Genomic DNA, 142719 nt, shown 5'->3' with positions numbered 1-142719 from the left:
TGTAAAGGTGTGGTCCCTCCCTTCTTTACCAGGAAGGACAGAAGTTAGCCCCCAGGGATGACGCTAGACTCTTACTCTCTGCTGATGCCCTGAACAGTGCCTCATGTCACATGGGCGCCTGTTCATTCCAGGTGAATGCATGGCATGAATGGATGGGGGTGTGGTCGTTTTGGAACATACTGCAGTCTGGAAAGACTTCACTTGTGTTTGTCTCTCATGAGGTTAAGATCTGGCCATTTTGGAAACCATCTGGACAATGACCTATTTCTATGGAAACCTGCAAGTTAAAAGAGTTGGGAAGGGGGTAATGTGATTGAAATATCACTTTCCCCTTCAGATGTGAATTTACTTACTCTTTGTAGAAATGTGGGTAGATATATGTGGCCCTTAAGATAAAAACATTCTCCCTAGGTTTTTTTTTTTTTTTTAATTTGACAGAGAGACAGAGAGGACAGAGAGAGAGGTCTTCCATCCGCTGGTTCACTCCCCAGATGGCTGCAACAGCTGGCGCTGTGCCAATCTGAAGCCAGGAGCCAGGTGCTTCTTCCTGGTCTCCCATGAGGGTGCAGGGGCCCAAGGGGTCATCTTCTACTGCTATTCCAGGCCATAGCAGACAGCTGGATCGGAAGAGGAGCAGCCGGGACTAGAACCCGTGCCCATAAAGGATGCCAGCACTTCAGGCCATGGCGTTAACATGCTGCGCCACAGCTCCGGCCCCTAAACTTACTTTTATTATCAAAATAACTCCCAAAGCTTGGCTCTTTGCGCTGTATTTGACACATGAAGATTTTTGTCTTCCAGTGTCATCCTGCCAAGAGAACTATTGTTGAAATTTCAATTTTTCTTTTCAGTGAGAAATTGTTAGATAGCTTACAATCAAGCAGGATTGTTCAATGATTTGATAGTTTGCTGTACTGCTTCTTGTGCATTGGCGGATGGAGTAATCCACAGTTGTGGCCGTGTAATGACTTTCCTGATATTCAGAAAAATTTTGACATCAGAGAGGCAGCTATTCAAGCCTGGCATTTGGAGTCCACTCTGGCACATAGCAGGTATTCACGTGAGCTCCAGATTCTTGCATTGAGCCACCCAACAAATATTGATTCAATGCCGACACTCCACCTGAGATTACTGAGGTTAAATTCAGATTCTGAGAACATTACTCGTGTTATCTCTCAGAGTCCAGTGGCTTAGCCTTGCCAAATGGCTCGATTAAAGCAATACAACCAAAGAGGGCTTGATCTCCCTGGATCATTTCTAATCGACAGGGGCTCAGTCCTGTGCTAAAAATGCCTGGGTAGGGATTTTATTGGGCCCTTTGCCTATTTAAACCAATATATGACCATTAACGAGTTAATCCAAATAGGCCCTCAGGGAAGCCAGGCAGAGCCATTATCTCTGGATTACTGGAAGCCAGGTGGCTTTTTCAAGGCTGCTGAGAGAGATCAGAGCTGGTTCACAATTAGCTGGAGCCCAGCCATTCTCTGCCAGGATTGGTCATTGTCCCTCTCCCCAGGCACTCGAACATCTGTCTTTATTTTTCTGACATAAGAGGAGCCCCATTTCACTGCCCTGCAGCCCTGCTCACTGCTGACCTCATTCCCACCATCCTCTCTTCTCAAACGGCTGCCCCAAAAACTCAGGTGGAAGTGCAGGCCCTTTGACATGAAGCCTGATGGCCTGATAGTTCAGAAATGATCCCAAAATTGCATGCAGACCTCAGCAGTCAGGATACTTGGGTTCAAATGCTTAGCAGCCATGTGACGTTGGGCATATCACTTCATGGCTTACCAACCTTCCCTGTATGATGGCGGTGTTAATACTTAGCTGATGTGGGATACATAGGCAGGAAGTTAGGTTAGCATTGTTGCACTGGAAGTCATTAGTCCCCTTGTGTAATTTTATCCTCTTGCTTGTCAATCAAAACTCCCCCTTTCCTGGGATGCATCTGCTTCAACCAAGGACCTATGAAGAAGATGCCATGAGAATATGGGTACAGAGCTTCACATGGAACTCGTGGTGGCCTGTAATTTCCCGATAGCTCAGGCCTAGAGAGGCACCACCCTCAATGGGCAGGGGCTGTCTCTCTCTCTCTCTTCTGCTGCAGAGCACGGCTACAGGACTGCAGCTGCCCCCTCTCTGTCCCTTCCCTAACCCCTTCTCTTGGGCAAGTCTTCTGGCCCACTGCCCATTCATGATGGGTTTTCTCTGTGTGGAGTAACCCATGCGCAGGTGCACATGTTCGCTTTCTGCCCTCTTAGATCACTTCATCACTTGGTGCACTTTATTTGTGTCAGCACTCAGAATGCATGTCTGTGCATGACAAGAGCCTGGAGAAAAAACTAATCCTCCCACAGCCACATTATTAGCTATGGTGTTGTTGCAGAAGTTAAACAAGAAAACATCTGTAGTCACTTGGCATGATGCTGACGCATGATAAGTGTTCAGCGTATGGTGTCTTGCAAATTGCTAAGCAGCCATTACAAATTGCCCCCAGAAGGAAAAATAAGAGGGCAGGAGTTGTGGCATAGCAGGCTAAGATGCCTCCCTTGTCCCATGTTGGAGTGACTGTTTCGAGGCCCTTCTACTCAGCTTCCTGCTAATGCATCATGGGAGTAGCGAATGATGCTTCTGGTGCTTTGACCCCTGCTATTCACATGGAAGACCTGGGTGGAATTTTTGGCTCCTGGCTTTGGCCAGCCCCATCCCTGGTTTTTGTGGGCATTTGGGAAGTGAATCAGTGGATGGTGGATCTCTGTCACTCTGCCTTTCAAGTAGTTGAAAATGAATAAATACTTTAAAAAAGAAGAAAACTAATAGAGGAAAAATAAGAGACTTTATAAGCAAGTACATCTGGCCTTTACAACAAAACTCTCCTGAGAACTTTATAGACAAAATGAAAACAGACTCTGTATGTGAGATGGAGCAGGCGTGACTTGTGTACATATGTTGCCAAACTTGCAGAACATGTACAAAATATATATATTTCAGGGTACTTCTGCAAGTTCTTGAGAAATGGAATTAAAAGATAAGTTCATTTGGGTGCAAAGAATGTTTAAATCCATGCATAGTTTTTTCCATAATACATGTTTTCCATGCACTTTTTAATGACCTCATATATCTCAGGGAAGCAGTATTATCATATAATTTGTTTACCTGGACACTGCAAATTGGGGAGAAAGTGAACACACCGTGGAGAAATGCGTTATTAGCTTTGGGAGAATGAGCTGGAGGGCAGCTGACCCACCAGTATTTTGCCATTTATCTTTTTTTCCTGATGCTCTATGGGCTCGCTATGAAACCAGTCTAACGACCTTCCTACCAAGCCTGAACGATCTGCTGATAGAGCTGTAGTTTCTGTGGGCCCTGTGTGTGTGTGTGTGTGTGTCTTTAATTTCATTTCGGAAATAAAGAGAGTACAAAGACATTAGCTCCAAGTCCACCAAAGAAAGCACTCTGTCATTACCATTTGGCAGTGAATGTGCTTTTGCTGTGCACACTGTGAAAGGCAATGCTGATTAATCCTGCACATTGATCTGAGCCCAAGAGCAGGCACACCATGATGTCGACTGCATTAGGCAAGAGCACTGCTGTGTGATCAGTGCGGACTTGGGCCTGCTGCGATGTGCGTTGATGCACCATCAACCAGGGCTCAGCCAGGAAATACTGACCTTCATGTCCACTGTGGTAACCACCAGCCACACATGGGACACTTGAGATCTGTTTAGTCCACATTGAGATATGCAGTAAGTAGGGGCCGGCGCTGTGGTGTAGTGGGTTAAAGCCCTGGCCTGAAGCTATGGCATCCCATAAGGGTGCCGGTTCTACTCCTGGCTCCTCCTCTTCTGATCCAGCTCTCTGCTATGGCCTGGGATAGCAGTAGAAGATGGCCCAAGTCCTTGGGCCCCTGTACCTACATGAGAGACCCAGAAAAAGCTCCTGGCTCCTGGCTTCGGATTGGCACAGCTCCGGCCGTTGCGGCCATCTGGGGAATGAATCAGTAGATGGAAGACCTCTTTCTCTGTCTCTACCTCTCTCTGTAACTCTGTCTTTCAAATAAATAAAATAAATCTTTTTTTTAAAAGAGATATGCTGTAAGTATAAAAGACAGACTGCATTTTAAAGATAGTATGCAAAAAAGAATATAAAATATTTCATACTTGTGAAAATTAATATTATTTATATATTATAACTATAATATATAAATAAATTATAATTTATATTATTATATTAATAATATTTTGGATACACCGGGTCAAATAAAATGTATCATTAGATTTAACCTCAATTGGTTGTGCTTCTTTAATAGGTATGTTAGAAAATTTAAAAGAACACATGGCTTGCCTGATAATTAGTTTGCAGAATCTGAGGCCCTGGGTTTATGCCTCAGATCACAGGGATTTCCCTTTCCAGGTGACTGCCTTTGTCTTGATCCCAGCGTGCAGGGGCCTCCTGCTTGCCATGATGCTGTTTTCTGACCCGAAGTTGGACACAGAACTCAACTCAGAGTGCTTCCCTGGGAACCTGGGCTGGGGAATGGAGACTGGAGCTGTCACATGTGAACTGGAGGGCTCTAGGTGGCTGTGGTTTTCTGCCCCAAGCATCGGAAGAGCAGATGGACTTCATCTACAAAGGGATAAATAAGAACAAAGACAAGGCCACATAAAAATGCAGGTTTCCCTGCACATGCCTTCCTCTCTGCGCTTGCACGGGCAAACCCTTGCTGATGTCAGGGAGACAATTCCTCCGGAACACCAGACTCACTGTTATTTTAGGGCCTTTGATTCGACTCTGTGTGCAGTGTTCTACCTCCATGTCTTCATAGACTTGGTCTTGGTTTATGAATCAAGTTTTCTAAAAGTTAGTTTATTATTACAAGTTTATTATTTGAAAGGCAGAGAGAGAGAGAGAGAGAGATCTTCTATCCCTTGGTTTACTCTCCAAATAGCTGAGGCTGGGCCAGACTGAAGCCAGCAGCCAGGAGCTCCATCTAGGTCTCCGATGTGGGTGACAGAGATGCAAATACTTGAGCTATCATGTGCTGCTTCCCAGGGTGTGTAGTAGCAAGAAGCTGGTTTGGAAAGAGAGGTGGGACTTGATCCTAGGCTCTCTTATATGGCATGTGGACGTCCAAGCAGTGGTTGAACATGGAAAGACAGAATTTCTTCAGTGCTACTGCCATAGAGAAGAGAGTTCAGTGGCAACCGGGTTCAGTTCCACCAAAACAAATGCTGATGCTGGTAGACACTCAAGCAGGTGTTCTCAAGGCCATTAAGGAGGTTGGTCTGCCTGATTCAGCTTTCTGGGTTTGTGAACGGGCATGTACATGGAGGAAAAATAAATCCCTTCTATCCTTGGGGCAGGAGGTAGTTTTGCAAATTGGAACAAGGGATTTACCAAGCAGGGGCTAGGGATACAGAACTATCTCCTTGGGTGTTTGCATTTCAAAAATATGGCTCCCATATCCTTGAGGTGACATTTCTAGGTGACAGAAGATTTACATCTGCTAGGGACAGGGGAAGGATTCATAATTGCAAGCTTTTATACAGTCAGCACTCTAAGAAAAGCAAGGTAAGTGGTCTATAGCCAGGTCTTAGTTGGAACAAACTGAATTCTTTTGGCGATGTTGTGCTTTCTCAGGCAGGCATTTGAAAGGATGGGTTCATTCCAGGGATGCAGTCCTGGGCCAGCAGCAGTCATGCTAGGGTGTGGCCAGTTCTCTTAGTGTGGCAGAGGAAGGACAGGGAGTGATGATGGGTGTTGGACATTCATGTGTGCCAAGGGTTCTCAAACATCACCACGTTTGAGAAGCCTTCCTGGTATGACCCACACAAAGAGCTCCTGTGTCTCTATCACATCATCTTTTGTTTTCATGAAAATGTCTTATTTATTCACTCATTTGCTGCTATCTCATCCTACCATACAAGCAGGAACATGGTCTGTGTGGTTCCCTGCTGTAGCCCCTGCCCTTGAACAGTGCCTGGCATGTTGTATGCTTTCAGTGTACATTTCTTAGGGTGGCGTTCATACATCAAAGACTTGCCCTGTGCTTCTCTGTGCTGGGCGTTATTCTAAGACCTTGACAGATGGGTGACTAAAGTTTCCAATTTCTTATGACACTCTGTGCTCTGACAGATTTTCAATTCCAAATTCCCTTTTACGAGGAAGAACATTGGAACTCATCAACAAATTCCTGTTAAGCTATGCCTGTATTCCAGGCACTGCACTAAATGTTTGATAAACATGATAGCAAGTGAATTCTCACAGCAGCCTCTTATGTGGGGCTGCATAAAACTGAATCCTGACAGCAGTGGCTTAACCCACGATGGGTTGTCTTGGGCATGCAACAAGCACTGGCCCAGGATTTTTATGCCATCCTTGTGAAGCTGTCAAGGATCTGGTTTCTTCTGCTTTCCCCCTCTGTCATTCTTAGCATGTGGCTCTTGTATGCGTGCTTACAAAGACGTCTGCTGTCACTCCTGGTCTGATTTTTGTTCTTAAGGCAGTTACCAGGAAGAGTGAGGAGCAAAGAGCATGTGTCAGCCGTATGCCTTCCTTCTGATTTGGGATTCAGCGATTTTCTTGGAAGCCTCTTACAATATGTAATAATACTGCTTACATATTTTTTATTTTTTTAAGATTTATTTATTTGAAAGTCAGAGTTACACAGAGAGAGGAGAGGCAGAGAGAGAGAGAGAGAGAGAGAGATCTTCCTTGTGATGGTTCACTCCCCAATTGGCCGCAACGGCTGGAGCTTCGCTGATCCGAAGCCAGGAGCCAGGAGCTTCTTCCAGGTCTCCCACACGGGTGAAGGGGCCCAAGGACCTGGGCCATCTTCTACTGCTTTCCTAGGCCATAGCAGAGAGCTGGATGGGAAGTGGAGCAGCCAGGACTAGAACCGGCGCCCATATGAGATGCCGGCACTTCAGGCCAGGGTGTTAACCCGCTGTGCCACAGCACTGGCTCCACATATTTTTTTTAAAAGATTTATTTATTTACTTGAAAGTCAGAGTTACCCAGAGACAGAAGGAGAGTCAGAGAGCGAGAGAGAGAGGTCTTCCATCTGCTGGTTCACTCCCTAGTTGGCCACAACAGCTGGAGCTGTGCTGATCTGAAGCCAAGAGCTTCCTCCAGGTCTCCCACATAGGTGCAGGGGCCCAGGCACTCTCCTGCTTTCCCAGGCCATAGCAGAGAGCTGGATCAGAAGAGGAGCAGCTGGTACTAGAACCGGCACCCATATGGGATGCCAGCACTGTAGGTGGGGCCCTCTGCTTACATCTAGTTGATCAGTCACATGGCCATTCCTAGCCCCAAGGAAGTCTGGGAAGTGAAGTTTTAAATGGGCACATTTGTGGCTCTGCATAAGAATCTAAGCATTGTGCCCTGGTGCCTAAAGCCGCTGCCTGTGACGCTGGCATCCTCTACAGGTGCCAGTTGATGTCCCGGCCACTCCACTTCCAGTCAAGCTCCCTGCTAAGGAGCCTGGGAAAGCAGCAGAAGATAGTCCAAGTGCTTGAGCCCCAGAACCCACGTGGAACACCCGGAAGGAACTTGTGGCTCCTGGCTTTGGCCTGGCAGAGCCCTGGATATTGTGGCCACTTGGGGAGTGAACCAGTGGGAAGAAGACCTCTTTACCTCTCTGTTTCATATCAATAAAATAAATTTTTTTTTAAATAATCCAAGCTATGTTGGTAAAGAGAAAAGAAAGAAGACACTTGGTGTAAGGAATCCGCTGGATTGTTTTCACATGCGGATCCCTAAAGACGAACAGGCCTGCACACACTCCAGGACTTTCATGGGTCTGGGGCAGCTAGAAATGCCAAAAGGTCTGAAGGTTGTGTAGGAGTCAGGTGATTGGATGGGGAGAAAAGCATTTTATTTTTGCAGGGAAGGGACCAAGGCTACAACCGGGGAAGTGCAGATGTGGGGTGGAAAAGCGGAGCTGTGGAAGTGCAGTGCAGATGCCGGACTGTCTGATTCCCAAGCTCGCTGGTCTGGGCTTCCGTGTAGTCAGCAGTGATTCTCTAGGCTCAGACGAACCATCAGCACCCAAAAGCTTTTCACAGTAATAACTTCCACCGCTGACCGAGCACTTGGCTGTGGGCAACTTTTCTTTATATACATTATCTCATTTTGGAAAATGGCTTTTTTAAAAAATTTTTTTAGATTTATTTATTTATTTGAAGTCAGAATTACATAGAGAGAGAAGGAGAGGCAGAGAGAGACAGAGAGAGAGGTCTTCCATCCGCTGGTTCACTCCCCAATAGGCTGCAACAGCTGGAACTGCACCGATCCGAAGCCAGGAGCCAGGAGCTTCTTCCAGGTCTCCCACATGGGTGCAGGGGCCCAAGGACTTGGGCCATCTTCTATTGCTTTCCCAGGCCATATCAGAGAGTGAGATCGAAAGTGGAGTAGCCAGGACTCGAACCAGTGTCCATATGGGATGCTGGCATTGCAGGCAGCAGCTTAAGCCGCTACGCCACAGTGCCAGCCCTGAGGGAAATGTTTTTTTTTTTTATAAAAGTCATTGTGTTTCTAAGGATTGTTTAAACCAAAAAGAAAAAAAAAAAAAAAAGAAAGCAGGAAATAAAAGCCAAGAAACACCTTAAAACCACCAGTAATTCCATCCCCAGAGAAGCCCAAGGCTAGCATTTTGGTAAACAGAACTTTTTCAAACATTCTGTTGGAAATATTTAAAATATGTAAGTGGGGTCAGTCTGTGTGCTTTTTTCTGGAGACACAATTGTCCTTGCTAATCATCCCCACAGCCCTGTGGGGTAGACGCCATCATCTCCAGGTTGGGTGCTATGCCTTGGCTAACAAGTAGTCCAAAGAGGTGAGTTTCAATTTTGCCAAAACTGGACACTCCCATTCCTTCCAGTTCAAACTCTGACAAAGTGAAGGTCTCTGTGCTTGGGGAATTTGAAAAATATGTGTAAATTAAGATGGCTCTGCCGTCAAGGCCCTTTGGTGATAGGCCAGTGTGGCTCGCCCAATGAACTCAGCAGCTACAGAGAAGGACCACCACCAATACATTAAGGCATTTCCAGCACGTCTTTTGAAAGATGCTGTTAGTCTGAAGTCCCTGTGTGCAGCAGTGCCACAATGATGTCACCCAGGGCCGTGCCACTTGGCCATAGGAACATGGTCACAGGAACGTCTCACAGCTTCCACTCTAGGCTCTTACCTCCATGTGAGATAAAATTCAAAGCAGAGGCATCAGTAAAGTGCAATAATGAGAGCAGGATTTGCTTACAGTGAGAGAGGGGGTATCAATTGGGGCATGAGTGTAGGTAAACCCCGCAAGGAGGTCCTCACCATTAGAGGCCCAGAGAGCACAAGAGGGCTGCCCACAGAAGAGCATGAGGGAAGGCCAGAAAGGGAGGCTGGAATAGGGAAGGGATCCCCTGTCCAAGGGTCCCTTTTGTGGGGTAGAGGCAGTGCCTTAACTGAACATTTAAAGGATGGAGTTTGGATGGTGTGCTGTGAAGGCCTCTGGGACTTTCATGGTGTCTCCACATGGAACTCAAGTTGCACGTGTTTATCATGGCAGCTTCTCCTTCCTGGTGTGGGGGGAGAGTCGGGTGCATCCTGGGAAAGGGGCACATCTGATTGACATGTAAGGGGGTGGAGTTAAGGTGAGGGATAGGGACAGAAACTGGAAAAAATCTTCCAGGTCATTTTTACCTGACTCCCTCCATATTCTGGGCCCCGTATCAGTGTGACCGAGTCTCCTTGGACTATCAGTGTTTATCCTTTGTGGATCAAGTGAGTGATCATTCAGGGCCTTGCAAATGACTTTCGTTATGCCACATCCCCGTCTTTGGGTCCTGCTGATTCCTTGCCTCCTTTGTAGTTGTATTGGTCAGATGTTCTGGACCATCCTGAGTAATTTCTGCAGCGAGTGAACCAAAGAGGGGTCCCTCTTCCCTTATCGATGCATAGAATTCCATTTGGGTCAGTAGGCCCACTGAAGTTTCCTTATTTAAAAAATGTATTTATTTATTTGAAGGGCAGGGAAATACCGATCTATTGGCTCACTCCCCAAAAGTGGGGCTGGGCCAGAAATCTTCTGCTAGTGCAATCTTCTCAAGTGCAGTAGCAGAAGTGGAGCAGCTGGGGCTGGCGCTGTGGTGTAGTGGGTAAAGCCATCGCCTACAGTCCTGGCATCCTATATGGGTGCTGGTTCGAGTCTGGCTACTCCACTTCCGATCCAACTCTCTGCTATGGCCTGGGAAAGCAGTAGAAGATGGCCTAAGTCTTTGGGCCCCTGTACCCACATGGGAGACCCAGAAGAAGCTCCTGGTTCCAGGCTTTGGATCGGCCCAACTCTGGCCATTGTGGTCATCTGGGGGCAAGGGGAGGGAACCAGCAGATGGAAGACTTCTCTCTCTCTCTCTCTCCACCTCTGCCTCTCTGTAACTCTGCTTTTCAAATAAATAAATCTTAAAAAAAGAAAGAAAGAAAGGAAGGAAGGAAGGAAGGAAGGAAGGATGGAAGGAAGGAAGGAAGAAAGAAGTGGAGCAGTTGGACTCAAACTGGTGCTCTGATTGGGATACTATTGCTGTAAGTGGTGGTTTAATCCACTGTACTGCAATTCTGCCACCCCCGACTGAACTCTTTAAAAGATGTTTCACCATTAACAGAGTACTAATTAAATCAATGAAGGCACAACCATATCTTCGAAAACTGTGTGAATGAATTAACGAAGTAGATCAGGATAGAGCAGCAGGCCATATTATTTAGTAAGAAGAAAGCTGTGATGCAGGGCGTGTTTCCCCTTTCCTCACTTTTGAGCAAAACTGCAAAAAGAATATACATATACCTATGCTTCTTCTGGAAAAATCCATTAAAAACTGCCTGTAGTCATTGTTATCATTAGGAAGCACAGGAATAGAAGGGCTCACATGCCGTTTTGTACTTTCCTGTTTAAAATTTCTAATCTAGGGCTGGGTATTTCAGCCTTGCGGGTAAGATGCCTGCATCGCATAGATTGGTAACTGGGTTCAGTCCTTGGTTCCAGCTCCTAATCCCAGCTTCCTGCTGAATTCACCCTGGGAGGCAGCAGGAATGGCTCAAGTAATTGAGTTCCTGCCACCCATGTGGAAGACCTGGATTGAGTTCCCAACTCTTGGCCTCAGCCTGGTCCAGTCCTGACCATTGTGGGTATTTGGGGGGTGAACCAGTGGATGGGAGCACTTGCTTTCTCTGTCTCTCTCTCTGACTCTCTCTCTCTCTCCCCACTCCCTTTCTACCCCTCAAGTAAATAACTAAGATGTAAAATACCAGTTCTACTCTTATGTTTACATGTATTAGTATTGTTTTGGTCTGAGCTCCTGTATTAGACTTTAACAGACCAGACTAACAGCCAAAATGGAGTCACCCATGCTAAGGTTCCACATCACCAATGAAAACTAAGTTGTTACCCAACCTTTGGAGGAAGTGAGAAGGAGGTGATGGCTAAGCTTCTTAAATGGGCAGGATGATGAAGTTCCTCTGCCTTAGTCTGTATAAAAAGTGACCTGAGGTGGCCTCATGTTAAGCAATCAGTTATTTTCCTGTTGTTCTGTCTCCCTGTCCCTGCTTTCCAAGAAGTGTGACTTTGAACCTGCTTCCTGGTCTTTGCTTCTACTCTTTCAGCCTACTTCCTCTGCTCTGCCTGCATTGACTCTTTTTCTTTTTTTAAAGATTTATTTATTTATTTGACAAGTAGAGTTATAGACAGAGAGAGAAAGAGACAGAGAGGTCTTCCATCCACTGGTTCACTCCCCACGTGACTGCAAAGGACTGGAGCTGAGCAGTTCCAGAGCCAGGAGCCAGGAGCTTCTTCCAGGTCTCCTACTTGGGTGCAGGGGCCCAAGCACTGGGCCATCTTCCACTGCTTTCTCAGGCCATAGCAGAGAGCTGGTTCAGAAGAGGAACAGCCAGGACACGAACCAGCGGCCATATGGGATTCCGCAGGTGGAGCTTAGCCCATTAAACTACAGCACCGGCCCCACATTTATTCTTTTATGTGGAATGAAGTGTTATTTGATTCTAGAATCACAAAATCAAATCAACCAAGATTTTTAACTAAAATTGTGTTTTGATGAACGCCATGATTGTTATCCCATGTTAACAGGAGTTATCTGGGCAAAGAGGATGGGACGCATTAAGTGTTTCCTTCTTTGTACCTCTCCATGCTTGGAAAACATTGAAAGGAAAAGATGTTTTCAGGGGTGGGTGTTTGGCCTGGCAGTTAACCAGCCGTGTGGGGAGCCCACATCCCATGTCAGAGTGCCCGGGTTGAAGTCCTGGCTCTGCTTCTGATTCCAGCTTCCTGCTCACGTGCACCCTGGAAGGCCACAGGTGATGTCTCAGGTGATTGACTTCTTGCTGCCTGTATGGGAGACCTGGATTGAGTTCTGGGCTCCTTGGCTCTGGCCCAGGCCCAGTCCCAGATATTGCAGATGTCTTGAGTAATGAAACATAGGATAGAAGATCTTTCTCTGCCTTCTGAGTAAAAAAATTCAAAATAAGATGTCTTCAGAGAGATTCTCTTCCTCCTTGAAAGAGCAAGGGGCCCGCTCACATTATAGGCTTTTGTTGTTAGACAAAGAGAGACAAGAGACAGCACCGTCTGCACAGAGCTCCCTGTGATACAAGCACGTGAGCTGCAGCTCCCTGAGCCTGGGGTGGGGGCAGACTTCTCTCCTTTCCCGTTACCGTAATGAAGCAGGCAGGACTGCCAGATGGAGCAGGTGAAGTCCTGTTGGCAGTGGCTGGAGCCGTGTGTGGGGAAGAGCAGGGAGGCCGTTTCAGGCTCCTCTGGGATTGGTGAGTCTTGGCTGCCTTGCACGTGACAGCGGGAAGTGAAGGATCTGTGGATTTCCCTCTTTTGGAGAGCAAGCTTAGTGTGGCTGACCATTGCTAAGGTTCAAGGTCTCCCAAGTCCCTTCTGGTCTCCCCTGCCCCACCATGCCACCCATCAACAGTGAGCTCCCCGTGGCATTCCAGCACCCCATTGGGGAGCAGAGTCTGATGGAAACCAGAGACCAGGAAACCTCACGGTGTATGACACTGGCCATGAACATGAGTCACAACGGAAACGTAGGTCACAGGTCTGTGTGCTCTGAGTGAAAATCACAGCAATTCCATCAGAATAAGAGCTAAAAACAGAGGAAAACTGCGTACCAGCTATCAGACAGGTCACCACCACCCGTTCAGAGGTGGCCCTGCCACTGCTGCCCGCCCTGCATCCCCCTCGCCCCCGGCACAACATTGTGCTCCTGAGACTAGGAAGGGCACCGAGCTAGGGCACTGTGTCCTGCTGCCAGGCACGTCACGCGGTCTCTGTGAGGTGTCACGGAGGGCTGCTCTAAGGTGCTGACACTTGAACTGATTACGAAGCGACACAAAGGAGCCAGCACAGACAAAGTCCAAAACACCCGTCCAGGCAGGATGAGTCTGTCCTGGCACTCTAGGATCTTTTAGGCCCCTCTAGAATGGTGTCATCTCTGGGCTGGCGTGCCCGCCGCGGCCAACTTGACAAGAGGCCGGGAGGCCTCCTCCTGAGAGGGGTCTTGTGGTCTCCCTGTGTTCCATCTGCAGGGGGCTCACAGAGCACGTGCCTGTCTGGCCCAAAGGGCTCTTCCTGCACTGAGGCCAGCTTCTGCTGCCTGCATCACTCACTGGCCTGGGGGCCTAAAATAGCAGCATTGAGCTGTCTGCTCACTGTGGGTCTCCCAGGGCTGCAGTGAGACAACCCTGAGGGTGCACAGGGTCTCAGCAGGAGGCGAGAAGCAGCCCTCCACCACCACCTTTGGCACTTAAGCAAATCATTTCGATTCAGTGTTAAAGATTTTTTTTTTTTTTGCATTTGTTTCTCAGTCCAACGCAGAAAGAAATTACACTCTCTTTCCAAACTGCAGATGGCAGATGTGAACAGATACTATCGTTTGGTTTTCTATCATTGATACCACCCATGCCTTCCCCCCAGTCGTAAATACAATCTCCCAACTATGCCTGCCTTGGAAAAACTGTGACTTGAGACACTATCTTGTCCCTCAGAGATGGGTGGGGCTGAGGCAGGGGGACGAGTATGCTGTAGGGTGGGAAGGCAGGATGAGGCAAAGGCTAGAAAAATCCCATTCAGGGGGCAGGCCGTGGCACAGTGGGGTAAGATGCTGCTGGGGATGCGGCATCCCCTGTCAGAGCGCCTGGAACCCACTCCTGCCTCCACTTCTGAGCCAGCTTCTTGCTGGTGCTCAGCCTGGAAGGCAGCAGATGGCGGCTCAAACACTTGGGTCCCTGCCACCTACGTGGGAGGCCCAGCTGGAGTTCCTGGCTCCTGGTTTTTGGCTGGCCTACCCTGGCAGTTGTGGGCATTTGGAGATTGAACCAGTCAGTGGAAGCACTCTCTCTCTCTCTTTCAAAAACAACAACAACAACAACAAAAAAAAACTATTCTGGACACACCTTTTCTTGTTTTTCTGTTTAATAAGTGTGTATTTGGCTGGCGCCATAGCTCAATAGGCTAATCCTCCACTTGTGGCGCCGGCACACCGGGTTCTAGTCCTGGTCGGGGCGCCGGATTCTGTCCTGGTCAGGGCGCCGGATTCTGTCCTGGTTGCTCCTCTTCCAGTCCAGCTCTCTGCTGTGGCCCGGGAGTGCAGTGGAGGATGGCCCAAGCGCTTGGGCCCTGCACCCGCATGGGAGACCAGGAGAAGCACCTGGCTCCTGGCTTTGAATCAGTGCAGTGCACCGGCCACAGTGTGCTGGCCAAAGTGGCCACTGGGGGGTGAACCAATGGAAAAGGAAGACCTTTCTCTCTGTCTCTCTCTCTCACTGTCCACTCTGCCTGTCAAATAAATAAATAAATATATAAAAATAAGTGTGTATTCATGGTGGGCCCAGCACCTTGTCACAAACAAGACGCCATCTTTGATCTCAAGAACTTTGAGTCTAGTGGGGCACTAGTGTCCGCTAGCAAAGTATAAAGGGTTTTGCTTCTTTGCTTTCATGGATCATTCTCTGTAGCCAGCTCCTTTAATGGCCAGATGCAGGGGCAAACATATTAGATATTTAAGCTAGTTAATAAGTCAGCCCCCCTGGAGTCCTGCTCTGGCTCCCAGTCCCAGCTGCCTGCTCCTGGATCCGCTGGGAGTCACACATTGTGTGAACCTGTTTACCTGAGACATCCTGAACAGGCAGATCTGCAGAGGCAGAAGGCTGACGAGTGCTTGTCAGGGGCTGGAGGAGCGCAGTGCGGCTTCCTTCCCAAGTGTGAAGATGTTCTAGGACTAGACAGAGACAGGGTTACCCAACGTGACGAAGGTGATAAATGCCCATGAGCTGTACACTTTCATGTGTAGGACTCTTACCTCAAGTTAAGTGTGGATGTGTGCTATGCTATGGGTGAACTTGGAAAGCCTGCCAAGTGAAAGAATCCAGATACAGTAGGCCACACGTTGTTGATTCCATTTCTGAAAGGTACAGAACAGGCAAATCTATAGAGGCAGAATGTCGATTGGTGATAGTCAGCGACTGGAAGGATTGAGGAAGTGGGGGCGGAGGGAGTGACTGCTGATGGCTGCAGGCTGCCTTCCTGGGCTGGTGGAAGTGGGGAATGTTCTATCACAGAACAAAGTTTCCACAAATTTGGTTTCAAAGACTTAATTGACTTTTATTTATTATTTATTATTTATTTGAAAGGCAGAGGGATAGAGAGAGTGTCAGAGGAAGAGCTCCCCAAATGCCCTTTAAGGTCAGGGCTGGGCCAGGCCAAATCCATCAGCAGCCCAGATCTCCTGGGTGCGTGGTAGGATCCCATTTCCTTAAGCCAGCAGCACTGCCTCCCAAGGTGTCCTTTCTTTAACGGTTCTAAACCTGACCATGGCAAAGCCTGCATGACTGTTAATGTACTAAAAGTCATGTCTTAAATGAATTACATAATGAGAATTATGTCAATAAAGCTATTATTAAAAAGAACATGTATGAATGAAAACTTCTTAAAAATTGCAACATTTTAGGGGTAGTTAGGGAAGCTTAGTATCTGTAGCCTGAAGAACTCTATTTTAGTTTACCTTATTGTATATTGAGGGTTTTATTAGCTGAGTTTTCTAAAAAATAGGACTCCAGGGACTGGTGTGTGGCTTAACAGATAATGCTGCCACCTACAATGCTGGCATCCCATATGGGAGCCAGTTCACGTCCCAGCTGTTCCATCTTCAATCCAGCCCTGCTAATGGCCCAGGAAAACCAGTGGAAGGTAGCCCAAGTGTTTGGGTCCCTGACACCCACTTGGGAGACCTGGAAGAAGCTCCTGACTCCTGGCTTCAGTCTGACCCAACTCTGGCCTTTGTGGCCGCTTAGAAAGTGGACCAGAAGATAGAAGATCTCTCTCTCTCTCTCTCTCTCTCTCTCTCTCTGTGTCTCCCTCTTTCTCTATATCTCTGACTTTCAAATAAATAAGTAACTATATTTAATGGAAATTTTTAAAAGGATTATTTGAATGGCAGAGTCACAGAGAGAGAGGAGGGACAGAGATCCCGCATTAGTGGGCTCACAACAGCTAGGGCTGCGCTAGGCCAAAGCCCAGAGACAAGAACTGCATCCAGGTCTCCCACAGGGATAAAAGGGTCCAACGACTTCTACTACTGCTTCCCCAGCTGCATTAGCAGGGAGCTGAACCTGAAGTGGAGGATGCAGGTCTCGAACCAACCGAGGTGCCTGAGGAAGCAGAAGATGGCCCAGGTGCTTGGACCCTTGTACCTATGTGGAAGAAAGAGGAGAAGCTCCTGGCTCCTGACTTTGGCCTGGCCCAGCCCTAACCATTGTGGCCATTTGGGGAGTGAACCAGCAGATAGACGATCTCTTTCTGTCTCTCCCTCTCTGTAATCCTACCTGTCAAATAAACTAAATAAATATTTTTTAAAAAGAAAAAAGATGGAAGGGGGGTGGAGCAGTACATGATCAGTTTGTGTGTGGGCCTCTGGCTGGTCCACGCTGCCAGTGGCCTTCCCTTGAGTGCTCAGCAATAGGGGCCGACCTGCTTCTTCTGTGATGGCTAAGGTGGGGTCCTGTCTATCTGGGGTCCGTGGATAGACCGGGTAGCCCCTTATATGATCACCACGGAGATGCTAACTCTAGGGGCGCTCTGAGTCTTTGTGAGTCTTGGCTCAGGCCCTACTCTTGTGCCACTCTCTTGATGTGATGAACTAATGATTAGCAGTTGTCATAGGGAAAGTAGGAACTGCAAACCGAGGCAAAAATACTGGAGTCTGATGAAGTCTACATCAGAGGCAGTAAGGGTCGGGATTGACTTCATCTCCCCATGTCTGTCTCTCTCTGCTCTCGAGTTATTTTTAGAAGTTGGGTTACGATCATATTCCTTCTCCCAAATACACTGCAATCTGATCAGATGCACCCATTTGTAAAAGAAAACCATCAAAGTCCTAGAAGGAAATACAGATAAGTGTGTCTGTGATCTTGAGAGCAAGGAAGATCTTGAAATGAAGCCAGAAATGAGAGGGAGCGGTGGGGGCAGGCATGTGGCACAGTGGGTCAAGCTGCTGCTCTCCTTGCACACTTCTCATATCAGAGAGTGAGCTCTGGCTGCTCGAAGCTTCCAGTCCAGCTCCCTGCTGATGCACCTGGGAGGCCGCAGGTGATGGCCCAGGTGCCGGGGTTCTGCTATCTGTGTGGGAGACCCCTGTGGAGTTCCTGGCTCCTGTCTTCAGGCTGGCTCAGCCTTGGCTGTTGTGAACATTTAGGGAGTGAACCACATCACCATCTGTCTCCCCCTCTCTGTATCTCTCTGCCTTCTAAATAAAATACCATATCTTTTATTTTAAAGAGAGAAAGATACATTTGATCACATTTTTAAAAATGCAAAAAAATACTAATAGACTTAAAGACAAAATGGGTAAATTGTGAAAAATATTTGCATTACATAAAAATGCTTACATTACATAAAAAATGCTTACAGATTAAAAAATCATAAAAAGATATAAATGTTTTAATAAAAACAGGCAATTCACAGGATAACAAATGAAAATATACAAATACATGTGTGTACATCAGAGTAGCAAAGATTTTTGTTTTTTTGTGAATAGCCAGAGCAGGTAAGATGCCTGTATCCAGCGTTGGAGTGTCTGGGTTTGACTCCCAGATCTGGCTCCTGATTCTAGCACCCTGGAGGACAGCAGGTGGTCACTCAAGTGGTTGGGTTCCTTCTATTCACGTGGGAAACCTGCATAAAGTTCCACGGGGAGTACTCTCCTGGCTTTGAGGATATCTGGGGAGTGACCCAGAAGATGAGAGTATGTTCACTCTCTCTGCCTCTAAGATAAATAAATAATTAAAAAATAAATAGGGGCCAGTGCCATGGCACAGTAGGTTAATCCTCCGCCTGTGGCGCCCGCATCCTCCTCTTCCAATCCAGCTCTCTGCTATGGCCTGGGAAAGCAGTAGAAGATGGCCCAAGCCCTGGGGCCCCTGCACCTGCATGGGAGACCAGGAAGAAGCACCTGGCTCCTGGCTTCAGCTTGACACAGCTCCGGCCGTTGCAGCCATTTGGGGAGTGAACCAACGGAAGGAAGACCTTTCTCTCTGTCTCTCCCTCTCACTGTCTGTAACTCTCTCAAATAAATAAATAAAATATTTTTTTAAAAAGTTTTATATAAATAAATAAATAAAAACAATTGCCAGTGCCCAACATCGCTAAGGGTATTGAAAAATGAGTACTTGTGTGTCCCATTGGTAGAAGTATTAATCAGTACAACCAATCTGGCATTTAGCAATGTATAACAATAATCTAAAAAAGTGTTATTCCTAAGAAAAAAGTAATTTCACTTCTAGATATCTATTTTAAAGAATTATAATCACAGGTGGACAAAAAATTTGCGTACAAGTATAAGGATGGTTACCTTAGCTATATTTACAATAAAAATTATAAAATAACCAACAATAAGAGATGTTAAATTATTGTACATCTACAACAATAGTATTTAAATTGTCATTCAAGAGTATATTTCTTTTTTAAATATTTATTTATTTGAAAGGCAGAGTTTCAAAAAGAGATGGAGAGATAGAGAAGGAGAGACAGAATCTTCCATCCACCGGTTCCCTCCCCAAATGGCCACAATAGCCAGGGCTGTGCCAGGCCAAAGCCAGGAGCCAGGATCTCCATTTGAGTTTCCCACCTGGGTGGCAAGGGGCCCACACACTTGGACCATCATCTGCTCCCTCCTCAGGTGCATAAGCAAGGAGCTGGATTGGAGATGGAGCAGCTGGGACCAGTGCTGATATAGGATTCCTGTGTCGCAGGTAGCAGCTTAACCCACTGTGCCTCCATGCCGGCCCCAGGAGTATATTTCTTAACTACTGAAAAGTGATGATAATATATTGTTAAGAAGTGAAGAAAGTAAGGTACAATACAATACAATACATACATGCATGTATGTACATATGCATGAAAAGTGTCTAGAGTTGAAATGCTTGCTAATTGTTCTGCAGTAAGTATCAAGTACTTGCAGGCCATTGCCAGCTCCTATGGAGACAGAGTCCAGATCAGGAAAAGCACCCCCTTCCAGCTGGGGTGCAGCCCACGCCAGGGTGAAAGGTTTGACAGAGGTGTTCAAGCTGGGATTGCTTTCTTGTTTGCCTCTTTAGCAGGTGCCTTCGCAGGCAATCAGCATGCACCACAATTCATGATGGCCCTAAAACTTGTCTAATGGAAATCATTTAAAATGAAAGGGTAAAAGAAATGTGACCTTGGGCCAACCCTGTGGCGTAGTGTGTAAGGCCACCACCTGCAGTGCCGGCATCCCATATGGGCGCCGGTTCAAGTCCTGGCTGCTTCACTACTGATCCAGGTCTCTGCTATGGCCTGGGAAAGCAGTAGAAGATGGCCCAGCTCCTTGGGTCCCTGCACCCATATGGGAGACCTGGAGGAGGCTCTGGCTCCTGGCTTTGAATCAGCTCAGCTCCAGCCATATGGGAAGTGAACCAGCGGATGGAGGACCTCTCTCTCTCTTTCTCTCTCTCTAACTCTGGCTTTCAAATGAATAAATAAAATAATGTGGCCTCATAGAGCATCTGCTGTGGGCAGACTGCCCTCTCCTCTCGACTTCTGGGAGGAAGGCAGACCCTCGAGCCCCATCGGCTCTTGTTTATTTTCCCACTCTGAACCGTGTCATCAGCTAAAATGGGCCCCCCACAGTGGCATCTTTCCCAGCTACTTCAGCACACATGGCTATTTCTTTTTTCCCAACTCCCATTGAACTTGGTCAGAAATACACAGATGGAAGGGGGAAGATGGCTGGGTTGGTTATATACCAGGCTACTTCATGAGGTTTGTGGAAAAATGGAATTTAAAGTTAAATTTATTTTGGTGCAAAAAACATTTTGAGATCCATGCAAAGTTTTCCCATAATATGAATTTTCATATGAATTTTTTGAGGTGCCCTATTGTTTTATCTGCCAACGACAGACCCTTGAGAGGGGCTACTTAGAACACTGTGTTGAGGAAGATTCTTTTTTTTCTTTTGACAGGCAGAGTGGACAGTGAGAGAGAGAGAGAAAGGTCTTCCTTTTTTCGTTGGTTCACCCTGCAATGGCCGCCGCGGCCGGCGCGCTGCACTGATGCAAAGCCAGGAGCCAGGTGCTTCTCCTGGTCTCCCATGTGGGTGCAGGGCCCAAGGACTTGGGCCATCCTCCACTGCCTTCCCGGGCCATAGCAGAGAGCTGGACTGGAAGAGGAGCAACCGGGACAGAATCCGGTGCCCCGACCGGGACTAGAACCCAGTGTGCCAGTGCCACAAGGCGGAGGGTTACCCTATTGAGCCACGGCGCCAGCCAAGGATGATTCTGAGCTGCACCTGACCTCTGTGGGAGTGTGGTGACCAATTATGTGTTGTGGGCACAGGAAACGGGCGTGAATCACACACACTGTCCATGGCTGGTGTGGGCATTCACGTGTCATGCGTTCCGTGCCATTATAAGCACCTGCAGTATGAAGCCAAGAGCCAGGAGCTTCCTAAGGGTCTCCCACATAGGTACAGGGACCCAAGCACTTGGGCCATCTTCTACTGCCTTCCCAGGTGCATTAGCAGAGAGCTGTATCTGTTTTCCCAGGTGTATTAGCAAGGAGCTGGACTGTAACTGGACCAGTTGGGATGCAAATCAGCACCTATAAGGGATGTCGGCGCTGCAGATGGCAGCTTAACCTGCTATTCCACAGAACTGGACCTGAAAATAGTACTTTTTGAGGTCAGAGTTGTGGCGCAGTGGATTAAGCCAGTGTTTGTGATACCAGCTTCCCGTACTGGAGCACAGCTCAGTCCCTGCTGCTCTGCTTCCCCTCCAGCTCCCTGCTAATGCACCTGAGAAAGCAGAGGATGATGGCCCAAGTGTCTGGGGCCCTGGCACCCTTGTGGGAGACCCGAATGGACTTCCTGGCTCCTGGCTTCAGCTTGTCCTAGTTCTGGCCTTTGCAGCCATTTGAGGAGTGAACCGGTGGATGGAAGATTACTGTTTCTCTGTCCCTGTGCCTTTCAAATACATAAATCTTTAGAAAGGAAAGAAGGAAGGAAGGGAGAAAAGGAGGGAAGGAGGGAGAGAGAGAGGGAGGAAGAGAGAAAATACTCCTTTTCAAGAACACAGTAGTTCCCAGGAAGAGAAAATATCCCTAGAGTGACCTCTGGTTTTCTGCGGGGGGCGAGGAGGGAGGCAGAGAGCCGTTACGCTGGGCACAGGCACATCTTTACCTGTTCACCTCAAGCTGTACTCCCTGCACTTGGGCAGAAAATGGAACTTTTTCAACCAAGAAAGCTGCCTATACAGTAAGAATTAGATTTATCTAATTATTGTCTAACATGACCTAATATTTATGTATGTATTGAGTGATCGAATGTGCGAATAAAAGAAAAGAACCTCAAATACCTTTAACAACACAAGGTGTCCCATGGAGCTCAAGCGTGGCGTGGGCTGGCAGGGAGCCAGCGATCGTGTGTTTGTATTCGGACCGACCGCTGACTGCCGGTTATGTGGGCTCGGGAAGCAGCTGGAGGCGCTCCTAGGGCAGAACAAGGCTGTCCCCCTTCTCCCCGGTCCTGCTGGCTCCTTTGAAGCTCAGTGGCTTGCATGAGCCTGGCTTCCGGCCTGTTTCTGCAGTGCTTCTGATCTTGGCACACCAGGAGTTCCCATGGAAGACCCCCCCTGCGAGTGTGGCTGGAAAATCCGTGTCACCAGAGCTTCGCGGGAGAGGCCTCCCTTGCCTTCGCCGCGGTTCCGAGGCTGCAGGAAGCACGCGGCCGCGGCCGGCCTGGCAGGTCACAGGGCGCGTGGCACACCTTGTCCTGTGACCTTGCTCTTCAGGAGGTAAAGGGCCAGGCTGAAGCCCCACACCCTTCTCCTTCAAGCTGCCGTTTGACGGAAAGCAATTTTGCTAGTGTTCAGATCAAACATCTTTTCCTGGCCAGCGAGAGCCACATTTCCCTGTCCCCAAGGAGGCATTCCGGAGTGCAGGCCGGAGGAGGAAATGTGTGGGTGGCCGCTGGGCTGGGAGGGCAGGGCTGCTCCCCGGTGGAGGCTGTGATCTGGAAGGGAGAAGGGAGTGACATTTTTAGGTCACAGGTCTCTTCTGGGGGAACCGGGGACAGATCTATTTTTGGATGCGTTCTCTGACATCCGCGAAGAACTTAAAGGTAAACAAGCACCTGACAGGTATCCTGAGTGGGGTAGAGTGGTTAAGAATCCGGGAGCAGCTGCCTGTCCCGCAGTTACAAAGCTGGACTTCATTGGTCGGCTGCAGAGAGAGCACAGTGCCTGTTTCATTTTTAAGTCATAGCCTGGTGGCAGGATGGCAGCACACCTGGGAGGGCACAAATCCTCAAATCAGGAAAGGCTAGGTCACAGGCTGGCACAGAACCAGGGGCCACAGCGATGCGTGTTAACCCAAAGCCACTTCCTGGCTGTGTTTGTAACCTAACGTCTCAGCTCCTCATGTTGAGATAAAGATTCAAACTACGTGATTTTTAAAGCCCTTGTAGCCTCCTCTATACACATCCCCTCGGCCCCGACACACGCACACGAGATAATTACCCTCTCTATGACCTGTTCCATCATCTGTGGAATGAGGTGGAAATACTCTACGTCGCGTGTTACTGCGAGTGAGGGAGAAGATGACATGTGTAAATTGCTAGGCCCAGTTCCTGGCGTGAACGTGCCCAGTGCATGTGTTATTAAAGCAGTACTCTTGGGGGGCAGTGCCTTCATAAACACCTTTGTCAGGGGCCCGTAGGGGCCCCTGCTGGAGCAGCTGATGGTGCCTTGAACTCAGCCGTGCCTTGTGTGCATCTGTGCTGGCTCCTGGACAAGGAAGATACTAGGACAAAAAGAGACACTGGACAAGAAAAAAATGTGCTGTAGGACGTTTACGGTGAAATCCCTCAGTAGTGGCAAGGCTGAACTGTACACTTGTGTAGGGACCACGTTTGTTCAGGGGGTGTCGCTGGGTCACCAAAGGAGAGACAAGGAAAGGACACTTGGTACATCCAGAACCTCTGTTCAGCCACAGGGCAGGTGTCCCATTGTACCATTTAAAGTTGAAGTATTAGCTTTTCTGTCCTACTCTGGCATAATCGACTCAGTCCAGGCCTTGTGTGCAGGTGCTGTGCCACCAGGTACCGCCGCCCAGGGTACTGCACACTCAGCGGAGGACTTCAGCATAGAAAGGTGCCTGTCTGTGCCCCTCTCGTGGGGGCTGTAGTTCTGAAGCTGTAGCCAGGAAGGACAGTCCCAGCTCAGGGCTGATGTTAGAGAGTTCTTGAATCATTTGGCTGGGATTTCAACCCTACTTAGAAAAACAAAGGAAGCATGCTCTGGTACCCATGTGATGTTACTCAGAGCCAGAGATCTCTCTCTTCTAGTTTTCCCGAGGCTTCTTGAAGTCACCGGGGCAGAGTTCCCTGAAGGCTGGCAGGAGCCAGCACAGATGCACACAAGGCACGGCTGAGTTCAAGGCACCATCAGCTGCTCCAGCAGGGGCCCCTACGGGTAGCTTAGCTTTTCTTCTGGGTCTAATTAGCATATATCGCTTCTCCCCAGACACTGCAAAGGCGGTGTGGATCTTCTGCTTTAGCATTTCCCGGGTGTAATCATGTTTCTCATGATGTTCCCTGAACACATGGGGAAAACTACCTTCGTGGGAAACATGAGAACCCCGCAGTCACCTTAAGAATCAGTCTGGGGGCTTGGACGAGTCAGGCATTTGCCCCACTCCCCTGGCTCTTCTTTCAAGGCGGTTATTTGACATAACATCGCGTGTAAAGGTGACGGTGAGAGACGCGCGGCTTCCTTGTGGAGGGATGCTTTGCTGTTCCTCACTTCCTGGCCACCCACAGTGCTTCACAGGGGAGGGGAAATAGTTTCCCTGGTGGACAGAAACACACAGGCTCTGTAAAGAGGCTGATGTGAGGGGTGTATTCGGGGCAGAATACGAGAGACCCAGGCCCAGGAGACACAAGCTCAGGCCCACTTGTGGTTTCGCACATCTTTCTCTTCCTGGTTCAGAGCACAGGACGCACTTGCCCATGGAGATTTCCTTCATGGTTGTAACTTGTGCTCTGTTTTCCTCCTGTGTCTGCTCTTTCTCAAAATAATCAGCTCAACATCATCCTTGTGGGAATGAGGTATATTTCAGGGTGGCATATTCTGGCCTCCTACAGCCCCTAAGTATATAGTAACAGCAAGCCAGTTTTCAAAAGACAGATCACTCAAAGATTTTATGGAGTCACCTCTTATGGCTGTAGAGGTCTTATATCACCCAAACGTGGAGCGAGGGATGTCATCTGTGTGGATTTTGATGTAATGGTTATCCTCAGACTGGATCAGTGCCCAATTTGCACATTCAAAGGTGGCAGCCCACATGGGTCCACTGTGGCATCACCCTTGGGAAGAAGAAATCCCAAATTTAAAGCATGCATTCTGGTTAGGGAGGAAGGGTTCGTTTTGGCATATTTATAATTGTTAGTGATACCTGTTGGAAGAAATTTCTCTTTTTGTCCTAGTATCATCTCTTTATTTAGCTCAGGGTCATTAGCAGTGATATAACCAATCAGGTCATTACTTTCACTGGATACTAAATTTATGGTGTACTTGTGAGATGTGTAACTTCATTTTTCTATTAAACTTGTTCCTGGTGTTGTTTTCATTCTACAAGGGTCTACTCGGTGACAGGCTGTGTTCATATGCCGACAAGAGTGAACAAGAATTTTTTTAAAAATGAGGGGGTGCCAGTGCTGTGGTGTAGCAGGTTAACGCCCTGGCCTGAAGCACTGGCATCCCATATGGGCACCGATTCGAGACTCGGCTGCTCCACTTCCTGTCTAGCTCTGCTGTGGCCTGGGAAAGCAGTAGAAGATGGCCCAAATACTTGGGCCCCTGCACCCTCGTGGGAGACCCTGAGGAAGCTCCTGGCTCCTGGCTTCGGATCGGCTCAGCTCCGGCCGTTGTGAACCATCGGATGGAAGACTTCATTCTCTCTGCCTCTCCACTATCTGTGTAACTCTGACTTTCAAGTAAAATTAATAAATCTTAAAAAAAAAAAAAAAGAGTGAACAAGAAGACTATGTCTCCACCATGGCATTATGCTTGATTTGCTTTTTCTTTCTCATCCACTTCCAATTTCTGATTTCTTGCTATACTCTAAGCGCTTAAATCCTTTCTGAATCAAGACAGTGTATGAAATAAATACATGTATTACCTAAGAATAGAGTACAAAATACATGAAGCAACTCCAACACAGCTGAAGGGACAAGCAGAGAATTGAACAATAAAAGTTGGATCCCTCAACAACTCACTTTGAATAATGACCAGACAACTGGGCAGGAGGTTAATAGGAAGTGGAAGATTTAAACCACACTGTAAACAGGCAAGGCCTAATAGTGATCTGTGGAACACCCCACCCATTAACAGTAGAAGATACGTTGTTTTGGGAGCTGGATAGGAAGAGGAGCAGGCGGGACTCAAACCAGCACATGTACGGGATGCCAGCACTGCAGGCGGCAGCTTTACCCACTACTCCACAGCACTGGCCCCTAGAAGATACATTCTTCTCTTGTGTACATAGACCATTCTCCAGTGTAGACCACATGCTCGGCCATAAAACAAACCTCAATACGCTTAAAAGGATTTAAGTTATACAAACTATGTTCTTCACACACACCAGTGCCATGACATTAGAAATCTGGCACCATGGCTCACTTGGTTAATCCTCCACCTGCGGTGCTGGCCTCCCATGTGGGCGCCGGGTTCTAGTCCCGGTTGCTCCTCTTCCAGTCCAGCTCTCTGCTGTGGCCCAGGAAGGCAGTGGAGGATGGCCCAAGGGCTTGGGTCCCTGCACCTGCATGGGAGACCAGGAGGAAGCACCTGGCTCCTGGCTTTGGATCGGTGCAGCGCCAGCTGTAGCGGCCATTTGGAGGGTGAACCAACGGAAGGAAGACCTTTTTCTCTCTCTCTCACTGTCTAACTCTACCTGTCAAATAAAAAAAAAAAAATCAGTAACGGAAAGAAATCAGGGAAATTCACAGATATGTGGAAATTAAACACTGCACTGTTAAATAACCAATGAGTCAAAGAAGAAATCCCAAGGGGATCAGAAAATACTTGGAGTTGAATTTAAATAAAGATATAGCATGCCAATAGTGATGCATATGCAGCCAAAATAAGTAAATAATCACCCTTACTATTTCTCAGTTCCATTCTGGAAGATATCTGGGAGGCATTCTTTCAGAGTTTCAGGTTGCACACAGAAAGCCCCAGTGCTTCTCCATTGGCTGCTAACTCACCATTTGTTGCTTAAGTGAGTCCACCTGGTCTAGTAACAAGACGATAAACTAAGGAACCAGCATCCCATGCTGGATTCTGACTAACACTTTTCTTCTGCCAAAGCCATTTACCTCCCTGTGTCTGAGAATCTTTGTAAACTCTTGGCCTCATCTCCTTCCCCTTCCTTTCCCAGTTTTCCACATTACTCTCTGGTGTTTGTTTCCCCACGAGCTCTTCACAAATAACTTCTTCTGTCTTGCTCTTAAACTAAGGGTAGGCAAAGTCCTGTGCAGAAGCCAGGTCCAGACCACTCCTTGTTTTTGTGTAGCTTGGGAATTAAGAAAGGTTTTTACACTTTTAAAAAGTTAAAAAAAACATAAAGAAAAGTACTTTGTGATATGTGAAAAACATACGAAATTCACACTTCAATGAGATAAAATTTTAGTGGAACACATCTGTCTTGGTCTGTCTTGTGCTGCATAACAGAATACCAGAGACAATGTAATTCATAAAGAAAAGAAATGTGGGGGTGGTGCTGTGATGTAGTAGGTTAATGCTCCACCTGAAGTACAGGCATCCCATATGGGCATTGGTTCTAGTCCCAGCTACTCCTCTTCAGATACAGCTCTCTGCCATGGCCTGGGAAAGCAGTGGTACATGGCCCAAGTCCTTGGGCCTCTGCACCCGCATGGGAGAGCTAGAGGAAGCTCCTGGCTCCTGGCTGTGGATCAGCCCAGCTCCGGCTGTTGCGGCCATTTGGGGAGTGAGACAGTGGATGGAAGACCTCTATTTCTCTCTCTCTCTCTCTGTAACTCTGCCTCTCAAATAAATAAATCAATATTTTAAAAAAAGAAAAGAAATTTATTTTCTGCTTTTCTAGAAGATGTCAAGTCCACTATCAAGGTGTCAGCATCTGGCAAGGCCCTTCTCTTTACTGTGTCATCCCTCGGCAGAAGGTGAGCAAGAAGCAGCGAAATTCACTGTTTGAAAATTTTTATTTCATTTATTTGAAAGGCAGAGAGAGAGAGAGAGAGAGAGCGATATCTCCCATCTACTGGTTTATTCCTCAATTGCCCACAGCAGCCAGAGTTGGGCCAGGCCAAAGCCAAAAGTCCGGAACTCAACATAGGTCTTCCCCATCAGTGGCAGGAGAGCAACTACTTGAGTCTGCTGCCTCTCTGGGTGCATATTAGCAGGACGCTGGATTTGGGAGCAGAACTGGGAGTTAAATCCAGGCACTCTGAGAATGGACGTGGGCATCGCGAGCAGCATCTGAACCACTGCACCAAATGCCTGCCCCCACATTCACTTTATTTTTTTTATTTATTTTTTTACAGGCAGAGTTAGACAATGAGAGAGAGAGAGAGAAAGATCTTCCTTTTTCTGTTGGTTCACCCCCAAAAGGGCCACTACAGCCTGGAGCCAGGTGCTTCCTCCCGGTCTCCCATGCAGGTGCAGGGCCCAAGCACTTGGGCCATCCTCCACTGCCTTCCTGGGCCACAGCAGAGAGCTGGACTGGAAGAGGAGCGACCAGGACAGAATCCAGCGCCCCGACTGGGACTAGAACCTGGGTTGCTGGCGCCGCAGGCGGAGGGTTAGCCTAGTGAGCTGCGGCGCCGGCCAAGAGATTTTTTAAGATATAAAAACTGCAAGTCAGTTGCAGCTATGTTGAGCTGTAGTAACTAATGCTGAGAGACAATGGAAAGAATGATGTGATTCACTGGGATAATCAGGTAAGGACTGCACAGGAAGGCTGTTGAGTGAGGAAAAAGGCCCTGCTGTGATGGGAAAAGAGATGGTATATGCGGTCATGATTCTGCTTGGACAATAGCTTTATGGGAAGTGATAGATAGGAAATGTTTCAGGCATTGTGGACCATGAACTGTCTTGCAACTATTCCGCTTTGCCACGGGGTCACCACCGTAGCCACAGACAACACCAAACAAGTTCTAAATGCTGTCGCTATATTTTGTATCCCCCAAAATGAATCCTCAGTGCAACAGGTAGGGCCTAATAAGGGGTGACTAGGACATGAGGGCTCTGCCCGAATGGATTAATGTCATTATTGCAGAGTGGGAAAGGCTTAGCTACCTCACAGGAGTGGGTTGTTAAATTGAATGTTAAATTGATGGCCCAAGTGTTTGGGCCCTGCACCCGCATGGGAGACCAGGAGGAGGAAGCATCTGGCTCCTGGCTTTGGATCGGCACAGAGCGCCGGGCTGTAGCGGCCATTTTGGGGAATGAACCAATGGAAGGAAGACCTTTCTCTCTGTCTCTCTCTCTCTCTCACTAACTCTGCCTGTCAAAAATAAATTTTAAAAAATGTCTTGACTGTCTTGTATGTTTTAATGTGAAGCCCCCAGAGGCTGGGACTGGCCCTTTTATGTCTTAAGTTTCTCCTCTTGCACCAATAGCACTCATGCTCTGGAATTCAGCAGATGAGAGTTTGCATTTTGGCTCTACCACTGCCTAGCTGAGCCAGTAATACAAATTTCCCTGAATCTCTTCATCGGCAAAATGAGTTTGTTACAAGGATTAAGGGGATGATAGGGTCCAAGACATCAATAGTAAAGATCAGAGGAAAATTTCTTTCCTTGTAATATGAAGTTATTACCTTTGCCCTTAAGGAAACTCAGAGCATGAAGTGAAAATTAAAAGAAATAATAAGCCAGTAAAAAAATGAAACGACATGGTTCAGTTGGAGCCCTGTAAAGATCAGTCAGGGAAACTCAAGGCCTCAAATGAGATATTCGACTAATGAGGTTTAAGTAAATTTACCAAACGCCTCCTGACTACTTCCCAGACTCAGCACCGCCTAGGTCAGGTCTCAGATGACCATGAAAGACACAAGACCGCGGCTTCCTGGAGATGTGTATCTAACCTGAGAGAAAAAAAGGGATTCCATAGACATGAGTTATGCTCTTGCTTCTCCATAATGTTTCTCTTCTCTTTCAGGATGGATGATTCAGAGTCAGCAACTCACATAAAAAAAGGATTGCACATGGAAAGGATTACTGAAATTCCACAGGGAAATAAGTTGCTAAGTGCAGCAATCTGAAATTAATAACTTTCTCTGTGGAAACTCTCCTGACAACATCTCAAGCTGAAGCCAAAGAGTGCAGTTTCTACGACTGTGGATTATCTTCTGTCTGCTTGGCTTGCACCCGCCATGGATCTGGGAGGCAAAAATTCAGTTTTTCCCTTCATTGCACGGTTTGCTTGCCAACTGGAGGCCTTGTACAGCAGTGACTCAATTCCTTGGTTCTCCAACTTCTCCACCCTTAGAATCAAGGCAGATAATCTCAGCTGATTTATGCAAGGCCCCGGCAAGGGCTCGTGCCTGGTGATGGCCTTCTTGTCAGCACAGGGAAGCGCAAGGCACTGGCCAGGGAACATGCTCATGTCTTTTCTGGTCCTTTTCTATGAAAAATGTGAGTTCTTTCAGACGTTTTGTTCATGAAGGCTTCACACCTTCTAATCCTAATCCTAATCTACCTCAACCATGTCTAATCCTAACCATCACCCAGAGGGCCCACCACTGAACACTATGGTGGGATCAAGTTTCCACTTGGGGCTGGTGCCATGGCTCAACAGGCTAATCCTCCGCCTAGTGGCGCCGGCACACCGGGTTCTAGTCCCGGTCAGGGCGCCGGATTCTATCCCGGTTGCCCCTCTTCCAGGCCAGCTCTCTGCTGTGGCCCGGGAGTGCAGTGGAGGATGGCCCAAGTGCTTGGGCCCTGCACCCCATGGGAGACCAGGAGAAACACCTGGCTCCTGCCTTTGGATCAGCGCGGTGCGCCAGCCGCAGCACGCCGGCCGCGGCAGCCATTGGAGGGTGAACCTACGGCAAAGGAAGACCTTTCTCTCTCTCTCATTGTCCACTCTGCCTGTCAAAAAAAAAAAAAAAAAAGTTTTCACTTGGCACCTCTACCTCGAAATTGGGATTACATTCCAAGGCACAACTCCCTGGGGGACACGTGAATACCACATCCAAACCCTTGCAGAAGGTTGTTCCTTGGAGAGAGACACTGTTCCTGTGAGAGCCCGTTCATTGTGCAGTGATACAAAGAGGTGGGAAAGGAAGCTACCTCTTTTGCACAGAAAGGCACAGGACTGCGGGCCAGGCGTGACAGTGCAGCTGTCCTCCGCTCCAGTGGCCATCTTCATGAGATTTCTTTTTTTTTAAATTCAAGTTAGGCTTCCCCCCTCTTATGTAAGACCACGTGGCAGAGACTGTGTTTGTTTGATTCACCAAACCTTATTCCATTTGAAGATTTTTTTTTTTTTGGGGGGGATTAAAAACAACCGAGGGAATGAGTACAGAAGCCTTCCAAGAAGGCAGACTGTACAGCTTGGATGCTGCAGGATTTGTGCACCCTCCCCGTGTATAAATTTGTGAGGCTAACATTTTGAAGTAGGGACAAGGATGTAGGCATTTGGATACTGGCAAAAGAACTGAAAGTTGAGGAACAGAAGTATCTACAAAGTGTATTGATTACAGTTTGCTCCTATATATGGACAACTCTGTGTGGGTCCAAAATGCAGCTGTGTTTTCCAATATAAAGTTAATTAAACTTGAAAATTAGAAGCTGAGATAATCATCATCCTATTAATACCAACTCCAGACAACCGGCTCAGAAAGGCAATCAAGAAGAAATGCGAATTGCAATAAGCTTCAAAGACTGAGTGTCCCGCCCCCACCTCGGCTGGACATGTGGTTGGAAGCAATTCCAGATGGCTGCCTGGATGGGGCAGAGAGAAACAGATCCGGGACAGCGCTATGTGGCTATACTGTGCCGCCTGCTATAGGAGATCCTCAAAAGATTTAAAACACAAATATTCTTGCCTTCACAAAGCTTATCCTTTGGTTGGTTGCAGGACGAGAACCTAAGAAACTTGTCCTGCCTTCCATCCGTGAAACTCATAACTGAATTTCAATCCTGCAACTCTGCCCGCCTCCCACCAAACAAGCTCTGTCTCTCTCGTGGGGGCCTCTGCACAGGCTTCTGCTGCCTAGAAAGCTCTTCCTGTGGCCAAATCCGTCACGTCCTGGCCTCCTCAGCTCTCTGCATCCACAGATGAGGCTGTTAAAACAGGGAGGGGCTGCACAAGCTTGAGGCTGCTGCGACAAGCCTCATCCCAAGGGGCATTCGAGGTCCCAGGAATTCCGGGGTCACACACAAGTACTTTAGGGCGTGAGGGCTAGAGGCAGCAAACCGGCGCTGCCGTGTTCCAATAAAACTTTATTTAGGGACGCTGAAGTTCGGCTGTCCCGGTTACGACGACAGATGGGCCTTGGTCCTCGGCCTGGCTTTGGCTGACCGCTCATCTGGGCGGACGGCAGGCTGAGCACCCAGACTGTGCCGCCGGGCCCCGGCTTCAGGGCCTCCGGGCCAGGGAGGACGGGATCGCGCGGCGGCAGCTCGGCGCGCTCCCCGCGGCGCCCTGTCCGCGGAGTGGCCTGTCACGAACCGGCTTCTAGTGGCCCCGATTCCGACGCCGCAGCCTCCGAGGGCAGGCAGCGCCGGGCCCCGGGCACCGCGGGGCGGCGGCGCAGGGCGAAGGGCGAGGCCGGGCGGCGCGAGGCGGGGGGCGGGGCGGCGCGGCGGCGGCGTCGTCTCCGCCTCCTCCCCCGGGGCCGCGTCGGAGCCTCGGCGGCGGCGGCGTTCACAGCCGGAGGAGAGCCTGTAGCCCCGGAGCGGCGGCCATCGACACCCACCCGAGGCGCGTCCCCCGCGGCCACCCGGAGCTCGCAGGCCGCAGCGCCCGCGCCCCTCAGTTCGCTCGCTCGCTCGCTTTCCTTCTCTGCGGCCGGCTGCGCCATGGCGTTGGCGTTGGCGGCGCTGGCGGCGGTGGAGCCGGCCTGCGGCAGCCGGTACCAGCAGGTAAGCCGCGCCCGAGTCCCGCCTCGGACCCCGGACTCTGGCCGGGCCGACCCCGCCGGCCGCTTCGAGGCCTCTCGGTGCCAGCCCGAGGCCCACTCGACGCCGGGGCTCGGCAGGCCGCGCTGGGCCTAGGCGGGCGAGACGGGGCCTCGGCTGGGATTCGAGGTCGCCGCGGGCTGGGCCCGGCCCTCTGCGACCCGGGGCCATGGGAGAAGCAGTGCCGGGCCTCGTTCCCAACGGTTCCCAGGGCGGGCGCTTCCCGGAGTCGGAACCCGCGACCCCTCTGGAGGCGTCGCCCCGGGAGCACTCATTTTTCCACTTGCGGTTTGATGTCAATGGAAAGAAAGAGAGAGAGAGAGAAAAAAAAAAGCTAGAAGTCGGAAAGGAAACTGGGCGGAGGGAAGAGATTAGAATCGCGGCCGAGTGCTATTACTCAGGGTTTCTGAGCCTCGCCTGGTTGGAAGACAGAACTCAGAAAACGAGGCGGGAGGCACATCCGCAGTTTGCAGTGGGTCTGGAAAAGGCGGTGTGGAGCCCCGGGACGTGCAGCCACGCCGACGGCTGCAGGGCGTGTGCCTGTGTGTATTTTAAATGCTCGGGAATGACGTTCTGAGAGATTTAATGGCATGGCTGGGGAGCAAATGCACAGGCGATGATTGGCTTATTACCTTGGATATCATTTATAAATTGAGGCCCCAGGGAAGGGAGCTGCTTGTTTTACTCCCTGTCCGTGGCTGAGTTTCCCTTGGAAATTCAGAGAGACCCTCTGTAGGATTTAGAGGTGTTCGTCGTGGAACACATGGTAATTGTGGGGATTGAGTCGGGTAGTAACTGGTGTCCATGGGAACCGCAGATAACTGTTTTGTCGGGTTTCAAATGCTTCTGATATAATTTGCATACAATTGTCAGCCCTGCTTTTATGTAATCAAATGGCCTACCTTAGGAGATGTGCGATTTTATGTTTTAGAAATAAGGAAAACCAGTTCGATGACAACATGCAGATGAACGCGGTGCAGTTACTGGTTTGTTTTGCTGTCTTCCTGGCCGGGGGGGTGAGGGTGGGTGTTGTAACCCGCCCCTGCCTCCGGCGCGGACTCCCGAAATGACTGGTTAGAATGTAGCTTCTTGGTTTCATAAACACGCCCAGAATTGGAGGCTGTGCAGTCTAATCTTGAGATCTCTTTTTCGTATGACCTTAGGCAAGACTTGGGGGGTGGGTCCTTCCTGCTTTAATAAAATGCCAAAGACAAATGTCACTTAACTGTCACCGAGGTGTTTGCAAATCAAACCTGTACCCGCTTGTTTCTGTCCTGACTTGGGCAAGGCAAGCAAGCAGAGGAGCTGCAGGTTTTCTTTGTACTGCCATCTTCTTGAGCTGTTGGGTAACGCTGACACACTGCTAGAATACAAAAAATATGCTGGAGGATCAGAACTATCTATTTCTTGGTGTAGTATCTGTTAGCTTTTACTTCTGCAGAATTGAGTTGTGTCAGGGATGTGTCATCTTTATTTCATTCATTTAAGAAGTAACCTTCAAAAAAGAATGGAACAATAGTCTTCCTAGAAAAATTGTAAAATACGAAGCAAAAAAATTGTCCAGACAATAATCTGTCACCTATAGATAACCAGTTAATATTTTGATGTGTATTCTTGTGGATTTATAGCTTTGTAAATATACACAGATATAGAGCAGTATACCTGTCTACAGGTAAGGAAGACTAACATTGATTTAACTGTGCACCAGTCACAGTATTTAGTCATTTACATTTATTTTTCATTTAATCCTTATAAAGCCCTAGTGACTCAGAGTTTATTCTCGTTGTATAAATGACAAAGTCAAGACTGAAAGAGGCTCAGTAACTTGCTCAAGGTCACAAAGCTGCTAAATGGTGATTATAAAGATATATTTACACTCACCTACTTAAAACACAGGCTCACAGTCCAAATATAGGCGTACACATTAGCAGATACACCCATGAGTGTGAGTATTCTCATGTACCCATACATATGTATACAAGCTCCTCTTTGTGCACTAACAGCCAATTTCATGGACTTCTGCACTTCCCTGTATCATGTTCTTGTTCTTCTGCAAGTCACATATTTGCATGTGTGTGTACTCTTGTGCACATGCATGTACAGAGGCACACAATCTAGATGTAAAAATTGGGTTCATATTTTAATATTTTGCAATGTGCTTTTTCACATAATGTGCTGTGCATGTATTTATCAAATATTTTTAATGTCCACATGGCATAAAATTGCATGGCCAAACAATAATTTACTCCGTTATGTATTGTTGGTCATTTAAGAGCTTACAGGTGTTTTTTTTACTGACTTTTTTTTTATACACATCTTCAAACTGTTTCCTTAGTGTAAATTTCTAGATGGGGAAGTGTTTGGTCAGAGAACATATATATTTAAAAGGCTTTTGAATTATAGAATGTTGGTGCATTGTCCAGGCAACTTGATAGGAGCATGATACTCTTTGGTTGTCACAAAAAGCTATTCTGACTTCTATTTGATCTAGTTAATTAAATTGGGATGATCCTCTAGCCAAGTCAGTGTAATGGAAAACCGTACGATTCATGCATAAATACAAACACAGTTTGCCCTTATGGTCTGTGTACTGGCAGTGTAACATGTATAACTTGAATTTAGCATGATTACAGACTATATAGAAAGGCTGGGCTTGTGGGCTGCCGGTGTCGTGATCTTTTTTTCCTTTTTGCATTTTGAAACTGAGACTGTGTGTCCTGACATGTAGAAGCACTTGTTTCAGGAAAGTCTAGGTGGGTCCATACCCAGTGTTAGACCGTGCTCGCTCTCTGGGTGTTTGTTCCTGCTCATCCATTACCAGTCCTCTTGGCCTCACCACCATGCGTCTTTGCCTGTGTCATAAATTCTGCCACTTCGTGCCAGGTATTCTGAGACAGTTGGCTTTGAATGCAGTGTAAGTGCCATATAGGTGAGGACACTGCCATATAGGTTTAAAAACAAATTGGAATTTTAGTTTCGGCACAGTGTTTTATTTTGCCTCATTACCATTTGTTACCATCACCAATAATCTTGTACTGCAATCTGATGTTGTAGAGGAGTTTTGGGAGTGATACCTTTTTAAGATTATTTTAAAGATTTATTTATTTGAAAGGCAAAACTACAGAGAGAGGGAGGGAGGGAAAGAGGGAGAGAAGGAAACAGCGGTTTACTTCCCAAATGGCTGCAACTGCTCAAGCTGGGCCAGTCTGAAGCCAGGAGCCAGGAGCTTCTTCCTGGTTTCCCACGTAGGTGCAGGGGCCCAAGTACTTGGGCCATCTTCTGTTGCTTTCCTAAGTGCAATAGCAGGGGATTGGATTGGAAATGGAGCAGCCAGGACTCAGACTGGCACCCATGTGGGATGCTGGCACTGTAGACAGCGGCTTTACCCCCTGTACCACCGCACCAGCCCCTGGGGAGTGATACCTTCTTGGATAAGCTCTCTCAGGATTGTGAAGGAACATTTTGATAGATCAGGGAAAAAATTTTATCACTAACAAATCAAACTATATCCATATTAGAGTATGAAGATGAAGTCGTGATGGTGGATGAGGGAATGAATAATGCCTTTGTGGTTATTTTTTTTTTAGCCTCAAAAGTCATTAATTATGTCAGGAAATGCTGCTTAGAATGTATATCAGGATTTTTATGGTTTTTTGCTGGGTTTATGGCCCATGCAGTCAGTGATCAAAGAAAACTTTTTGAAAAATAATGAGAAGATTGGTAAAGCATTTGCAACTTTTTTTCTAATTGTAAAACATGTAGAATTTACCATGTTAACCATTTGGGTCCAGTGGCATTAAGTATGTTTATGTTGTCATGCAGCCAGTGTATCTGCAGAACTTTTCTGCTTTGCAAAGTTGCACTGTGGGTCTTAAATGACCAACTCCTCATCCCCTCCTGCAGCCCCTGCAGCTGCCATTCTCCTTTCTGTCTCTGTGGATTTGGCTGCTCTGGGTAGCTCTTCAAGTGGAACAAGACATTATTTGTCCTTTGGTAAATAGCTTATTTCCTATGGCGTGGTACCCTCAGGGTTTCTCTGTGTTGTAGCCCGTGCCAGAATTTCCTTCCTTGCTAAAGCTAAATAATATTTCGTGGTAAGGTTCTGCCACGTTTTGTTTATTCCTTCATCTGTTGTAGACATTTGGATTTCCTTCACTTTTTGACCGTTGTGCATGATGCTGCTGGGAACATGGGTGAACGAGTGTCTGTGCAAGTCCTTGCTTTTAATTCTTTTAAGTGTTATACCCAGAAGTAGAATTGCTGGGTCACATAGTAATTTCATTTAAAACACCATCCTGTTTTCCCTAGTGGCTACAGCTTTTTACATTTCTACTAAGGGCACACTGGGGTTCGGTTCCAGTTGCTCCATACCCTCAGCTTTATGTTCTGTTTTTTGTTTTGTTTTGATAATAACCATCTAATGGATGTGAAGTGGATCTCCTTGTGGTATTGACTTGTATTTCCCCAATGATTAGTGAAATTAAGCATTTTTTTCATGTGCTTACTGTCCATTTGTATATCTTCTGTGGAGAAATTTCTGCAGATTCTTTGCTCAATTTTGAATTCAGTTTATGTTTCGTTGATGAGTTATAGGAGTAGAATTTTTTTCATACTATTTACATTTTCAACTTTTTGTGGAAATTTTGAAGACTTGATAAATAGGGTAGTAGTGTAAAGAATGCATCCATCCCCCTCTGGTATTTATCAGTGAATGCCCAATCTTGCTTAATTGTATCCCTCACCATTATTTTGAAGTAAATCCTATAAATTATTTCATTTATATGTGTATCTGTATATGACTGAAAACAAAGGATTTATGCTATTTTAAGCAGATACTGTCACATGAGGAATATAGCATGAGGGCTCTTTAGCCATCTGATAGGAATACGGAAACAGAACTTGTGAGTGTCAGGAGCTGCTGGTCTGTAAGTGCCCTTTGTATTTGCCCTGCTCTGGTCGGGCCTCCCTATTGGTGTAGCAGTGATGGATTCCTGTCAGTCCATTCTTGTTTTCTTGCCCAGTCCCACTGATGACCACGAGTTAGGGGAGATTTGTTTGACTTAGTCATTGTACCTGTTCCCCTGGAAACAGGGCGGTACTTCCTGGTACTTCCAGAAACCAAGGCCCAGTTGAACTGCTGTGGGGAATCCTACTCCAAACTGATGCCACCTTCTGGTTTGCCTGTACATAACTTCAAATTACTTTGTCCTAGAAGTCAGTTATGGTACTTTACATTAAATTAGAAATCCTACCATAAGAACGACTTTGTGTTTTTAAATTTCATTTTATATATTTATTTGAAGGTCAGAGTTACACAGAGAGAAGGAGAGACAGATAGAGAAATCTTCCATGCACTGGTTCATTCCCTAGATGGCTGCAATGGCCAGGACTGGGCCAGGCTGAACCCTGGAGCCAGGAATTTCTTCCAGGTCTCCCATCTTCTGCAGCTTTCCCAGGTGCATTAGCAGGGAGCATCCACATGGGATGCTGGCATTGCAGGTGGCGGATTTACCTGCTATGCCACAGCTTCGGCCCCGGCTTTGTATTCTTATGAAGAAAAAAGAAAGGAGGACTTGAAGAGAAAGATTCTAGTGACATCCTCTGATTTTTGTTTGTTTGTTTTTAGGACATTGAAATAATTACTTTGGTTTCCTAGTTTGTTTTTTATTATCTTTGAGTAAGTGCAACTGCTTGGTGGAACTGTTCTCATGTAGTAGTAGACAATACCCACTTAGACATCATTTAGTACATTTTGCCGTTACAATTCGGCTGGCTCATTTTTCTGGATAACAATTTATATTCAAAAATCCCAAATGCTAGCTTTACTGGTTAAGCTTAAGAACATTTTTGTGTTTAATTAGTTATTTATTTGAAAGGCAGAGAGAGTCAGAACTAGAGTCATAACTTTCTCTAGTTACTCTCTAAATGCCCACAATAGCCTAGGCTGGGCCAAGCCCAAGGCAGAAGCCAGGAACTCATTCCGGGACTCTTAGGTGGGTGGCAGGGATCCAGCATCTTGAGCCATCACCTGCTGCTTTCAAGGGTGTACATAAGCAGGAAGCTGGAATTGGGAGCAGAGCCAGGATTTGAACCCAGGCACTCCATTATGGCATGTGGGCATCCCAAGCAGCATCTTTACTGCTAAGCCAAATCCCCACCCTGTTCAGAACAGTTCTGGTGAAGCATTTTCTTATTGACTGTAGTCATTCCTTTTACATGTTTCCATCCCAACAATTTAGGATAATCTTTGACAGTTTATCTGACATTGCCTATAAATTAGGATATTGGAAATACCAGTAAGTGGAGACTTGAATGCAGTTTGGAGGTATTTGAGACTGGGCAGTTTATGAATCAAAATAAAAGGATTTAAGGAGTGGCTTCTGCTGTCTAATTTCATGTTATTTATCATTCAGTGCTAAAATGTGGCATACATTTCATGTTATCCAGTAATGCATCGATACATTCCTCACCTGCTAGTTTCAAAGAGTAAAGGAAACATAAGTGAGGCATGTGTAATTTACACATGTGTGAATTTTTTTATGTAACCATCTGTCTATATGGAGCTATCCACAAGTTCATAATAACATCTCCAACTTTAATGCTTTACCATGGGAATCAGTCTTTTTTTTTTTTAATCTCTACTTTTCTTTTTTTTTTTTTTATCTCTAAACTCCCATTACCATACTGAGAAACCTGTCTTCTTCCATCTTTCATTCATTTTCTTAATTCCTCATTTGTTTTTCCTTTTTTTTTTTTTTTGACAGGCAGAGTTAGACAGTGAGACAGAGAGAAAGGTCTTTCTTTTGTTGGTTCACCCCGCAACGTGGCCGCCACAGCTGGCGCACTGTGCCGATCCGAAACCAGGAGCCAGGTGCTTCCTCCTGGTCTCATGCGAGTGCAGGGCCCAAGCACTTGGACCATCCTCCACTGCACTCCCAGGCCACAGCAGAGAGCTGGACTGAAAGAGGAGCAACCAGGACAGAATCCGGCACCCCAACCGGGACTAGAACCCAGGTTGCTGGCGCCGCAGGCAGAGGATTAGCCTAGTGTTTGAGAGGCAGACTTATAGAGAGAGGGAGAGACAGAGGGAGACGTCTTCCATCTGCTGATTCACTCCCCAAATGGCCACAATGGCCAGAGCTGAATAATCCGAAGCCAGGTGCTAGGAGGTTCTTTTGGGTCTTTCACTTGGGTGCAGGGGCCCATGCACATGAGCCATCATCCACTGCTTTCCAGGCCATTAGCAGGGAGCTAGATCAGAAGTGGAATAGCCAGGACTTGAACTGGTGTCCGTATGGGATGCCAGCACTACAGGTGGAGACTTAATCTATTACACCACATTCCTCATTTCTGTGCTTGGGTAGTGTTATCAGTTGTTAGCCAATACACTTACAGGAAATGGTGTTATCTACTGGAGGACGAGGCATGTATACAGTTACTTTGGCCTTTAGTCTTACAGACTCTGCTGGTTTCCAGAATTACTTAGGTCAGCACCTTCCTCCTCCACCCTCCTCTTGAGTGGGATCGTTTCATACATTTATAATAAAGTTGCATTGTTTTGTAACATTCTGCCTACCAACCTGGATCCTTCAGCCAGCTAAATGGATTTTTTAAATTTGCACAGTTAAGCTGTACTCTTTGTGCTGTAAAGTTCAGTAGTCTTTGTCAAATGTAGTCTTTTTTTCCCCCTGCTTTCAAAACAACATTTTTTTTTTTGAAAGGCAGAGTTAGAGAGAGATAAAGAGAGAGAATCTTCTTATCTGCTGGTTCACTCCTCAAATGGCTGCAACAGCCAAGGCTTCCAGTTCTCTCATCTTCTGCTACTTTCCCAGGCTCATTAACAGGGAACTGGATCAAAAGTGGAGCAGCTGGGACTTGAACCTACATGGGATACTGGCATCACAGGCAGCAGCTTTACCTGCTACTCTACAGCGCTGGCCTCAAACAGTACTTTTGGAGAAAAATGACAGGAATGATTTCCAGATTTTCTATTAATGATTTTACTTGCCATTTAAAAAAATACCTTAAAAATACTTAATGTGCCCTTATAAAATTTAGGTAAAATGTTGTGGACCTAGGATATCAGCCTTAGTATTCTTAGTATTTTAAAACTTTCATTTTAGGAGCTTTGTATTACAGTATCCAAACTTTTCATATAGTTTTGTATTAATAGGCAGTTTTTGAAGCTTGAGTTCAGTATTTGGGAGGTTCACCCTAGGCCCTAAGTAGGTATGAATTGAGGAACATACAAAGACTTTATTAGGGGCCAACGCTGTGGCGCAGTGGGTTAAAGCCCTGGCCTGAAGCGCCTGCATCCCATATGGGTGCCGGTTCTAGTCCTGGCTGCTTCTCTTCCGATCTAGCTTTCTGCTATGGCCTGGGAAAGCAGTAGAAGATGACCCAAGTCCTTGAGCCCCTGCACCCATGTGGGAGACCTGGAAGAAGCTCCTGGCTCCTGGCTTCAGATCGGTGCAGCTCTGGCCGTTGCGGCCATCTGGGGAGTGAACCAATGGATGGAAGACCTCTCTCTCTCTCTCTCTTTCTGCCTCTCCTCTCTCTGTGTAACTCTGACTTTCAAATAAATAAAATAAATCTTAAAAAAAGACTTTATTAAAGCATTTTTATCTGTAATAGTCCAGGGATTTACTTGTTTATTCGAGGTGCAGGGGATCCTCCGTCTGCAGGTTCACTCTTGAAATGACTGCGATAGTCTGGGCTAGTACAGGTCAAACCCAGGAGTTAGGAACTCCATCCGGGTCTCCCGTGAGTGGTGGGAGCCCAGATCCTTGGACTATGATGCTCTGCCTTCCAAATGTATTAGCAAGAAGCTGGATTGGAAGCACAGAGGAGCCGGAACTTGAAGTAGGCACTCTGTTTTGGTGTGCAGATGTCTCATATGGCAGTTTAACCAATACTGTGTCACACTGCCTGCCCCAGGGCTGGCTCTGTGGCATAGAAGTTTAAGCCTTTGCCTGCTGTGTCAGCATCCCATATGGGCCCTAGTTCAAATCCTAGCTGCTTCACTTCCAATCCAGCTCCCTACTAATGTACCTGTGAAAGCTGGCCCAAATACTTCCTTCTTTAAATGTCCATAACCGTCAGGCCTCTGTCTGGACAAAGCCGGGAGCCTGGAACTAATTCTGGGTCTCCCACATGGGTGACGTACCCAGGTGCTTGAGGTAGCATCTGCTGCTTCCTCAGATGCTCACACATTAGCCAGAAGCTGGATCTGAATCCAAACAGGTGCTTGAACCTAGGGACTGTATGGGATGGGGGCCTCACAGCCATTTTGTCAAATACCCATATCACCAAAATAGACTATTTGGGAGCAATTTTTGGTTCACAGCAAGCTCAACAACTTTTTTAAAAGCAAGAAAAGAATTGTTTTTTTATTATTTATTTAAAAGAGAGGCATTGAGAAAGAGAAAGAAAAGCCAAAGCCAAGAGCCTGGAACCCAGTCTGAGTCTCTGACAGGGTTGGCAGGAAGCCATCACTGGCCGCCTATCAGAGTATGTATTAGGAAGAAGCTGGATTGGAAGTGCGCCTGGAACTGGAACCCAAGCATTCTGGTACGGGATTTGGGCATCCCAAGCCTTGACTTAATTTGCTGTGCCATGATACCTGCAACTCCAAGAAAGTATTTTTAAAAATTGATGTGAGAGGCATAGAAACACAACTCTTATTTACTGGTTCACTGCCCCAAATGCCTGCAGTTACAAGACCTGTCTAAACTGAGATCTGGCAACTCATGGGTCAGAGGAACCCAGTCACTTGAGAGCAGAAGGCAGGTACTCACTCACATAAGAGAAGTGGGCATCTTAACCTGAGTCTCAACCACTAAGTGAAATGCCCATCCCTAGAGCTTTTTTAGCATTTTATTTTTCTTTACTTTGTTTTAAAGATGTATTTATTTATTTGAAAGACAGAGGGACAGAAAGGGAAAGAGAGGCAGATTTTCTGTCCAATAGCTCACTCACTAAATGGTCGCAACAGCCAGGACTTGGGCAGGAACTCCAACCCTGTGTCCCTTATGGTGGCAGGGCCCAAGTACTTGGGCCATCTTGTACTGCCTTCCCAAGCACATTAGCAGGGAGCTGAATCAGAAGCAGAGCAGCTAATGTGCTTGCTGCCCTACAGTGCCAGTCCCTAGCCTTTATTTTTAATAAAGAAACTGGCTCAGTTGCTAGTGTTGTTACTCATTGCAGTTACATTTTTAGGAGTTTAGAAAATCTCAAGTTACTATAGAAGCATAAATGTGATTTGAAGGTTGTCTGTAGCCTTGGGGATCTTGCACATGATTGATGGTTGATAAGAGATTATTTTTAATACTTGTCCTTGTGTAGCTGAATTGTACTTTCAGATATGATATTTTAAAGTGTGCCTAAATGACTTCTGCTCAGTCATGCATGTAATGGTAGGTAGCATTAATTAATGCTCTTAAACACATTGGTCAGATTTCTTTTTAGGTGGCTAAGTTAATAGAGGTGAACACAGTTAAGATCTCACCAAAATGACTAGCTCAGAGGGAGAAAAAAGAAAAATTGTTATGTTGGGAATGAAAGATAATCCTTGGCTTATTATATCAGCAACTATTGGGAGGCTAAAATACCTTGTATTAGTCTGTTTCAGATTGGTTTAACATAATCCACATGCAATTTTAGGTGTAAATTTCACATTTCAATGAAAACATTTAAATGAGAATTTGTAAATATATTGAAAAGGGTCTCAACAATTGTTAGAGTATATCATTTTTAAAGTTTTCCATTTTTTATAAGATTTATTTCTTTATTTATTTGAAAGGCAGAGTCAGAGAGAGAGAGAGAAAATCGATCTTCCATCTAGAGGCCCACTCCCCAAGTGACCTCAGTGGCTCAAGGTGAGCCATTCTGAAGCCAGGAGCTTCATCCAAGTTTCCCGCTTGGATGCAGAGAAGCAAAAACTTAGGTCATCTGCTGCTGCTCTCCCAGGCCCATTAGCAGGGAGCTGAATTGGAAGTGGAGCAGCTAAGACTCAAACCAGCATCCATATGGGATGCCAGCACCTTACCTGGTATGCCACAGCGCCAACCCCTATTTTCATTTTATTTGAAAGGCAGAGAGAGATTGATCTTATGTTGGCTGGTTCATTCCTCAAATGTCTGCAACAGCCAAGGCTGGATCAGGCCAAAGCCAGGGGGCTGGAGCTAAATTGTGGTCTCCCATATGGGTGGCAAGAACCAAAGTTTTTTTGAGCCATCACCTGATGTCTCCTAGTGTGTATATTTTTAGCAGGATGCTAGTTTGGAAGTGGAGTTTCTAGGACATCACTGCCTGAGTCCCCAGTGGTGACTTAAATGCTGTGCCAGACATCTGTACCTAGAGCATACCATCTAACACCGATTTTGTGTTTCTTTTAGCATATTATTATAATTATTATTTAGTTTTTTTATTTGTAGTTAATGCTTTGGTTTAGATTTTTAAAAATCTATCTCAGAGAAAGTCTTAATATATTATGACTTTCAAAACACAGTGGCATTACAAAATAATATTTAATGATGGAAGAAAATCCAGGGGCCAGCATTGTGATGTTGTGGGTGAGCTGCTACCTGCGATGCCATACCACATGGGTGACAGTTTGAGTCCCAGACTCTCCTCTTCTGATTCAGCTCTCTGCTAATGGCCTGGGAAAGCAGCAGTGGGTGGTCCAAGTGCTTGGGCCCCTGCACCCATGTGGGAGACTGGGATGAACTTTCTGGCTCCTGGCTTTGGTCTGGCCCAGCCCTGGCTGTTGTGTCCACATGGGGAGTGAACCAGCAGATGGAAGATCTCTCTTTTTGTCTGTTTCTATCTCTCCCTCTGTCTCTGTAATGCTTTTAAATAAATACCTTTTAAAAAGAAAGCAAATCCCGGCCGGCGCCGTGGCTCAACAGGCTAATCCTCCGCCTTGCGGCGCCGGCACACCGGGTTCTAGTCCCGGTCGGGGCACCGATCCTGTCCCGGTTGCCCCTCTTCCAGGCCAGCTCTCTGCTGTGGCCAGGGAGTGCAGTGGAGGATGGCCCAAGTGCTTGGGCTCTGCACCCCATGGGAGACCAGGATCAGCACCTGGCTCCTGCCATCGGAACAGCGCGGTGCGCTGGCCGCAGCGCGCTACCGCGGCGGCCATTAGAGGGTGAACCAACGGCAAAGGAAGACCTTTCTCTCTGTCTCTCTCTCTCTGTCCACTCTGCCTGTCAAAAATAAAAAAAAAAAAAAAAAAAAAGAAAGCAAATCCCATCATGTATTAAGTGGGAAATTTTATAAAATAATATGTACTCTCTAAAGATTGGAAAGGTATCTGAGAGATGGAATTACGATAGTTTTTATTTTTCTTGTCTGTTTTTCTGTATTTGCCACGTGTTTTCCTTATAAACTTGGAAATTTCATAGTCAAGAAGAAAACATTTTTAAAATCCCTGTATGCTGTTTTTATTATTATTTATGTTACTCTTATACTTGTCTTGGAATAAGTAGAATACAGTTTTTTATTTCAAAATTTGTATACAGTATTGAGTTTAGCTAAGCATTTAGCTACCCTTCTGCAGACTCTTCATCTTTTGGGCCCTCTGTAATTTAATTAACAGGAGGAATTTGGGGGCATTCATTGTCTTACTGTGGGTTGCGCCACTGCTTGAATGCCCACATCCTGGATCAGAGTACATGGATCCAGTGTTCCCTCTGCTTCCCATCCAGCTTCCTGCTACTGCACACCCTGGGTTCCTGCCACCCACGTGGGAGACCCAGATGGAGTTCCTGATTCCTAACTTCAATGTGGCCCAGCCTCAGCTATTGCTGGCATTTGGGGAGGGAACCAGCAGATGGAAGATCTGTCTCTCCCTCCCTCTATCACTCTGCCTTACAAACAAACATAAAGAAATGTTTTGAAATAGGCATTAGAGGAGAAAGAGATCTCCTGGTTCCAGAGACTTCTAGGAAAGCTTCTGAGAAATGAACCTTGAGCCTGGCCTCAGAGATTGAGGCAGATGTCAATGGGGGAGAGGGGACTTGGGGGAAGGGTGGGCTCTCATGACTTGTATTGCACAAGGAACGTGTTTCACTTCCCAGCGTGCATCATCCTCTCTGTTCTATCTGGAATGCCCCTTCCTCCTAGCCCTCACTCTTGTTACGTCACGCTCCCCCACTTCAGTCTGCTTAGTTTCCTCTGAACAGAGAGATTCTCCTTGTGTAACACATTTTTATCATGTTTGTTTTTATTTCTTATCTAGTTTTTATCTGTATCAAAGTTACATGTGCATTGTAGATTAGAGTCAAAACATCTTACTAGTTTATTACCCACAGCAGCAGCCTCCTGTTCATCTGCCTGCCGCTTAGATCTTTAGGCTCTTACACTATTATATTTGTAGCTAAATAACATTTAAAGTGTGCAACTTCTTGATTTCTCAGATTTCAGCTTTCTGTTGTCGTTGTTTTGTTTGAGAGGCAATTAGAGAGAGACAGAAAGAGATCTCGTCCTCCACCAGTCGCCAAATGCCTGCAACAGCCAGAGCTGGGCCAGGGTGGGGCTGTGCTAAACTGACTGACACTCAACACAGTCCAGGTTTCGCACAGGGATGACAAGAACCCAGTTACTTCAGCCATCACCATTGCCTCCCAAGGACTTTATTAGTGGCAAGCTAAAGACAGGAACTATTTTTATTGTTAGATTTATTGAATTATTTGAAAGGCACTTAGAGAAAGTTGTTCCAGCCACTGGTTCACTCGCTGAGTAGCTGCAGTGGCCAGGGCTGGGCCAGCCCAAAGTCAGGAGCCTGAAACTCTATCCCAGGCTCAAATGTGGGTGGCAGGGGCCCAAGCACTTGGACCATCTTCCACTGCTTTCCCAGGTACCTTAGCAGGGAGCTGGATCAGAAGTGGAGCAACTGGGACTTGAACTGCTGCTCATATGGGTGCTGGTGGTGTTGCAGCTTGGTATCTAACCCAGGTACTCTAATATGGGATGGGACAAAGCCTGCTGTTTAGTTTTCATTCTGGGAGTTTCCTTTCCCAGTATTTTTGTTTTGTTTTGTTTTGACAGGCAGAGTGGATAGTGAGAGAGAGAGAGAGAGAGAGAGAGAGAGAGAGAGAGAGAGAAAGGTCTTCCTTTTTGCCGTTGGTTCATCCTCCAATGGCTGCTGCGGCCGGCGCATTGCGCTGATCCGAAGCCAGGAGCCAGGTGCTTCTCCTGGCCTCCCATGCGGGTGCAGGGCCCTAGCACTTGGGCCATCCTCCACTGCACTCCCGGGCCATAGCAGAGAGCTGGCCTAGAAGAGGGGCAACCGGGATAGAATCCGGCGCCCCAACCATGACTAGAACCCGGTGTGCCGGCGCCCAAGGCGGAGGATTAGCCTGTTAAGCCATGGCGCAGGCCCTTGTTTTGTTTTTGAAAGAGCTAGAGAGAGAGAGAGAGAAGGAGAGACAGAAAGAGCGATCTTCCATCTGTTGGTTCACTCCCCAAATGGCTGCAATAGCCAGAGCTGAACCAATTGAAGGCAGGAGCCAGAAGCTTCTTTTGGGTTTCCCATGTGGGTGCAGGGGTCCAAATACTTGGGCCATCTCCCGCTGCTTTCTTGGACACCTTAGCGGAGAGCTGGATTGGAAGTGGGGCAACCGGGACTTGAACCCACACCCATATGGGATATTGGCAGTGCAGGCGGTGACTTTACCCACTACTCCATAGCACCAGCCTCCTTGGCCTTTTTAATTGAAGCCCCTATCCTTGATTCACATTTTTCTTTCTTGATTGACTGCCTTGTTTTCTTGGAGCGTATCCTGCAGCAGCTTTTTGAGAACGAATACACAGGAGTTTAAACATTTTAATTGTTTTAGACCTTGCATATCTAAATATCTTATTATTTTGAATTTTCACACTTACTTAGACTTCTGGGTTGGAGATATTTTTCTCAGAATGTTGAAGGGATTTGCACCATTGCCTTCCAGGCTCCAGTGTTGCTGTTAGGAGGCCTGAAGTCATTGTAGTATCTGATTCTTTACAGAGTAGGCGTACTTCCCCCATCTCACCCCAGCCCTTTTTCCTGTGTGCTGAAATTCTCACTAGGTTGCACCTTGATGTAGATAGATTTTCATCCATTGTGCCAGGCACTCAGTGTGCCCTTCCAGTCTGGACACTCTTGTCCTTCGGTTCTGAGAAAGTTTAAAGTGTACTTATTTGAGTTTTCTCTACTTTTTTTTTTCTTCTCTCTTTGGATGATTGTATTTTAAACCTCTTATACTGATTTTTTTCTAAAGAAATTTTTTTGCCTTTTCTCATATTTTCTGTCTGATCTACCGTCTATGATATTTTTCTCAGTTTTATCTTCTAATTTTTTTATAAACTTTTGTAATTTTTCAAAGATTTGTGTATTTACTTATTTCAAAGTCAGAATTACAGAGAGAGAGGGAGGGACATATATTTTATTTTCAAAACCTCAGATTGTTTCCCATTTTAAATATTAGCACACTGTCCTTGTTTTATAAGTCTGTGTTTTTAAACAGATTTGTTTACTTATTTATTTATTTGAAAGACAGATTTATAAAAGAAAGAGGAGATAGATCTTCCATTCACTGATTTGCTCCCCAAATGGACACAACCACCGAGGCTGGAAAAGGCTGGTAGAACTCCATCCAAGTCTCCCATGTGAAGCTGAGTAAGAAGTGGGGGAGCTTAGGGCCGGTACTGTGGTGTAGTGGGTAAAGTCACCACCTGCAGTGCTGGCATCCCATATGTGCGCCGGGTCAAGTCCCGGCTGCTCCACTTCCAATCCAGCTCTTTACTATGGCCTGGGAAAGCAGTGGAAGATGGCTCAAGTTCTTGGGCCCCTGCACCCATGTGGGAGACCGAGAAGCAGCTGCTGGCTCCTGGCTTCGGATCGGCACAGCTGGCCATTGTGACCAATTGGGGAGTGAACTAGCAGGTGGAAGACCTCTTTTTCTCTCTGCCTCTCCTCTCTCTGTGTAATTCTGACTTCCAAATAAATAGATAAATCTTAAAAAAAAAAAAAAAAAAGTGGAGCAGCTGGGACTCAAAGCTCATAACCATTTCTTCCATGTTGCTTTTTTTTCTGTTTGTATTGGTCTCCTATGATGTTTTGTGTTAGAAGCAGAAGTCTCGGGTCATCCTTGCCTGCTCATTAGAATGTGCCATCAAGAAAAGCAGTTGGGGAAGCACGATATGTTTGGTGAACCTTCTTCATTTTTTTAAAGATTTATTTATTGGGGGCCGGCACTGTGGTGTAGTGGGTAAGGCTGCCAGTTGCGGTGCCAGCATCCCATATGGGTGCCTGTTAGAGTCCTGGCTGCTCTGCTTCTGTCCCAGCTCTCTGCTAATGGACTGGGAAAGCAGCAGTGGATGGTCCAAGTGCTTGGGCCCCTGCACCCATGTGGGAGACCAGGAAGAAGCTCCTGGCTTCAGATTGCCCGAGCTATGGCTGTTGTAGCCATTTGGGGAGTGAACTAGCAGATGCAAGATTATCTTTCTCTCTCCCTCCCACCTTCCCCTCTCTCCCTCCTTCTCTCCTTCCCTCTGCTTCTCTGTAACTCTGCCTGTCAAATAAATAAATAAATCTTAAAAAAATAAAAGATTTACCCATGTTATGTGTCACATTGACCTTCATTGCTGTGTAATATTCCACTATGCTCAGATACCACATCTGCTTGCACACTCTGCTGCTGATAGGTATTTGGGTAATTTCCAATATTATGGACGGTATTGCTTTGAACATCCTTGGAACATGTTTTTTGATGCACATATGTAAATGTGTCTATTGGCTATAACTAGAAACAGAATTGCTAGGTCATAGGATATATGCAAATTCATCTTTAGTAGATATTGCCAAATAGTTTTCTGAAGTGGTTGCACAAATTTATACTCTTACCAGAAGTTTGCCAGATTTGGTTTTTTAAATTTTTTTTAAGATTTATTTATTTATTTGAAAGGCAGAGTTATGGAGAAAGAGAGATATCGTCTGTCTGCTGATTCTCTCCCCAAATGGCCACAATGGCCAGGGTTGGGCCAGACCAAAGCTAGGAGCCAGGAATTTCCTCCAGGTCTCTCTCATGGGTGCCGGGGCCCAAGTACGTGGGCTGTCTTCTGCTGCTTTCCCAGGCGCGTTAGCAGGGAGCTGGATTGAAAGTGGAGCAGCCAGAACTCTTAACTGTATGTCACCCATATGAGGTGACGGTACTACACGTGGAGGCTTGCCCTTCTATGCCACAGTGCAGGCTCTGACAGATTTGGCTTTTGTACCCCTCAACAACATTTGGTATGTTTTAAATGTTTTAAACTTTTAACCATTACCTATGATTGCAACCCGTATTTCTGTAATGGTTGTAGTGGCTCATGACACAGAGCACCTTTGTAAATTTTTTGGTTATTAGGATGTCTTTAAATTTTTTTTCAAGGATTTATTTATTTTGAGAGTCAGAGTTACAGAGAGAGGAGGAGAGACAGAAAGAGAGCCATCTTTGAACTGCTGGCTCACTCTCCAGATGGCCACAGCTTCCAGGGAAGCCAGTAGCCAAGAGCTTCATCTGGGTCTCCCACTTGAGTGGCAGGAGCCCAAACACTTGTGCCATCTTCTCTTGCTTTTCCCAGGCCATTAGCACGGAGCTGGATTACAAGTGGAGCAGTCAAGACATGAACCAGTTCCAATGTGGATTACTGGTGTTTTGGGCCAAGACTTTACCTGCTATGCAACAATGCTGGCCCTAGCTACTGTTTTGAAAATTATTTACTCTGTAAACATAAGATGAACAGTTTCTGCTGTCCTGTCAAAGTCAGTAGAGTAAGTCAGGTGCTTGGTCGTGATCCACTTCAACTTGTCTTTCCTTGGGACTTCTAATTCTTTCTCAAAACAGGCCCTCGGTCGCTGAATTGAGCCTGTTTCCTTATAGAGAAGAGGTTGGGCTCAGAACACTACTGAGGATATGGACTGGTTATTAAGTGGTTTGGATGCTGCTTAAAAAGGTACTGTGTTCAGGGGCAAAGAGATCTGCTGTTGCCTATCTGAAAGCAATGAGCTGTTGTCACTCCTTATTTCTCCAGATTTACAAAATCATGACCACTGGGGGTGCACCAGTAACCTGGAAGGTTCTTGACTAGGCTTTGCTGCAGTTAAGTGCCAGAAAACATTTGCTTGATGGTGTCCTGGTGGAGCATGAGTGCTGTTGAGGCCCTCTGGGGAGAGAAACACAAATGGAAGCTCGCTCTCTTCCCCATATTTTTTCCCTCCCTCCCTCCCCCACATACCATGTCATTTAGTGTTTCAAATAAATCTTAAAAAAAGAAAAAAACAAAGCAAAACAAAATAGTGGCCTTTCTAAGGGGATTTACTGCTGTATTAGAGCATTCTTTTCATCTGTTATTGCATTGATTGTTAAAAGCATTATTCTAATTACTTTGCTTTTCCTTTGCTTTGGTGAATTTTGATTTTTAATTGTGTTTTCATTTTGGTATTAAGAGGATTTGCATTTATCTTTTTATTCTAACATAAGAGGCACTAAATCCAGGTCTTGGTTGATTTGCTTTTAAAGTTGTCTTTATTTAAACTTTTGAAATAGGAAAAAATAATGATGTTCATCATTAGCTCTTAAAACAGGATGTTAGGGGCCAGCAGTGTGGCATAGTGGGCTGGGCCTCCGCCTTTGGCAACAGTGTGCCATATGGGCGCTGATTCCTGTCCTGGCTGTTCCTCTTCCAATCCAGCTATCTGCTATGGCCTGGGAAAGCAGTTAGAGGATAGGCCAAGTGCTTGGGCCCCTACATCCACATGGGAGACCAGGAGGAAGCTCCTAGCTTCAGATCCACCCAGCTCTGGCCAATGCAGCCATTTGGGGAGTGAACCAGCAGGTGGAAGACCTCTCTCTGTCTCTCCTTCTCTGTAACTCTACCTCTCAAATAAAAAATTAAAAAAAATCTTTAAAAAAAAAACAAAACAGGGTGTTAAGCAACGTATCTTTGATTTCCTGATGATAGTATTTTTTTCTTCAGGAAAGTTGAATATTTTGGAATTTTTTTTAAGTTTTTTTTATTTGGAATTCAGAGCCACACAGAGGGAGGGAGAGACAGAGAGATCCTCCACCTGCTGATCCATTCCCCAAATGTCCATAACAGCCAGTGCTATGTCAGGCCTAGCCAGTAGCCAAGAGTCTCTTCCAGATCTCCCACGTGGGTGCAGGGGCCCAAGCACTTGATCCATCCTCTGCCGCCTTCCCAGGTGCATCAACAGGGAGCTGGATCTGAAGTGGAGCAGCCAGGACACAAACCAGTGCCCATATGGGGTGCTGGCATCGCAGCAGCCGGCTTTACCTGCTAAGCCACAACGCTGGCTCCAAGAATGTTTTAAAACTAATTAGTTTGCAATACAGTGTGTTACTTTTCTTTGTTATCTTCCTCCATTCACAAATGTATTCTGTGTGAAGCTCTGTGGATGTTGATGGAATATGAACCTTTATATTGAGGGACACAGATATTGACTTAGCCAGAGAATAATGCTTAGGAGTTAAGCTTTGTTGTTTGTTGTTGTTTTTTAAATAAAACTTACGTGAGTTTGCTTTTTCAAAGTCAGGAAGTATCCTGTTATTTTAGTTTTTTTAATAGATAAAATCTGCATACCATAAAATTTACTCCTCTGAAGCATACAGTTCAGGGATTTTTTTTTATTATTATTATATGTATAAGCTTGTGCAACCATTAACACTAATTTCCAAAAATGTTTATCACTCCAAAAAGAAAATCAGATCCACTAGCAGTCAATCATCACTCCCCCATATCCTCTTTTCCATACCCTGGCAATCACATCTACTTGTGTTTCTATGGATTTGCCTTTTCTGGACATTTCAAGTAAGTGGGAACATTATATATATGTGGTCTTCTGTGGCTAGCTTCTTTGTGCTAGTACAGTGTTGCTAAGTTTGATCCATTTTGTAACAAGTATCATTTCAACCTTTTTGTGGCTGAGTAATATTCCTTTAAAAAAAGATTTACTTATTTATTTATTTGGAAAGGCAGAGTTACAGAGAGGCAGAGAGAGAGAGAAAGAGAGAGAGAGAGAGAAGTCTTCCATCCACTGGTTCACTCACCAGATGGCCACAACGTCCAGAGCTGGGCCAATCCAAAGCCAGGAGCCAGGTGCTTTTTCTGGGTCTCCCATGTGGGTACAGGGGCCCAAAGACTTGGGCAGTCTTCTACTGTTTTCCTAGGCCATAGCAGAGAGCTGGATGGGAAGTGGAGCAGGCAGGACTCTAACCTGATGCGCCATAGCGCTGGCCTCAAAAAGAAGCCAGGAGCCAGGAGCTTCCTCCAGGTCTCCAATGCAAGTGCAGGGGTCCAAGCACTTGAGACAGAGGCAGAGAGGGAGAGAGAGGTCTTCCATTCCCCAAATGGCCACAAAGGCCAGAGCTGGGCCTTTCCGAAGCCAGGAGCCAGGAGCTTCTTCTGGGTCTCCCATCTGGGTGCAGGTGCCCAAAGACGTGGGCTATCTTCTGCTGCTTTCCTAGGTCATATTAGAGAGCTGGATTGGAAGTAGAGCAGCCGGGACTCTAATGTGCACCCATATGGAATGCTGGCACTGCAGGCGACGGCTTTACCCGCTGCACCACAGCACTGGACCCATAATACTCCTTTGAATAAATTTATCATATCTTGTTTATTTCTTTTTTTTTTAACTTTTATTTAATGAATATAAATTTCCAAAGTACAGCTTATGGATTACAATGGCTTCCCCCTCCCATAACTTTTATTTCTAAGTTGATGAACATTTTGGCTGATAGGAATAATGCTGTGAACATTCATATATGAGTTTTTGTGTGAATGTATGTTTTCACTTCTCTTGGATATATACCTAGGAGTGGAATTGCTGGATCTTAAAATTTGAAATTTGATGTCTAACTTTTTGAGAAACTGCCTAGCTTTCTTTCTTTCTTTCTTTCTTTTTTTTTTTTTTTACAGGCAGAGTGGACAGTGAGAGAAAGAGACAGAGAGAAAGGTCTTCCTTTTGCCGTTGGTTCACCCTCCAATGGCCGCCGCGGCTGGCGCACTGCGGCCCGCACCGCGCTGTTCCGAAGGCAGGAGCCAGGTGCTTCTCCTGGTCTCCCATGGGGTGCAGGGCTCAAGTACTTGGGCCATCCTCCACTGCACTCCCGGGCCATAGCAGAGAGCTGGCCTGGAAGAAGGGCAACTGGAACAGAATCCGGCACCCCGACCGGGACAAGAACCCGGTGTGCCGGCACCGCTAGGCGGAGGATTAGCCTATTGAGCCACGACGCCAGCATAAATCATTATACATTTTCACCATTAGTATATTAGGTTTCCAGTTTTCTCCAGTGTACAGAACTGTGCTATCTCTCTTCCTTTTTTTTGTAAAATTTATTAATTTATGTGAAATGCAGAGTGACAGAAACAAATCTTCCATCCACTGTTTTACTCCCCCAATGCCCACAATAGCCAAGGCTAGGCCAGGCTGAAGTCAGGAGCAAGGAACTCCATCCAGGTTTCCCATGTGGATAGCAAGAACCCAAGTACTTGGGCCATCATCTGTTGCCTCCAAGCACGTTAATAGGAATCTGAATCAGAAATCTGCAGAGTAGCAGGCATTTGAACCAGGCACTCCAATATAGGATGTGATTGGCCCAAGCAGCAACTTAACCCACTGTATCATAATACTTGCCTCTGTTTCTTTTTGATTATAACTATCCTAGTTGGTATGAAGTGTTATCTCATAGTTTTGATTTGTATTTCCCTGATTACTTAGTGGTATTGAACATTTTACTTCTATTATTTGTGTGTTTCTTCGGAGAAATTTTTCTTCATACCTTTTGCTCACTTTAAAATTGAGTTTCCTTAAAAAATTTCTTTTTTGGGGGGCCGGCACCGTGGCTCACTTGGTTAATCCTCCACCTGCGGCGCCAGCATCCCATATGGGCACCAGTTTCTAGTCCCAGTTGCTCCTCTTCCAGTCCAGCTCTCTGCTGTGGTCCGGAAAGGCAGTGGAGGATGGCCCAGGTGCTTGGGCCCTGCACCCGCATGGGAGACCAGGAGGAAGCACCTGGCTCCTGTCTTCAGATCGGCACAGTGCGCCGGCTGTGGCAGCCATTTGGGGAATGAACCAACGGAAGGAAGACCTTTCTCTCTGTCTCTCTCTCACTGTCTAACTCTGCCTGTCAAATAAAAAAAATTTCTTTTTTGTTCATTTATTTTCCTTTTGTTTGCAAGGTGGAGAGAGGGAGGAGCTCTTCCATTTGCTGATTCACTACCCAAATGCCTGTAACATCCAGGGCTGGGCCAGCCTTCTTGGCCATTTGGGGGATGAACCAACAGAAGGAAGATCTCTCTGTCTCTTTTATTTTTTTCTTTTTCTTTTTTTTTTTTTTTTTAATTTGACAGAGTTAGACAGTGTGTGAGAGAGAGAGAGAGACAGAGAGAAAGGTCTTCCTTCCATTGGTTCACCACCCCCAGATGGCTGCTATGGCTGGAACTACGCCGATCCGAAGCCAGGAGCCAGATGACTCTTCCTGGTCTCCAACATGGGTGCAGGCACCCAAGCACTTGGGCCATCCTCCACTGCCTTCCTGGGTCACAGCAGAGAGCTGGACTGGAAGAGGAGCAACTGGGACTAGAAACTGGTGCCCATATGGGATGCCGACGCCGCAGGTGGAGGATTAGCCAAGTGAGCCACAGTGCCGGCCCCTCTCTGTCTCTTTCTTTCCATCTGTGTGTCACTCTACCTCGCAAGTAAATAAAAATAAATTATTTATTTGGGAAACAGAGAGAGAGAGGCACTCCCTTCTGCCAATTCACTCTCCAAATTCTTGCAGCAGCCAGGACTACTTAGGCCAAGCCAAGCCAGGAGCCAGAACTCAATTCTAGTCTCTCATGTGGGTAAGCAGTAACTGAGTTACTTGAGTTGCACCATTACCACTGCCTCTCAGGGTATGCATTAGCAAGAAACGGGCCAGAGCTGGGTATCAAAACCAGGCACTCTTGGGGTGGGTGCATGATGCAGTGGTTAAGTTGCCTCTTGGGATGTTTGTATCCCCTATCAGCATGCCAGGTTCAAAGTCCTAACTACTCTGTATCTGACCTACGTTCCTGCTAATGTACAGACTGAGAGGCACTAGGTGATGGTTTAAGTACATGGGTCCCTGGATAGTTCATGGGGGCTCTTGGCTTTGACTGGCCCAGCCCTAGTTGTTGTGGGCATTTGGGGAGTGAACTGGCAGGTGGAAGATCTCCCTCTTTTGTCTCTCCCTCTCTCTAACTCTGGCTTTCAAATAAAAATAAATCTTTAAAAAATAAATTACCAGGGCCTGCACTGTGGCATAGTGGGTAAAGCCACCGCCTGTAGTGCTGGCATCCCATATGGGTGCCGGTTCAAGTCCTGGCTGCTCCACTTGCGATCCAGCTCTCGGCTATGGCATGGGAAAGCAGTAGAAGATAGCCCAAGTCCTTGAGCTCCTGCACCCACATGGGAGACCCAGAAGAAGCTCCTGGCTCCTGGCTTTGGATCAGCCCAGCTCTGGCCTTTGCGGCCATTTGGAGAGTGAGCCAGCAGATGGAAGACCTCTCTGTCCCTCTCTGCCTCTGCCTCTCTGTAACTCTGCCTTTCAAATAGATAAATAAATCTTTTTTTTTTTTTTTTTTTTTTGACAGGCAGAGTGGACAGTGAGAGAGAGACAGAGAGAAAGGTCTTCCATGGCCAGCGCACCATGCTGATCCGAAGCCAGGAGCCATGTGCTTCTCCTGGTCTCCCATGCAGGTGCAGGGCCCAAGCACTTGGGCCATCCTCCACTGCACTCCCGGGCCACAGCAGAGAGCTGGCCTGGAAGAGGGGCAACCAGGACAGAATCCAGCGCCCTGACCGGGACTAGAACCCAGGGTGCCGACGCCACAGGCGGAGGATTAGCCTATTAGCCTATTGAGCTGCGGCGCCGGCCAATCTTTTTTAAAAATAAAATAAACTATCATTTCTTAATTAATAACAGTTTACTAGAGAACTGTTTTTTGAATATAAAGAATTGTTAATGTAAGAATAACTACTTAAGCTTATATACAATAAGATATTTAGAATCCTTACAAATTTTCTGGCAATATTTAAACAAGAAAATTCAATAGCAAACTCAGTTGTTTACCTAGGAAAATATCCTTGTTTACTTGCTGGTAATTATACTATCTGGTTTGTTAGAATTTGGAGTGTGCTGAAGAAGTGGGTGGTAATGAGTGGTTTAAAAACTGAATTTTAAGGTAAAATTTGTGTAAATAAACTGTGAAATTAGAATGGTAGATAGCATTTAAAGCTATAGTTAAGGTACTAATTCTGGAGTTTCTTGGATTAATTGTTAATAATTTAAAGCAGTTTAAAACTTAGGAGAATTTTCTTGCATTTAAATAGAAACCATTCACCTCCAAAACTGAGTGGTGCAAATACTTGCTACTTTATGGGTTTATTGGGAAATTTGACATTATTTTTCATATGCTTATTGTGTTTGAATTATATTCTTTTTTATGTATAAAGATACATGGTTATGTTTAGTGCTTTTTTTTAGTATATGTATTCGAAAAACAGAGAAAAAGAGACAGAGGCAGGCATTCCGTCTACTGGCCCAAATGCCCACCGAGACCCAAAGCTGGCATCTGGAAATTCAATACCAGTCTCCCATCTGGGTGGCAGGAACTCGAATACTTGAACCATCACCACGGCCTCCCAGGAAGCTGGATCAGGATCCAGAGCTGTGTGTTGAACCCAAGGCACTCTCATGTGGGACATGGGTGTCCCACCTAGCCTGTCTCAACCAGCAACTTAATGCCTGCCCTCCAGTGTTTTTTTTTTTTTTATTATTATTATTGTTTTCTCTTTCTTAGTAAGTATATAGAGAATTGAAGAATGACTTTTAAGTGTCTGTAGGTGCTGCCATTTGGTCGAATTGTAGATGTTGCCCCTACTAAGCCCTAATCCTCTCCTGTCTGTCGTTGCTCAAAAGCAGCTCATTTCTAAATGAAAGATTGTGTGCAGAGAACTACAGTACTTGGCAGAGAAGCTTTCTTGCTGGGTGGAAACTCAAATAATTTAAAACCGTAGAGGGTAAATATCTTTATAAATGTGTTCTCGTCAAGTCTGCATCTGTTATAACTGGAACTGTGTGTGATTATTGTATTGGAGAATCTTTAACATGTCCTATATTTAGGTCTCCTAGCAATAGTACCTAGATACAGAGGTGACAAGGAGAAAAAGAAAACCCTTTATTTTAGATGTGCTGTTTTATAGACTTAATATTGAGGACAGAATAGTAGCACCTTTTTGTGAATAAATATTTAAAAAGTTAAAGGTAATCAAGGCCAAGATGCACCATAGCAGAGCGGGAAATGGAGAAGTCGAGGGTTCTTTTGGGAGCCGTGGCAGTCTGCTGGGGTATAGGAGAGCATGGACAGTCAGGACAGGGATGGCTTAGTCTGCAGTGTGATGAAGTGAGGAGCTTCTGGATTTCACATGATTGGATTATTGTTGGAGCAGGGGGAGACATGGGTAATGTTATAGGTAGTTTTGTATTAAGCTAAGTGCTTTTCTATGGCATGTGTAAGTAGTTGGATAGTTTGATTTGGGAAAAATTCCATGTAAATCATATTTGAAGGCAAAGTTGATTCAAATTTTGGCAGAGTGACATGAAAGAATCCCATTCCTGACTGCCATTTATTGTCTTATTGTAGTCGCACAAAGGATAGCCCCTCCCACTCCCACCCAGTAGACTGCATTGAGAGGGTGAGGTTCACTCACCTCTTTTGAGACCTTCCTCTCAGGGTATCTCCTAACAGAGCAGATTCTATAGCTGTGAAATAGTGAAGTTGGACTCCACTAATGCAGCTGATAGGAGAACGTGGGAATCTTTCCCAGCTTCAACCCCAAAGTGACAGTGACGCACTTCAGAGAGCCTGAAAATCCCTGAGCTCTAGGAGACCTGCCAGGGAGGCTGCCCAGGGACAGAAGAGGGAACTCTTTTCAGAGTGCATTTGAGGTGCTAGTGTTGTGGCATAGCAGGTAAACCACCTTCTACATCACTGGCATCCCATATGGGCACCGGTTCCTGTCTCAGCTAATCCACTTCCAATCCAGCTCCCTACTAATGTGCCCGGGAGAACAGTGGAGGATGGTCCAAGTGCCTGGGCCCTGCACCCATGTGGGAGATAGGAAGAAGTTCCTGGCTCCTGGCTTTCACCTGACCCAACCCCAGCCAATTCGGCTGACTGCGGAGTGAACCAGCGGATGGAGGATCTTTCTGTGTCTTTTCCTCTCTCTGTAACTCTTGAGTTTGAAATAAAGAAATCTTTAAAATCAAAACAAAGTGCACTTGTGAGCCAGGTAACCAGTTTTATAGCCACTCTAGTCTAATGCTCTCTGACCCGGTTAGTGAGTGCCAGACTTGGTGCCCTGGTGTGTGAAAACATGTACCTTCAGGGGTTCTGCTGCTCAGCAAGTTAGGCACCTAGATTGCCCTCACTAAATCCCTCATTTGGGAGGTGATTATCTTTTTCTCCTGAGCATTTAAACAGCTTTATTGATGATGCTGAATCTTAATACCAGATTATGGAAACAGGCTGGAATGGGAAGACTGCACAGGGAGACAGGGAGGATTGGATCATTCTGCTGTGTGGAGCCCTCAGTCATAATAGGTGTTTTTAAATTGTCTTGCTTTTCCTTTTTAATTTGAAAATACATGATGTCTAGAATTATGAATCGTTATTTTTAAAATTTTATTTATATGATGTTATTTATATGAAAGGCAGAGAGACAGATCTTCCATATACTGGTTCATTCTCCAATTGGCCATAACAACCAGGCCTGGGCTAGCGCAAAGCTGGGAGCCTGAAACTTACTCCAGGCCTCCCACGTGGCTGGCAGGAACTCAAGTACATGAGCCGTCACTGGCTGGCTTCCGGGTTGTGCTAGTAGTAATAGGAAGCTGGATCAGAAATGGAACTGGGACTCAAGCCAAACACTGATAATGGGATAGGGGACTCCTAAGCTGTTTTGTTGGAGCCAAAGACTTCACCTGGAAAGGTTTCTTTTTTTTCCTCACCAAAGAGAATATTGGGATTTTTGAGACCTTTGGAATTTCTTTGTTCTTCACATTTTCAGGTTGCTAGGAGACCAGCAGTCCCTCTTACAGATACTGGCAAATAAGACTTTTTTCCCTCTTTATTCTTTGGACTTCTGTATTAGGGTTGCATGCTTCCTCTCTGAAGCCTAAATTACGTAGACAAAATGTGATTACTTTGACCAAGCGCAGGAAATATAAAACTGGTTAGAAACACCAAGGTAGGGTAAAATAAAAGACTTTACTGGCTGTGTAGTTTAAGGCAGTGTTCTTGAAAAGTCTCTGTTACTGCTGCCAACTCTAATCTCTTTTTGGGACCTTCCCATGGCACAAGAGAATGAGAAGATGTGAGAGATCTGAGAATATCCTGTCTAACGCTGCAGCTCATGTTAAAGCGAAAATTTCAATATTTCAGGTCAACCCTGGTCCCAGGAACCTTTCTCTAAATAATTCACTGCTTTAGGGTCCCAGAAATATTTGGCTTTACTGTAATTATTTTGCCCAAATGCCTTTGTTTAAAAGAAACACTTACCGGAGGTTTTAACATCCGTATTTCATGAGTACCTTTAATATTAGGTTGCTGGAGTTAAAAAAAAAAAAAATCCACGTGGTAGAGGATTAAAATTTGGCACAAGAATTCACTTCACAGTGAATGCCTTGCAGTATTAATCAGAGAAGTTTTGTTGTTTTATTTTGCATAGCATTGATTAGGAATGGGATATGGAAATGATTGGTCACTATTGAATGGATTAGAGAGCTGTACTTCGTGTTATGACGCCTCAGGCTCTGGTGTTTCTGTCTCAATTCACTGAAGTCCTTTGTAGCAGTATGACTTAGAGGTGGGCTGTATTTTACAAGTGCCTTCTTTGGCACAGTATATCATGTTGGTGCTGAAGCCAGACCAGACCCCACGTCAGTTACATCAGTAATTGTGTTACTACTTTACAGATCCACTCCCAGTGATAGCCATTTCATCTTTTAAATGAAAGTACTCTGGGCCGGCACCGTGGCTCACTAGGCTAATCCTCTGCCTGCGGCGCTGGCACACCTGGAAGAGGGTGCCCCTCTTCCAGGCCAGCTCTCTGCTGTGGCCCGGGAGTGCAGTGGAGGATGGCCCAAGTGCCTGGGCCCTGCACCCCATGGGAGACCAGGAGAAGCACCTGGCTCCTGGCTTCAGATCAGTGCGGTGCGCCGGCCGCAGCGCGCCGGCCACGGCGGCCATTGGAGGGTGAACCAACGGCAAAGGAAGACCTTTGTCTCTCTCTCACTGTCCACTCTGCCTGTCAAAAAAAAAAAAAAAAAAAAAGAAAAGAAAAAAGAAAGTACTCTGTTGTCACGCTGGGGAAATGCAGTGAAACGTCTTTGTTCTGTGAGAATGACTTGCGTCAATTGTCAGACTGGCAGCAGCAGGCAGGTGCACTTTCAGTGTGTTGTTTACAATAGCTGGAGATTGGGCTGGTGATGAAGTTGCTGAGATAGGGAAGAAGGAGCTGTATTGACAGAGGCTGCGTGAAGTGTTAGGCAGAGTTTTCTTTCTTTCTTTCGTTTTGAAAGAGTTACAGAGAGGCAAAGAGAGAGAGAGAAAGGGAAAGAGAAAGATATATTCCATCTGCTGGTTTACTCCCCAGATGGCTGCATGACCAGAGCTGCACCGATCCAAAGCCAGGAGCCAGGAACTTCCTTCGGGTCTCCTATGTGGGTGCAGGGGCCCAAGGACTTGGGCCATCTTCTACTGCTTTCCCAGGCCATAGCCTGGGAGAGAGCTGGATTGGAAGTGGAGCAGGTGGGTCCCAAACCAGCACAAATATAGGGTGCCGGTACTGCAGGTTGCCTGCTATGCCACAGCGCCGGCCCCAGAATTTTATTTTCATAACCACCTCAGTTACTTTAACTTCTGTGCTCAGAATGAACATAATGGTGGTATTCATCTGTTTTCCATTGCTAGAACCAAGAGCACAGACTGAGTAATTTATCAAGAATAAAGATTTATTCAGGCACAGGCGTTTGACACAGCAGTGAAGACAGTGTTTGAGATGCCTTCATCCCATATTAGAGTGCCTGGGACTGAGTTTCAGCTCCACTTTGAATTCCAGCTTCCTGCTAGTGTACACACTGGGAGGCAGTGATTGGTGGCTCAAAGTACTTGGGCCCCTGCCATCTACATGGGAGACCTGGGTGGTGTTCCCAGCACCTGGCTCAGTGTGGCTCAGCCTTGGCTCTTGTGAGCACTTGGGAGTGAACTGGCAGATGGAAGATCTCTATCTCTGTCTTTCTGTATTTTGAAAAAAAAAAAAAGCATTTTAAGAGCGTTTTTACAAATAAAAAGCTGTATTTAGCTCATGGTTCTGGAGGCTCGTGAGGGTCTTCTTACAGAGTCCCGAGGTTGTGCAGGGCATCACATGCTGAGAGATGTCCATCTGAGAGACAGAGCCAAACTGGCTTTTGTAATATACCCACTCTCTAGATAACTCATTAACCCAATAATCTCTTAATCCCCAGGTTAATCCATTCATGAGAGCAGAGTTTCTCATGACCTAATCACCGCTTAAAGTTACCAGAGGGTCCCAACTCTTAATACTCTAAAATGAGGAATTTTTTTATTATTTGAAATGCAGAGTTACAGAAAGAGAGAGGGGGAGGCGGAGAGAAAGAAAGGGAGAGAGAGAGAGATCTACCATCCAGTGGTTCACTCCCCAAACAGCCGCAACAGTTGGGGTTGGGTCCAGCCTGAAGCCAGAGACCAGGAGGTTCATCTGGGTCTCTCACATGGGTGCCTGTGTACTTGACACATCTTCTGTTGCTTTCACAGCCGTTAGCAGGAAGCTGGATCTGAAGTGGAGCAGCCGTGACTCGAACCGGTGTTGACAGGGGATGCCCGAACTGCAGGCAGTGGCTTAACCTGCTATGCCACAACGCTGACCCCTATATATCTTTTCTTAGAGCAACATAAAGTACTTGGGCCACTGCCACCTACTTGGGAGATCAGAGTGGAATTCTTGGCTCCTGGCTTTGATATAGCACAGGCCCGGCTACTGCAGCTATTTGGGGAGTGGGCCAGCAGATGAAAGATCTCTCTCTCTCTCTCTCTCTCTCTCTGTCCCTCTGTCTTTCAAATAAATAAATGCATAAAATAAATATTTTAAAATTTTATTTGAAAGGCAGAGACAGCAAATTTTTTGATTTTGTGTGTGTGTGGGGAGGGGATGTGGGTGGGTGGGTGGCTGCTTAGAAATCCTTTGTGAGGGCCGGCGCCGCGGCTCACTAGGCTAATCCTCCGCCTTGCAGCGCCGGCACACCGGGTTCCAGTCCTGGTCGGGGCACCGATCCTGTCCCGGTTGCCCCTCTTCCAGGTCAGTTCTCTGCTGTGGCCAGGGTGTGCAGTGGAGGATGGCCCAAGTGCTTGGGCCCTGCACCCCATGGGAGACCAGGAGAAGCACCTGGCTCCTGCCATCCGATCAGCGCGGTGCGCCGGCCGCAGCGCGGCGGCCATTGGAGGGTGAACCAACGGCAAAAGGAAGACCTTTCTCTCTGTCTCTCTCTCTCTCACTGTCCACTCTGCCTGTCAAAAAAAAAAAAAAAAAAGCCTTTGTGAGACGTGCTGTAGCCTATTAAGTGACTTATAAATAGACTTTAGATTCTTCCTAATTTTGGCTGTAATAATGTTTATACTACATTTTTTTGTTGGTGCTTCGTCCTGTTTTTAGTCACTTCCTAGGAGTAGATTATTTGTACATTTTTAAGACTTTCAAAACACATTTCCAAATAGCTTTCCAGAAAGGTTATTCTGGTTTTCAGGTGCTCATCTTGCTAATTGGTTTTACCCTTGCACTTAAAGCTGGCCTTTTTGTTTAGCTGCAGAATGAGGAAGAGCCTGGAGAGCCTGAGCAGGCTGCCGGTGATGCTCCTCCCCCTTACAGCAGCATCTCTGCGGAGAGTGCAGGTAGGTCACGGACGAGGTGATGGCGGCACCGCTCCGACGGCACCTGCTCCCGGCCTGTGTTTGCTCCTGTTCGCCTGTGCATCGGCTTAGCTTAGCTTTTCTTTGGCCTTATTTTTAGTAGCTCAATGTGGGGGGAAAAAAACCTCACAGTACTGTTTTGAAAAATAGATAAAACGCCATTTCATTTTAGGTTTTTGTAAGAGTAGAGCTCAGTTGCATCTTAACAGACTGTTAATATAAAAGAAATGGGAACTGAGCGATCACTTGATTTTTGTTGTTTATAATTTCCTCAGTAGCTGTTTTTTGCTCTTTGTGATCCTGGTATCTGTGACCTGGATATAGTACAGGATGAGTATCCCTAACACAAAAATATGAAATGCTGGCATGATGCTTAAAAAGCTTCTGATTTTTTAACATTTTAGATTTTGTATTTTGTGATTAGGAATGTTCAGCTGGTAATCTATGCAAATCTTCCAGAATTTGAAAACTCCAAGGTATAAAAACTGCTAGTTCCAAGCATTTTGGATAAGGAACACTCAATCTGTATGTTGAATGTCATTTATACTAGTAAATGCTTTATTTGTTTGAAAGACAGAGAGGTCTTCTAGCCACTGCTTCACTCCCCAAATGCCAACAACGGCGAGGTCTGGGCAAGGCCGAAGCCTATAGTCATATGTGTCTTTGTCTCTCTCTCTCTCTTTCAAGAGAAATGGAGGAGGGGAAAAGGGAAAGGGAGATTTTTATAGAGATAAGTAATTGTTCTATAACTAAATTGTTCCATAATTAAATTCCCTTATGTACATCATAGGAAACAGTACAGGGTAACAATAATCAAAGAATAAGCAGAGATGGGGCCTGCATTGTGGGGTAGCAGGTTAAGCCTCCGCCTGCAACACCGGCAGCCCACATGGGCACTAGTTTGAGTCCCAGCTGCTCCACTTCCCATACAGCTCCCTACTAATGTGCCTGGGAAAGCAGCAGAAAATGACCCAAATCCTTGGGGCCCCACACCTACATGGGAGACCCAGAAGAAGCTCCTGGCTCCTGGTTTCGGCCTGGCCCAATTCTGGCCATTGCAGTCATTTGGGGAGTGAACCAGTGGATGGGAAGCCTCTCTCTCTTTCTGTAACTCTGCTTTTCATATGAATAAAATAAATCTTTGAGAATTTTTTTTTTTTACTTGACAGGTAGAGTTTTAGAGTTTAGACTGGCCGCCATGGCCAGTGCTGTGCGGATCCGAAGCCAGGAGCCAGGTGCTTCATCCTGGTCTGCCATGCGGGTGCAGGGGCCCAAGCCCTTGGGCCATCCTCTACTGCCCTCCTGGCCATCCTCTACTGCCCTCCTGGGCCACAGCAGAGAGTTGGGCTGGAAGAGGAGCAACCGGGACTAGAACCCGGTGCCCATATGGGATGCCAGTGCCACAGGTGGAGGATTAACCAAGTGAGCCGCGGCACTGGCCCCTAGAAAAAAATTTTTAAAGTGAAGTGCCAGGGCCAGTTTTGTGGCATAGAAGGTTCAGTCTGTACCTGTGACCCCAGCAATGTACACCAGGGTGCTGATTCAAGTCCAGACTGTATTGCACTCTGATCTCGTTCCCTACTAAATGTACCTGAAAAGCGGTGGAAGATGTACCAAGAGATCCCAGCCACCCACATAGGAGACCTGGATGGAGCTCTGGACTCCTGACTTCAGTCTGGCTCAGCCGCACACATGGCCATTTGGGGAATAAACAAGAAAATGGAAGATTTCTCTCTCCCTCTCTCTCTCTGTCATATGCCTTTTTTTTAAGATTTACTTTTTTTTTTTTTTTAAGATTTATTTATTTATTTGAAGGCAGAGTTACAAAGAGGCAGAGGCAGAGAGAGAAAGAGATGTCTTCCATCTGCTGGTTCGCTCCCCAGACAGCCGCAGTGGCCAGAGCTATGCTGATCCGAAGCCAGGAGCCAGGAGCTTTCTCTGGATCTCCCACGAGGGTGCAGGGACCCAAGGATTTGGGTCATCTTCTGCTGCTTTCCCAGACCATAGCAGAGAGCTGGATTGGAAGTGGAGCAGCCAGGATTCGAACCAGCATCCGTATGAGATGCCGGCACTGCAGGCAGTGGCTTTACCCGCTACGCCACAGTGCCGGCCACCCCTGTCATATGCCTTTCAAATAAAGTAAATATTATGAAAGAACCGAATAAGCCCGTGAGAAATTATTTTTAATCTTGAATTTTTTTTCTTTAAGTCGATTTTCATGTTTGTGTATAGAAGGCTGTGAATCACACTTCACATACATGCGAAATATTTTTAGCTTAAATGTTTTCCTTATTCCATTTTTAATCTTAAATGCCTTTCGAAAGCATACCACATGATGATCAAAACAGTTATTTCAAAAAAAGCTTGGAAGAGAGAAGAAAATTAACCTGGATTTTAAATAACTGAAAAGTGGAGGCATTTAAATATGATCCCCAGGCTCTTAAAGTCACTTATGAATGTCTTTTGGTTCAGTTATTGTGTATGTTCTCTTATGACTGAGTTTTGTTTGTCAGTTAGTGAAAGTCCTTTTATTCCTTCAGATCAGTTATTTATCAGTTAATTGTGACTTCCTTTTTATTCTGTAGCATATTTTGACTACAAAGATGAGTCTGGGTTTCCGAAGCCCCCATCTTATAATGTGGCTACAACGCTGCCCAGTTACGATGAAGCCGAGAGAACCAAGGCTGAAGCTACTATCCCTTTGGTTCCTGGAAGAGTAAGTACCATTTTTCGTGACACGTGATAGTTGCTTTATGGGAATTAACGTTATTTTCTTTATCCAAATCTGAGTCTTTTCTTACAATTGTATTGATTAGTAACAGTACATTTATTTATTTATTTATTTATTAAGATTTATTTATTTACTTGAAAAGCATATGACAGAGAGGGAGAGCCATAGATCTTCCATCTGCTTGTTCATGCCCCAGATGACGGCAACAGCTAAGGCTGGGCCAGGCTGAAATCAAGAGCCTGGAACTCCATCCAGGTCTCCCATATGGGTGCAGAGGCTCAGGCATTAGGCCGTCTTCCACTGCTTTCCCAGATGCATTAGGGAGCTGAATTGGAAATGGAGCAGCCAGAACTCTAACCAGTGCCCATTTGGAACACTGTCATCATAGGGGCACCACAATGCCAGCCCCAGCAACAATACATTTAATTTTTTTTTTTTTTTCCGACAGGCAGAGTGGACAGTGAGAGAGAGAGACAGCGAGAAAGGTCTTCCTTTTGTCATTGGTTCACCCTCCAATGGCCGCCGCGGCCGGTGCGCTGCGGCCGGCGCACCGCGCTGATCCGATGGCAAGAGCCAGGTGCTTCTCCTGGTCTCCCATGGGGTGCAGGGCCCAAGCACTTGGGCCATCCTCCACTGCACTCCTGGGCCATAGCAGAGAGCTGGCCTAGAAGAGGGGCAACCAGGACAGAATCCGGCGCCCCAACCGGGACTAGAACCCGGTGTGCCGGCGCCGCGCCGCAAGGCAGAGGATTAGCCTATTGAGCCGTGGCACCGGCCAATACATTTAATTTTTAAAGACAAGTAGGGGCTGATGCTGTGGCATAGTGGGTAGAGTCACTGCCTGCAGTGTCGGCATCCCACATGGGTTCGAGTCCTGGCTGCTCCTCTTCCAATTCAACTCTCTGCTATGGCCTGAGAAAGCAGCAGAAGATGACACGAGTCCTTGGGCCCCTGCACCCACGTGGGAGACCCAGAGGAAACTCCTGGCTCCAGGCTTCTTCAGATCAGCGCAGCTCCAGCCATTGGGGCCATCTGGGGAGTGAACCAGCAGATGGAAGACTCCCTCTCTGCCTCTGCTTCTGCCTCTGCCTCTCTCTAACTCTGGTTTTCAAATGAATGGATAAATCTTAAGGAAAAAAAATTCTGGGCCGGCGCCATGGCTTACTTGGCTAGTCCTCTGCCTGTGGCGCCGGCACCCCGGGTTCTAGTCCTGGTTGGGGCGCTGGATTCTGTCCCGGTTGCTCCTCTTCCAGTCCAGCTCTCTGCTGTGGCCCGAGAAGGCAGTGGAGGATGGCTCAGGCGCTTCGGTCCTGCACCCACGTGGTAGACCAGGAGGAAGCACCTGGCTCCTGGCTCCGGATCAGCGCAGTGCGCCGGCCGCAGCAGTCATTTGGGGAGTGAACCAGTGGAAGGAAGACCTTTCTCTCTGTCTCTCTCTCTCTCACTGTCTAACTCTGCCTGTCAAAAGAAAAAAAAAAAAATTCTGAGGTATAGAGATGAAAATGAGGGGCCACATGAAGCTCCCTGGTGGTTGCAGCCATCTGGGGAATGAACCAGTGGATGGAAGACATCTCTCTGTCTTTCTTTTTGTAACTCTGCTTTTCAAATAAATAAGTCAATCTTGGAAAGAAAGAAAGTAAATGAGCTGAAAATCATTAGTCAAGCCTGTTCATTTTTCCTGTGTTTCACTGCCACCACCTTCTGAAGTCTCCTGGAATGGTTGATTTAGGCAATACATTTGCCTTGATTCTGTGCAGTTAGCTTATTGGTGTTAGCTGGACAGCTGCTAGGGGATCTAAACACATATGTGGACTTTAATATAATTAAACTTACAAGTGGGACCTTAACAATTGGTAAGGTGAACCCATGCCTCCAGCCATCTAGATGATGCCATTTGTAGGGGTGTAGGGGGTTTAGATGGAGGCTGGGCTGAGATCTGATGGAACAGTAGAGGTTTTGAGCACTCTTGGCTCTTGATGTCAGATCTGAAATAGATGTGGTTTCAAAAACATTCATTAGGGTTGAGGTTGATGCAGGCAGGACTTGGGCCAGATACTGGGAGAGTGGAAGCAGGGTTCAGTCCCCAGGGATAGGGGACTGTAGTCCTGACAGGAACCTGGGGTGAACACTGAAGACAAGAACGGAAGTCCAGCCTGGGCAGTATGGTGGTGTAATAGGCCCTCGTGGTTCCCTTTGCTTTCAGATAACAGTCTTTACAGACCAAACTTCCTGTGAGTCTTGGAGCTCTGAAAACAACTGGTGTCAGGAATGGTTTATGAGCCTAGTCTAGGCTGATCTGCCTTGATGATGTATTAGTTTTGTAGGTGTCAGGGAGAGAGAGCCTCTCATGGGATTTACTGTGTAAGGACAAAAGAGTCATAATATAACTGCCATGTCAGAAGCAAATGACATACTTAGTACTGTGCCTGATGCTTTTATAGACTTTGTATGTTTGTAATTCTCACTATAACCTCACAAAGTAGCAATTATGTGTTATCTCCATTTTATGGAAAGAAGAATTGAATCCCAGAGGGGTTGAGTAATTTACCCAAAGTTACATGGCTAATAGGTAGTAGAAGCTGAGAGCCAAACCTGGATTTCCTGGACTCCAGAGTCCTTTCTTGTATGTTCTGTACACTTTAGACTTCTTGGGATATGTGGTGGATAGACTAATGTGGAGAATTTGCTTTGATTAATCACAGAACTCTTTGGAATTCTTCTATTTGACAAGTGTACATATTTAGGAACCTCTTAAAGTCTCTATTGTTAGTAAGAGATTTTTATTTATTTGAAAGGTAGACAGACAGAGACAGAGATTTCCTATCTGCTTGTTTAGTTCCCAGATGCCAGCAGTAGCTGGGGCTGGGCCCAGCTAAAACCAGGAACTGGGAACTTAGTCCATATTTCCTACATGGGTGGCAGAGACCTAATCACTTGAGCCATCACCTGCTGCCTCTCAGGGTGCACATTAGCAGGAAGCTGGAATCCAGAAGGGATCCACCCAGGGGTGATATGGAATGCAGGACATCTAAGAAGCATCCTAACTGGTTTGCCAGAATGCTTTTTTATGCATGGCGCTATACATGGGTGCTTCAGAAAGTTCATGGAAAATGTGCATTTTGAAAAAATTATGTATGCATTTCAAAATTCTTTACACCAAAATTAATTTTTCTGTTAATTTTGTTTTCCAAGAACTTTTTGAGGTACCCACATGTATTTGCAGTAGATAGGTAGAAAGCTTTGATACAGGCTGGTGCTGTGGCGTAGAGGGTAAAGGTGCTGCCTGTGTGGCAGGATCCCATATGGGTGCCGATTTGAATTCTGGCTGCTCCACTTCCAATCCAGCTCCCTGGTAATGCGCCTGGGAAAGCAGTGGAAGATGGCCCAAGTCCTTGGGCCCCTGCACCCATGGGGGAGACCCAGAAGAATCTCCTGGCCTTTGGCTTCAAGTCAGCCCAGCTCTGCTTGTTGAGGCCATTTGGGGCATGAAACAACAGATTGAAGACCTCTCTCTTTCTCTCTGCCTCTCCCTCTGCCTTTCTGTAACTCTGCCTTTCAAATAAACAAATCTTAAAAAAAGAAAGAAAAGATTTGATATAGGGCAAAGAACTTAAAATCCAGCTGTTGTGAAAGGCTCACATATTTCTGTTTCTAAGCTGCACAAGAGCTGTGAACATCAAGAACTGTTTGTTCTCACTGGGTGATCAAGGGGGAAGAGGGGTTTTTAAGTGGCCCAGAGTTTCAACAGAAAAGAGCACTACAGAGGGAACACACCCAGACAGCTGATGTGAATTCAGTGAGATACAGGGCAGTCCTGTGGATGTGGTAATTTGTTCGCATGAGCAAAGAGAGATGGGAAGATGAGGCTAGGACTGTCCTTTGTGGAAGGAATCCTTGGGATGCTAGGCTGAGGCATTAAATTTACTAGGTTGTTCATACAAAATCCTTCAGAGGTTTTGAGCAGAAGTACAGAAGGACCTGAGTGAGGTTTTGGAAATAGTAACTTACCAACAGTTTGTAGGAAGAATCAAGCTAGAAGAGATACCAAGGACAGAAAGAACAGTTAGAAGGTGTTTGCAATATTAAAGTAGAAGTTACCTCCATATATTTCTGGAGTGTATCTTTTTAAGTAGTTATGCAAAAACCGGAATTAGTTTGTAATTTGGCAAAATCTGTGAAGTCAGAATACAAGATAATCTGGAAAAAAAAAAAAAGACTATTTATTTGAAAGGAAGAGTTGGGGTCAGTGGGAAGAGAGAGAGGGATATCTTTACCCACTGGTTCATTTCCCAGATGGCTTCTATGGCCAAGACTGGGCCAGGCCAAAGTCAGGAGCCTGGAATTCCATCTGGGTCTCTCACAAAAGTGTGGAAATGCAAGTACTTGAGTCATCCTGCGCTGCTTTCCCAGGCACATTAGCAGCTGGATCAGAAATAGAGCAGCCAGGACTTGAACCGGCACTCATATTGGATGTTGGCATTGCAGACAGTGGCTTAATCTGCTGTGCCACAATACCAACCCCATTATTTTAAAAATTATTAAACAAGTGTGTGGTGGAATGAGAAGGCCATGCCAAGATGGCCGCTGGCAATGGAGCCTGCCTGGCACCAGGCTGTGATTGGATGGCTTTGGAAACCACATGACAGCGGAGCCTGCGCGGCAACAGGTTGTGATTGGATGGCTTCGGAAACTGCCTGGCAACAGGCTATGATTGGTCAGGGCATAAACCGCCCCTTGACCGGATTGGCTGCCTTGGCTATATAAGCTGCTGTACCAACTGAAATAAACAAGTCTGAAGGCTGCTCACCTCTGGCCTGCTTTCACCTGGCTCCTGGGGTCTGTGTTGTGATTCCACGCCTCTTGCCCCCACCGCGCTCCTCCTCTCCGAACGAATCCGCAGCTCCGAGTTGTTTCTGTAAAAATCTCAAACAATAGGGGAAGTGTGCTAGAGAAGTTAGAAGTTAGAAAAGGAAGCTGCTGCTGACACATGGCCCTTCTCTAGTCCCACTGCCCAGGAAGTTGGTATGGATCTTTCCAGCCAGTTTGCTGTGTAGCTGTTTTGATTATCCCCAAAATAGATACTTTTTTTCATTGAGGAGCCCTGCTTGAACTGTGTGCCAATGTATCACTTTTATTTTTAAGTATATCTTGTTATTTGAACTGTTGCAATACACACCTGCACCGCTGAGAAGACAGGTGATAGGTGTTGTTGGTGGTGGGACTCTTTCAGGCCCCTGTGTCTGTACAAACAGAAGCCAAGGAGATGAGCAGTAGGCAGCATGGTCACACCATCCTTTCCCCCTCGCCAGGCTCGTAAAGCGTTTGAGCTGGTTGAGGTTTTCTCCTTTATAGGTCCTGGAGTACTGATATTCTGAAATTTAAGCCAAATGTATAAGTAATTTTTGCTGTTTCGTTTTTCTTTCTTTCTTTTTTTTTTTTTTTTTTTGACAGGCAGAGTTAGAGACAGAGAGAAAGGTCTTCCTTCTGTTGGTTCACCCCCCCAAATGGCCACTATGGCTGGCGCGCTGCACCGATCCGAAGCCAGGAGCCAGGTGCTTCCTCCTGGTCTCCCATGCAGGTGCAGGACCCAAGCACTTGGGCCATCCTCCGCTGCCTTCCCGGGCCACAGCAGAGAGCTGGACTGGAAGAGGAGCAACCGGGACAGAATCCGGCGCTCCAACCAGGACTAGAACCCGGTGTGCCGGTGCCAGCTGCTGTTTCTTAAGATAATATTTTTAAAAAGGAAAAGTGAATAGTTCTGGTGAAACTTTTATTTTTATTTTTTTAAACATTTATTTATTTCAAAGAGTTACGGAGAGAGGTAGAGACAGAGAAGTCTTCCATCCATTGGTTCACCCCTAAGTTGCTGCAATGGCTGGAGTCAGGAGCCAAGGGCTTCTTCCTGATCTCTCATGGGGGTGCAGGTCCCAAGGACTTGGGCCATCTTCTACTGCTTTCCCAGGCGCATTAGCAGGGATCTGGACCAGAAATGCAGCAGCTGGGACTTGAACCGGTGCCCACATAGGATGCTGGTGCTTCAGGCCAGGGCTTTAACCCACTACGCCACAGCACCAGCCCTACCTTTCAATTTTTGAAGTGTCTGTTAAAAAAAATTTGAGTTATAGGAGCCAACATTTTGATGCAACAGGTTAAGTTGCCACCTGTGATGCTGGCATCCCATATGGGCTCAGGTTTGAGTTCTGGCTGTTCTACTTCTGATCCAGTTCTCTGCTAATGCTCCTGGGAAAGCAGCTGAAGATGATCCAAGTTCTTGGGAGACCTGGACGAAGTTCAAGGCTTCTGGTTTCAGTCTGGCCCAACCCCAGGCGTTGCCATTATTTGGGGATTCGATCAGCCTTAGGAAGATGTCTGTCTCTCCCTCTTTCTCTGTAGCTCTGCCTTTCAGATAAATAAATCTTTTTTGAAAGTTGAGATTATAAAATGAAAACTTCATTTTAAAAACTATTAGGGAAAAAGATTTGTTTCTTCTCTTCTACTTAGGATGCCAAATGAAAGTTTAAACATATTTGGGCTTTTTTTTTTTTTTTTTTTTTTCATTTGACAGGCAGAGTTAGACAGTGAGAGACAGAGAGAAAGGTCTTCCTTCCGTTGGTTCACCCCCCAAATGGCCACTATGGCCGGCACACCGCGCTGATCCGAAGCCAGGAGCCAGGTGCTTCCTCCTGGACTCCCATGCGGATGCAGGGGACCAAGCATTTAGGCCATCTTCCACTGCCTTCCTGGGCCACAGCAGAGAGCTGGCCTGGAAGAGGAGCAACTGGGACTAGAACCTGGCACCCATATGAGATGCTGGCACCGTAGGCAGAGGATTAGCCAAGTGAGCCATGGCGCCGGCCACCATACTTGGGCTTTGAGTACTTACAACTGTGAATTAAGCCAAAGCAGTAAATTTTCTCCATGGTACCCATCTTTGCCTGTTTCTTAATTTTTCCTTGATGTCTTTCTTTTTTGTAGGAATGATTTCTTATGAATTTGCTTTTTTCTTCTTTTTTAGGAGGAGGATTTTGTTGGTCGGGATGATTTTGATGATGCTGACCAGCTGCGGATAGGAAATGATGGGATCTTCATGTTAACCTTTTTCAGTGAGTACATTAGGCCACACCACCTCCCACGGAATTTTACTGATTTAATAACCAGTTGAGCTGATAGATTAATACACTATATTTATTTGGTGCCTTTAATAGGGATATTTAGAGTTTATTACACTTTTGTCTTAGCATCCCTGTTCATCATCTATTTACATGAGTATCTGTAGAAAATACAAGTAAAACAGTTACAAGGATACTGCATGTTTGCAGGTCTGTATGGTTCGTTAGACGTAGGATAGGAATTGAGTGCCTCTGTCTGCTGAATGCAAGTCCTCACTTCTGACAGCCGGAAGTCAGCATAGCTTTTCTCCCTTGATAGTATTTTGTGTTTTTTCTCGTGTGCCTCACTTGGAGTAAGTAGCCATTTTCTTTATTTTCTGTATTAAAAAAATAAACAAAATGTAGTGCTTTGTAAGCTGCCAGAAATCAGAGTGGGAAGGTGAGAGACTTGAATCAGATTATTCCAGAGCACGGATTTAAAGTTCAGGGCATTATTTACTCAAGTATGTAACGTGCTCGGGAGGTAGGTAACATTTCAAATGGTAAGGCATTCTTGAAAATGATTCTCAGTAGACATGATAGTATAAAACTTGGTATTGAAAGAGGGTGTTTTCTTGTTGGAAGTTGGGGCAGACAGAAGGCTACATGTTTTGGGGGAGGCGGGGTGTGAGTTTTGGAGGGTGGACCCTCCTTTATGCTTGGGAAGTCTTGTAACGAGAGGCAGGTAAAAGAGTTCTCTTGTGCTTTGACTGAGGGCCACGTCTGACAAGGTTTCCCTCTGCTTTTACAGTGGCATTCCTCTTTAACTGGATAGGGTTTTTCCTGTCCTTTTGCCTGACCACCTCAGCCGCAGGAAGGTATGGGGCCATTTCAGGATTTGGTCTTTCTCTAATTAAGTGGATCCTGATTGTCAGGGTAAGTGGTACAGCAGAAAAGATACACTTTACAGAGAGACAAAAATTAGAATGATTTTGAGTGTCTGATTTTCCATTTGCATTTTTTTGTTTTCTCAGCATTTTAAGACTGTTTGTTGTTCTGGTTTCATGAAGTTGATCCAAAATCAGTTGCAAGTAGTTCATGCATACAAGTTTTGTTGTCAAATCTAATGAATAGTGGTCTGTCCTACAAGTTGTTCACCAGCTGCTTTCTTTGTACTGCTTATACTATGATAATATATATGTACATTCTAAAGTTACTTCTGTTTGTAATAAAAGTAAGATGTCTTTTTTGAGTTATCATCTAAAGCAGACATTTCTCTCAATAATTCTGTTGAAATTTTAGTGTAATTTTGTCTTGCCCTCTAATTTTCTAACTTCCTTCTGGTATTGGAGAGCCAAAAGTGTTTAACAAGTACTGCCCCATTAGGGGCATACCTCTGAAATCAATTAGAGAGATTTATGTCTTTAGTGATCCGGGAGTTAACAGTTAAAATTGCATGAAGTAGCTTAAAGTTGTAAAATATTTATCTAGGCTTTTAAAACTATTCTCTGATTTCAGATAAGTGTGTTGTCATTGTTAACCTTACAGACAAAACCAATCTATTCAGCATAACTTGGCATACTAAACTAATTAATGCATGATGATTGACTATTGCAGATTTTGAAGTAGATCCATCTTATTTATTATGAAGCAGTTGTTAACACTTTCAGGGTTCTAAAATCTGAAGAAGGTTACAAGCTTTTCCCCCAGACAGCTAACATATACTCACCTCAAACCTTTTCAGGATTTTAGGTTAAGAATCAAGCTTTAAACCAGCTTTCATTCTTTCTCTAAACCTTATTAAGAAATAAAATACTATATAGTAGTCCTCCCCTTGGCTGAGGTTTGCTGTCTGCAGTTTCAATTACCCAGGGTCAACCTGGTCCAAATATGAAATGGGAAATTTGAGAAATAAGCAGTTCATTTAAGTTTTAAGTTGTATATGTTCTTTTTTCTTTTTCTTTTTCTTTTTTTTGACAGGCAGAGTTAGTGACAGACAGATAGAGTGAAGGTCTTCCTTTTTCCATTGGTTCACCCCCCAAGTGGCTGCTACAGCCGGCACATTGCGGCCGGCGCACTGCGCTGATCCAAAGCCAGGAGCCAGGTGCTTCTTCCTGGTCTCCCATGTGGGTGCAGGGCCCAAGCACTTGGGCCATCTTCCACTGCCTTCCCGGGCCATAGCAGAGAGCTGGACTGGATGAGGGGCAACCGGGACAGAATCCGGCGCCCCAACCAGGACTAGAACACGGGGTGCCAGTGCCGCATGCCGAGGATTAGCCTAGTGAGCCCTGGCTCCGGCTCTGTTGTCACTTTCATACCATCATTTGAATAGAACTGAAGAATTGCAAATTGGGACTGTCTGTATTTCTTTTTTCTTCAAGTACAAGGATGCCTTCTCAGAAGCCCTTAATTCCCATTTTCCAGGGTGCCCATTCTTAAGCCAGTCACCGGCAAGGGAATTTACCCTCGTGCATGGTGAAGCTTCCAAGTTCGAGGCAAAGCTGGAGGGGTAGGAACAAATCAGGCCTCATTAGAAATGTGGTGATAATAACTGGACAGTTGCTTCTGGCACTGAATGAGCAAAGTAAAACTGTCACTGAAATGTTTTTGGAAGGACCAATATTATGCAGGAGAAAAAGGTTCTTAAAAAACAAATGCTATATACTTTCAAAAAAGGAGTTTAAAGCTGAAAGCGATTGAAAGTGATTATATTTTAAGTTTTTTTTTAATGAATAGAGAGGCTTTTATTTGTTGTAGTCATTACAAATTAGTAATATATAAAATACTTTTGCTTAAATATTTAAAATTATCGTGATGGCTAAATGATAGCATTGAAATCATAAAACTTTTATATTTTGTGTGTCACTGAATTAAAATGTAACTGTGTCTGTTAAGGTGCCATAAAATATTGTGCTTTATTTTTCAGTTTTCCACTTATTTTCCTGGATACTTTGATGGTCAGTACTGGCTTTGGTGGGTGTTTCTGGTTTTAGGTAAGTGTCTTCAACACAGGAGAAGAGAGAAAAGGTTATGTTAAATCATATAAGTAAAATATTGTTCATAAACTCTTACTTTATGGTTATATTAATCATTGATAAGTATAATTTAAAAATGTTTATTTCATATAGGTTGTTGTCATCATCGGTTTAACAGACACATACGTTGAAAATCTCTTTGGAGCAGTTGTTCTTTTCTTTTTTTTATTTTTATTTTTTTTTTAATTTTTGACAGGCAGAGTGGACAGTGAGAGAGAGACAGAGAGAAAGGTCTTCCTTTTGCCGTTGGTTCACCCTCCAATGGCCGCCGCATCTGGCACGCTGCGGCCGGCGCACCGCGCTGATCCGATGGCAGGAGCCAGGTGCTTCTCCTGGTCTCCCATGGGGTGCAGGACCCAAGAACTTGGGCCATCCTCCACTGCACTCCCTGGCCACGGCAGAGAGCTGGCCTGGAAGAGGGGCAACCGGGACAGGATCGGTGCCCCGACCGGGACTAGAACCCGGTGTGCCGGCGCCACAAGGCGGAGGATTAGCCTAGTGAGCCGCGGCGCCGGCGCAGTTGTTCTTTTCTAACCCAGCTATAAGTGCTTCTCCTCTGTGTGGTCAGTGGGAAACTAAAAGTGATTCTCACCTGTGAGCCAACCCCTTCATTGCCACAAAGGGTTCACACTGGGTTCACCCCAATAGGCATGCTGTAACCAATGGAACTAACTCGTGAGTGGATATGGCCCATTTTTGGCTGATGTGTCAGTAGAAAACAGAAAATATATGAGTATAGCTATGTTAGATACGACTTCTGAAAGAACTACTGGGTTTCCAGAATTCTTTGGTTCACCATTGGTGAGAATTTGTTTCTATTACATACACACACACACACACACATATTTCAGGTTGTCAGTCTTCTGACTCTAAATAAACATTGGAATGTGTTATTTTAAATGTGTCTGTCTTCTTCCATTATTTGAAGAAAATGCATGTGATCTGATAAGAAAGGCCCAGGGTCCCTGCTGTCATTTCTGCACAATAGCAGGGTCATTTTGATGAAGAAGTGATTGCTCCCTGCTTCTGGGACATCACTTACTCTTCTCTCCTGTTTGGAGCCTTCTTGTTACCACCTTAATTAAGATACTGCTGGTGCTGCTGCTGTTTAGTCTGTCTGGCTTGGCCTAGTACCCGTTCCCAACAGGTACCTAATAGGTGCAGGCCCTGCATTGCCTAGCCTGACAGAACCATACATTGCTGGCCCTAAATTTTACTTAGAAAGTACAGGTCATCTACCACCTCCCTAGTAGCATCATCTCCTCAGCCACTGCTCATGGGAATTTCAAGGAAAGAGAAGCAGTAAGTTTGCTTCTCCCTTGGTTGTGGGGAATTTTCATAATAATAATAATAATAAACCACAGATTTAAGAGGAATAGTTCCTCAGCTTGCTTATTCTCTAAATTGTACCTGTACGAGAAAGGCGGAACTCTCCTCTCTTCCCCCAAGTCTAAAGTCAGCATGAAATTCTCAGTAGGCCATGGAAGAACCACTGAGCATATTTGCAGGTTGTTGACAACATAGATAAATTTAATGGACTAATTTCCTTTCTGCATGAAAGTCTCCTGGGAGATGAATCCTTCATCATTGACCGTTCTTGTGGTGAACCATTTGCTTGTAAGCAAGTGATGCTTTGACTTTGGAGACAGTTTTGTGCATTTGTTCCCAGTGTTGGGGGCTGGAGCCATCTCTGTGGAAGAGAGCCACATACACAGAATTGTCCTGCATGGGTCTGTGCAGAGCTCTCGGGCTGGCAGCCCAGGAGCTATATCCATTCTTATCTGCACTTTCTTGTGGTTACTTAAAGGTTTTTTTTTTTAATTATTTACCAGCATTTAAAAATGAAGATTTTAGGCAGGCATTTATCCTAATAGCTAAGACATTTGCATGCCACATCAGATGCTGTGAAGCAACTCAATTAGTTGGGTGCTTGCCACCTATGTGGGAAACCTGGGTTCTGTTTCCCAGTTCCCAACCCCTGCCATTGCAATGCATTGCCATTGCAGGCATTTGGGGAGTGAACCAGGGGTGGAGTGCTCCTTGTGTTTCCCTCTTGCCTTCTGTTTCTCTTTGGCTGCTTTTCAAATAAATAATCAAGATTTGTAACATAAAACAGCCGAATTGTGTTGATTTGTTTCTTTTATTTGAAAGGCAGAGACAGAAAGAGATCTTTCATCTGCTGGTTTACTACCCAAAGGGCCACAACAGTCATGGCTGGGTCAGGCCAAAACCAAAAGCCAGGAATTCCATCTGGGTCTCCCATGTGAGTGGCACAACTCAGGTATCTGAGCTATCATCTGCTGCTTTCCCAAGCACATTAGTAGGGAGCTGGATCAGAAGTGGAGCAGCTGGGACTCAAACTGGCACCCTGATATGGGATGCCAGCGTCCCAAGTGGTCGGTTAAATTGCTGAGCCACAGTACCTTTCCCTTTCCTTTTTCTCTTAAAAGTTGAGCGATACTGGCCTTCATTCCCACATGGCGCCCTGTGGCTGCAGCTGAGTTGTATCTGTCTGCTTCACACAGGTCTCGCCCTCCATTTCACTGGGATCCTCCTAACCCAGTTATTCAGGGGATAACTCCTGCTCTTGAGTCACTGTTGCATTTGGTGCCATACAGAGCAGTGTTCGCCAGGTTCTGTGCTGGTGACTTGGTTACTGCCAAAAGTCACTTCCACTGTCTTGAGTACAGAGTTCTCCACCACTAAGTATGCCTCACAGTGTGTCCAGCAGAAAGTAGTTTAGGGCTTGTCTGAGGCTGGGGAAAGGGGTGGAGGGAGCCAGTGAATGAGGAGTGTCTGCTAATGGGTACAGGTGTTTTGGAGGGTGATGAAAATATCCAGAGATGATGGTCATAGACCAAAACCCAGTGAATTATACATGAATGAATTTTATAGTATATAACTCAATAAAGCTGTTTTTTAAAAAATGTGTTTAAGACTCAGGGCCCTGTAGCAGGCATGTGGCATAGCAGGTTAAAATCGGGATGCATGCATTTCGTATCAGGGTGTTAGTATGAGTCCTAGCTACTGTGCTTCTGGTCCAGCTGCCTCTGATCCACCTGGGAAGCAGTGGATAATGGCTCAAGTGTGTGAGTTTCTGTCACCCACATGGGAGATCGGGATTAAGTTTCTGGCTTTTGGCTTCAGCCTGGTCCAGCCCCTGCTTTGGGGGTCATTGGGGAATGAACTGTTAAGTAAATGATCTCTCTCTCCCTCTCCCTGCCCTCTCCCTCCACTCTCCTTTTATATAAGCGAATACATCTTGAAAAACATTAAGCCTGTGAAGGAAGAGTCCCCTTTGGAGGGGATATATCATATCGCCACTCTTGCAGGAGGTATAGGCTTCTGAGATTGTGGATTCTGGTATATACAAATTCAGTCCAGTTCAGAATAGAGAAATACAAGGGGTCTTCACACAGTTTTTGGAAAATGTGCATTATCTTTTGATCCCATTTTTTCCATTAACTTTTTACCCTTATTTGAGTTGAGGGAAAAAAAAAAAATTTGAAAGTTGCTGTAATAAGTAAGAGAATGCTGACATCTAGTGGATAACATTATGTACTGTCAACAGAAACAAATCCTAGGACAGACAAGATTGATTTTTTTCTTTTGCTTTTAAACAAGAAAAATTGTGCTTTTTTTTTTTTTTTTGGTGGGGAGTGGTTGATTATCTCGGAATGCTTTTTAGGGATTCAGTGAGGAGGTTCTGACGCCCTTCTCAGTGAGCTTTCCAACTGCAAGTGGCCTTGGTTTTTCATTTCCTATGAAGATTATGAAGATCTTTTGGAGGTTCTGGAGGAAAATAAAATTTTTCTTGTTTTGATAGCCGTTAGCAGAGAAATGATGCAGCATTGCCATCAAGAGAGTGTTTCTGGGAGGGGGGACTTAACATGAAATTTATATATTCATTGTTTACTTTTCTTTTTTAAATTAGGTTTTCTGCTGTTTCTCAGAGGATTTATCAATTATGCAAAAGTTCGGAAGATGCCAGAAACTTTCTCAAATCTCCCCAGGACCAGAGTTCTCTTTATTTATTAAAGGTATTGAAGGTGGGGAAACAAATACTCTAGTTCAAGTGTGACATGGGGACGTTGCAGGGCTACCTGCAGTTTTAGAGTAAGAGTCTGGGGGAGAGGTTGAGGTCACTCCCCACCTTTCCATGGTCACCAGCTTTATAAGGGTTTTCTGCAGAAAGCTGTTGATGAGGCAAGTCGGAAGAACTGCAGTGGGAGAGAAGACATCACCTCACATGGGGCGGGGAGGGCAGAGTGGGGTTCTCAGTCGTCAGGAAGCTGGGGTATTGGCTGCTGGCCTGAACCTGGCGACCTGAAGGTTCCACAGGAGGAACCCTGCAGAGCTTCTAAGCCCCAGAAGGAAGGGACTGGGGCACTGCAGGAGCTTCTCCTGCCCAGGCTGCAGACAAGCCCACATGGCTTCTGTCATTGAGGCCTTCCTCCGCCTGTCTGCAGGCTCACATCCTGCTGTTACCACTGCTGGGGAGGAGGGTCAAAGCCAAGGAAGAGAAGGGGGGCTTTGAAAGGACATTTTCCCTTGCCCCTCTGCCAACATAGGAGGACTAAGCCCTGACAGGGCTCTTTGGTTCACAAGCGGATTTCCCTAGAGGCTGTCTCTGCCTAAAGCAAGAAATAGGGAATCTTGAAAAAGAGTTCACTTGGGAGACATTCCTGGGAACATGATGCAGTAGTCCTCCTTGGAGTTCGGGAGACTGTGAATGGTGGGGCGGAACCTTGAGCACCACCTGGAGGCCAGGCGAGGTGAAGGCCACCAGCCAGGCTGTAGACAGCAGCAGAGCCTGGCTTTCAACGGTAGGTTGAATTATAACTGGTGGAAATTAACAGTGGGGAGGAGTTTCAGAATCACTCAGCGCAGGTGCAGAGCAGAAAAGAGGCAGGGAAGTGTGGAGTTTGTTCAGGGGACAGCAGCTTTGTTGGAGCAAACCGTAGTATTGGAAAGCCAGCTGAAGCCGTGTTCTCAAATATGCTGAGTAGTAAACCCGTTTCCAGGGGAACCATCAAATTCACTGAGCTGGCCTTTAAACCCAGTGTCGTGTTGGCTCCTGACAAGGCTAAGCCCATGTATTTGCTGCTGGATGTCATCGTTTACATAGGTAACTATCTCTGAAAGTAGGGTTCTCAATTTTGAAGACTTGTGGTGGTCTCGGGGTATATGTTTTAAGAAAATAAGTTATCTACCGTATTTAATTTGCCAGGTGAGGGACAGCATTATAAGCTTTTGAGCAACAGAATGCAATGCACTGACACCTTGAATGCAACAAAACGGATTTTTAAAAGCATAGTATAAGAAAAAAAGTTTTGGCCAGCACTGCGGCTCAGTAGGCTAATCCTCCGCCTGCAGCACCAGCACCTCAGGTTCTAGTCCTGGTCGGGGCACCGATCCTGTCCCGGTTGCTCCTCTTCCAGTCCAGCTCTCTGCTGTGGCCCAGGAAGGCAGTGGAGGATGGCCCAGGTCCTTGGGTCCTGCACCTGCGTGGGAGACCAGGAGGAAGCACCTGGCTCCTGGATTCGGATCGGCTCAGTGTGCTGGCCATAGCAGCCATCTGGGGGTGAACCAACAGAAGGAAGACCTTTTTTTTTCTCTGTGTGTGTGTGTCTCTCTCTCTAACTCTTCCTGTCAAAAAAAAGAAAAGAAAAAAGTTTTCCACGTATCAGATATTGTTAAGCATTTTACATGTGTAATTAATTGTACTTATGGAAGTAGCAGATTACTTAGGTTTGTGTTAAAGTCAGTTTCATTGGCTGGCGCCGTGGCTTACTAGGCTAATCCTCCGCCTGTGGCGCCGGCACCCCGGGTTCTAGTCCCGGTTGGGGTGCCGGATCCTGTCCCGGTTGCTCCTCTTCCAGTCCAGCTCTCTGCTGTGGCCCAGGAAGGCAGTGGAGGATGGCCCAGGTCCTTGGGCCCTGCACCCACATGGGAGACCAGGAGAAGCACCTGGCTCCTGGCTTCAGATCGGCGCAGTGCACCAGCCGCAATGCCCTGGCCATAGCGGCCACTTGGGAGGTGAACCAATGGAAAAAGGAAGACCTTTCTGTCTGTCACTGTCTAACTCTGCCTGTCAAAAATTAAAAAAAAAAAAAAAATTTAATTTTAAAAAGTCAGTTTCATTAAGGGAGTATATACTTTGCGTTCATGTTTGCTTTTAAGGGATGGCTCTTCTTGCATGTTGAAAAGTATGTGACGTGTCATGAATCTGGGTTCAGTCATGATTTCTAGACACCACGGGCCTTGTTCCTAACACCTGGAGGTGTCCTTAAGACTTATCAGGTGTTCTGTGTTCAGTGTTACCATTGTAGTTTTTCATCAACATGTCTGATTGTAATATATATCTGGCCCTAGATCGCACTCTTACCTACCAAAGATAGAGAAGTTAGTGCTTTGGGGTTGCTACAAATCCTCTCCATGAGCAGTGCTGACATAACCTCCACATCTCCCTTATTCTGTTGGTGTCCAGAAGTTCCTTAGGGGCCAGATTTCTCGTCTCTGTCCTGATTTTTAAGACTTCTGAACTGTTTAATGAGAGTGTGCTGCCTGTAAGACAGCGCATCTTCAGGGTTGTGATTAAAAGCGGGTTGTCCTTGGTAGTAATGCAGCTGGAGCTGTTCAGGGGGTTGTTTGAAGTCAGGAGCCTGTCTGATAAGGCTTCAGGAAACTTGCTCCGAGCTAAATGAGTGTTCCCCATTGGAGGGCATAATAATGTTTATTTGCTGTTCTGTCCAGCTTTGATAACCTGGTTAATTTGAAATAATTTCTGACATGCCCAGAGGATTCAGCACTCTAAATTAAGGGTTTTAGGGACTTAAAGCAGCATTTAGAATTCTAATGACTTCCTTGCTAATTTTCAGGGAACCCCTGGAGGGGACCTGAAAAGCCGTAACAGCCTATGGGACTGAGTGTGCTTTGTTCATTGACAGGGGTCAGAACTTGCCTTGCAGATCCAGACGTAGCATGCTTTGTTTCTCTAGGTAGAACAGATGGGATTTTTAGTTGGAAGATGTTTTGGAAAACCATCATATGAAATGTGAAGGCTTTATTTTCTTCTACTGACTGCTCTTTTTTTTGGATGCTGATGCCACTGGTTCAAAGCTGACTGCAGACTGACTTTGCCCAAAAGTCAGAGTTTTTAAAAGTAACTTTGCAGTACTCTCTGCGCTCTCCTAACATTGGCATTTTGCTGCTCAGGGTGAGCAAGGTGACTCTTGTCAGGCGACCTCAGATACAGTACTGGCCTGCCAGGCTTCAGGAGATCCCCTGACTGTTTGAAAACAGCCAAGGTGGGTGTTAACTACAAGTCCTTAAAAAAGGCCTGTGTGACTCAGGTGGTGTTAGCACAGGGACAGCTCAGGGTTCCCTTTCAGAAATCCTGCAGGCTTTGCAAAAACAAGTGCAGGGAGAAGCTCAGTGCCATGGTTTCCCACTTGGTGACAGAGCCAGAGCAATTATAGAGGTGCACACAGTGGTACCAAGGAGTGTGTGACTGTGGGGAGGCCAGAGAAACGCGATGTTCTTACAGACAGCTTTACATGAAACGGGGAAAGCATCAAAGTGTTCATACATTTACTATTGTCAGTGCACTGGTGAGCACAGTCGTATGGAATGCCACCTTCTGTGGTGCTGCCAGGTCAACCAGGGCAGAGCGACCACAGCAGGGAGGTGGGGACGTGGGTGCTTGGTGATAGCTGACACTGCTTGTTCTACTGAAGCACTTAGCATAATGTGTTCTACAATCTGTTCTTTTTCTTTTTCTTTTTTTTTTTCTTTTTTTTTTTTTTTTTTTTTTTTTGACAGGCAGAGTAGACAGTGAGAGAGAGACAGACAGAGAGAAAGGTCTTCTTTTTCCATTGGTTCACCCTCCAATGGCCAGTGTGCTGCAGCTGGCGCACCGCGCTGATCCGGAGGCAGGAGCCAGGTGCTTCTCCTGGTCTCCCATGCAGGTGCAGGGCCCAAGCACTTGGGCCATCCTCCACTGCACTCCCGGGCCACAGCAGAGAGCTGGACAGGAAGAGGGGCAACCAGGACAGAATCTGGCGCCCCGACCGGGACTAGAACCCAGTGTGCCGGTGCCGCTAGGTGGAGGATTAGCCTAGTGAGCCGTGGCGCCGGCCTAAAATCTGTTCTTTAAACCCCATCTGACATACCAGTAAAAAGTTTTTTAAGCCCTTGCATTAATCAGCTAGGGCCCTTCGTAATTAAAAATTAATTCTTGTGGCCGGTGCCACAGCTCACTAGGCTAATCCTTCGCCTGCAGAGCCAGCACACCGGGTTCTAGTCCCGGTCAGGGCGCTGGATTCTGTCCCAGTTGCCCCTCTTCCAGTCCAGCTCTCTGCTGTGGCCCGGGATTGCAGTGGAGGATGGCCCAAGTTCGTGGGCCCCGCACCCACATGGGAGACCAGGAGAAGCACCTAGCTCCTGGCTTCGGATCGGCATGGTGCACTGGCCACGGCGGCCATTGGAGGGTAAGCCAAACGGCAAAGGAAGACCTTTCTCTCTGTCTCTCTCTCTCACTGTCCACTCTGCCTGTCAAAAAAAAAAAAAAAAAATTTAATTCTTGTGACCTGGTGAGCTCCCTGAGTATTAGGCATCAAATATTTAAATTTTGTTCACATAAGACAAATATTTTTAGGGCCAGTGCTGTGGTATAGCAGTTATGTAAAGTTGCTGCCTGCAGAGCCAGCCTCCCATATGGGTGTCAGTTTGAGTCCTGGCTGCTCCACTTCTGATCCGGCTCCTTGCCTGGGAAAGCAGCAAAGGATGTTCCAAGTCCTTGGGCCCCTGCACCCACGTGGGAGACCTGGAAGAAGCTCCTGGCTCCTGGCTTCAGATGGCCTAGTTCTTGCCATTGCGGCCATTTGGGGAGCGAACCAGCAGATAGAAAACCTCTCTCTCTGCCTTTGCCTAAGACAAACACTTTCATTTCTCCCTTTCTGTAATCTTTCCCTGTTCTTTAACACCGCTCTTATGTTATTAAAGGAAATTCATTTCAAGGTAATATATGGCTTATTGGACTGTTTTATAAAGTAGCAAGACAGTAGAAATGGTGTTTCCAGTAGAGTTTTTACTTTAAAAAAAAAAGTAACACGAGTCCAAGAAGAACTGGTTGTCTTCCTCTTAAAAGCGAAAATGCTCTGTAGGCTGCGGATCTTTGTTGTTTGCAAGGTGGTCTGACCTGTGGCTAAGTAGCCGTGTCCATGGTCTCAAGGCCCGCACGAGCTGCAGCGCCCACATCAGGTCGGGTGCTGTGCGGCCCTCACCAGTAGCCCTTGGCTGGCAGTCTGTACACTGACAGAGACTCCTCCTGGGAACCCTGCTGAGTCCTCTTAAGGAACTTTGAACAGCTCACGATTTGAGGACCTGTTAAAGCACCTTGCTAAGGCCGGAGCAGTGTGAACTCAGACTGTGGCCAGGTGATTGGCCTGTGGTACGTGTTCTCGCAAGCGCTGGTGTTTTGGGTGGTCCTTGTTTCATCAGTTTTCATCTGTTAATCAAAACTTATAAAACTGAAAGTGCTTAGCTTTGCAGTGAGTCAGCCTCACAGCGGAGACCTCTGTTTGACACCTCTCTGTCAGTTTGATTTTGCCTCTGAGGTCTGCACATTCTGAGGCCTTTGTCTCTACCTCGGTCTAAAGAGTAGTTGCCCTTGTGTCAGCACACACGTTTACTTCAAGCCCAAACACATCTGAATTTGGGGTTTGGAAAAATGCTGGTCTCTCTGGAAGCATAGGTGACTTCCTGTAGCGCCTCGTGTGGAGGCCTCGTGCGGCCTTCCCGGTAGTTTGGGGATATGGGAAAGTAAGCTGGGGGCCATGGAGAAGCCCATCTAACCCACTTAAAAAAATTTGTTAGTAATCAGTGTATCTTGTTAGTATTTCCTCTTCCATCTTTACTTATTTTCTTTCCCTAGTTAGTTCCACGAGAAAAAAAAAACAATTCACTAGGCAGAAATACCTCAAAGTATTAGATGAAAACTGCATTTAACAAAATGTATAGACATTATTTTGAGAGCATATATTTCACCTGTTTATTTAAGGGGTAGAGTTAAAGGCAGAGAGCAGGAGAGACAGAGAGAAAGATCTTCCATCTGCTGGTTCACTCCCCATAATGGCCGTAATAGCTGGAGCTGGGCCAATCTGAAGCCAGGAGCCAGGAGCTTCTTCTGGGTCTCCCAAATGGTTGCAGGGACCCAAGCATTTGGACCACCTTCCACTGCCTTCCCAGGCCACAGCAGAGAGCTGGATCAGAAGAGGAATATCTGGGACTAGAACCGGTGACCATATGGGATGCTGGCACTGCAGGCAGAGGGTTAACCTACTAAGCCACAGTGCTGGCCCCCTATACTTTTCTAAACATTATTCTGGGGCTGCATATACAAGAGTTCTTAAAAAAAAATCCCTGAAATCCATGCAATTTTTTTCATAATACAAGTTTTCCATAGACTTTTTGAAGTATCCTCATTTTTGTTATTTTCAGAGAAGTGTGTCCCAAAATACATTGAGTTTTAAAGAAAATTTATTTTTTAAAAATACTTATTGTCCCCTTTTACATGTGTATTTTAACGTTGCTGTACAGCGTGACACTGGCATCCTTGGTAGAAGTTATCTTTGTGTAGGATCTGATGGAATTAGCAGGGCAAACAGTAGCTTCGGGTAGATTAGGAAAATCACCTGTGCATTGGGATTCTGTTCTGTCCTAGGCTGCAGTTGTTGCTGCCAGGATGCAGTGTAGAATAAAGACGTGCAGCTTCCATTCTGTGCTTTTGTTGGGAGACTTGAAGAGAGAACCCCCTGACCTCACGGAATTTTAGAGAAAGCATTCCCGTTGTTTCTAGTTGTGGAGGCTGTGAGAACTTAGAGAGCTGCAGTGGTACTGTCTGTGTAGTAGTCTGATGTCGGTGTATAGGAGTCTTAGAGCCGTGTTGAAATGCACTTCCCATGTCTCCACACGTCCTTCTCCCACCAAGGTAACACGCTAACCGGGATTCAATGTTCAATGTCCTTCTCTGGCAGATGTTTTCTGGCAAAGGCCTTCCTGCGTCTATGGATTCTCTCAAGCAGCAAGAGAGAGCCTGCAGGAGGTGAATCGAGATGCAGAACACAGAAGAATAATCACCTGCTTTAAAAATAAAAGTACTGTTGAAAAAGATCATTTCTCTCTATTTGTTCCTAGGTGTAAAATTTTAATAGTTAATGCTGAATTCTGTAATCATTGAATCATTAGTGGTTAATGTTTGAAAAAGCTCTTGCAATCAAGTCTGTGATGTATCAATAATGCCTTATATATTGTTTGTAGCCATTTTAAATAGCATGAGCCACGTCCCTGTAGTCAGTAGGGGGCAGTCTTGCTTTATTCATCATCCATCTCAAAATGAATTTGGAATTAATGTAGTGTAAGATATGTATAATGCTGGCAGTTTAAAGGGATTTTCTCAAAAGTTACAACTTATGTTATTACTGCGTTTCTGCACATCAGTCCATTATTTGCTATTAAAATTAATCTAGGAATTTATTCAGTCGTGTCGTGTGAACACCTGGAAGCAAAATCATAGTGCAAAATACATTCAAGATGTGGTCAAAAACTATGGTCTTAATTGGTAAATAATAAACATTAATTTTTTTATAGTCTGTATTCGAAATTTTGCAGTACCTTATTGTTGTGTGGCGTGTACCTAAGGAATTCTCTAAGTGTTTCTGTGTAAAACAGGACACAGGCAAATGCAGCTTAATTACTAAAACGTTAACTCTTGGTATCCTCTGTATGATTAGAGGATCAGGTATAGGAGCAAAAGAAGAATTAGCTTGAAACTTTTGAGGTGGTTCCTAACATGCTGTACTACTTGCTTTTACAATGTGTTAGCAGAAACCGATGAGTTACAGACGTCGAGTGGATGTGCTTTCTGCCCATGTGGTAATTCACCTTGGTTTGCTATGTTAAACCTGTAAATACAACAGAACATTAATAAATGTCTCTTGTGTAGCACCTTAGTGTTTACTTTCTTGGTTTACATTTGTTGGTTGGCATTTTTTTCCGATCTTACAGAATCATTCAGTAAATACTAAAAAAAAACACAAAAACAAAAAAACCTGCCCTTAGGTCAGTTTTATTCTTCATTTTAAGCACAGGAAGTTCCTGCCTTTCATATCCTGCTCAATACATTCCTAAAAATATATGAACTTTAGTTCTGCAAGAGGTAATGGAATAAAATAGAGGCATTGAATCATTCTGGAATTCCCAATTATGCTTAATTATTTGGACATAATTGTAGCTGCTGTATTTCCGGTGTTTCCTGCATGCTCTGAGGCGGAAGAGCCTTCAGTCCTCCTGACTTCTGATCTTGTCTTGCTTGTGTTAAATTTAGAGAGAAGTGGTTCTTACGGCATCAGCCATTTGTTTTTTTCCCCCCATTTTCCACTTAAGTAAAATACTTAGAAAATGCAGCAAGATTGTCCTATTAGACAAACAGCAGCAGCTCGGTACGTTAGCTGAAAATGTTGCTTCATTCGCCTGTGAACATCGAGAGGCAATACAGGAAATCTGTCTAAGGTTCATACATAATGCATAAAGTTGAAAACCAAAAGGAGAAATTAAAAGCCTCATGGATTAACATTTCAATGATTATTGAATTATTGATTATTATCAGTAATAGTGTAACATGATCTTGCTCGAAAAATGTATTTTGCAATAGAGAGGAGTGAGCTTTAGGAAAGTCTCTTCAAGGATTTTTTTTTTTAATCATATGATACCAACGATAGCGTGGTGAGTTCTCATGGCCTGTAACGTCCACGTTCGGAATGGAGAGACATGGAACAGGCTGTGTACATGTGGGCTGTGCAGCAGAGGTGGTTCACGTTAGGTCGCAGCACAAGTGGAAGGGTTCTAAATCACGGAAACCCCAACACTGGACCAGCTGTGTGCTGACTCCTTAGGTCCTTGAGCCCTGCTTGCTTTGTGTGTTCAGTGAACTGAAATATGTGTAAACCTGCAGTTTGATACACTTTAAAACCCTAGTCAGGAGGGTGGCTGCCCTTCACCTTGTACCTGTGGTGAAGATGGAAGACTTGAGGGATGGAAAGTTGGGACTGTGTGTCTTGGAGAGTCCTTACTGTTGGGGTGAAAATGGTTGTGTCACTCATTTCTCGCTTCTTTATACCCTGGCAGGCTCATTACTAAGAACAACTCTGGCATAAAAGGGAGGCCTTTACAATCAATTATTTTGAAAGAAGATCCAGAGGAACCCGTTTTACTCGCCTAAGGCTTTGGGATATACCAGCCTAGATCCTGGGCTTTGGGACAGAGAGGGCTTTTGCATGAGGGCAGACAACAGAGGTCCCTTATGTCTCTACTTGCTGCCATTTGGAATTATGCATGCTTATATTTAAAGGGGTTTGTGTGGTCATTTTTTTTCTTTTTCAGAAAGCTAGATTGTTTTTGTCTGAAAATAGAAAAGGCATTATTAAAATTTGCTTGTTAAAAATCAGTAAGACAATATCTACTAACGGGCTCAATTTTGTTTAGAGTGTGAAACAACAGGATTTTTAGTGACGTAAATGACTTTTTTTTTTTTTTTAATAAGTGTCTGACTTGAGCTCTGGCCCACCAGGAGTCATTAGCAGTACAGATGAAGTTTCTTTTGGCCTTCTCTGTGTTCTTATACTAAAATATACTCTACTTGGCTATAAATTGTTCATACTTAACGCAAGAAAGAACTGCTGACGTGGACTGTCAGGGCCAATAGAAGTGATAATTCAATTCTAGTGCTTGGTTGCCTGAGGTGGTGGCAAGGTTCTGGGGTGAAAATCAACAAAATCAGATCCCAGGGTCAGAGCCCTGGCCACAGCTTTACATCCAGCGCTACCCACCCTTCCCACCTCTTGAGGGTTGGCACAGTAGAAATTGACGTAACATAAAAACTCACTGGGCGCTGAATCTTGTCAGCATCAGTAATCACATTGTAAATGAAAGTATGCCAAGAACAGACAGACTGTGCATTATATGAAGTAGGAGAGTACATATGTGAATTGTTAGTTATTCAATGGAAAGGCACAGGGAGCGCGCATGCAGTCCATATGCTGGTTTTCTTCCCAGTTTCCACAACAACCAGGGCTGGGGCAGGCCCAAGCCATGTGTCCCACACTGGTGGCAGGAACCCAGCCATTGGAGCCATCACCTGCTGTCTCCCAGGAAGTGCATTTGCAGGAATTGGGGACAGAGCCAGTACCCAGACCCAGGCACGCAGCCTCTAAGCTGTCAAACACTGGCCCCAGAAGAGTATATTTTATGAAAAAGTAATTGTAGCCCCTGTTACTGGCATAATTTGGTTCTTGGTTAAACCTCAGTGATGAATCTATTTAAAATCATGGACAAAAAGTAGTTTATTAAATTTTCAAGTTTTGCTGGTATTTAATTGGTCCTCGTTTTTTAGCTAATTAGAAGATTTTCACATTTCAGCAGTGATGAAGGGTATTAACAGATTCAAAAAGTTTCCATAGATGGTTTATATATTTTTAAAATTTTTGTTTGACACATTTTTAAGCCTAAATAGTATTTATAGTTTGTAAGGTAGATAAAGTGGATTGAGTGAGAGCATTTATTAAGCCAGCAGTGAGATTCTCTTGGTTTAACTTCCCCTTTGTGTATACCTGTGTGCTGCTGCATGTGTGCATAGTTCTACTCATTTAGACCACCCACAAAACGCACTCTTGTTCTTTTGTGGGCCCAGCTACTAAAATGAAAGGGAAGACATCTCAAAGAAAAACACCAGGATTTCCCAGAGGGAACAGCAAGTTTAAGTTGAGAGGAGAAGAGGCCTTTAAGAGAAAAGGTGGTTATAGAAACGGGTTGGTGACATCCCGTTCCAAGAAGAGGCTGTTTTAGAGCCCGGTTGATTGCGTCACCTACGACTTTATGGCTGTAGGAAGAACTACTCATAGGTCAAATAAATGGCGAGCTGGCCTCCTGAGGCCCGTTTCCCTGCCTGTAAAATCTGCAGTCGTCCATCTACCGCCTGGCATGTTAAGGACCTCAGAACTCCAGTCATTCTCAGGATTTGCCACTTGTGGAATAAGTATATTAATCAAAGCTTTGGGGTTAGTTTTACGCTTGTATTACTTAAAATCCTGTTTTATACTTTACCTAAAAGTATTATCGTCAGATTCTGAGTTTTGGTGCTTTTTAAAGTTCATTAGTTGATGAATTAATAAAGTGTAAATTTAAATGAAAGTGACCTAACCCAGAATGCAGAACACTAACAGAATTCGCCTTTGTGAAGGATTTCACCAGGTTGGAAACTGAGATGCGGTTGTATGAAGTAGACATTTCCCAGAGGACTTCGTATGTTCCTTGTCCTGCCCTAATACTTAGGAACTATTTAGGAAATGAAATGTTTCAGACTTTGTCCCATCCGTTAGTGATCACTGGTTTATAGATGATAAAACTGGGAAACATGGCTTCCTGTATGTTTTACGAAGATGAGCTCTGGGAAGAAGGCAGGATTCATGACTACTCTGCAGTTGTCTGGAAGGTTTGAGAGCTGTGCACAATCTGGGAACAAGAAAGTGAATTGGAAACCCAGAAGGTAATCGCAGACAGAGTGATTGCCGGCAAAGCACATCAGGCAAAGTACAGAACCAAGCAAGCGGCCTGACTCCTGAAATTGACCCTGGGTGCTGGCTGATTTTCATCTTGAATTCATGTCCACTCCTGAGAGCTGCTGTCCCCTATTCAAGCCAGGTCCTTCCTAAGCCAAGGGGGCAGGATTGGAGCTGCCGTCCCCTTAACTGGGCTGCAGTCACTCTTGCTGAGACATCCCTCTTTCCATTGGCACAACAGCAGCGCCTAGAATGTTCCTGAAGTGAGGTTTTAGAAACACGCCACCTGCGTCCTGGGCCAGACCTGTGTCTCAGAGCACTGCGCAGGCTGATTTGGCAGTCACCGTGTGCAGCTGTGGTCTCGGATGATCAGCACTGAGGACTGTTACATACATGATTTATTTCCATTTCTGTGTTGACTGAGATTGCAGATAAATTAGTAAGCGAATCACTGGATGGATCAACACTTTTATCCCCCCATTTTCTACTAGCATGCTTTGGAACTTGGTAGTTGTTTAAAAATAGTGGTCTAACGCAAAGTTAGCAGTCTGTTTCCTTCCTAGGCTTGACTCAGTGACTCATGCCTTAGGTCTGTGTACCCATGGTCCGGTGTATGACAAAGTCAGCCTTTGCCCTTTTTTTGATTATGTATTTCATCCCTGAAATTATACGTGTGAAGTGGGGCTTAATCTCTATGTAGGTCTTCAGCGTATTTTTGGCCTGGAGCTCCTCTGTGCTTTGGCAGTTGCCTAGATTCAGGTGTTGAAATTAAATTGTTAAATGTGTATCTAATGCGCATCCATTGAGTTACAAATAGCCAGCCTTCCTTTCTGAGCTTGCAAACAAGGGTGCGCAGGCATGGCTCACTTAGGCTCTCCACAGAGGAAGGCTGAAGGTCTATCCAGTGCATGGGGAATTTCTGAATGTTGGGCCAGGAGTCCTTGTGGACTCTCCTTGAAGATCTTTAAGAACAGGGTGGCCCTCCTCTGTTTGGAGCGGTTTAAGGATAGAGGAAAAGGTATGAATTAGCCGGCCCCTTAAAGACCCTAAGAGCTATAGAGGCTCATGGCTAGAGTCTATGACAGAGGGGACAGTAGGTTCAACAGATGTCATATCTGTTGTTCCTTGGCTGTGCTGGTGCCAATGTGACCTCCAAGGAGCATTGTCCTAAGTTGTCTGCGAGAGAGAAAGAAGTATGTCTTTGTATCTCAATGTAAATCCAATTGGGATGGCTTATTACCTTGTGTTTTGCCCAAAACTCCAAAATGAGAAAGACAAAATACACACACACACACACACCGGTGCAGATACGGAAGGAACTGTGTCTGGAAGACATTCCCTGATGTTCCTTTAAGAGCCTGTGAGAGGGCATGGGAGGAGGCGCAGTCTGGTCTGGCAGGGGGCAGATCCCACCCTGGGGTCTTTGCCAGTGCGCCGATGCTTCAGGCCCACAGGGTAAGGCTGCCAGCCAGTGACCAGGAACGCCCTACAAAGAGGACAGGCTGAAAGTGAAGAATCAATTTAGGACTGTCCAAGGTTTTTTAAGTTCTTCCTTTACTTGGGCCACTTTTCTTGATGTACACTTCTGTCTCAAAGGAATGGCTGCATACCCCTTTTGGGAAGTTTTCTTTATGAAACAGAACAGCCCTGAAATTCTGGAGACTGCCCACGCTGCAGCACCTCTGGAAGAGTATGACGAACCAAATCCATCTGACGATAGTTGTAAAAAGCAAAACAGACTGAAGTGTTTTCTGGTGGCATTTTTATACATGTGACTCATTGCTGGAAGTATATTGACCATTTTAAAATGCAACCTGATCTTTCAGGGGGAGCCATTTAAATTCTCTGGGCACAGACACTGTGCTGAGGACAAATTATTATGTCTGTACCTTGGGGTTGATCTCAGTCGTGTCCTTACTGGGTGCTTATGTTCAAATAATCCCTGACCTGTCCGAAAAATGTGCACTGAAGCTTGTTGTTAAAATCCGTATCAAGTTTAACAGCCAGCCAAGGATACTTTTACTGCCTCCTATTTACTGCTGGGTGTATTTTATTAGAAGGAAAGGTAAATAGATATGTTTTGTGGAGAGTGTGTGGTGTAAGTAAGCACCAGTAGCAGCTAAGTTATTATTTTTTAACTGGCTGGTGGAGCATTTATACACCTAGTTTATGAGTGACCTTCCCATAAAGGTTTTGGGAATACAGGGCCAAAGAGAGGTCATAAGTTTATCCAAGCCAGCCCTCGTGGCACTGCTTTGAGCCTCAGACAGCTGAGAAGCCCGGAAACATTTCCTTACACTCCAGGTTCCAAGTGGCACTGAATCTGCCTCCCTCTGTGGTGCTCCAGTCCCCTCGGAAGTTTTGGATGGTCACCAGGGTAAGACGTGATGCATCCAACTTGTGAGAAATAACAGTGTCAGGGCTGTTTGGCCGGTAAGAGAGCCCTTGCGATGCTTGCATTGCATTCAGAGTGCCTGGGTTTGGGTCCTGCCTCCAGTCCCAGTTCCAGCTTCCTGCTCATGCACACCTTGCGAACCAACAGGCGATGGCTCAAATCCCGGAGTCTCTCTGCCTGCCCCGTGAAGGACGTGGACTGGGTGCCTGGCCCCTGGCTTCAGCCTCGCCCACTCTTGGCCATTGTAGACATTTGGGGAGTGAACCAATGGATGGAAGATCTCTCTGCCTTTCAGATACATAGAAGTAAACTAAAGAAGAAATACAGGTTCTACCTGTTGCAAACAGCTGCGTTCTGGCTTCTTGAATGTGGTTGTTTTGAGCCTTCATTTGCTAAGGATGCATTGTGATGAGCCAGTTGTGAGGTCTGTGGCCATATGCTGGATATAGTGTGAACACGAGTTTCTATAAGCCAGCCAGCCCCTGGCCGCAGGAAGCTCGGGTCTGGGAACAGGATTGGGCAGAACGTAAGACAGTACTGTTCAGTCCAAGAAATCCTAAGGTGCCACAGTGTCTCTCTGCCTTATTTGTGTAATTGTGCAAGGAGCTTTTTATGCTGTTTGTGATTACCTGCTGCTGGTTCACTTTTTGCCACAAGGGCGCTGAAAGTCTCCTCTTGAAAGAGGAGGGGACAGGGATGGCACTGTGGTGTAGAGGGTAAGGCTGCCACCTGCAGTGCCAGCATCCCATATGGGCGCCAGTTCAAGTCCCGTCTGCTCTTTTTCTGATCCAGCTCTGCTATGGCATGGGAAAGCAGTGGAAGATGGCCCAAGTCCTTGGGCCCCTGCACCCACGTGGGAGACCCAGAAGTTCCTGGTTCCTGGCTTCGGATCGGTGCAGCTCTGGCCATTGCAGCCAATTGAGGAGTGAACCAGCAGGTGGAAGATCTCTCTCTTCTCTGCCTCTGCTTCTCTCTCTATGTAACTCTGACTTTAAAATAAATAAATCTTTAAAAAAAAAGGGGGGGTGGGGGGAATGCCGCACCTGCACGGGCCACCAGGTGGATGGAAGGGAGCACCTTGGGGCTCTGAGACCTGGAAAACCAGCCACTGAGGAAGATTCCAGAGTGAGGTTGCTGGCCAAGGGCTTGAGCCCTGCTGCCCGCAGCTAGCTGTGGAACTTGGATCATTGGCTTTGCCCTGTCCAAGCTTTGGTTTTCTAATCTTTGTGCCAAAATACTTTCTGGCAGGGCTGTTGTTAAAGTAGGAGAATGTAGGTAGAGTACGTGGCCCGCAGAGGACAGCTCCTTGCAGCCACACGGTGTAGTGCGAGGGCGGGATGCTGCAAGCCCAGACCTGTAATTCAAACCAAGGGCATTCATTTCCTTCTCGAGCCCACGGAGACTTGCTCAACGCTGCCTCTCCTCACTCCTTCTTCCTAAAGGCTGTCATTAGTTCATCCCTGATAAACCAGACCTCTCTTTTCCTTCTGAATTCCTGCAGTCCATATCAGAAAGACTTGGGCGTGCTTTTCTGGAGTACCGTCACGTGTTCACGTAAGAACTTCCCTGCCTGTTCAGTGCTGTCAAAACCCTCTATACATCCAGTCAGCTCTGGTTCTCTTGGCCTTGGCTGGTCTCAGCCTATAGGCTGGTCTCTGGCCTCCTTTTCTCTTGGCCTTGTGCTTTGCAGAGTTTGCCGTGTACTCCCTCTTAGGTCATCAAAGCAGCCTTTGAACTGCCCATCCTGTGCTTGGTTCTTTGTTCACTTGCCTTAACTCCTCTGCTCTGCTCCAGCTCGCCTGCCCCTCACCACCTCCCTGAGAGTGTGCCCAGCACTTCTGAGGTCACTGTTACTTCCCTTTGCTTTCTCCTGTCTTAAATTGCCATGCAGCGTGAGGGCCGTGGCCACTTTTCCCTTCTTGTGCCACATCTCTCCTGGGCCATTTGAACCCTGGTTACTGTCTGTCCTCCTTCAGCCCCTTGCTCAGAGCATACTTTGTTTCTTCCTGGAGTCCTCCAGGGGGCCTTTCCTGAATGCCTGGGTCGATGGTCCCTGCTCTCCGCCCCTCCCTTGCAAACCCAGGCCTCCCCAAGTGCCCCCTGCCTGAGCTTTGCACAGATGTGGCCTTTGTCCCTGTGCTCATGGTCTCCCCTTCCTGCCTCTTCTGCATGCCCTGGGCTCCTTCCTGGCAGCCTGCAGGCCTCTATGGAGAAGCGCGCACTTTCCCAATCCCCTGGATGCTCCACTCTGTCCTCCCCAGCGCACTAGGGTTCCGGAAGCCGTAAACTTAAAACTTCTCCACCCACCCAACAATGCCTGGAGTGAAGTGTGCATCAGCCTGCAGTTATTAGCATTCTCGTTTACAGATTTAAGTGGAGCAGGTGTTATCAGTGAACACAGAAATGAACTCAGCCTGAAGTAGTGTTTCTGCCTCATAAGCGGGGGCTCAGGAAGATGTTGTTTAGAGACAGGGCCCTGCAGCCCAGATGCTGGTTCGTGAACCACTACCCCACGCAGCCTCGCTGTGCTGGCAGCTGCTGGGGCTCTGTATGTTTTCTTTTTTTTTTTTTTTAAATTTATTTGACAGGTAGAGTTATAGACAGTGAGAGAGAGAGAGAGAGACAGACAGACAGACAGAAAGGTCTTTCTTCCTTTGGTTCACTCCCCAAATGGCTGCCACGGCTGGCGCTGCGCTGATCCAAAGCCAGGAGCCAGGTGCTTCTCCTGGTCTCCCATACGGGTGCAGGGCCCAAGCACTTGGGCCATCCTGCACTGCCTTCCTGGGCCACAGCAGAGAGCTGGACTGTAAGAGGAACAACCCATAGGGGATGCTGGTGCCACAGGTGGAGGATTAACCAAGTGAGCCATGGCGCCGGCCCAAGAGCACTGTATTTTTTCTCTCTGTCTCACAGGACTTTCAAAAGTATTCTGATTTTGAAAACAAACAAACAAACAAACAAACCTGAAAATCACCTGTGGTTGCACTACCTCTGCAGAGCAACCATTTGCTGGTTTGCAGCTTTGTTTTCTGTTAATCATTTTCACATAGTGGAGTGCTAGCATATGGTCCAGTCCAGTGCGATGAGGTTTCTTTTTAACCCATCCTGCCTGTTTCTATACTAATTTTTTTTTTTTCAAAGAATCTTCTGGGTGCATGGGGATTATCTTTTTCTGACAGACCCTCAATGATGGATTTAAAAAAAAACTCAGGAGATTCACTTTCTTTTCTTTCTTCCTTTTTCTTTTCTTTTTCTTTTTTTTTTAAGATTCATCTATTTATTTATTTGAAAGGTAGAGTTACAGAGAGGAAGAAGCAGAGAGAGTGGTCTTCCATCCACTGGTCCACTCTCCAGATGGCCGCAATGGCTGGAGCTGCACTGATCTGAAGCCAGGAGTCAAGAGCTTCCTCTAGGTCTCCTAAGCAGGTGCAGGGGCCCAAGGACTTGGGCCATCTTCTACTGCTTTTCCAGGCCATAGCAGAGAGCTGGATTGGAAGTGGAGCAGCTGGGACTTGAACCAGCACCCATATGGGATGCCAGCACTGCAGGCGGCGGCTTTACCCGCTACGCCACAGCGCTGGGCCTGCATTACTTATTTTTGGTAACATTTATTTATTTATTTGAAGGTCAGAGTTGCAGATAGTGGGGGGAAGGGGAGGAGTAGGAGGAAGGGGGGCACAAGATAGAAAGATCTTCCATTTAGTGGTTCACTCCCCAGATGGCTGCAATGGCCGGGCTGGGCCAGACCAAAGTCAGGAGCCAGGAGCTTCATCCAGGTCTCCCATGCTGGTGCAGGGCCCAAGCAATTGGGTCATCTTCCACTGCTTTCCCAGGTCTTAGTGGGCCTCTTTGGGATGCCGGCACCACAAGTGAAGGATTTACCCACTATGCCACAGTGCCGGGCCCAATGATGGTGTGTTTAAGCCAACTTGGAAACCTGTTCTTCGCAGTGTTCAGCTGCTAGAGATAATAACTAGACTGTTACAACTTTTACAACAAAGGGTCCTTATACTCAGGGGCTCCTCTTGTTCACCGAGTAGCCATAGAGACCCAGTTACTCTGCTGATCTGAAATCAGCATCAAATTTCTTGACCACAGCAGGCATTAAACCTATAGCAAGTGGATTACTGTTGTGGCCAGATGGTTGTCATAGACACAGTGGTGGGTCCCACGGTGTGCTGAGTACCCTGCTTCATTCTCCACAGCCCTTTGAGGGAGGGAACCTCATTATCCTCATTTGAGACTAAAAAACACAGTCAACACAGCAGACTCATAGAATGACAATCGCTTTAAGTAGCACTCTGACCTCAATATCAGCCCTTAAGACATCCTGGTCTGACTGAAAAGCCCCCTGAGAGCATTTCAGGCATGGAAAGCCAAGACACTTGCAAAAATGTCCTACATGAACGATCTCCATGGGTGAGACCCTAGCAGAAAGAAGGGGCCATCAAAGCAGGAGGTACTTTTCTCTGCACTACACTTGATCTTAGCCAAAAGGCTGAGAAGTGATGGTACTTTTCTCTGAAGGGAGGAGAGAACTTCTACTTTGCTTATGGCCTTGTCTAAATACTGACAGAGTTTGTGGCTTCAAAAGGCTTCCATGGCCTTGGCAGCTCATGTCAAGAGCCCCAGGTAATCAATGACATCATACATGAGAGTGTTAATGGTTAAATCAACAACTGGAGTCACTGTGCACTAACTCCCCGTGCAGGATCTGTCCTCAATGGGTTGTATTAGAGTTAACTGTAAAAGTTGTTCTCAAACAGGTGTGTGTGTGTGTGTACAAATTGTTGAAATCTTTACTTAGTATAGAGTTGGTCTTCTGTGTGTAATGTTAATTAAAAATGAATCTTAATGGAGAATGGGACTGGGAATGGGAGAGGGAGGAGGAGGGGTGTGGGAGTGGGGATGATAGGGCGGGTATGGTGGGAAGAATCACTATATTCCTAAAGTTGTACTTATGAAATTTGTATTTCTTAAATAAAAGGTTCCTTTGAAAGAAAAAAAAAAGTTCAGAGAGGGTAACAGGCTTCCCCTTTATCACTCTTAAGAGGGGAGACTGGGACTGATTAGGTGTGATTAGAGCATGAGCATGGGTGAAACATGTCTCTGTGTGACACATTGCCCTTGCCTGTGCCTGTGCTCCATGCAGGGGGCTCACAACCCTGCTCACCAGTGGGGCTCCCTATGGCTCGCACCTCCCTGGCTTGTACACAGCGTTCTCTTGTCCTCCTCTAAGCCAACCAGGCAGACAGAATAATCTGGATTTTCTGTGTAGCTCTACTCTGGCTCTCGGAGCTAGCCCTAGACAGAGAAGGGAGGAGGTCCTAGCAGCTTTTCTCAAGCAAGAGGACCTCTGGATACATGGTTTCTTTTCTTTTTTCTTTTTTGTGACAGAGTGGACAGTGAGAAAGAGAGAAAGGTCTTCCTTTGCCGTTGGTTCACCCTCCAATGGCCGCCACGGCTGGCGCACTGCGGCCGGCGCACTGCGCTGATCCGATGGCAGGAGCCAGGTGCTTCTCCTGGTCTCCCATGGGGTGCAGGGCCCAAGCACTTGGGCCATCCTCCACTGCACTCCCTGGCCACAGCAGAGAGCTGGCCTGGAAGAGGGGCAACCAGGACAGAATCCAGCGCCCTGACCGGGACTAGAACCCGGTGTGCTGGGGCCGCAAGGCGGAGGATTAGCCTATTGAGCCACGGCGCCAGCCGCTACATGGTTTCAATACTGATCTCATTTACTCAGCCTAAAAGCCAGGTAGTGTTTTGTTTGTTTTGTTTTGTTTTGTTTTTAAAGACCCATTGATTTATTTGAAAGTCGGAGTTACACACAGAGAGAAGGAGAGGCAGAGAGAGAAGTCTTCCATCCACTGGTTCACTCACAGCCAGAGCTGCCGGAAATGGAGCAGCCGGACTCGAACCAGCGCCCACATGGGATGCCAGCACTGCAAATGGTGTCGGCCCCGCCAGGTAGTGTTTTCCTCAGACTCCCCTGACCCTCCCCACTTCAGCAGCAGCGATGCCCTTAACCTTGTGCACACCGTGGGAGCTAGCTGGAAGATAAACAGTGGCGGGCACTTGGGGAACACAGCAAGAACCCAGCCCCTTGACCACTAATGGGCACTGCTCCCCTGTTGGCAAAAGTCATCCCTATAGTCATTATGGAAACACTGTAACTGGTTTTTTCAAAATCTCTGTCCTAAATTTATAATACCTTTATAACCTCTTAAAATGCCACCAGTTCTCATATATTCTTCATGGGAAGAGTATGCAGTCTTTGAGCTGTTAAGAACACCCTGCAACAACAAAACAAAGAACCCAGTTAAGAAACGGGCAAAAAACTTAAACAGACATTTTTCAAAAGAGGAAATCCAAACAGACACATGAAAAAATGCTCTGGATCACTAGCCATCAGGGAGACGCAAATCCAAACCATAATGAGGTTTCCCTTCACCCCCTTAGGATGGCTTTCATATAGAAATCAACAAACAACAAATGCTGGCAAGGATGTAGGGGAAAACGTACCCTAATCCACTGCTGGTAAAGCTACTATGGAAGATAGAATGGAGATACCTCAGAAATCTGAATACAGACCTACATTATGACCCAGCCACCCCACGCCTGGGAATTTACCCAAGGGAAATGAAATCAGCATCTGAAAGAGTGATCTGTACCCCCTTGTTTATTGCAGCTCAGTTCACAGTAGCTAAGACATGGAATCGACCCAAATGCCCATCAATTGAAGACTGGATACAGAAATTATGGGATCTGTACACCATGGAATACTACACAGCAGTAAAAAAAAAAAGTGAAATCCGTTTTTTATAACAAAATGGATGACACTGGAAAACATCATGCTTATTGAAATAAGCCAGTCCCAAAGGGACAAATACCATATGTTTTCCCTGATCTGTAGTAACTAATAAAGCATCTAAAAAGTCATCTATAGAACGGAAAGTGACACTTGGAGACGCGATGACTTGGAACAGCCTTGTCCTGACTGTTGAGGAGCAGGTTTTTTTTTTTATACTACTTATTGAATTCTTTACTTAGTATGCAGCTAATCATATGTGTATAAAGTTAATTGAAAATTGATCTTATTGAAAGTAAGAATGGGAATAGGAGAGGGAGGGGGAAAAGGGATGGGAGTGTGGGTGGGAGGGTGGGTACAATGGGAAGAATCACTATGTTCCTAAAGTTATACTATGAAATGCATGAAGTTTATATTCCTTAAAAGGTTTCTGGGGGGAAAAAAAATACACCCATCTTCATGTTGACATGTATGAAGCGGCCTAGTTGATGTCATAAATTCACTGATTGAGTTATTTGTAGAAAATATTCATTTAGCGCTTTCTTTAAAAAAAAAAAAGAGAGAGGAGAGGCAAAGAGAGATCTTCGATCTGCTGGTTCACTCCCCAATTGGTCCCAACGGCTGGAGCTGTGCCGATCCAAAGCCAGGAGCTTCTTCTGGGTCTCCCATGTGGGTGTAAGGGCCCAAGGACTTGGGCCATCTTCTACTGCTTTCCCAGGCCATAGCAGAGAGCTAGATCAGAAGTGGAGCAGCTGGGACTCGAACCGGTACCCATATGGGATGCTGACACTGCAGGTGGTGGCCTTATTGGCTACACCACAGCGCCGGCTCTCATTTAGCTTTTTTTTTTTTTTAATTTATTTTATTTATTTGAAAGGCAGAGTGACAGGGAGAGGCACACAGAGAGATCTCCCATCTGCTGGTTTACTCCCCATATGGCTGCAATGGCTGGGGATGCACCAGGCCAAAGGCAGGAGCTTGAAACTCCATCTGGATCTCCCACGTGGGTGGTAGGGGCCCAAGCACTTGGGCCATCTTTTTCTGCTTTCCCAGACACATTAGCAGGGAGCTGGATCAGCAGTGGAGCAGCTGGGACTCAAACTGCTGCCAAAATGGGAATCTGGCGCTACAGGCGGCTGCTTTACCTGCTCTGCCTCAGCGTCAGCTCCCTTCATTTAGATTTGAGGCCTCAAGATTACTGTGATTAGTCTCACAGTAAAAATTTTCTTTCTTTCTTTTTTTTTTTTTTTTTTTGACAGGCAGAGTAGACAGTGGGGGAGAGAGACAGAGAGAAAGGTCTTTCTTTTACCGTTGGTTCACCCTCCAATGGCTGCTGTGGCCGGCACGCTGTGCTGATCCGAAGCCAGGAGCCAGGTGCTTCTCCTGGTCTCCCATGCAGGTGCAGGGCCCAAGGACTTGGGCCATCCTCCACTGCACTCTCTGGCCACAGCAGAGAGCTGGCCTGGAAGAGGGGCAACCGGGATAGAATCTGGCACCCCGACCGGGACTAGAACCCAGTGTGCCGGCGCTGCAAAGCGGAGGATTAGCCTGTTAAGCCACGGCGCCGGCCAGTAAAAATTTTCAATATTGGGGCCAGCATTGTAGCACAGTGGAGTAAGCCACCACCTGTGATTCTGGCGTCCCATATCGGAGCACCAGTTCTAATCCTGGCTGCTCCACTTCCAGTCCAACTTGCTGCTAATACACCTGGGAAGACAGCAGGGGATGGTCCAATTACTTGGGTGCCTACCACCCTTGTGGGAGATCAGGATGGGGGTCCTGGCTCCTGGCTTCAGTCTGGTCCAGGGCTGACTGTTGTGGCCATTTGGAAAGTGAAGTAGCAGATGGAAGCTTGCTCTCTTTATCTCTCTGTCACTGTCTTTCAAATAAATAAGTCCTTTTTTTAAAAAAAATCAATATTTAGGCCACAATCTGTTGCAAACATGAACCAATTCCTAAGCTTTAATGCTCTTTCCCAGTGCTTTACAAATGTTCACATCCACTCCACTGCTTCTCAAAGCTGCCTGTGAGCATTGCTTGGGGTTCTTGTTGAAATGCAGATTCTGGAGCCTAAGCTGGGGCCTGAGGGTTTGTAAGGAGCTCCCAGGGGGGCCTGTGCTTTGGTGCAGCGGGTTAAAGCCCTGGCCTGAAGTGCTGGCATCCCATATGGGTGTTGGTTCAAGTCCCGTCTACTCCTCATTGCCAGCGCCGCGGCTCAATAGGCTAATCCTCTGCCTTGCAGCGCCGGCACCCCGGGTTCTAGTCCCGGTCGGGGCGCCGGATTCTGTCCCGGTTGCCCCTCTTCCAGGCCAGCTCTCTGCTGTGGCCAGAGAGTGCAGTGGAGGATGGCCCAAGTGCTTGGGCCCTGCACCTGCATGGGAGACCAGGAGAAGCACCTGGCTCCTGCCTTCGGATCAGCACAGTGTGCCGGCCGCAGCGCGCCGGCCATGGCGGCCATTGGAGGGTGAACTGATGGTAAAAGGAAGATCTGTCTCTCTCTCTCACTGTCTACTCTGCCTGTCAAAAAAAAAAAAAAAAAAAAAAAAGGAGCTCCCAAGTGACCTCCAAACTGCCTGGGCAGGAAAACCAAGTTCTGGAAGAGCAAAGCTTCTGGTGGCAAAAAAACAACCCCGGCCGCAGGCTCCCGCGCAGCCGGATCCTCCCGGAGTTGTTCTGGGCTGGATCTTGACACTGGTGCGTGCAGTGGGACTCACCCGCTGCCTGTGAGGTGACTCTCCTCTCCCTCTGCGAGGCTGGCGGGGCAGGGTCTGAGCTGGCCTCCAGGGCTTGCTTGAATGACCCGCAGGGAACTTCCTGAGAACTTTCCTACAACGTGATCTTGTTAAGAGAGAGCTGTGCGGTGGGATGGGGGTGAGGAGCTAGATTCAGAGCCTGGGATTGAAGCGGCTTGGTTCTGCTGGTGTGCATTTATCTGATAAAGAGCAGGAAAAGCCTCTCCCCCCCACCCCCCAACCGTGAGCCTTCCTGGTGTCCAGACTGGCCTCCGGATGGCAGTTGTGGATGCACAGAGCACAAAAGGTTTCTTGTTTGCCCTGGGGTCTATCGGTGTTTAAATAGAACTGGCGGAAGCACAGGCCTGGCCTATCAGGGCTTATCGTGGCCATGGTTTTCCATGCACGTTTGCCAGTCGCTTGAGTTTACCCAGCCCCATCAGCACCGAGTTAAAGATTGCAAGGCCAGCGCTGCCCTGCACCGAGTGGAGGGAGGGAGAACAAGCCGGGGAGTCCTCATTCTGCATTGTGCTCATGCAGAGTAGAGAGCCGGGATGGCCTTGTGTGCTTTAAGAGGCACCCAGAGAGAATCGGGGTCTGGTTCTGGAACACCGCCAGAGGGCGAGATGCTTCCAGACCTCCCTGGGGCAGAAGTGGAGAGGCCTCTCCTTACCCCGGCTCTCCTTAGTTTGCCAGACCTGCAGGCTGTGCTTTAAAGGAGCTGTCAACTGCAACAGCTTAAACGTTCATGCAACTTTTTTGCTTGCAAATGTGTCTGCATACGTATTTCTCTGGGTGCAGATCTGTGTCCCTAAGGGCTAAATGTGCCTGTCCTGTTGAGGCTGTGTGTTCTTGGATGCTCACCCTCAGGGCAGGTGCCCAGGGAGCCTATGTCGGAATGAATCCTTTGCCTTTATAGTCACTCCCACTTCTGAAGCCCTTCCTGTATGCTGTGCTGTGCGCTCCACAAGTATGACTGATTTTCAGAACAATCTTACGAGATAGGAATTTGCTTTTCTATTTCACAGATGAAGAAAGGCTTGAAGGGTTGCGATTTGCCCAAAGTCACAGAGCTAAGAAGATGATAAAACGAGGAGCTGAACCTGGGCTTTCTGATTCCATAGCTCTTACTCTGTGCCAGGCTGCTGCCCCTCAACTTATGATGGGCTTACATCCAGTAAACCCACAGCGAAGCAAAAATGCTCCAAGTTGAAGATGCATTTAGTGCACGTAGTACGCTCTGTGTCCTAACCGCAGATTCCAGTGGATTCCCCCACAGTGGATCAGGGGGCTGCCTGGGAGCTGTGCCCCCACCCACCCAGCATCACACTGCACCGCTAGCCTGGGGAAATCTGCATGCAGAGTGCACAGTCTGGAGTCTGCTGAATGCATGTCAGTTTTGCACCATTGTAAACCGAAAATTTTCAAGTTGAACCACTGTAAGTCAAAGACTACCTTACTTGTATGAGCTTTTCATGTGTGTTGGTCATTTGCCTGGCTGGTAAGGAAATAGGACAGGTAGCTCTTTTTTTCTTGAATGCTGCTCATTGAAAAAACCAGCTTCAGGGGCCTGGCGCTGTGGCATAGCAAGTAAAGCTGCCACCTGTGATGCTGACATCCCATATGGGCACTGGTTCAAGTCCTGGCTGCTCTACTTCCAATCCAGCTCCCTATTAATGGCCTAGGAAAAGCAGCAGAAGGTGGCTCAAGTGCTTGGGCCCCTGCTACCCATGGGAGAGACTCAGGAGAAGCTCTTGGCTCTTGGCTTCAGCCCGGCCCAGCTCCAGCCGTTGAGATCATCTGGGAAGAGAACCAGCGGATGGAAGATCTCTCTCTCTCTGTCTTTTTATAACTCTGCCTTTCAAATAAAAAATAAATCTTTAAAAGAACAAAACAAAAATCAGTCTTGTCAATTTTGCCCCATTTATTTTTTATGTTTTCCTTTCTTTCTGCCCTGTTTATATGTCCCCTATACCATTATAAATTTTCAACTGAAATTGTTATGACTCAGCCTCATGCTAAACAATAGCTGAGACCTACTCATTGATGTGCCCACTTGATTTTCTCAAATGCACAGGAAAATGAACACATAAGCATGAAAATGAGCAATGGCAGGAACCACCCAGCATCACCGAACCTGCCATCCGTGTAATGAGGACTCGCTTTACAAAAGCCCACGTCAGAATGAGCAGAACCACAGGTGAATTACGTGGCCCCCACACTGCCCAGCACCAGGCAGCCCTCATGGTCGGGCACCAGAGCAGGCGCCGGTCACAGAGGGGACGGAGCTGAGCCCAGCGAAGATGCTATTCCGTGGACACCAGACCCCGCGTCTCTGGGTGGCCGTCGTGGCAAGGAGAGAAAGAACGTTGAGGGGTTGAAAGATGCCAGGGCAGGAGGCAAGAATTTGTGCTCTTTTTTTTTTTTAAATTATTTTTTGACAGGCAGAGTGGATAGTGAGAGAGACAGAGAGAAAGGTCTTCCTTTGCCATTGGTTCACTCTCCAATGGCCGCCGCGGCCAGTGCGCGCACCGCACTGATCCAAAGCCAGAAGCCAGGTGCTTCTCCTGGTCTCCCATGGGGTGCAGGGCCCAAGGACTTGGGCCATCCTCCACTGCATTCCCGGGCCATAGCAGAGAGCTGGCCTGGAAGAAGGGCAACTGGGACAGAATCTGGTGCCCGACCGGGACTAGAACCCGGTGTGCCAGCACCGCAAGGCAGAGGATTAGCCTATTGAGCCACGGCGCTGGCCCTATAGCGGTTTGCTCTTGTGAAGGCCTCCTGTCGGGGTGACAGAAGAAACAGCCTGGCCGGGGATGGAACTGGGACGTGGAGGGGTCCCTGGCTGGGACAAAAGAGGCCTCTGTTCCCCTTTCCATTCTAAACAGATGTTCCTCCCTAAATCCTGTCTCCTCCAGGGCATACATTAAACAGAAATGTGAAGTCCATTGTCTGACACGGTGTGTGCATTTGACCTGCCTCGTAGAGAGGAATCCCTAAGCGTCTGACTTCCCTGTGGTTCCCTGCAGTGCTGAGACGTGCAGGAGGCAGGGAGCTGATCTCCCTGCACGCACAGCCCGACAGAAGTGCATTTCACCTGTTCAGCTTCCCAGCCTTGGAGCTGAAGCGGCTTTACCGCTTGGCAAGCCCTGCAAGCAGCAAGTTAGAGAAAGGACAGTGACAAGCGTGGGCTCCAGGGCAGGGATTCCTGCAGTCGGCCTCCTTCTACCTGCGGGAGAAATGCGAGCTTGGGAAAGGTGGTCTCGGAGCAGCGGCTGGCCCACCTGCAGCCTGCTCCACCTGTCCTGGTGATGGGGCTGCTGCACTTCGTGACTGGGGGATGAAAAACCAGTCTGCAGAAGGCAAGGAAGAAGGCAGGAGCCAGCTGTGGGACAGGGTTGGGCGCGTGTGCTGTGGATCAGCGGTGCCTGCCCCTCCCACCCCCGATGCTTTTCTGGGGCCTGCAGAGGGGGTGCTAGGCCCAGAGATGGTCCCCAGCTCCTTCTACCCCCCCACCACCACCATGTCCACCCCGAGAGGGCCTGATCCGGCCAAGCAGGACTGCGGGAGGCAGACTCCCAGGTGAGGCGCCTTGAAGAATGTCTCTCAGCGGCTTTAGGTTTCGGATCCGCCTTGCACCTCCGCCCCTCCTCCAGCCCGGAGCCCGGAGCTCGTGGCTGTGTTGACAGGAACCTCAGGCACAGAGGGACGGCTGCCAGTCCCAGCAGATCCCCGGGGAGATAAAAAGCCCATCCTTGACCACTTCTTTACCAAACAGACCCAAGATGTATAATTAAAGGCCGGGGGAGGAGGAGGGGACTCTGCGGGGGGAAATAGGTTTAAACTTGAGGTAATCCCTCCTGGCACTTCCTCTTCCTAATAACCATCAACAAAAATCAGACAAATCCACCTGGCTCCAGTCAGCGAGTCTGTTACCAGCAGAGGTCACGGGAGGAGCGATAAGAGAAGAAAGCGGCCACAAACCGTGTTACTGGAAACACATGTTGGGACGTGTCGGCGAGCGGCTCCCAGCGGGATCGCCCGGGCCCTGGGCTGGGCCCGCTCTGCTGTCCAGACGCGGGCAGGCTGCCTCAGAATAGGGGTGCCAGGCAGCCCGACGGCGTGCGAGGCCGCTGCGGCCACACTCTCAGGCGTGACCCGAGCCACGCAGACCCTACAGGGGAGACAGTTCCTGTTCTTGTAGAAGTCACTTTTTCCTCGGTCCCAAAGAGGGGCGCGTGGCTCTTACAGAAAACGCTCATGAGCCAAACGAGGACTAAAGGAGCTGCCCCTAATTCCACCGTGCAGTGAGTACCCCACCCCCCCAAGCCCTGTGCTGTGTCTACTGCCCAGCTTCTGCTCCTAGATGTAGAAGACTTAAACCTCTGTGCGTGGGAAAGTTCTGTTTTTAAACTTGCAAGTGCATTACTCTGTTTTATTAGGCAACTCGTGCTGCCATAAAAGATCCCGAAGAGCGGTGCCTTGGACAGCAGAAAGTGGTTTTCTCACCGTCCTGGAGCCTGGGGGTGGGGGTGCTCTGCTTCCGGTACTCTGTTCCCAGTGAGGACTGGGCATGCAGACATCGGCCTTCTCACTGGCTCCTCCCATGGCAGAGAAGAGCTCTGGCATCTCTTCCTGTTCGTACAAGGAGGGCACCAGCTCTGTGGTGTTGGGATCCCACCCTTAAGACCTCGTTGAACCTGTGTCACCCTCTTCCTCGCAAGCCCTGTCTCCAGCTGCAGTCACGCTGAGGGTTAGAGCTTCTACTGCGAATGCTGGGGAACACAGCTCAGTCCACAGCAGGTATGCACCTGTTTGCAGCCTGCTGTATGCAAGTCTCGCTCAGTCTAACTTGAACTTCTTTTTTTCATAGTCAGTGTCACATTGCCTGAAGGGGCTGAGGGGTATTCCACCACCTGCCCAGGCCATGCTGTACTTTAATGATCCCCTCTTATGAACACTGAGGTCGTGTCCCAAGTCCTCGTCTCCCCCCAGTGAAGCTCTGTTGTGGGATCATCTGATGGTGGGGTTTGGGTTTGAGCTGCTCGGGTGAGCTCTGCAGCACCCATGAGTGTTTTCCATGGGGAGAAGACCATTGAGTCCTCACCATGTAGCCTACGCCAGGGGCACCCTAAGACAACATGGCGATCAGCCAGAAGTAGAGGCAAGTGAGGCTCCTTCCTGGTGCCACGGAGGTTAGTCTAGGACGATGGGGCTGTGGCACGTTGAAGGATGAGAAATCCTTCCTCCCTTCGTGGTGTCTGGGGTCCTCTGGGCTGGATATTGAAATCTATTTGGGACACCAATGAACTTGAACCTCGATGTTCAGTGAGCCACCTACCTATTTGCTCTCTGTGACATTGGGAGCGGGAGTTAACAATTAGGGAAAGTTCCCAAGTCTGCACAAGCTGGACAAACCCAGCCATGAGTGTGTAGTGAGCACCTCCTGTATGTCAGGCTAGTGCCTGTCACCGTCTCCATTTCTCAGGGGAGGAGCTGTATACGTAGGAATGTTGACTCACTTGGCCAAGGCCACACAGCTGAGAAGGCAGAGCTGGGGTCTACCCCGGGTTGGACTTCAGTACTTGTCCCAAACCACTGTGACTCCCTGCCTCATTATGATGCATTTATCAAAGCTTGTGTAGACAAGAGTTAATTACAGGAGTGGACATTGTGGTATAGCACATTAAGTCACCACTAGGGGCACCCACATTCCATGTTGCAGTGCCAGTGCCCATCTCAGCCACGCTGCTTCTGATCCAGCTTTTTGCTCACGTGCACCCTGGGAGGCAACAGGTGATGGCTTAAGCACTGGGTCTCTGCCACTCACATGGGACGTGGATGGAGTTTTGGGTGCCTGGCTTTGGCCTGGCTAAACCCTGGCTGTTGTAGGCATTTGGGAGTGTGAACCAGAGGATGGAAGATACTCATTCTCTCCCTCTCTCTGCCTGTCAAGAAAAAGAACATAACCACTTATCAAAAGGTAGTTACAGGGGCCAGGGCTGTGGCACCAGCATCATCCCATATGAGCGCCGGTTCAAGTCCTAGCTGCTCCACTTCCATCCAGCTCCCAGGTAATGGCCAGGGAAAGCAACAGAGGATGGCCCAAGCACTTGGACCCGTGCAGGCCACATGGGATACCCAGAAGAAGCTCCTGGCTCCTGGTTTTGGATCAGCCTAATTCCGGCAGTTGAGAAACATTTGAGAAGTGAACCAGCAGATGGAAAATCTCTCTCTGTCTCTCCCTCTATCTATAACTCTGGCTCCCAAATAAGATAAAAATATTTTTGTTTTTTAAAGTAGTTACAATTAACAGGACAAAATAAGCCCGTTGTTACAACACACACAGCCCACCCTCCCACCTGCCATGGCAAAGTAATATTTAGACACTAACCCTGCAAGAAAATGAAGCTTGGGTTGCAGGCAGATCCGTGAAATGTGTTCTCAGAATCCCGTATGAATTTGTCAGAACAGGAAGTAGGACTAATGAGATGCATTGAGTGTTAGTGTCTCAGAGTAAGGCACAGTTCAGATGTTTTACATGTTTTTTAAATATTTATCTGAAAGGGTGACAGAGACAGAGAGAGCTCTTCCAGCCTCTGGTTCACTCTCCAAATGGCTACAACGGCCAGGGCTGGACTAGGCCAACACCCAGAGCCAGGAGCTGCTTCCAGATCTCCCATGTGGGTGGCAGAGCCCAAGCACTTGGGTCATCCTCCGTTGCTTTCCCAGGCACATTAGCAGGGAGCTGGTTTGGAAGCAGAACAGTTGGGACTCAAGCTGGTGCCCTGTTGTGAAATGTCGGCGTCATAGGCAGCAGGCAGCTTCGCTCGCTCTGCCACAACACTGGTCCCCAGATGTTTCTCACTGTGAATATCACAATGGAAATGTGAATCTTGTCCTCACCTATTTGAAGGCTTTTGGCTGATACCCCCACAACAAAAGGCAGATTAACAAGAGGAAAGCATGACACATCTGTATAACCCAGGTTCTGTGTGACACAAGAGACCTCAGGCAGGAAGAGCCAAATGTCCAGGGAGCCAGGTTTTTATTACTTTAATGGAAAGTCACGTAGAGGTATGGTGGGAGGGCCAAGGGGTGTAACGTGATGGCTGTGAACTGCGGGGATCTTAGCAAGGCCCGTTTGTTCAGTCTTCCAGGCTTCTCTGTGTAGTGTTTCTTCCCTCCAAAGACAGGGCACAAGCCTGGCACACGGGGTCTGCAGGAGGGAGGTTTGGGAGAGGCTCTTTCTGCTTCCAGAGTTTCCTCAGTTTCCTTTAGCTTAAAGTATTCAGTCCACCAAGGTGCCGTATTTTAGGGTAGCATTGCCTTCACCCCCCCAGTGTAAATGTGTAACCTCAGAATTCTTCAACCTAAAACCCGACTATGCAGTCCCCAAAGTTGAAATGTAGCCTCACAACTCACCAAACAATCAACAAATAGGATAGAATTCAAGTACCGAGCTGTTCAAAAATTCTCAGCTTCCAATGTCCAGGTGTCCTGGGGCCAGCGCTGCAGCATCCCATATGCACACTGGTTCGAGTCCTGGCAGCTCCACTTCCAATCCTGCGCCCTGCTAATGGGCCTTGGAAAGCAGTGGAAGATGTCCGAAGTGCTTGGGCTCCTGCACCCACGTGGGGGACTCGGATGAAGCTCCTGGCTTTGTCCTGGCCCAGCCCCAGCCATTGCAGTTATTTTGGGAGTGAACCAGCAGATGGAAGATTCATATTCTCTCTCTCTCTCTCTCCCTCTCCCCCCCCAACTCTGTAACTCCACCTTTTGAAAAAATAAATCATTTAAAAAAAAAAAAAAGTTCAGGTGTCCCTCAGCCTGTGATACTAATGTCTATGACCTGACTGGCCAAAATGAAGAGATGCTGGAAGGCAAGAGTGTGTTTTTGCGACAGGTGCATGTCCTAGAACCCCAGAACTGTGTCAATCAAGAGTGTGAAGTGGAAAAACAAGCAAACGTGGAAGCGTCCCAACCATATGGGAGCCTGGAAGCCTCTTCCTCATCGTCCCCAGGATGGAGGGAGGAAACTGCGGCCGAGCAGCCCCCAGTGAAATGGCGCCCACAGCGCGCTGTTGGTGGCAGAGGGGCCTTGCCTTAGAGCAGGTGCTCTCACCGAGGGAATCCCGTGTTCATGGAGCCTGTGTGCTGAGAAACTGGCCCGGTGTGTCCCGCCAGAGTCTGGAGGACTTGCTGAGAGAGCAGGCCCGGCCCTGGAAGTAATCCCACACTGTGGCACACACAGGCTGCAGCCTGAAGTGGGGGCTCGGGGCTGGCACAGGGGCAGTGGATCCCACCTGTCTGGCAACTCTGCCTCACCCATGGAGAAAATGAGCCTCCCTGTCTCTTGGGGACAAGAGGTGCCGGCCTGGGCATGGTCTCTGCCTGCGGACCAAGCAGCCGGGCAGCGCGTGGGCCCAGGAGGTGGCCTGTGGCTGGATGAGATACGCCCAAGGCACTCAGCGTCTGAGGAGCAACAGCTGGGGAGCCAGTCAAGGCAACCAGGGCCACCTGGAAGGATGCGGAATGATTGGGCGGAAGGGGCGGTCCCAGAGGAGCGGAGCATTGTGATTGGTTCCCAGGCGCGCAGGCGCGCAGGCAAGCTGGGGGGTCTCGTCGAGGGCTTCCTGGCCGGCGTTCAGCGTCTTGCCCCCGGCCTCCCCGTGCCCGCGCACTGTAGGTGTTGGGTGAACAAAGACCGGGCAGGACCCACCGTCGTCCACCGGCACAGGTGTTGGCTCCGCCGCCCACCCGGAGTCGCAGGGCCTGGCGGGCGTGACTGAGTGTCGTCGGCACACAGCCATTGTAGGAGCAGGTGCCTGGAGGCCGACGGTCAGGGTTCGCCTCAGACTGCAGCACGAGCCCCACCTGGTTCAGTGTCTACGGTGAGTGGCCACTCAGTCTGGAGCCCTGAGGCCGCGCTGAGGGACCGAGGAGTTCCGGGTTGAGTGCCCCAGAGGTGGAAAAGCTTGGAGGACTGGCTGTGTCAGGCGCTGCCCTCAGGTGGCCTGTTGGCAGTCTGCGCGTCAGCTGAGCTCTGGGCAGTTCTGTACCCTCTGCGAGGCTCCACTGTGTGCGGACCAGGCACTGTGGGGCTCAGGAAACGGCTTAGTCCCTGAAGTTTACTTTCAAGAAAAAATGGAGAATTTTTAAAATCCGTTTTGGTCTCCCATTGGCTTTTGAAAGATTTTTGTATGACTTGGAATAGAAAAAAGGCCAAGTGACAATGTGTGACCAAAAAAGTTTAAGGCTTTCAAGAAATAAGAGAAGCCGGCACTGTGGCATGGTGGGTGAAGCCACCGCCTGCAGTGCCAGCAGCCCATGTGGACGCCGGTTCTAGGCTCTGCTGCTCCACTTTTGGTCCAGCTCTCTGCCGTGGCCCAAGTCCTTGGGTCCCTACACACACATGGGAGACCTGGAGGAGGCTCCTGGCTTCAAATTGGCGCAGCTCCGGCTGTTGTGGCCATTTGGGGAGTGAACCAGTGAATGGAAGACCTCTCTCTGCCTCTCCGTAACTCTGCCTTTCAAAGAGATAAATAAGTCTAAAAAAAAAAATGCTGGTTAAGACAGCCATGTCCCATGTTGGAGTGGTAAGAACTTTGAAACAGAGAAGTAGAAACAATAGTATTAGTATAATAAGTCCCCACTGCATATTTTTTTATTGTAAAGTCTTATAAGCTTAACTTTTATTAAAGATTTTATTTATTTGAGAGGCAGAGTTACAGACAGGGAGAGAGAGAGAGAGAGAGAGAGAGAGAGAGAGAAAGAACTTCCATCCGCTGGTTCACTCTCCAAGTGGCTGCAATGGCTGGAGCTGGGCCGATCAGGCGCCAGGAGCTTCCAGGTCTCCCACGCGGGTGCAGGGGCCCAAGGACTTGGGCCATCCTCTACTGCTTTCCCAGGCCATATGCAGGGACAGCCGGGACGTGAACCGGTGCCCTTGAAGGCAGAGGCTTAGCCTACTATGCCACAGCGCTGGCCTCAAACTTCAGTTTTTGAATTTATTTATTTGAAAGAGTTACAGAGACAGAAAAAGATCTTCCATCTCATGGTTCACTCCTGAGGTGGGTGCAACAACCAGCGCCAAAGCCAGAAGCCAGGAGCTCCCTCTGGGTCTCTCACATGGGTGCAGGGGCCCAAGCACTCGGGCCATCCTCAGCTGCTTTCCAGGCACATTAGCAGGGAGCTGGATCGAAGTGGAGCAGCCGGACTTGAACTGGCGCCCATATGGGCTGCCAGCGTTGCAGATGGGTGATTTACCTGCTCTGCCGCAATGCCGGCCCCTAATTTAAATGTTTTTAATTGTATACCTTGGTGACAGGAAGCCCATTCACAGGGTTGTGTAGCCATCACAGCATCCGCCTCAAGGAAGTTCTCGGGACCCCCTACCGTGATTCTTTGCCCAGGAAACTGTAGGTTCCCAGGCACCCTCTCGCAGCCCGTGGTAACCACTGGTTGACTCTCTGTCTGCAAACACTGGGCTTTTATCCAAGTTCACCATCTGAATGTAACAGTTATTAGTGTTTGGTCATATATTTTTCATTCATATGTCTTAAAGCATATTATAGACATTGTAATACTTCTTTGACTATTTTTGTGTGCACCTGGAAGAAAATATAGAAAGGGGGCTGCAAAAACTCAGGGAAAGTTTGCATTATTCTTTAGTTTTCCTGAACTTTTTCAAATCTTTCATATTCCCATGTCCCAGTACTGTGTAACACAATGTACAAAACTAAGTCCTTGGGGTGGGGGTTGGGCCTAGCCGTTAGGACATTCACACCCCATATCCAAGCGCTTGCTGTCAAGTTCTGGCTCTGCTCCCCATTCCAGCCCCCTGCCAACACACACCCTAGAAGGCAGCAGGTGATGCGCAGCCAGGGGCTGTTGTGGACATTTGGGGAATGAACCAGCAAATTGGAGCACTTGCTCTCTCTGACTCTCAAATAAATGAAATATTTAAAGATTTTCAAAATTGAGCCTGGCACCTGTGAACCTGGCGTCCCATATGTGTGCTGGTTTGAGTCCCAGCTGCTCTACTTCCGATCTAGCAACTTTGTGCATGGGAAAGCGGCAGGGGATGGCCCAAGTGCTTGTGCCCCTACACCCATATGGGAGGAGAGCCAGATGGAGTTCCAGGCTGCTGGCTATGGCCTGACCCAGCCCTGGTTATTGTAGCCATTTGGGGAGTGAACCAGCAGATTGGAGATCTCTTTTTCTGTACCTTTGCCTTTCAAATAAATCTTTTTAAATTTTTTCAAAATTAATCCCTTAATATCAGGTAGTATTGAATCCATATCCAGATATTGCCCAGTTGTCTTACAGCTGGTTTATTCAAATCAGGGCTGACTGCAGATCAAACCTGGTTGTTGGGGCTCCTAAGACACTTCTGTTCTGGAACACACCTCCTCACCCCACCTTCTCCCCTTGACATTGCCTTGGTGAAGAAACCATGCAGGCTACCTGCAGGACGGCCACCCGGGGTGGGTCCCAAGGTTTCCTTGTGGAGACGTTGGAGTCGTTCCCTGTCACCGGCTTTGCTGGAGGCTGGACGGTAGAGCTGGGGGTTTGATAAGGCTCAGGTGTGGTCACACTGCCCCTTCTTGCGCCTTGGATTGGGAGGAACAGTCTAGGGGTGAAGCTTTGTCCCTGGGTGAATATCCAGCTCCCCGAAGACCAAGATGTCCCTGCGGCTTCAGCATCCGGACATGGTCATACCTGAATCACCTTTTTGATTGGAGTTTCCCAAAGGTGATTTTTAAATGTTTGTTCTTCATGTTTTTTTTTTTTTTGGACAGGCAGAGTGGATAGTGAGAGACAGAGAGAAAGGTCTTCCTTTTTGCCGTTGGTGCACCCTCCAATGGCCACCGTGGCCGGCGCATCACGCTGATCCGAAGCCAGGAGCCAGGTGCTTCTCCTGGGCTCCCATGCAGGTGCAGGATCCAAGCACTTGGGCCATCCTCCACTGCCTTCCAGGGCCATAGCAGAGAGCTGGCCTGGAAGAGGGGCAACCGGGATAGAATCCGGCGCCCCAACCGGGACTAGAACCCGGTGTGCCGGTGCCACAAGGCGGAGGATTAGCCTGTTAAGCCACAGCACCGGCCCTTCATGTATTTCAATCTTTCTTTCTTAGAGAATTGTATTTCTCATAGAATTTGTCACATGGGTGGCAGGAACCAGTGAGCTGAGCCGTCAGCTGCTGCCTCCGGGGGCGCATTAGCAGCACGCCATATGCGGGCGTCTGAACAACTGTGTTCTTGCGTGTTGGAGTAAGGGGCTTGGGAGGTGTGCTGGGCTTTCAGTGGCCCAAGAATGAATGAGAGTGGGAGTGAATGAGAGCGGGAGTTTAAGGTTTCCTTTTTGCTTCATGTCTGCAAATTTCCCATGATTCTTCACCTCTCAAGAGCTGGGCCGGAGGCTGTGCCTGGGCTAGACTCTACCTCTGCTTGGGGTTTTCTCTTTCCAGGCTGCTGTGCTGGGCATCTGGGGGTGTCAATCTGTCATTCACCCAGAGTGTGTGGGATGCTGTGTGTGGCTTCGTCCTCGGGCTGATTCCGGGCCAGGTGCATGATCTGGCTTGAGAGGAGAGAAGGACCCATAGGAAGTAGAGGAGGTGATGTCCCCTGCTGGACAGACTCTCACGGTACTTGGCCGTCTTCCGCTGCTGCCCCAGGCGCGTTAGCAGGGAGCTGGACGGGAAGCAGAGCAGCTGAGAGTTGAACTGGCATGGCTTAACCTGCTGCGCCCTAGCGCTAGTCTCCTGGACGCTTAGTGCATATCATGTCTTCCAAACCACTGGGAGGAAGGTATTACAGTTCTCTGCCTCGGTGGAGGGAACTGGGGCCACACAGCTATGAGGTCTGGCAGCTCTGCTCCGCCACAGAGCCCGTGCCCCATTCGCTACATGTGCAGCTCTGTGTCCAGATGCTGGAAGAAGAATTTTGAGGAAATAGAGACAAGCACAGTTTCTCTCCATAAGGTGTCATAGTTTGGAAATGTTAATGTCCCCACTTCACACGTCACTGTCAAAACAATCTCCTGTTACCAGTGCATTAAATATAGTGGGGCAGCCAAGAAAATCCTCGTGGGAAAGCATGTGCGTGAGACCTGCACGCCTGGACTCTGAATGGCTTCACTCTCAGGATCTCCTTTCCATCTCCGTCATTTGCACCAGTGTTCCTCTGTGGTGTTGGCCGCAGTGCGTATGCTGGTTCCTGTTTTCTTCTTTGAGTTTATATACATTATTTAATATTTTCATGAACTTTCGATATTTGCTGTCTTAAAGACTATTCCACTTAGGGGATAAAGCATTATTTACTTAATTAGCCTACTTTTTTGGACCTTATCTCAACAGTTTGTGATTTTTAAAGATTTATTTATTTATTTGCAAAGCAGAGTGACAGAGGGAGAGAGAGAGAGCTCTTTCATCCATTGGTTCACTCCTCCAGGGGTTGCAGTGGCCAGGGCTGGGCCAGGCTGAAGCCAGGAACCCAGAACTGCATCCAGGTCTCCCACGTGTGGCAGGGTCCCAAGCACTTGAGCCATTGTCCCAAGCACTTGAGCCATTGTCTGGTGCCTTCCCAGGCGCAGGCGCAGGCGCAGGCGCAGGGAGCTGGGGCGGGTCGGAGCAGAGCAGCCAGGTCTCCCCTGGGATCTGGTGTCAAAAGTGGCTGCTTAACCTGCTGCACAATTCCAGCTACAGTGTCTGATTTCTACTTCCTAAAAAAAAAAAAAAAAAAAAAAAAAAGATTCTCTGAGTTTTTATTCTCTTATGCACTTTAGGAAGATTCTCAGGAGTGGGTGACCTGGGTAGCACTGGCACATTGCCTGCATTACTGTCGAGCAGGTCCCAATGCTGGCATCACCACCAGCAGTACTGCCATGGCAGCTCCCTCCCAACCTTGTCCCTTGGCTCGTGTGTCACTGTCAGCGGACACTGAATAGCTGTAGCCCCTTCAGGTGTTTCACGTTGGATCTTCGATTTCTGGAAAGGGTGAGCATATCCCCACCATGTGGTTCCTGTTGATATTTCTCCCATATTCGTTGCCTTTCTTACACTTTGTTCTCTGATTTCTTGGGGCCTTGGTGTGTGTTTCGTAAGCGATGTTTACATATATGGCACCCGTAAGTGGGTAGTTTCGAGAGAATTTAATAAAAGCATGGTTTACACAAGTGTAGACAGGGCTCAGAAACCAACTTAGGCCAGAGCAGGCCTCTGGGGCCCACAGCAGCCTCCCAGAAGGCAGGGTGGGAGCAGGTGCCACTGCCCCCCGGCAGCAGCTGGGGCATTGAAGGGGTGGGCAGGGCAATTGCAGGGCAGGAGCAAGACATATAAACACACACACACACTTATTGAATACTTCTTATTCATGTAAAAAAATCTATTTTTTAAAGATATGTTTGTTTATTTGAAAGGCAGGGTTAGAGAGACAGGGGCAGAGAAATAGAGACATCTTCCATCTACTGGTTCACTCCCCAATTGGCCACAATGGCTGGAGCTGGGCCAATCCGAAGCCAGGAGCCAAGAGCTTCTTCCGGGTCTCCCATGTGGGTGCAGGGGCCCAAGCACTTGGGTTGTCTTAGCTGCTTTTCCAGGCCAACGCAGAGAGCTGGATAGGAAGTGGAGCAGCCGGGACTTGAACCGGTGCCCATATGGGATGCCAGCACTGCTGGTGGTGGCTTTACCCGCTATGCCAGGCCCATAAAAATCTTTTACACAAATGTTTGTTTTTGGCGTAAGGTTTAACTGTGTATTTACGTTGAACATTGCTGTGATCTGATGGACTGTGGGACGCAGGCCAGCAAACCTGCCTGGAGTTCCGGGTGCTGTGTGCCCTGCCCCATGACATCTTATCTCTCTCACCCTAGATAACCACGCTGGGAGGTCAAGTGTTCTTGGTCACCAGTGGCCACTTGTCCTTGCTGCTGCATGTGACAGAGCAGACACAGAAGTACAAGGGAAAATCCTGAGACATCCCTGACATACCCTCACCTCACACAGTGGCCATCTGCTTGGGTTCCCTGAGTAGTGGCCCCAAGGGCAGATGGGTCCAGGTGCACTGCCCCGAATCAGCCCAGTTCTGGGCTGAAAAATCTCCCCTAGCAGAGCCAGCAGCCTTGATTCCAGGCCTGGCCCACCCTGTCACCCAGCACTGAGCTCCATAGGGCACACCAGGCACCCCAAAGCATGCTGCACAGAGGGACTCTGTCTGGGGCTCACTGGCCAGGCGCCCGCCACTTCCCCTCTTAGGGCTAGCTGGTTAAAGGCCCTGCCTGCTCCAGTCCCCAGAAGGAGTGGCAGTGCCGGGATCGCTCTGCAGCCCAGCCTGCTTAGTGTTAGCGCAGCCCTCCCGCGGGAGCAGTGCCCGGGGCGCATCCCTCTGCACACAGCATCTACAGGAGACCAGCTCACTACAGATCTCGCTGTGCTACTCAGAGTGGCCAAAGCTCCTTTGAGAAGTGGTCGTTTCTTTTGGAAGAGTTTTCACAGCGATTGCAGTTTTGTATCTCAGATCAGAAGCATGAGCTTCGGAGCCGGGTCCCTGTCATATGGCACAGGTGGAAAGAGCTGACTTCCCAGTTTGCCTGGGCAAGCCTGGCTTGCGCTTGTGACTGCATTCTTTTTTAAAAGTATCTCCGTTTGGGGCAGCTGCTAGAGTGCAGTGAATTAAGCTCTTGCTAGGAATGCCTACATTCCCCATAAGAGTTCCTGGTTCAAGTCCTGGCTACTCCTCTTCCAGTCTAGCTCTCTGCTAATGCTCCTGGGAGCATCTACTCTGTGCCTAGCTCTGGTCTTGGCACCAGCTGCCTACTGTTGCTTGAGTTTATGAGGAACACTCTTTTTTAAAATTTTTAAAATTTATTTATTTATTTGACAGGCAGAGTTAGAGATGCAGAGTAGGGGGTCTTCTATCCACTGGTTCACTCCCCAGTTGGCTGCAATGGCTAGAGCTACACCGATCTGAAGCCAGAGCCAGGAGCTTTTGCCTGGTCTCCCACACAGGTGCAGGGGCCCTAGGAATTGGGCCATCGTCTACTGCTTTCCCAGGCCATAGCAGAGAGCTGGGTCAGAAGTGGAGCAGCCGGGACTCAAACCAACGCCCATAGGGATGCCAGTTTCACAGGCAGAGGCCCATCCATTGCTCCACAACACCTGCCCAGTGAGGGGTTCTTTCAGGACCGTAGTGATCACCTCTCAAAGGATCACTTCTGTCCTGTTCCTGCCTGTTCCTTCTCTTATGGACTTGGAAAGAGGTAGAAAATGGATGCCTCAGTATCAGGCTATGGGTAAGGTGCTCAGGGCCTGGTCTGCGTGCACTCCCTGCTCTCACTCTCACTCTCTCTCAGCGGGCGCATTTTCCTCAGTGACACCTAGGATGGCACTTGCCCTTCTGAGCTGACAGCTGACGTGGTGGGCTGGGGCGGGGGAGGTGGCAGTGCTGGAGGTGGGGAAGGGCCGGGGATGGGAGGATGGCCCAAGTGATTGGGCCCTGCACCCGCATGGGAGACCAGGAGAAGCACTTGGCTCCTGGCTTCAGACCAGCGCGGTGCACCGGCCACGGCAGCCATTGGAGGGTGAACCAACGGAAAAGGAAGACCTTTCTCTCTGTCTCTCTCTCTCTCTCACTGTCCACTCTGCCTGTCAAAAAAAAATTAATAAAATTAAAAAAAAAAAGTAGCTGTTGGACAAGAGAAAGGAAAACAGCAAGGAGAGGAGTAGCAGTTAGCAGGCTTCCGTTTTGGGAAATGACAACATTGCAGGCAAATGGATGCTTTTCCTACATTATCTCACTGGATGTCACCTGCCATCGTGGCCCCATTTCACAGACCAGGGTGCATCTGTGGTCACACAGCTAGGAAACAGAGACCTGGGAGTTGAAGCCTTGTCTCGGTTCACGGATCTGCCCACTGTCCTACTGGAGGGGTGGGCTCGCCCTCAGGGCGCCTCCTCTTTCCCCTCCCCTGCCTCCCCCCCTCTTCTCTAACTTTGTTCCTCCTGCACTCCTTTGGTCCCCACCTCTCTTCTCTTCGATGAGCCAAGCGAGGCATAGAAAACCTTGCTAGGATGCTTCTGGGGGTGGGACCAGAGACAGCCATGCACCCCGCCCTGGAGCCGTGAGGGTTAACTCGGGCCTGGGCCTGGGCCTGGGCCTTGGCCTTGCAGGCGGCTGCTAGTCCTCCTTTCTAATTAAAATCCCCCCCCCCACTGGCGTTCTTCCAGCGTGTGTGTGTTTGTGTGCACAGCCCTCTATCTCCGTTTCCTGTTTCATATTTAATTTGACGTTTTTTCCAGTTTGTGGATGCGGAACACGTGGAAGGTTGGAGTGCGGTCTGTTAGTAATCACTCCTGCGTTGGGGGGCTGGCTTCCTTCCACGGAGCCCGCCTGCAGGCCGGGGGTCCCCTCTTCCTGCCCTGCTCCCTGCTCTCTGGAGGGTCTGGGCAGATTCTGTGCAGCAGGGAGACAGGAGAAGTGCAGAGCCTCGGGTCAGTGGATGCGGAACCGGGTTGATCTTGGGCAACAGCGGATGGCCACGTGGCGAATGCATTTGTTCTCTGTCTTTTTTCTGATGCTTGGGGCCCAAGCCGCCCTGCCTGTCAGAGCTGGCCTTGCCTCTACTGTGCCACAAGCCCTGCAGACCCCCCGGTGCAGGCTGGGAGCTGAGTGCAGACCTTGGATTGAGACGAGGTGACAGTGGTCCTGAGGATGGGAAAGCGGCACCTTCGCAGCCAGCCCATGGCTGTGATGGGGCCTTGTGGGCCTCTTGGGCCTTCTGGTCCCAGGGACCCCAGCCTCAGACTTTCCTGGCCAGGGAGGGTATTCAGAGTTGCACTCCGGGTGCGTTTCTTCCACCCCCCCATCTTCCTGCAGTGGTCACGGTTCTCACCCCATTGCCCACTGTCACCCAGCTGTCCCCTGGGTGTTTCTGAGCCAGTGAGATGCTCTGGGATCACGTGGGGTTGGTGAGTGTTGTCGCGTGTGGAGAGCAGGGTGGGGTGCATGGTGGAATGGGAGCAGGCAGAGTGGCCAGGCTGCTGTGGGCTGGGAAGGGAATCCTGGAACTGTGCCGTCCTGGGGAGGACCGCGCTCGCTCGCCTTCCTGAGCTTCCAGAAGTGTTGGGGACTTCTCCCAAGAGCGAGCGATCGCTTGCTCACCTCACCCAAGGGTGCTGGGGAAGAAGTGCCAAAGATGCTCGGGGAGGCTGGGAGGGGCCAGGGCACAGGGCGTGGCTGTGCCAAGGAAGACCTCTGCTTTCAGGCAGCTGTTGGCGATTAAGCAGGGCAAAGATGCCCTCGGAGGGGTTCGTGGGGCTCCAAACACACCGTGTGCTCCTGGGCAGCCTGGGGCAATCTGCTTATTTCTTGCTCTTAGCTTTACAGATGTTCGGAAGGAGCCTGAAAAATAACCAGTGACCAGCAGCCCGGGCTGCCTGGCTTTGAACGGTGCATTATGAAGTCCAGTCCCTTTTATCACAGCGTTCTTATCTTCCGTTTGTTTCTGAGCCGAAAAGAAATGCCCTAAGCTACACCCCAGCTGTGGAGTTTCAGACCAAAGGCGGGAACCCTGGGGTGTCTGGGGGTTAAAAGGCCTGGGCCAGCCACGTGTGTTGAAAAAACAAGGCTGACTCTGAAGCCGTGGCTCCAGCCTGACTCCATCCTGCTGTTAATGGAGGGCAGAGGGCCACTTACAGCTTCCTGTTCACCCCATAACAAACAACCGGCGCTGCCCCGGGCCTTCCCGCTGTGGCCTGTTCCCTGCCTGGCTGCTCAGCAGGCCCCGCCGTCGGCCCCGCGAGGCATCTAAGGCTGGCTCTTCTCGGCTCTTCCACAGCTGACCACAGGAGCGGCTGCTGGGCCCTGTTTGCTTTGCCTCAGTCTTTGTATTTGGAGCCTCCTCCGCTTTTGCAAACAGAGCTCAGGCTTCCGTGGCACCTCCTCTGGGAGGCCCTCCCTGACTGCTCCAGCCCAGGTGAGCACAAGGGTGCTTCAGAAAATTCATGGGGGAGGGAATAAAAGGAGAAACTCACTGTGGTGTAAAATTTTTGGAATCCATGCATAGTTTTTCCTAACGGGCATTTTCCGTGAACTTTTGCAAGACCCTTCAAAACATGAATTTCAGAACTGTCTCCCACCTTGACAGACTTAGCTTTTCGTTCCATTTCTCCATGAATTTTTCTGTGCGCTCTTGAGTTTGTCAGGAATGCTGTGTAAAGACTGCTTTATGGCAGCCTGTGTGTACACAGTTTAGTGGGTCCTCCTCCTCCTCCCCCTCCCATTTACTGGAGTGCACTGCTGTCTGCCGCTTACATGAAACACCTCATTGGCCCACACAGGAGTCCCATAAAGTGGGCACCGCTGGCATTCCACTTCACAGACAAGAAAGTGTGGGGTGTGGCCGGCGCCGCGGCTCAATAGGCTAATCCTCTGCCTTGCGGCGCCGGCACCCCGGGTTCTAGTCCCGGTTGGGGCGCTAGATTCTGTCCCGGTTGCCCCTCTTCCAGGCCAGCTCTCTGCTGTGGCCCGGGAGTGCAGTGGAGGATGGCCCAAGTGCCTGGGCCCTGCACCCTATGGGAGACCAGGAGAAGCACCTGGCTCTTGGCTTCGGATCAGCGCGGCGCACTGGCCGCAGCAGCCATTGGAGGGTGAACCAACGGTAAAGCAAGACCTTTCTCTCTGTCTCTCTCTCTCTCACTGTCCACTCTGCCTGTCAAAAAAATTAAAAAAGAAAAAGAAAGTGGGGGTGTTCCTGTGCTCCCTTGTCTCAACTTTTGTTACTCCCTGGGATCAAATCCTGGGTGGTTTGTGGCTCCTGTGTTATCTCATGAGCTCCATCAGGGTAGGGATGTCTCCCGAGGGGCTGGGGGCACCTGGGAGGTCCTTGTCCATTGGCGGATGGAGACCCAGCGGCTTCCTCATTCCTGGTCAGCACTGAAGCTGCATGCATTTGCCGGGCCCTGCAGTTCCTCTCGCTGTGGGAGGCCCCTCCCCATGCCCCACCCCCGACCCAGGATCAGACAGCAGCTCCTTTTGGCCAGACCCAGGCTGTCTGAAAGGACTGCGAGGCAGGACCTGCCTGACCTCAAGGCCTGATTCTACCCTCAGTTCGTGGCCCTGGAAAGCTGCCAGTCTGTTTTGGACTACACTGAAAAGGCTTGGATACCCTGTGGTTATCTTTTGACTTTTTAACATTTATTTATTTTTATTTATTTGAAAGGCAGAGAAACAGGGAGTGAGTAACAGAAAGAGGAAGAGAAAGATCTTCCAGCCTATGGTTCACTCCCCGAATGCCTGCAAGATGCAGGGCGGGGAGCGGCTGAAGCCAGGGTCTCCCATGTGGGAGGCAGGGACCCCAGGATGTGAGCCCTCCCCTGCTGCCCAGAGTGTGCACTAGCAGGAGCTGGCTCAAGCAGAGCCAGAATGCAGAGCCAGGCCCTTTGACACACGATGCAGTTATCTCAGGTGGCCTCTTAGCCTCAGCTTCACACGCCCACCCCCGTTTGTCATCTTCTGCTCGGCTATAGAACTAATGCATGGGTACAGGCTCACTGCAGCGCACGTGCTAGAAAAGAAAATCGGGGCTGGTGCTGTGGGGCAGTGGGTTAAAGCCCTGGCCTGCAGCGCCAGCATCCCACATGGACGCCAGTTTGAGTCCCGGCTGCTCCTCTTCCAATCCAGCTCTCTGCTATGGCCTGGGAAAGCAGTAGAGGATGGCCCAAGTCCTTGGGCCCCTGCACCTGCGTGGGAGACCCAGAAGAAGCTCCTGGCTCCTGGCTTCGGATCAGCTCTGCTCTGGCCATTTCAGTTATCTGGGGAGTGAACCAGCGGATGGAAGACTTTCTCACTCTGCTCTACCTCTCTCTCATTCTGTCTTTCAAATAAATAAAATATTTTTTCAAAAAAAAATGCAAGAATCAAAATGTAGAAAATTTCATGTCCTTGCTCTACTTGCCATTTTTCTCCCAGAAGTGACCCCTGTTAGTGGTTTGGTGTATGTCTTTTAAATAGTTCTCAATGCATTTACCCTGGGTCGCCATTGTGGTGCAGAGGTTAAGCCACCACCTGTGGTGCTGGCTCCCCGCTAATGTGCTTGGGAAACAGTGGGTGATGGTGAAGAACGTGGACCCCTGTACCCATGTGGGAGACCTGGCCCAACTCGGGCTGTTGCAGCCATTTAGGGGAGTGAACCAGCAGACTGAAGATGTTCTCTTTCTCTCTGTCTCTCTGTCAGTTTGCCTTTCAAATAAATAATCTTTAAAACATGCATTTATCCAAATAAAATATTTTTGCAGAAACCAGATCATCCTGGGCATGCTGTTCTGAGCTCTGCTCTTTACATTGACTGCCCTGGGGGGTCTCTGTGGCCAAGTTCAAATTTACTTTGCGTAGCCTCCTTGATATGCTGTGGCTGTCGCGTGTGAACCTGTATCCTGTTGGTGACTTTTCAAGTTTCCACTGTTTTTCTCTTTCCTGCAAGTTGGCAATGAATATTGTTTCTGCTATCCATTGCTAATGTTGCAAACCTTCCGAATTCAGTGGCTTAAAGCAACACTTTATTCCTTATGTTTCTGGGGGTTCACAGAGAGCCTCTTCCATCTCCCGTGCTTAGTCTGACCCAGGCAGAGGGTCCTGGATGTGCTCAGACACGCGGCACTGGTGCTGGCTAGGAGCTGAGCTGGGGCTGTCACTGGGGCACCGTGGCTTTCCCCCACCTCATGTCTTCATGCGGCGTGGGTTTATCCCAGCACACCCCAGAGTCCCTCCTGCTGTGTTCTGTTGATTGGAGGCAGTCACAGGCACGCAAGGGTGCAAGAGTGCAAGGGTGACAGATGAGTTCTGCCTCTTAGTGTGAGGAGCAGCCCCTGTACGTGAGTGATGGCTGCGGACCAGCTTTTGAGTCTAGCTCCTCTAAGTATGTAAGTGTGTGTGTGTGTGTGTGTGTGTGTGTGGCCTCATTAGTAGCCTGTCTTTGTGAACAATCCCAGCGGCTTTGTAGGTTAATTCCCAGAAGGGACTCATTGGCTCAGAGGGTGTGCCTGTTTCACATCTATTTGGTAACTGCACAGCTGCCTGCAACAGGGCTGGAAGGGTACACACACCCCTCAGAAGGATACAGGGTGTTCATGGCTCCATATACCCGGGACTGGACAGCGACAGCTGTCTTCATCCTTGTCAGCAAGATCTACCTTGTTTTTACTGTTGGTGGTGGTTTCATTTATTTGAAAGGCAGAATGACAGAGAAGGAGGGCCAGAGAGACATGGCATCTACTGGTTCATTCTCCCGATGCCTGTGGGGATCCAGGTACCCGAGCCACCATCTGCCACTTCTGTGAGTGTGCGTCATTGGGAAGCTGGCATAGAAGAGGAGCGGTCAGGCCCGGGCACCCCTGTACTGGGTGTGGCGACTTCTCCCCTGTGCTGCGTGGCCACCCCTTGGTGCTCTATGCTGAGTTGAGTTTAGGAGCCAGTCCGTGCAATTCCTCCCCATCAGAGGAACAGGCTGCGGGGGTTGGGGATAGGAGGGCAGCAGTGCCCCAAATGAGGACTGGACTCAGGGCCTCCTTGGGTAGCCCTGCTGCCTGCGGCCTGTCTTTGTGAGAGAGGGTTTCTAGGTGTTGGGGAGCAAGTTATTAGCCCTGTACTCTCCCATGTTTGTTACTCCCTTAGGTGGGCCTGGGCTCGCAGGGCCCGAGGTCCCCTCAGCAGAATGTCCTGCACACCCTTGGTGTGGCTTTGAGCCTGGGGGCTGGGCTGAAAGAAGCTGGGCGCGAGGAGGGTGAGTGCTACCTGCAGTAGGATCGGGGGACCTCCCTGCATGCACTCCCCTGTGGCATACTCCTGTGCCTGTGTCCTCTTGGGTCCCCACATCGCCACGACAAGGAAAACAAGAGGCTTACCCCAGGCAGAAGGACTCACTGGCTCCTGTGCTGGACTGTCGGAGCTGGAGATGGAAACAGGATGGATTCTGGGCAAAGAGGGACCCACGCTGGTCTACTGGGCCTGCTGTCCTGACCTTGAACTCCCAGTGCAGGCGAGATGGGCACAGTCTGCAGCCTGGCCTCCTTCAGGGCCTGAGTCTGTCCAGAGAGAGCGGCTATCCCTGGTTCTGCCTTGCAGCAGAGTTCTCTGTGGCCCATCAGCTCTCCCAGGGCCCCCCTCCCTGCTCTGACCCATGCCCCCTGGCCTAAGGGAGCTGACGTGGTGGCAAGCATGGGCTAGGACTCATGGACCTCCCTGGAGCCTGCGTCTTGAAGCTCACCTCAAACGTGAACGCAGGGTGGGTCCCAAACCAACCCTGGGAGCTATCTCCTGTAGGCTGGGGAAGGGACCTGGAGACGCTGTAGCTGAAGGTCCCTGCCCCGTGCTTCCTCGATGGCGCACAGCCCTCGGTGGCTTATTTCAGGCACAGCACCTCCAGGGGGAGGAATTCGGGGATCCAGCCCTTTCTCGGTTAGCATGAAGTCATTTTATCTCAGGCCCAGCCGTGGCCAAGAACACCATTTGTGGATAGTCGAAGACCAATGACGAGTGATCCAAAGCCTTGCGTCTGAGCAGGTGATAAAAGGCCAGGGGTGAGCCCTTCCTCATCCCTCTTTCCCGTAAGCAGGTGACCAGGTAGCAACAAGGCAGCGAAAGGAGGGGCAGGGGGCCAGCCGAGGTCAGGCGCTTGAGCAGGGCCGATCATCTGTGAAGGGGATTATTGCAGATGCTCTGGTGTTTAGGTCAGGGTGTGTGTAGTTTAGGGAAGTGAAATGTCCCTCCTGGCCAGGCTGCCCACCCCACCACCCCGTGTGTGTGCTGACAGCCCCATTAATCCTTTTATGGTTCACTGTAATTTTTTAAGAGAGGATTTGGGTTAAATGTTTATAGGAGAGGAATGCTGCTGCTTCCTCCTGCTTTTCCTGTGTTGTTCTGTTGCTTGGTAAATGGTGGCATGCAAGTAGTATGAAATCTGAACAGCGCGGAATGGGGAACCCCCGACCCCACCCCGCAGCGGGGTCCCTGTTAGCTTCTGTTGTGTCCTTCCCGAGATAGTCTGCATGCTCTGTTTCTGATAGGAAATCGCACCGCGTACACCTTACTTCATAATGGCTTATTCTTTGGTCCACAGTGACTTAGAGCCCCAGAGTCAGAGAAGCCAGCAGGGCCTCAGCCACAGCCCCAGGACCCCCGAGGCTCACAGCTGAGGGTGTGTTGTCTCCCCCTGGTCACCCTTTTCACAGTTCCATCCCGCATCCAATCACCAGCTCCCTTGGCTGTGTGCACTGTCTGGGCCCCAAATGCCCTTATGGTTTCCAGAAATAAAGTTGAAGTCATGTCACCACGGAGGCTGTGCCCGAGCTGGTGGCCGTGGCTGGGACTCTGAAGGCAAATGGGGGAAGCCAAAATGCATCAGGCCTCTGGGGATGCCTCCCTGGACCCCTGCTGTGTTCCTTGGGCTGGGCTACAGGGATAAAGTGGCGGGTGTGTGTGTGTGTGTGTGCAGTCCCAGGAGTGCTGGGGGGTGGGATGCTGTGGGGACAGCTGTACGTGAATGACAGTCACTTGAGACCTGAAAGTCTTATGTATCTTGCAGTGCTACAGAGAGAAGTGGAAATTCTAATAGCGATAATCCTCACTTACTGATGGACAAAAGTGATAACTGGTGTGCACAGGTGCCAAGCTCTGTGCCAGTTACTTTCTTTGCTTTCCCTTACCAGCACCTCCCATTGGCGCTGTGAGATAAGGCTGTTCCCTGGCGCTGCAGCAGGTTCCTCCGCCTGAGTGTAAGGAAGTCTGCAGATTGAGGTCACGGAACTGGCGTGGTGCATACAGCTTTCACACCCAGGGCCTTCTGCTTCTGATGTCAGGGCCCGAGGAGCTGTGCAAGCCCCCAGCCTGCCCACCCGATGCTGTGAAGCCACCAACCCATTCTTTAGCAGTTTATTCTGGGAAAAAATATTCCTGTAAAGTGAGCAATTTGCTATGTTGAAGAAATCGATTTCCAGTAGACAGGCGCAGAATTCTACCTGTGCCAGCTCATTGTGTTCTGTCGTGAGGTAGCATCATTATTTAAAGGAAGTTTCCACTTCAGTTTTTTTTTTTTTTTACAGGCAGAGTGGACAGTGAGAGAGAGAGAGACAGAGAGAAAGGTCTTCCTTTTGCCGTTGGTTCACCCTCCAATGGCCGCCGCGGTAGCGCGCTGCGGCCGGCGCACCGCGCTGTTCCAATGGCAGGAGCCAGGTGCTTCTCCTGGTCTCCCATGGGGTGCAGGGCCCAAGCACTTGGGCCATCCTCCACTGCACTCCCTGGCCACAGCAGAGAGCTGGCCTGGAAGAGGGGCAACCGGGACAGGATCGGTGCCCCGACCGGGATTAGAACCCGGTGTGCCGGCGCCGCAAGGTGGAGGATTAGCCTAGTGAGCCGCGGCGCCGGCCTCCACTTCAGTTTGTTATAGGGTCACCATTGCCATATGTGTAGAGTGGAGACTTCTCGAGCCCTCCCCACCCCCACCTATGGGTGGCCACCCCCCACTTATGGGTGGCCGGGGACAAGTGTTTACGGTCCAAGGTAGGTCGCAGCAGGACCTGATCCTTAAACAGGATCTGAGCAGCCTCCTGGTCCCTCCTCCCCAGTCTGAGTGAGTGAAGAGGGGCCCTTGGGAGACCTGGTCTGGAGAAGTCCCTCCTGGTGTCACAGGCTGTGGGTTCAGCCCTGACCCTGGGCCTCCCTGATGTCCCCTGCACCCTCTGGAGCTCCAGGGCCCTTCCCAGGCTGCGCCTGGTGGGACGTTGCTGACCTCTCCTCAGATGAGCCTGCTGTGTCCTGCGTCTGGCCCCTGATGAGAAGGCACCCCTCGGCCTCGGGCTCTTACCTGGGCCACACACCACACAGGGAGCCAGCGAAACTCGGAGGGCAGCCAGACCTACTCCACCCGCCCCGCCACCGCCTGGCCCTGTCTTGCTGACTGACCGTGACAGCAGTGGCCTAGGACCTCTGCTGCTCACTGTGTTCTCTCCTGGCCTAGCCCTTGCCCTTCCCTGGAGGAACTGGGCTCCATCATTCTGTCACTGCCTTGGAGTCTTCTGCTCGCTCTCCTTTTCCCACAATCCTTTGGGCTTCCCCTTTCCATCTTTTGTATCCAACCTCTTAGCTAAGGCTTAATGGCCAACAACAGTGAAAGATGCCACAGCACACCAATGCTTTTCTCTAGTGAAACGGTCATTTCTGATTTTTATTTTTTGTTTTTAAGTGCAGTTGAAACTGAAAGGTTTTTTTTTTAATTTATTTTTATTTATGTGAATGAGAGAGGTAGAGACAGAGAGAGAGAGGTCTTCCATCCTCTGGCTCACTCCCCAGGTGGCCACAATGGCTAGAGCTGCACAGATCTGAAGCCAGGAGCTTCCCCTGGGTCTCCCATGTGGATGCAGGGGCCCAAGGACCTGGGCCATCCTCCACTGCTTTCCCAGGCCATAGCAGAGAGCTGGATCAGAAGAAGAGCAGCCGGGACTAGAACCGGCGCCCATGTGGGATGCTGGCGCTTCAGGACAGGGCTCTAACCTGCTGCCCCACAGCGCTGGCCCCTAAAAGGTATTTTTAAAAATGATTTATTTATTTATTTGAAAAGCAGAGTTACAGAGAGGGAGAGGCAAAGACAGAGATCTCCTGTCCACTGGTTCACTCCCCAAATGGCCACAATAGCCAGGGCTGGGAAAGGTTGAAGCCAGGAGCCAGGAGCTTCATCCTGGTGTCCCAAGTGGGTGTGGGGACCCTAACTCTTGAAGCATTTTCCACTGCTTTCCTAGGCACATTAGCAGGGAGCTGGATTGGAAGAGGAGCAATCAGGATTCGACCAACACCCATGTGGGATGTGGGCACTGTAGGAGGCAACTTAACCTGCTATGCCACAGTGCCAGCCCCTCTAATTTCTTCAGCCTTTGCCTTTTATGCCCTTAAGGTTTGCCAAGGGTTACAAAATCTTTCCTTTTTCAGAGCCAGTGCTGGTTCACTTTCCAAATGTAGCCAGAGACAGAACAGATGGAAACTGGGAGCCAAGAACTCAGTCCAGGTCTCCCAAGTATATAGCAGGAACTCAAGTACTTGAGCTCCTGCTGCTACTTCTCAGAGTCTGTTGTTTGCAGGAAACTGGCCTCAGGAGTCAGACCAAGGATTGAACTTGGGTACTACGTGGTATGCGATGAGATGTCCTAACCCACTGCACCAAGTGCCTGCCCCTGGGAAATCTTTCCTGATAACCCCCTTTTCAAATCTCTTGCTGGTGGGCTAGTGCCTGCCTTTGATGCTTGGAACATTTGTCAGCAGTAGGTCTGACCTTGGCTGCTGGAACCTCAGTGAAAAGCAAGGAACAGCGGGTCGTCTTTAACATCTGCTGTCTCAAGCAGTGCGTGTACTGAAAGCACGTGGGTGTGTGTACAGTTGGCACTCCAAATCTGTGGATTCTGTATCCATGGATTCAGTTAACCAGGATGGGAAATACTGGGGGGAAGAAGAATTCCTTCTGCACAGAGCATTTCCTCATTCCCTAAACAACACAGTGTAACAGCCCTCGGCAGCGTCATCGATCTCCCAAGTAATCCAGAGGTTTTGTACCATAAATGGAAGGATGTGTGTAGCTTCTGTGCAAATCCCACCCTAGTGTGTGTATGGGATTTTTGTGTCTGGGATGGGGGGGTCCTGGAAGCACACACTTGTGGACACCATGCGATGGCTACATGTGTGTATATACACACACGTGTGTGTGCTCACACATGTTCTACCCTGAGCCTCTCTGGATGACGTACACTGGCCAGGGAAGTTGAAGGTTAAAGAGCTTCAGTTATTGAATAGATTGAAATAATTGGGTAAATAAAGAAGCATGGTAGACAGTGGTGAATTTGAGATAAGTCTTCCAATTTTAAATATTTTTTCTTGCACAGACTTACCATGAGTTTGATATTGTTTGCCTTGTGGAGTTAATGTTCACTTTAGATACGTAAGCTTATGTTGATCTTTCAAATGTTTTTAAATCATTTTATGTCTTAAAATACTTGTGTGTTCATCTTTTTTTAAAATAAAAGATGTATTTATGTGAAGGGCAAAGTTAGAGAGGTGTTCCATCCACTGATTCATTCCCCAATGTTATCGATGGCCAGGCTGAAGCCAGGAACCTAGAACTCCATCAAGATCTCCCACATGGGTGGCAGGGACCCAAGTGTTAGCATTAACAGGAAACTGAATTGAGGGAGCTGCAGGGGCTCTATCTGGGACTTAGATGGGATTTTAAAAAAAAATTATTTATTTGGAAGGCAGAGTTACAGAAGCAGCAGGGGTGGGGAGAAAGCGACAGAGAGATATCTTCCATTGACTGGTTCATTCTCCAGATGCCCATGACAGCCAGGGCTGGGCCGTGCCAAAGCCAGGAGCCTAGAATTACATTTGGGTTTCCCATGTGATTGGCAGGGATCCATGGCACATGAGCAGGAAGCTGGATCGGAAGCAGGACCGCCGGGACTCAAAGCAGCCCTTGCATGTGGGTGCCAGCGTCCTGAACAGGGGCTCAGTCTGCTGCACTCCATGCCCAGCCCCGTGCTCATCTCTTTTGACAGAGCAGAACTGCATTCATGTACGAGAGCTTTATGTTTCCGGAACAGAATATGTCTGGCTCTTGCATAGAATTCAGCATGGCAGTGTTTAGCAATGCCGCGGGCAGTGACTCCCAATTCAGCACCCTCGGGTCAAGCAGGTCAGGAGTGACATTTCCTAAAGTGATCCTCAGGGCCCTGGCTCCAGGGAAGAAGGGACCGTGGCAGGAGGGATGGGTTCTGTGGTCTGATAGATTAGAGAAACAGGTTAAATAAAGGCAACCGGGCATCTTAACTACTGGACTTCTCACCCCTTTGACAGAAAAAAAAACTGCGAATCCCAGCTCAGGACTGCCTTGATGCTGTCATTCCATGATATGCAAGAGAGGTTGCTTCCAGGACTTTGTATGGAAACCGAAATCTGGGATGTTTGAGTCATTTTATAAAATAGAGCAGTATTTCGCTATAACCGATGCACATCCTCCTACAGACTTTAAATCTTATCTAGATTACTGATAATACCTACTACAGTGTAAATAGCTGGTATACTGTATTGTCTGGGGAATAATGACAACAAATCTACATGTTCCCAACAGATGAAATTTTTTTAAGAGTTAAAGAGAGGCAGAGGCACAGAGACAGAGAGATCTTCCATCCACTGGTTCACTCCCCAGATGGTTGCAATGGTCAGAGCTGATCTGACCCAAAGCCAGGAACAAGAAGCTTCTTCCAGGTCTCCCACTTGGGTGCAGGGGCCCAAGAACTTGGACCATTTTCTGCTGTTTCCCAGGGACATTAACAGGGAACTGGATTGGAAGTGGAGCAGCCGGGACTCAAACCAGCACCTGTGTGGGATGCTGGCACTGCAGGCAGGAGCGTTACCTACTACATCACAGCATCGGACCTGACAGGTGAAATTTTAAAACAGTTATTTGAGCCTGTGTTTGGCAGAGGCTCTGGGTATAGAATCTGCAGAGACAGAGAGCCAGTGGGTTGCCCACATTTATTTTGGGACCGATGTTGTGTGGGCTGATCTGGGGTGAACCGGGCGGAGAAATACAAGCAACTCCTATTATCTTAGTCTTTTTTTGTGAACAGAATATATGAATCAAAGAAGGAGCCTGGGAGACAGAACCGGCCTTTGTAGGGTCACAGAGAGCCCAGGGTCCCAGTGCCTCCCTGCTCTCTTCCTATAACTCCTGCCACAAACAAGCCCGTCTGGCACAGGCCGCCTCCTGCTCTACAGGGCCAGGTCCTCATGAGGGAGGCATCAGGGATGCTGCTGGGCAGGGAGGAGGCACACAGTCTGTTCAGAGCTTGCTTGCTCAGCCACAGGAAGCGAATGTCCTCCAACCCCCCCCCCCCCCTTCAAACACTGCTGCTTTCCTCCAACCAAAACAACACTGAAACAGGAAGAATGGGGGGGGGGGGGTGAACAGGAATTTCAAGAATTTGCAAGACACTGCCTTCTTTGCCCCAGTGCCTTGTTTGTCTTTTTTTTTTTTTTTAAGGTTTATTTATTCATTTGAAAGAGAGAGAGTGCACTTCATCTGCTGCTGGTTCACTCCCCAAATAGTCACAACAGCTGGGGCTGGGCCAGGCCAAAGCCAGGAGCTTCCTTTGGGTCTCCCGTGTGGGCCATCCTCTGCTCCTTTCCCAGACGCTTTAGTAGGGAGCTAGATCAGAGATGTGCATGTGGGAAGCTGGCATTGCAGGCGATGGTTTGACCTGCTACACCACTATGCCAGCCCCACCAGATTGCTTTAGATTGCAAATAGGATTCTAGCCTTGGAAGAGTTGATGGCAACTGGAATTAGCTGTATCAGGATTCCACCTCTGTGGTGTGGTTATGTAGCCCCTTTGGCCGAGATCTTGGAGATGGTGGGATTTGCTAGAGCAGGTGGGTCTTAGCATAATTCCTTTGTAGACGGCCGGCCAGGATGGACTCTCCACCCTTGTGGGTGGTTGGGTGGCTGAGCGTGTAAGTACTGCGGGAGGCGCACAGGCCACATCCAGCAACTCCTCTGGAACAAGGGACTTTCTCCAGTGAATCAAGACAGCCTGAATGTGCAAGGGGAGAGGAGAGTCAGGTTGGGACTCTGAGAGTCTACCTGACACAGGCCTCCTGGGCTATACACTACCGTCTAACAGACTGATGTGTGTGAGGTCTGCAGCCAGCCCTTGGAGAATACTGCAAAAACAAACCACAGAGGGTAGAAACGTGCTGACTGCACAAGCTGTCAGTTGGGGTGAATCAGGCGCTGGAGAGCCCCGGCCTGCAGACCTGCAGAACAAGAAGACAGGGCCACTTCAAGGACCTCTGCCTTTTCCACTGCAAAATACTTTCCCTTCCTCCTTCAGCCGTGCCCTGGGCACTGAGCTTAGGCCTGGTAGTGGTGGAATTCCTTCCATTTCTGAATGCCTTAGTGCTTCTCGGAGCTCCTGCCACAGAATCCTTGCTGTCTTAGATTTTTTTTTTCTTGCTATTTCTTGTCTTAGTCTCATTCAGAGATTGTTAGTGCAAGGATATGGATTGTGGCTTATTGGTTTCTGTGTGTTTTTTTAGTTGCTGCTCCGTTCTTGGCATTTAAAATTTTTATTGTGTGTCTAAAAGGCAGGGTAGCACTCCCCAAATGCCTGCAATGCATGTCCGATGTCAGGGCCAAGAATTTCATTCTTTGCATTTTTAAAAGGATTTATTTATTTATTTGGAAGGCAGAGTTACTAAGAGAGAGAGAGAGAGAGAGATCTTCTATCCAGTGGTTTACTCCCCAAATGGCCACAACAGCTGGGGCTGAGTTGAAGCCAGGAGCCAGGAACTTCATCCAGGTCTCCCACATGGGTGGCAGGGGCCCAAGGACTTGAGTCATCTTCCAGTGCTTTCCAGATGCATCATCAGGGAGCTGGATTGGAAGTAGAGAAGCCGAAACTTGAACTGGCAGCCATATGGGATGCTGGTATCACATGCAGTGTCTTAACCTTCTGAGCCACAGCACTAACCTCCATGCTTTGCCTTCAAAAGCATTAAGTGACTTTCAGGGTATGTCTGATTTGCCCGTGGATCCCTCATCCCTGCAAAGTGCTTGCCCCCTGACTTAACGAGAACCAAGTTTGTATTCTGTAGTCCAGTCCCCCCCCCCCCTTTTTTCCTCCAGGTGCATTTAATCTTGGAAAGGTACACTGCAGGCATCCTGGTTATTAGCCTCCAGGTGACCTGTGGTGCCACTGCAGCCTAAACTAACCTGTTTGGATCTTTAAGGCCCAAGAATGGTTGTAGCTGCTGCTTCCTAAATCTAGAGTTCATTTCAGTGAGTTTTCAGGAAAATGACAACTTCAGATCATTTCCCTCAAGAAACCAGCCTGGCCCCCTAGTGGGTGGGCTGCTGACACACACTGGGTCACACAGATGGTCTCTCCTGGGAACTTGGACCTGGGCATCAGGCGGTAGCTGGTGTATAACACAAGAGCCGTGGTCATCACTCTGCCCTGTGATGAGGGGGAACAGAGCAGGTTGCAGGGAGCAGCCTTGGTGACTGAGAGGAACGGGGAGGAAGCCCGTCCCAGCCCCGAGTTCTGGAGGCCTGGCTGTTCCCCTAGCCTGTGGGTTCTGAGATGCATCTGAATCTGTACAAATTCATCCTCTGTGCTTAAGTTCATGTGAGTGGGTTTCTAATTATAGTCAGACAGCCTTGACTAAACAAGACAAACAAGAAGCAATCCTTGGGTTGAATTCTGCAAGTGTCACGTCAGCACACCGTATTGAGCTTGCCCTGAAAATGTCTAGAATGTGACCGGTCTCATCACCTTCACTGCCCATGGCTCTGCTATATTGCTGGGGTTCTTGGGCTAGCCTCTCACTGGTCTCACTTCCCCTCTTGCCTGCTGTGGACTGCTCTTCACCTAGGAACTAGGTTATCGGAGGTTCTTTCCCTCCGTTCCTATGTTTTCCCATCCCTTTCTGAACAGACTGTTCCTAAAGCCTCTAGGACAAAGCTAAGCCAGCCCTCGGTGTACCCAGGGCAAAGCTTCTGTGGTCTGGAATAAGGTGTTGGAGCCTGAGCAGGGTAAGGAGGGTGTCTATGTTGAAAACATCCCAGCATGGGGACAAGAAGCCAGCCCAGGAGGAGGGACAGAGTCAGGGCTTAGGAAGGGTGAGGAGGGGGTCCGGGTGATACAGGGGAGCACCATCATGTGGGCAGCAGAACCTGAGTGGAGAAGAGCGGGTTCAGGGAGAGGAGAGGCCTGCAAGTCTGATCTTCTGTTGGTGTCTGAATAGAAGGAGAAAGGCGTCTTCGCACACAGGAGCCTGGCATGCAGATAGAGGAATGACCCCGTGTGGGTGGGCTTGTCGCAGTACAGAAAATCAAGAGTGTTCACACAATGGGGCGGGAGGATAGAGGCAGAAGGTGAAAAGGTGTCCAGGAAAGGGTGATGTGGGCTTACTTCATCATGTGAGTAAATAGATTAGGACTCGATGGGCGCCATGTTTCTCAACGTCAGAGAAGGGAGTTGGACTTTTGGAGAAGGATTCAATTTCAGTGAACCCTCTGGTGTGGGGTTGGGATTGCAGGCTCCTGTGGGAACTCCTGACTTTAAGTAGATGGATGGGCAGTGACACTCAGATAGATGTCAGTGTCCACCAGCTCTGGGCACACATTGAGACCTGTGTTTAAAGTGCCACAGGGAACACCCACGTCCTATTGCAGAGTTCCAACATAGCTTCCTGCTGACACACGCCTTGGGAGGCAGCAGGTGATGGCTTGTGTACTTGGGTCCCTTCCACCCACATAGGAATTGAGTTCTGGCCTCCTGGCTTTAGCTTGGTTCAGTTCTAGCTGTTGCAGGCATTTGGGGAGTAAACCAGTGGATAGAAGAGTGTGCTCTCTCTCTCTCTCTGCATTTTAAATAAATACAGTTGACAGTGCTTTCTATGTTAAGCATGTACGTGCATACAGTAAGATAACCACTGACCACGGTCACCTCTGGAAGGGACTTGGAACTGAGGTACCAGAGGACTCTGAATTTATCTGGATTCAAGAACAATTGAAAGCAATGTAAAAAACAAAAAATTCTCTTCTGTGTTATTTTCTTCTCAAATTGGGGGTGCTTTTCTCTGAGGGCCCCCAATTTTGGTCCTTTCAAATTAATCAAAGAAGTAGTATTGCAGGATGCCACAAGGTGTATGTAGTTGGCCAAGAGGTCATTCTGCTGTCCCTGTGGTCTGTTAAATACACATGGTCCCCAACTTAAGATAGTTCAACCCAAATTTTTTTTTTCCTTTGCCATGGCGTGAACATGATGTGCATTTGGTGGAAACCATAGACAAAATGTTGAACTTTGTTCCCAAGCTAGCGACATGCAGCCTGATGCACATTCTGGCACGTGGGGGAATCTCCAGGCCTCTGCCAGCAGCCAGCTGTGCTGTGGCGAGCGAAGGGCCACCCCCCGCCTAACCTACCCTGGGCAGAAGCCAGCAGCAGGGAAGAAGTGCAGAGTGCCAGCAGACCTGCAGGGAGTTGGGGAGCAGGTCCCCCCTTGTTTTCTCAGTAGCAAAAATAAATTCCTTCCGATTTGTTCTCCCAGAGCTATGCTAGAGTCATGGGTTCCACGGGGGGCATAGCTGGGAGCCCCCTCTGTTCGGATGGCACTTGGGCTCAGCACCAGCCATGCCTCCTTTTCAAGAGGCAGAACACACAGAGGGTCAGCACGAAGAGGCTTCCTAAAGGTGAGGCTGAGCAGGGCCTCCACACCACAGCTCCAGGCCCGGAGCACAGCCTCCCCCGGGGACTACCTCTGGCCGTCTACTTCTTCCCCAGGAGCTGCTGGATCTCCTGTATTGAATGTTTTGGGTGCTTTCCCAACTGAGAGGATCTCCCCCTTCTCTCATGTGTTGAAATCTCAACCCCAAGTCACATCTTCCTGGCGGAAGTTTCTCGTCAGGTGAAATGGGTTTGATTTCTCCTTCATCACTCCGCTCAGCCTTTAGGGCAGCTACAGGAGGGTGGCAGGGGCCAAGGCTGTCGGCAGGGGCACTCCTGTTGCCACTTAGGAGCTGGCCCCACTGCTCCCCTGGGCACAAGACCACAAATTAAGTTCGAATCATAGGAGCATGATGAGCCTGATACAGGAGGAAAGAGACCACCCCATGGGGGCTGCAGGACTTAGCCAGATAACACCTGTAGGTGCTGGGGGTGCGCATGGGCCTGGATCTGAAGGGTTGATCAGAGGAACAGAGCACAGCACTGGCTAGGGATTTGGAGGTACAGGACCCTAGGAAATGGGGCTTTCTTTTTTTTTTTTAACTTTTATTTAATGAATATAAATTTCCAAAGTACAGTTTATGGATTACAATGGCTCCCCCCCCCCCAATAACTTCCCTCCCACCCGGCAACCCTCCTCTTTCCCGCTCCCTCTCCCCTTCCATTCACATCAAGATTCATTTTCAATTCTCTTTATATACAGAAGATCAATTTAGTATATATTAAGTAAAGAGTTCAACAGTTTGTACCCACATAGAAACACAAAGTGAAAAAATACTGTTTGAGTACTAGTTATAGCACTAAATCACAATGAATAGCACATTAAGGACAGAGATCCCACATGAGGAGCAAGTGCACAGTGACTCCTGTTGTTGACCCAACAAATTGACACTCTAGTTTATGGTGCCAGTAACTACCCTAGGCTCCCGTCCTGAGTTGCCAAGGCTATGGAAGCCTTCCGAGTTCGCCGACTCTGATCATATTTAGACAAGGTCATAGTCAAAGTGGAAGTTCTCTCCTCCCTTCAGAGAAAGGCACCTCCCTCTTTTTTTTTTTTTTTTTAAGGGAAAGCGTTTATTGGGGAACACCCAACAGACAGGAAAGCTGATTCCAGCCAAGACTGGGAGAAAAGTCACTCATCTTTTGTAGGTAGAGGGGTTTGTCTATAGAGAAATTTTGAACAATTAAACAGCATTAAGTGGGGAAGAGGACCATCAGTACACACAGGTTGGGAGTAGAGCCATTGGTGGTAGAGTAGAGGTTTATGATTACCAAGAAATGAGGCCCAAGTGCGCTAGACAGGGTCTAGAACAAAGGACAGAGTCATTATTAGAGGAGCTAAGAAAGGTGCTGTCTAAGTTACAATTAAGTTTTCTGATTGAGAGGCAAATAGAACCTGACAGAAGGGACTTGATAATAATCTGGTGGGCTTTAGGACTTGTAAGTTAAGAGGCCCAGGCCTATCTATCTCTTCACATGGGGTACATCCTAAGGGAGGTGTGAACCTCCTAGGGGAAGGCACTCTGTTGGCTTTCATTACTTAGCTGGCCTGGGAGGAGAGCTGGCCAGGTAAAGGCAGGTGGCATCTCTAACAAGAAATTTACAGTTCTGCCTGCAATGTTGCTGACCCTACTTGGCCGTCCCCTCAGCTGCAGTGGTCACTTTAGAAGTTGGGCTGAGTGAAGGGCTTTTCAGCTTAGAGCCAATAAGATCTGTGGCTCTGACCTGGGCATCCTTCGACTCCAGGGCAGGTCCATTTCCAGTGATCCAACTCTTGGCAGAGCTGCCAGGGCTCTTCACAAGCTGACTTCCGCTGAAGCCTAGGCTTACCTCATTGAAAGCCACTGCAGTGGACTGGCCTGTTGGGTCTCCTTGAGGGCAGATCACTGTACAGATCAGCCATTAATAGGCCTGCCACCCATTGTTTCTGATGCCTAGCTTTCTTTTCCTCCTGGTTTGTGTTAAAGCAGACCAGAGGATGCAAGTCAAGGGAGTGCCCGTGTCCCATCTCTAATCTTCGGTGGCCTGAACTGCAAGTCTATAGTCACAGGCATGTTCTGTAGTAGTTTTTCTAAGGTAGACAATGCCCATGAGGAAAATTATATTCTCACTTTAAAACTTTCTTTCCCTTTGGTCTGAAAAGGAGGTTTTTTCCTACTTACTGTTTACTTCGCTGATGGCGGAGTAAATCTAGCTATGAGATTATAATTTAAGCTCTTATTTTGGCTATGCTATTACAGAAAAATGTTAGCCATCTCTTTTATAAGGTCTAAAGATTAAATTGTGCATCCTACAGATTCCTTCATAATAGAATTAGTTTCCTACCTTGAAGAGAATAGAGAAATAAAAGATCAAGTTGAGCTTAGAATAGAGAAATGAGGGAGCAAGTCCTAGATCGCTTGCTGACAATAGCAATATCACATGAAAAGGAAATGGGGCTTTCTTACACTGGGTCACTCCCAGGGGCATGGAGAAGGTTGGGGAGCCCATGCTGAACAAAACTGAATACAGCACCTGCCACGGGAGGTGGTGTTAGCAGGGATGAGAAGGTGCAGGGAGTGTGTGTGCGGAAGCAGGTACATGCTAGATCCAGCCAGAACACCTGTTGATGGTGCCTTCTCCGCAGGAGCTTGGCGTGTCAGGGATATGCTGTGGGAGGCGCTGCCATCAGTAGTGGTTGAGCCGTGGCCAGGGCTGTGTTAACATGAAGAGATTGCTACAGAAATTGGCTCCCTACTGGTATTGGTGATGCTGGGACCCCAGTAACAGAGAACATGGGCAGTGCTTTAGTCCACAGAAGCCAGGGGGCCACAGTGGACCTAGTGGTTGATAAAGCTGAAGTGGTAGCCAGGGATGCCAGGTGATGGAGATGGCTAACGTATCACAGGGCCTCTAAGAGCAGATGCAGTTGTTTGTCCCCTTGTCGCTTAACAGTAGGGCTGTGCATTTGGGTTGAGCGTGTCCCCAAAAGGTTCATGTGTTGGGAACGTGGTCCCCAGCACAGAAGTTGATGGGACCTTGGAGAGGTGGGAAGAAGTAACCGGACCACTGTGGGCGCTGCCCTCGAACAGAATTCACACCGTTCACGTGAGACCCTGGTTGGTTCTGGAGAGAGTCACAGGGCGGCAGCCCCGGCCCCTCCATGCCCTCACGGTGTGATCTCTGTCTCTTGTCACCGCCATGATGACAGCATCCTCTGTGAGGCCCTTGCCAGAGACTTGCAGCCCCAGAAGTGGGAGCTCCGTGGACCTTCTTTCTTGTACATGCCCAGCACCAGGGATTTCTTTAGAGAAACGAGAAGTGGATCATCTGGGGGATTTCAACTTCGGTAAATATCAGAGCGTCTTCACATGGCACGAGTCTGGGCCACGCTGTCTGAAGGACAGCTGTCATGCGTGCTGACCGTCACTGACCGAAAATGTGGCCTGAGGCTGCAGATGCAATCAATAAGGGAACAGTTCTGCTCACAGCAGCACAGGAAATCCAGAAGAGATAAATGGGAGACCAAGGCCCAATAAAAGGATATAATCCCTTGACCAGCATCCAGACCTAAGCCATATTTTATTTAAAAGAAAAAGTTTTTATTGATTTGAGGGAGAGAAATGGAGAGAGTGGGATAGGGCAGCAGGGAGCCAGGAATGCGATCCAGGTCTTCCACAGGGGTGGCAGGAGCTCAACTGCTTGAGCAGTCACCACTGCCTCCCAGGGTCTGCGTTTAAGCCAGTGTTTAGACCTTAAAGTCACTGGCTGAAGAGCTGTCTAGGTTTCCTTATAATACCAAGCATACGGTAGCCCTTTGCTTCCCCTAAAGGGACCTGTGTCCATTTGTCGAGGTCATTCTGTCCTGGGGAATTGGGAGTATCTAGGTGTTCGAGAACTGTTGGGCCCAAGTCTGAGTTGACACAGAGCTGTGGACCTAAGGTATCATCCCAGCTCCCCTGCTGGGTGAAGGCATCCAGGCCCAGGTGATTAATGGAGTTGGAGCCGTGATTCAGCCCACGGTCCATCTGCTGGGTCTCAGACCCAACCAACAGCCATTTCTCCCCATCCCTGTTCTGCTTGTTGCCCTCTTAATTTTTGGGGAGTAAGACCAGTGTCCCTGAATGTCCGTAGTGTGTGAGTGGTGTGATGCCTGGTGTGTGACACGGGGTGCGGATGTAGCAGACACCGATTGGACTGAAGCTTCTCCTTGCTCTACCCCAGTG

At 47.9% G+C, this 142719-nt stretch overlaps 1 protein-coding gene across 1 annotated transcript; it reads left to right on the top strand.

Moving 5' to 3' along the window:
- The first annotated feature begins 32466 nt into the window (after positions 1–32466).
- Positions 32467–88648, top strand: NDFIP1 (Nedd4 family interacting protein 1). The gene is made up of 8 exons (XM_062188922.1): positions 32467–32696; positions 63680–63767; positions 66371–66501; positions 73532–73619; positions 74416–74540; positions 76531–76597; positions 80574–80679; positions 87679–88648. Exons 1-7 carry the CDS (start codon positions 32634–32636, stop codon positions 80675–80677), a joined length of 666 nt encoding a protein of 221 aa, XP_062044906.1. The 5' UTR covers positions 32467–32633; the 3' UTR covers positions 80678–80679; positions 87679–88648.
- Positions 88649–142719: the final 54071 nt, after the last annotated feature.

Source organism: Lepus europaeus, chromosome 4 (genome assembly GCF_033115175.1).
Source record: "Lepus europaeus isolate LE1 chromosome 4, mLepTim1.pri, whole genome shotgun sequence".
In the NCBI taxonomy this organism is placed as follows: domain Eukaryota; kingdom Metazoa; phylum Chordata; class Mammalia; order Lagomorpha; family Leporidae; genus Lepus; species Lepus europaeus.
This window is presented reverse-complemented; position numbering and strand designations above follow the sequence as displayed.

Coding starts and splice junctions, on each gene's coding strand:
- NDFIP1 (XM_062188922.1), top strand. CDS start 32,634: ATGGCGTTGGCGTTGGCGGCGCTGGCGGCGGTGGAGCCGGCCTGCGGC. Junction 32,697..63,679: donor GCGGCAGCCGGTACCAGCAG/GTAAGCCGCGCC, acceptor CTTTTTGTTTAG/CTGCAGAATGAGGAAGAGCC. Junction 74,541..76,530: donor AGTGGATCCTGATTGTCAGG/GTAAGTGGTACA, acceptor TTTATTTTTCAG/TTTTCCACTTATTTTCCTGG.